The sequence below is a fragment of the Gymnogyps californianus genome, chromosome 1 (genome assembly GCF_018139145.2).
Source record: "Gymnogyps californianus isolate 813 chromosome 1, ASM1813914v2, whole genome shotgun sequence".
NCBI lineage: Eukaryota > Metazoa > Chordata > Aves > Accipitriformes > Cathartidae > Gymnogyps > Gymnogyps californianus.
In genome coordinates this window covers 47,247,226-47,391,404 of record NC_059471.1, presented here as the reverse complement: position 1 = coordinate 47,391,404, position 144,179 = coordinate 47,247,226, and the positions used below count along the sequence as shown (strand labels likewise).

The 144,179-nt window shown below is 40.4% G+C and overlaps 1 protein-coding gene across 1 annotated transcript; it reads left to right on the top strand.

The window, feature by feature from the left end:
* The first annotated feature begins 6,910 nt into the window (after positions 1 to 6,910).
* Positions 6,911 to 9,016, top strand: POU4F1 (POU class 4 homeobox 1). The gene is given in 3 exon segments (XM_050912539.1): positions 6,911 to 7,033; positions 7,968 to 8,313; positions 8,316 to 9,016. Coding segments are annotated over 3 exon segments (1,170 nt in total).
* The last annotated feature ends 135,163 nt before the right edge of the window (positions 9,017 to 144,179 follow it).

Sequence of the window (144,179 nt, the reverse complement as noted above, 5' to 3'; positions counted from 1 at the left end):
GGACTGCCCGCAGTCAGGGGTGATAAGCAATCCCCTCTGGCTACTAATCCAGGTCTGGCCCTTCCTGCGCCTTGGTCCCTTGGAGCAGTCCTGTACTGCTGTGATGAGCCACCCACTTGTCAGGCCTGGCCTGAAGGGCTGGCCTGTCTGTCCTGCCTTCGTGGCTCAACATCAAGCTAGTGCCTCAGTGTCCCTTAGCTCTAACTGGAAAAGCCATCTTCATTAGCTGAAGGATGGGGGGGAAAGCACAGCTGGCGTAGGGGAAAGCTTGCATGTGCTTTGACAGTCACGAATGTAGCAGGAGATGGCAGGGGAGGATGAAACTGGGCTGAAAAAACAAATGAAGTTTAGTATTCCTGATTTTTTTCAGCTTTTCTCAGTAGAAAGCGTTGTCTCCTCTCTAATGCTGTTACAGGCTGTGTGGGTGCTGTCCGCTGTTTTTCAGGGAAGCCAGGCGGACAATGTCAAAATCCATCGGGCAGCTACTACTCGTACCTGATGCTCATCAGGTCGTCGGGTGCCGGTTTCAAAGCCGGCGAAGTGTGCCGGGGAAGCCCGGGGACCGGGAACGGATGAGAGAGGTCCCTGTCCCTTTCCCGGGTCACTCTCGCCTTGAAGCACGTCTGAGGACCGGGGCCGCGGCCGGAGCAGCGGGGACCGGCCGCAGGGCTGGACGGCTCCGCGGCGGCTTCGCGACGATCCGGACCCCACTGAAAACGGTGTCAGGGGATTTTCTTTTTTCCCCGGCCAGCTTAGAGCTGTCTCCAGATTTTGGGGAGAGAAGTGTTGGCGCTGGCTCCCAGCCGCTGACAGGACGGCGGCGCGGAGCCCTTATCCCCTGCCCGGAGAGTGGCGAGGGGGATGCGCCTGCCACCATCACCTCCCGCCTGGAGCTCGCCGGCACCCACCTCCACCTGCTCGGCTAGGATTAAGTTAATTAACCGGCCCGGGCACCACCGCCGGCCCGCCCGACCCCAGCCACGCAAAAAAAAAGGCCGGGGGAGGCCGAGGTTTCCCTCCCCCGTCGGCCGCAGGCTCCCTCCTCCCGCCGGCGCTGCCCTTCCCCGGGCTCCCCCGCCCCACGCAAAACCTCGTCGCGCGTTTTCCCCTCTCCCCCCCCCCTTCACTGTTAACAAAACCTGGTGATTAAGACGCGAAACTAACAAAGAGTTTTTCTTCCACCTTAACCTTGCACACAATCCTTTAACAAATTAATTAATCCTAATGAATTAACACTTCATTTATTTAAACGCGCTACAGTTCATGAATTAAATTTTCATGCAGTGATTAAAGGCTGTTAAAATATGCATGATTTCGTTAAAATTTTATAATAAATCAGGGCAATGTGTTACATGACAAGGCAACTACTTCCCAGCCCCTCGGAAGGTGCTTTGATTCGCGCGGGGGGGGCGGGGGAGAGCCGAGCGCTCCTCTCCCGGTTTTGGCAGCCGAGCGCATCCCGGAGCGCGGTGAGACTCGGCTGACGACCGACCCCTCTGCCCCCTCCGAGCCCCTCTCCGGGTCTTTCCGAGGGAAGGAAGGCAGCGTTTTTCGGCTACCCCATCGCAATGTGGCGTCCTGGGAGCGGGAGCGATCGTGGGCACGGGTGAACGCCAGCAACCGGTTCGCCCACGGGAGCCGGTGTGGAAAGCGAGCATGGTCTGGGAGGTGTTTCGCTGGAGGGGCTTCTCGGTGTGCTTTTTAATTCCTCCGCATCACTTAAAAGAAAGAGCGAGAAACTTTACTGGCAACAGGACCTGCAGTATTTTCCACCGGACCTCCGCCTGGCTCCTCCGGTCTCCTTACTTTCCCGAAAGGGGACGTTGTGAACTATCTTGGGACTTAAATCACCATCAAGCGTTTCAATTTTTAATATGACAACATTCTACACTTTGGCTGCAAAAGCAATTATTGCGGCTTGTACATCAGTAATTAGCAGGTCTTTGCTGATGTAAGGAAAGTCCTCATTAGGACATGGAAATACTTTTTATGCATTCACCCAAAGGGTTGGTAGTTGTTTTTTTGTTGTTTTTTTTTTTCTTCTGAAGGTTGATTTTTATCATCTAAAGGGAAAATAGCTTTTACACTAAATGGGATATTGACTTTCTGTGAACTTCACCAAATAACACGTGTACTGTAGGTTTTCTCTCAGTGCTCTCACTGACACTCAGGGCAGGACAAATACCGCGACTCAGAAATGTAAAGCTAACGTTTGGTGAAATAAAAATATCCAGAAGGTTCAATGAGCGGTTCTATAAGATCCACATTAACTTTTCTTTTTTTTAAGTCGGGATATATAGCAAACTATGATCAGACGTTAATACTTAATATCCCAAGCTTTAGTATATTCATCTGTGGGGAATTCTAAAAAAAGAAATCAAATACAATGGGTTACAGTAATTAATTTATAAATCGTTTCACTGTGGGAATAAGGGGTTACTTTATTACTTTCTCGAGATAGGCAGTTGAGTCAATTAAGGAAATCTGCCTATTTCTTGCATTTGAAGCTGGAGAAAACTACGGGAGACAAGTAAATGCGTTATATATATATATATATGCCTCCTTCCCTTTATTGAGCATCTTGGGCCATAAAAGTAGGGCTACAGAATGCTCGTATCTCCAATGAACTCGCCCCTCAACGCCTGCGAGTTTATTGCCATCAGTATTCATGAGGCTGGACGTACCCACGAGGAATAGAAATAACAGCGAACATTAAGATAAAATCTATTACCAGGCCCGTGCGATGCTAAGCCTGGCTCAAGCCGTCTTCCCGGGGAGCCGGCTGCGTGTGGCGGGGAGAAGGGGGGCTACCCAGGCCGCCGGGGGCTGGTGACAAGGGGGGCTGGTCCCTGGTGAGACCTGGGGACTCCCCCCGGGCAGCAGCTCCCGCGCTCGGTGGGGCAGGGGGAGCAGAGGGGGCTGCGGCGCGGAGACGGGCTGCAGCACCGCAGCGGGAGTTACGGTGGGGGCAGCATCAGGAGGGGCTGTCATTTTAAGCGTAGCTTTAAAGTTAGCGCTTCCTCTCTTAAAAAAAAAAAAAAAAAAAAAAAAAAAAAAAAAGTGTCCCAAGGAAAGTTTTTCCTCTCGGGCTTGATAAGCGACAGACCAAACGGTGCCTGAAAAAAAATCCTCTCCTCCTCCTACCCTTTCCTCTTCGCACCTCTGAAAGATCAGACAGAGGGAAAAGTTGGCTGCGACTCCCTACCGCAGCTTCTGCCTCCGGGGGCAGCAGGAGGGACCGGGCGGGAGTCGGCAGCCGCCCGCTCCGGGAGCCGCCAGCAGCCTGACACCTCCCCGGGGTCCGGAGGCTGTTGCCCCCCCACCGCACGCAGTCACCCCCGGCCCTCGGGCCGCCGCGGTGATCGCCCCCCGGGCGGTTTTAATGAAGGAGCGAGGAGCGCTTGGCAGGGGGTATCTCTCCAGCCGGGCGGGGCTGCTTCACCCCCTATTTGCCAAACCTAGGAGAATCCAGCAGGATGCACATCACAAGCTGCAGAGACAACGTGCCGGCCCCCATCCCTGCCTCCAGAAGACACCGGGGAGGTGGGACAGAAGACCCTTAGAACATCTAGAGGTCCTCCCCTCCTCAGCCTACGGCTGGCGCTCGGGGCGGAGGTGGGAGGGTGGCTGAATTTTCTGCCTTTCTGGGCAAAAAACAAGCATGTGACGAGAAGGGGTCGTTTTAAAAGTACTGGAGGGGTTTGATGTTCCTCCGGCCAAGGAGAAAGTCTCGCCCACCAGCGCCTGCCCGAGCCGCCCGTCCCCGCTCCCGCTGGTGCGGCGGGGCCGGGGCTGCCTCGCTGCCCGTGCTGCTGCTGCGGGCAGGGCCGGGGCCCGGGCTGCCTGCACTCGCGTAGACGCGCCCCAGCCCCTGCCAGCCCAGAGGTTAGAGACCCCGGCCGCAGAGGCAAAGCAAGCCCGGCGACATGTGGGGAGGAAGGCAGGTCACCGCTTAGCCTAGAAATTCACTCCCCCCCTTTGCCCCCCCCCCGGCCGCCTTTGTCGGCGCTTGCACAATTTTCCCTTGCTCTCAGCGTTTCCCTTGGGGAAACCTGATGAACTTGGCCTGACAGCGTCCTGGCGAGAAGGGGCCGCGCAGAGACGCGCAGCCAAACACCCACGCATCCCGGGCGGAGCAGCACCCCACGCCTTCCTCCACCGGGCGAGGAAGTGAGCCCGGCTTTCCGCCTCCCTCCCCCGCCGGGATCAGCCAAGGAGCCCCGCGGTGTGTGCCGCTGGCTGGCTTTTCGCCGCTGGTAGGGAAAGGCAGGCTGCTCGGGCCTTTCTCCTGGAGCTGGTCGCTTCTCAGCAACTTGGCGAAAAGCGGTGGTGTCTCCCACTTTCCTCCTCTTCTCCATCCCTTCCCCAGGAGGCTTTCTCTTTACAAGCCGTGGTAGCTTAGAAATAGCTATAGTAAGTCATACGGCTTTTTTTTTAAAAAAGAAGGAAATCCACATAAAGGGTGATTTGGCTATTCTGATGCAACGGTTTCGATAGATAAGGAGAGCCCAACCCCGCTCCAGACCAGTGTCTTTCAGTTTCAAGTTCACCCCCTTCAGAGATGAAGTTGCATTCCGCCACCCCAGGGGACGCGGTAATGGATGGAGACCTGGCTCCCTTTCGCACAAGTAATTGGCAGTCGTTCCCTCCTTCCTCCCGGACTGGATGGGGAGCTGGGGAAGGGCTTATGAAGACAAATGTGGACTTTACCTGGGGTTGTGGTGTGTGCTCTGTGTGTGTGTGTGTGTCTGCGTGCCCTTTCGGCTGTGTTTATGAGCATAAATAAGAGGCGTTCAGGAGAAACAGCAATTCCGATGCACTCCGAGGCTGTCACATCCCTGATCCAAACACCCCGCTGCCTCTCCCCGCTGCCTGCCTGCCTGCCTGCCTGCCTGCAGCCCTGCTGAAACAAACAAGGCAGCATCTGGTTGGTCACCGAGGGACGGCTCCAGCGTGCCCCAGGGGACAGGATTCACCGGGGGCCGTTCCCTAGGGATTCACACTAATCCTACAGGCACAGTAGCAGGTTCACTCCTTCGACAGTTTTGCCTCCAACTTCATAAGCAGCTAAAAGAAAAAAAAAAAAACAACAAAACAAACCTGCTCTAAAACGGGACGGTAACCCCGAATCACTCATAAAAACAACCGTGTGTTATTAAGCCTGCCGTCACTCCTTAACCGTTTCATTCAAATGCAAGAGTATTCAAAGAAAAAAAAAAACACGGAAAAGAGAGAGAGAGAAAGGAGAAGAGTAAGACAGACACACAGACAGACACACAGACACACAGAAAGAAAGAAGGAAAGAAAGAAAAAAAGAAAGAAGAGGAAAGAAAGGAGGAATGAAAGAAAAAGAAAAAAATCATTTCTCCAGACTACTTTTCCTTTTTTTTCAGGCTGTATAACATGGAATCAACTCGTTTCTTGCATATAAAGTACCTGGGTAGCAAGAGAAAGAGGGGGGAAGGAGAGACAGGACAGAAAGAGAGAGAAAGAAAAAGAAAGACAGACAGGAAGAGCGAGAGAGCAAGGGAAAGAGAGAGAGAGAAAGAAGGAAAGACAGAAGGAAAGACTGAAAGGTGGAAAGAAAAAGAGAGAGAGAGACAGAAAGACAGGAAGGAAGGAAGGAAGGAGGGAGGGAGGGAGGGAGGGAAGGAAGGAAGGAAGGAAGGAAGGAAGGAAGGAAGGAAGGAAGGAAGGAAGGAAATGCATTCTGTTTGTGATTCTTTTCTGCTTCAGACCGCGCCAGTGACACTTGGGTTTTCCCACGGAGAAGGAGCGAGGGCTGGCTGGGAAGCCAGGAGGAAATGCACAATTCCGTCTGAGCGGCGCTTCCCGTGCAGGAAGCCCACGCTCCTCGTGGGCGAAGCGGCTGTCACCAGCCGTGCCTGACACAGTAATATTCGCAACAGAGCTACACGGGGTGGGTGGGGGGGAAATGAAATTACGTGGAAACCAACAGCCTCTGAGTGCTTCAAACAGACGTCTGCCACCGTGGTTCTGCCCAGGGAGCCGCTGTACAGCTCTCGACAGTATCGGGGTGCGGCTGGAGGACGCCCCTGCCTGCGGTGAGGGTCCTCAGGGCGGAGCGGCCTCTCGCCTCGGCTGCGGCAGGGGCATCGCACCTTTGCGTTTCGGTGCCGAGGGCTGGGCCGGTTCCTACCGCCGCTCCGAGGGCAGGCAAGGGGCGCCCGCCCGCACCCCGCCCGGCCCCGCCCCGCCCCGGGGGCGCCCGCCGCCTCCGCGCCCCGCCGCCCATCCCCGCCCCGTCGGGGCGCCCCGGGCCGCGCCGGCGGCCGCGCAGCGCGCACGTGTGGCAGCCACAGGTGCCGCAGCCGCCCGGTGCTCGGCGTCGCTCGCTATAAGAGCGGCCCCGCCGCCGCCGCCCCGGCGAGACGGGCGAGGGCTGCGGGAGATGCAACAAGGCGCGCGGAGGCAGGGACCGGGGGCGGCGGGAGGAAAAGGAGGAGGAGGAGGAGGAGGAGGAGGAGGAAAAAGAGGAGGAGGAGGAGGAGGAGGAAGGGGGGGAGACAGCTGATGCCTGTCAAAGCCGGAGCCGCCGCGCTCTCGCGAGAGCCCGCCCGGCGGTAGCCACGGGATGCGGGGCTCAGGTGCGGGCAGAGCGCAGCGCAGCGCGCCCGGCGCCGGGCAGCGGCAGGCAGAGGAGTGAGACGGCGGGGGCCGGAGGGAGCCTCGCCGCCCGCTCACCCACCCACCCCAGCCCCGGCCACCGCGGCAGCGGCGGCGGCGGGGGCAGGGTCCGCTGCGGCACCGCCGCCACCGGCTCCGCCACCGGCTCCGCCACCGCCACCCGCCGCCGTCCGCGGCTTCCCCCGGCGGGAGGAGAGCGCCCGGAGAGCACTTTTCCCCCGACTTTAGGAGTGTTTGTGGATTTACATGCCAAGCCTTCAAGATGATGTCCATGAACAGCAAACAGCCGCATTTTGCCATGCATCCCACCCTACCTGAGCACAAATACCCCTCTCTACACTCCAGCTCGGAAGCAATAAGAAGAGCATGTCTACCAACTCCACCGGTAAGGGACAGGCAGCTGCAGCTCTCTTCTTTCTTTCTTTCTCTCTTTCTTTCTTTCTTTCTCTCTTTCTTTTTTCTTTCGTTCTTTCTCTCTTACATACACGCGCACACTCTCTCTTTCTCTCTCTCTCTTCTGTATACTGCATGTATGTGTATGTGCATTAATAAAAAAACCGCTGCGAGGCACATTTTGACAAGCGGCGCTTAATGTTTTTTTCATGTCGTCCTCTGCAATCATCTGAGCGCCTGTGATCTTTTTTGAAAGCGGTGTTCACACGAGTCTCCGACTTCATCCACTTTCTGTATTAATTTTTATGACTCGGCCTCTGAAAAGGAACGCGCTTTATGTGTTCTTGTGTTTGACACAATTCCCCAGCTAAGAGTTACAGATCCATTTCTTCTCCTCCTTTCTCTTCTTCTTTCGTTCCTTTTTTTTTTTTTTTTTTTAATTTGTTTGTTCCCTTCACGCCCTCCTCCTCTCTTTTTCGGATTCCCCCCCGGCTTCCTGCCCTTTCTACTCTTCGCTTCTTCTTTTCCTCTTGTACTCCCCCTCCTCGCTTTGCCCCCCCTATTATTCTACCCCATCCCCTATTCCCCCTCACTTCCCCGTGCTGTCCCCTGCTACACCCCGCTTCCCCCATTTACTTGGCTCTCCCCCCCCGTACCCCTTTACACGCGCATACTGCGGCCGGCTCCCCCCCGCACGGTCACCCCAACTTTGCCCACCTCTCTTTCCCCTCCCGGGCTCCCCTCCCTCGACTTTCCCCCCTCCTTCCCCACGGCGCTCCCGCAACCCCACGCTTCCCCGCCTTCCCCCCCCCCCCCCCCCCCACCGTCCGCTTCCCTCTGCGCGCTTTGCCCCCTCTCTGCCCCCCTCCCCGGCGCCCCCCTGCCCTCCTCTCCCCGCACCCCGCTCTGTTTTGTGTCCCTTGCAGCTGCAGAGCAATATCTTCGCCAGCCTCGATGAGACCCTGCTGGCGCGGGCCGAGGCTCTGGCCGCCGTCGACATCGCCGTCTCGCAGGGCAAGAGCCACCCCTTCAAGCCGGACGCCACCTACCACACCATGAACAGCGTGCCCTGCACCTCCACCTCCACCGTGCCCCTGGCGCACCACCACCACCACCACCACCACCACCACCAGGCGCTGGAGCCCGGCGACCTCCTCGACCACATCACCTCCCCCTCCCTGGCGCTCATGCCCGGCGGAGGCGGCGGCGGAGGCGGCGGCGGCGGCGGCCACGACGGGGCGGGCGGCGGCGGCGGCGGGGCCGGCGGCGGCGGGGCGGCGGCGGCGGCGGCGGGGGCGGCGGCGGCCTCATCTCCACCTCGGCCCACCCGCACTCGCACATGCACGGCCTGGGCCACCTCTCGCACCCGGCCGCCATGAACATGCCGTCGGGGCTGCCGCACCCGGGGCTGGTGGCCGCGCACCACGGGGCCGCGGGGCAGGTGGCCTCGGCGGCGGCGGTGGTGGGGGCGGCCGGCTTGGCCTCCATCTGCGACTCGGACACGGACCCGCGGGAGCTGGAGGCCTTCGCCGAGCGCTTCAAGCAGCGCCGCATCAAGCTGGGGGTGACCCAGGCCGACGTGGGCTCGGCGTTGGCCAACCTGAAGATCCCCGGGGTGGGCTCCCTCAGCCAGAGCACCATCTGCCGCTTCGAGTCCCTCACCCTCTCCCACAACAACATGATCGCCCTCAAACCCATCCTGCAGGCCTGGCTGGAGGAGGCCGAGGGCGCCCAGCGGGAAAAAATGAACAAGCCCGAGCTCTTCAACGGGGGCGAGAAGAAGCGCAAGCGGACTTCCATCGCCGCCCCGGAGAAGCGCTCCCTGGAGGCTTACTTCGCCGTCCAGCCCCGGCCCTCCTCCGAGAAGATCGCCGCCATCGCCGAGAAATTGGACCTCAAAAAGAACGTGGTGCGGGTTTGGTTTTGCAACCAGAGACAGAAGCAGAAACGGATGAAATTTTCCGCCACCTACTAGGGGCGGGCGGGAGGGGCGGCCCTGGCACCGGCGGCACCGGGGGCACCGGGGGGGGGGGCCGGGCCGGGGCCGCGGGGGACGCCCACGCACCGCCGCCGTCGCCCGAGACGCCGTGGGAAGCTCCTGGGGACCAAGGGACGATGTAGAAATTAAACGCGAACTACTCGATGAGAGGGGCGAGGGGGGGCGTGCGGGGGTGGGGGTGGGGGTGTGCGCTATCAATTATTAAAACAAAAAGACACCGGGACACCAACGAGAAGAAGGAGGAGAGAGGAGGTAAAAACGCTCTAGAAACCCGTGGGGGTCACTTCTGCGGCCCCGTCCCCCCTCTGCCCCCCCGCACACCCCCCGACAGAAAGCGAGAGAAAGAGCAACTTAAAGCGTAAACACACACAGACACACACCAATAAATACCGTGACAGCAACAACCACAAACCGAGAAACCTAAGTCACAACTTTCCGAAGGAAAACAAAACCGACCAACAAACCTGGAAGGCGAAACTGTCGGTGATGATGCTACGTTTGGTTTGGGTCTCTTTTCATTACTTTCTGGGTTTCTTTCTTTTTCCCTGGCTTGGTAATGAATGAGGACGGCGGTGGTTTGGTGTGGGGGGTCTTTTTCTTTGGTTGGCTGGGGTTTGGGTTTTTTTGTTTTGGTTTGGCTTTTGGTTTGGGTTTTTTTTTGTTTGTTTGTTTGTTTGTTTCTTTGTTTTTCCCTCGAATGCGGTTTTTCGCGAGGCTTTGGCGATGAGTCTTGTCTGTGCCGGGGAGCAGTGCGAGCTGGGCTGGGGCCGGGACCGGGGCCGGGGCAGGCGGCCGCAGCCCGGCGGGGCAGCCAGACCTCCCGAGGCTCGGGAGCGGTCCCTTTCCTCTCCGCTCTTGCCTCAATAATCCTAGCTAGCTCAAGGAAAACAAACAAAAAAAGTTACTCCACAGCCCCTTTGTTTCTCTTCCCTCGCCTGCGTGGTTTGCGTTTCCATCTGTGTCTGAAGACAGGTCCCTGTCTCTGCAGAGGTGTGTCTGGAGGCAGATGCCAAACCTGCCTACGCAGGGATGCTCTCCGAAAAAATATGTTCAGATTCATTAAGGCTCGTGGTTAACTATGTCCTCTCCCCTCCCTCCCCCCTGCTCCCCACCCCATGCCCCCCGGCATCCCTACCAAATCTGCTGGATTTAGGTTAGCGGCGGACTGCGGTGGGAAAAAGGTCCTGCCTTGGTTTCCTCCGAGGGCTGGGGGTTATTGCACCCGGCAGGCAAACGAAATCACCAGTGCAGGGTTTGAAATGTCATTTGTTTCTGAGGGGTCTGCATGTTGGGAACAAACACGCAAAAAAACCCCATTTGGGCTTAGAAGTCGTTTATTGTAAATAATAAACGTTAGGTAGAGGATGGCTTGGGGGGGGGGGGGGGATGGGGAGGGTTCAATTTGCACTATCACAGTCTCCCGGATTGGAAGCGATGATGTTTTTCCGTCATAACGATGCTGGTACTACTAATAATCATCAAGGTGCATTATATGTCTCGCGGATTGAAAAAAAAAAAAAAAATTATCAGAGCTCGTTAGGTAAAAACGCCAGCTACGTGCAGAAGCCATTGCTGGCTCTGGCTGTTACCGAACGGCCGTTAAGGCTTTCAGGTAACAAGGAATTTCTGAAAAGAAAATACCCTTCCGTTTAAATCAAAACAAACAATAGACTGAAATTATGCATGACCTAAAAAAAAAAAAAGAAAAAAGAAAAGGGAAAAAAAGGCATAGAAAGATCCGTGATAAAGTCTCGATATTATTTATTTATTTATCTATTTATTTATTTATCTATTTATTTTATTATTATTATTATTATTATTATTATTTGGTGTATCATTGTTTGCAGCGCAAACATTCTATGCATTTTGAAACTGAGCACTAAATAGACTAGCTTCTGGTAGAATCTTTTGTGGATGGTGTAATTTCACAGTTTAACTGCCTGTTTTCACTGAAAACACAAACATTCTTGTCACGTTCTTGTATTTAGATTTAAAAGAGGAAAAAAATAGAGGAAAAAAAGAGAAGACGATTGTAAATATTTTCTTTAATGCACAAAAAAAAAAAAAAAGACTACAAACTGCAACCACGTGTGGATCCCGAAATGTCTCACTGAATAATCTACCTGTCCATGTATGTTTGCTGAGCTTTCTCCTTGGTTGTGTCTTTATTACTTTTATTTATATCAGAAATATTTCCGTACGCCAAAATACAACAGGGAGATGCGTCCCAGCATACTTACAAATAAAACAAACGTGAAAACAGAATAGTTATTATTATTGGGTGCATTTAAAAAAAGAAAAAAAAAATATTTCCAAGCCACGGCTGGTAAATTCAAAGTGTGGCCGTTAGACGATAAGACTAATTCTACCAAAAAGAAAATAGTGAGAGATGTATTTTTCTGCTAAATCCAGAAATCATTACTTTGAGATAGCTCTTATGTGAAAATCGGTGCTCTGAATAAAATTAACTATATATTAGCTGCGTGTGTTTCTTGAAGTTTATTCTATAACTGCAGAATATAAATCAAAGTAAAATTTTAAGAAGGACTTCTGAAGTATTTCTTTTCAGTTTGCTGGAAAGCATTATGCACCTACAAAATATGTATAAAGAAGAAAAGCTTGGGTGGTTTCAGGTTTATATGTTGTTCTGGCTGGCCTAATTGCACTTAATTATGTAACAAGATACTTTATTTTTATTTTGGGTTAATAAATATGAAAATCCTAAACTGATCTCTCCTTATGTTGTAAATGCAATTGTTCATTAGGAACGTATAGGATGCCACCTACTGCTTCAAGTGATCAAAGAACCTCTTTCTATTTTCTGATGACCTGTGACTAGATCAGATGCCAAATGTAAAAAGTTACTTAATAGCTGGGATTATTTCTTCTGTAGACATATTTTAGCCAAATCTTTTTAATTTCGCCGGTAAATCTGTGAATCAAGACACGTGATGTTCAGAAAAGAATAATACGTTCAAAAAGCTGTGATTTCAAACAACTGTTGATGTTAAAAAATAAGCACTAAAGGTATTTTTAAAAAACCATAGATCTCGTCCACCGGAAATTGACTTGTTTCTGTTGTTATTAACTTGAAATGTCATCAGAATTTTTAATAAATGCATTTGTAAAAATATTATTTTATAGAAAAGTATTACCGGATATCATTTTTGGAGAGTCAGGAATGAACAAATAAAAATAATTACAAATGTTGGGGTTTTTTTCATCTGCCCCAAACGATTGAAATGTTACAAGCGATACCACATTTGTATTATACAGTCATGACCGATGTATGTATTGAAAAGTTAAGGAGTTTGTTTTGTAATAAGTACAATCCTTATCGAGTACAAAGAAAAAATAATATGTTAATAAAACAGATGGTGAAAATAAAAGCTTTGCAGAGTTTCCTATTTTTCATGGTAGGAAACTGTGCAAAACCGGAATGTCCTGCTTTCCGTCCGATGAATCTGAATAGTTCATAAGACCACGAAATACTCATGAGGCCTTTTTAATAAATGCCTCACTAAAAATATCGAAAGAAAGAAAGAAAGAGAGAGAGAGAGAAAGAAAGAAAGAAAGAAGGAAAGAAAGAAGGAAAGAAAGAAAGAAGGAAAGAGAGAAAAGAAAGAAAGAAGGAAAGAAAGAAAGAAGGAAAGAGAGAAAAGTGTTTATATTCATGTTTATAAGGTCTAACCTAAGGACTGTTAAAACTTTTGCATCCGAGAAAAAAAGTAAGAGACAAAATACGAAGAGGCAGAATATGCATTCGGATTTATTCCCCAACAGTATGCAACCTCCTGCATACAGAAGTGCAATTTGTGACCAAAAAAATATAGATTCCCCCCCCCCCCCCCCACCTTGCGATAGGGGCCGAGGCCGCTGCCGGGTGGCGGCTGCCGCCTCTGAGGGCTTCTGAACTTCAGCCCGTTCAGCATCTGTGACCCTTGCCGAGGACACTTCGGTACTGCCGTCCCTTGGATGGCCTTTTCCTCCGCTCCTGAGGTATCTCGCCGCTTTCCTGATGTGATTTTCCAGTCCTAAGTCCGCAAGACCCGGGCTGGCTCCCGGAATTTCTGCTTAACACTTGCTCTCCGATTGCTTTCAACTTAGATTAGGCCATCATAAGTGAATAACAGACACCCACTGCCGCGATCGTATTGATTTTTACTCTCCTGTGATATTAAGACTAATTCGGTCCTGGTTCAACAAGTAAAAAGGCTCCCCAGAAGGAGAATGAAGTGTCCTACAGCACAGATTTTATGGTTTATGTGCATCCCTCCCCGCCTCCTCGTGTCCCCCCTTTCCTCCGAAGAGAAATAGATATGTCGAAAGATAATTATTTTAACTCTGACGGACTCGAGCGCATAAAGCTTGATACCGCCGCTGCTGCCCTGTGTTATTCTGGCATTTCCCAAACGATTTTAAATCCCACCAGTTATTTATGTCTCGCTTTTCTGCCGGCGCTATTTTTTTTTTTTTAAAAGCTTTATTATATTTACCTGCTGATTCCAAAGCGGAGGAAAGCCTAATTGATTTTTAAAAGATCAGCAGCAGAATTCTAATCCGCTTGGGAACCTGTTTCCACCTGCCAGACGAGCGTCTGATTATCGGTAATTATGTTATTTAAGAGTTGATAAAATATCGGAGCCCGCTGCTGCCTGGGCCCCTTCCCCAGCCTGGGCGCGAAGGGGACCCACGCGGGGAGAGCCGCGGCGCGGCGGGGCCGCCGCCATCACGTGCGCCGCTGCAAACACAATTACGGAGCCGCCGTTAATAATTCATGGGCTGAGATTTAGAAAATTAATAAAATGAATTATAACAAGAGGCTAATTAAAAACTTTAGTAATTGTTGTCAAGACAGCTTGATGGGAGGCGTGCTGCACGAACACCCCCCCCTCCCCCCTTCCTCTCCTTCCCTCTTCCCCCTTCCCCTTCCGCTTTTGGAAAGCATTTTCTTTTTCCTCCTTTGCAGCCCCTTCGCCCCTGAAGGAGGCTCGGTTTGGGAGAAAAGCAGTGGATGAATATATAGGTCAGCTGAGTATATAGGTCCCAGAGATGGGACCGAGGTGGTAAAACTGCAAACAAGTCTCTTTGCATCATGGCAAGACGGATGGGTAGGCGGGTGGGTGGGTGGATGGACGGTTGCATGGATGGATGAATGAAATCCAGGGCTCAACAGTTAATTTAAAATAAGATGTCATGTATAAATCTTTGAAGAAGCAGCAGTAGCAGAAAGTGGTGCCTGCACCGGCGGGCCCCAGCCCCGCCGCCGGGCGGACAGGCAGCGGCTGGGGGCAGGCAGGGGCAGGCAGCGCCCCGCGGGCAGAGGCGCGCACTTTCCGCCTTTGCTTTCGCACCGCCGATAGCAGCGGCAGTCGGTGCCGGGCCTCCCACCGCGCCTCCTGCGCGGGGGCTGCCTCCGCGGGGGGCGGAGAGGGCCGCGGGATGCTCACCGCCCGTCCCCCCCCCCGTCCCCCCCCTCCCGCGGGGTCGCTTTCCTCCTGCTGGTTTAAGGTGCAACTTTAAGGAGGACTCAGCGCGGTGTTTCCGCGGGCAGACGGGGTCAGGGAGCCCGGTCTGCTGTACCGGTGCGGATTTATGGCCATGTCACCAGCCAAACCCTGCCCGGGAGCTTGCCGTGGCTGATCGTCAAGGGGCGGCTGCGCATGCAAAATCTGCTTCCCAAATTGGTCTCTGGACTTCCGCGGAGTCACAGCTCCTCTGGGAAAGCAGGAGTCCTCCTTTGAACTGCGTTTTAACTCCTTCAGCCTGCCCGCCTGAAGTACGCCAAAGCATCTCTAACTCTGGGGGAAAAGTTGTTAAACACCTCTTTTTAAAAAAAATACACATTGGGAAGCGAGGAGGGGAATTACTTTAAAAAAAAAAAAAATCTGATGTCATAAGACGTTAATCACTCTAAGGACTGAAGCATTTAAAAGGCTTTATATCAAAATTAAATAAATAATTGAAAAAGACACACCGCGCTGGTGCGTTGAAGATAAATTGTAACTTCGCGTTGGTTTTCACGGGCGAGTCATAAAAGTCTCCAAATCGCCTCCTTCGGCGGGAGCACCGAGCGACCCCCCCCCGCTTGCACAGGGTGCCGCACAGGGCGCTTCCCGGTGCGGGGACAAACCGCCCCAAGCCCGGGTTCAGCAGCGGGAGCCGCGGACACCGAGGTGCGGGGAGGGACAGAGGCGTACGTGCGTCCCTCGCCCGCATAAAAGAAAGCAACTTAAAAGTGTAAGCCAGAGCTAGAATACGTAAAAGCTGTGGATCTGGTTGTTGGGTTTTTTTTTTTTAATTTATTTATTTATTTTTAAAAAGGTGTTCCTTGACAAGAGGATAGCATGTCAACATGAAGACATCTTTTTACAGGCTGCGTGGAAAGAAAAGACAAGGCGCCGCTATACATAACTTAGCCCTTGATTATGGTCATTATGTAAACCGGATTACTAACAAAAGTTTGTTTGGTAACTAATTATAGCTCACTAAATCTCTGCCTCTCTTCACTTCAGCATAATGTATACAAACTTTTGTACACGCGGATCAGAATAAAACAAAGTGTTGACAGCATCCAGCAGTGGAAATTCACTTACACAAGACTTTTTTTCACTGAAGTGTTGACAATAAACATTTAATGAAGGCAGAGACTTGGATGTCTCCAGACAGTGTCAGAATACTTTAAACAGACCATTAGCATGGCTTCTTCTACTTCAAACAGAGCACACTATACCATAACATTATAAAAATACAAAGTATGAAACAAATAATCTGTTTATACAGATATTTTAAGCTGTTTTCACCAGCTCTGACATCCCCTGTATTTAGTAACAGAAACTTACTCATTTCAGATTACTCGCGCTTAAAAAATGTTAAATACAGTTAATGCAATATTAATCGCCCTTTGGTGATATAAAATGCAATATTTTCAGGCAGCTATCGAGCTTTTCTAGAGGAAGAGCTGATGAAAACAGTCACAGCTGAATAGTGGAGAGAAAAAAGCTCTGTATTTATTGCTTTTGTTTGGCTTTTGGCTACAGAGACAGGAACATTCTAATGGGGTAAGGACATTTATTTTATCTGCAATCTATTGCTGCTAGAGCAGGAGTGGCAGATGGGGTTTGGTGTTATATTCACAGAGTAATTTAGAGCAAATCCTAATAACTAATAATGATTTATGTTAATTTCAATCACTTATGTGACTTTATTAAAGCACTGCTGTAAGAGGAATAGAAAGGGGCGGGGGGGGGGGGAGTAAAGAGGAGAGACTGGAGAGAGGCAAGCTGTGTCTGTCTGAAACCGAACCGCATGCATGAAAGGTTGCTGTGGCGGGCTCCAGCGAAATTTCTGACCTGAGGAAGCAGTGACTAGCACCGGCTACCGCGCACGGCTTGCTTTTGAGACTCCGTACCGTCAGCACTAGTTTCTTAAAAGAAAAGCCCCGCGTACAAACCCCGTCCACCTACGAGAGGCAAACAAAAATAGAGAGAGAGCAAGAGAAGAGCGAGCGTGCGAGAGAGACCCGTGTTATGCAAAATGCACTGACTGTGTGCGAGGAATCCGCGATGCTGATGTGCTGGGCTCCCGAAAGAACAGAGGAGGCTGCTGGCAGAGTAGCTAGAAAGACCTCAAATGTACAGTGCGCGAAACTTTTATTCTGAGCTGCTTCAGCGTGGTGGAGGTCTACAGCTCTCTACTCACGTTGCATCGGCTTTACTCCTCACCGCAAATCTCTAGGATTCTTTTCCCCTCGGGATTTTATGTTCTTATTAGGGAAAAAGAAAATAAATAATGATTTTTAAAAAGCAGCTATAGCAATGAGCCTTTCGTATTTCCCCCTATAATCTTCAGTTTCATTAACAGCAGATAATACTAGAGTGCACACACATAAACACAGGCGCACACATCGTCGTGTGTGCGTTGAAATGAGAGGTGTTTGCAAAAGCCAGGAAATCTCAAACCAACTAGGGCTGCTCTGCATAGGATCAGTTTGATGTAGGAGAGAGGAGTACTTACAGGATTTTGAAAGGGAGGGTGCTCTTCGCTTCTGGCAATTTACTTTCCCAGCTACCTTTATGCGTTTTTCTGCCTTAAGGCATGCAGTCTGAAAGTAAAACAACATCAAAGCTCCTTATTAACACTATTTTCCTGAAATCAGAAGATGAAGCTACCTGAAACGTTTAATCTAGTGTTAGCATTCATTTCCCAACAAAACAGCCAGAACAAAGTTCAAACGAGCTAGGGCAGTTATCTACAGGAGACTAAAAGGCAAAGTGCAGGGAGTGATTTACGTTTCTGTCAGAACCCTTGAAATGGATTGAATAAACCTTAGGTTTTGCTGCATTCTCAGCCACCGTATTGTGTACTATAATTCCCACTTCCAAACGACACGGCTGGGAGTAACCTCTCTCCCCCGCTGCCAGGTGCTATATAGATGCGAGTTCCCTAACTTTTGGGTTATTTGCAGAAATCTGTCTTTTCTGCTCTGCAAGCTGGCACTGCATTTTAAAATGCGACCGGTTTCCACACAAGGCAATTTTTGTGTTCTCTGTAGTAAAGGTTTTATACACAGCAACACCTTTTTTTCCCGGGGGGGGGGGGGGGGGGGGGGGGGGGGGAGAAAGAAAAAAGAGCGAGACAAATCCCCATTTTAGGGACTAGGAGCGATGTCGCTTGCCGCCTCTTCGCTTGAAAGCGGCGCAGGACTTTCAGATCTGTGTGTGTGTGTGTGTGCGCCTGCTTTTTTTTGAACTCCATCCCGCCGGAGACGCCGCGGCGCGGGCGGGCGGGCTTGCGCGCAGGCGGAGCGGCGGGCGGGCGGGCGCGGCGGCGCTTCAGCACTACGGAGAGCTCCGGCGGGGCGCGGGGCGCAGGCTGTCTGTCTGTCTGTCTGGCTGCACAGAAGCCTGTAATATGTTAATGGCCGTAGGGTATGCCCGAGGTACCATCTCAAGCTGCTTCGCACACCATATGTCAGGCCGTTAGCCACATGGATCTATTAATCAAAGGGGGAGAGAGGGAAGAGGAGAGAGGCGGGGAGGGGGGGCGGGGGGGGGAAGGGAGCTTTTAATACCCCACCCTATTTTGCTGTATACTTTCTCCTTTCATTTCTCTCGGATATAAAGACCCTGAGTACCTCGAACACACAGCTGTAATTCTCTTTTGATCCGCTCTTTAATACCCTCGTGTAACCAGCTCAGGTCAGCCGACAGCGAGATTTGAGGGAGGAGGGGGGAAATGTGTCACGTTTCCCCCGGCAAAGGATTTGGGTTTATAGTGCTGCTCAACTTCTGTGACAAAGGGGATCTCTGTCCGCCCCTTCAGCCGCCTTCTTGCGGAGGGTGCCTCTGAGGGGAAGGCTTTTTCTAGCGAGCCAAGGATCACCTCCCCTACACGCAGCCAGACCTCTGGCCGTCCTTACCACTTTTACATGTGCCCTATTACCTATTGCAGCACGTCATTTCCTCGCGGGAGGTTTGTCCCACGGTGACTAAATCCGTGAGATCCACAAAAGTACCGGATCCACGAAATTACCGAGAGCAGGGGAAGAAGCAGTCCGTGTAGGAGAGAGGTGTAAAAGCCCTTGTGTACATGAATTTTTCATGCAGTCCTCAAAATGGGACTGGCGCCCCCCCCCCCCCCCCCCCCCCCCCCCCCCCCAAACTTCTGCGGTTCAGGCAAATAAAGATGTCCTGATGTTCCTAACGTCAAGGCTTAGCGCCCGAGAAGATGCACGGGCTCTCGGGTCTGGTTTCTGCACTTTGCTTGGAAGATGGGGTGTTTAGGGGGACTTTCTCTTCAGGGTTAGAATGAACATGCTCGCAGGGGCTCCTCCTAGACCCTGTCGGCCAGTCCGTGGGTGACACGCCGGGGCACAGCCCGGGCAATCAACACTCCCAGATTGGGACTGCGGGATTTTTTTTGCTTTTCTTTCATGATGAATGAGGGGGAACATTAAAGGGACTGACCTTTCGCTCAGGCACATGCCGCATGAAGTTTTGAAAGTCTAGATCATTATAAAGTGCTATAGCGGCTCAGGAAAGTTATTGAGTAGTGGAGGAGGGGGAGGACAGGACCACTTCGGTGTGCCAGGACCCTGCAGCAGGGTCCCCTCGTGGGGAGCGTGTGGGTGGATCGGGCAGATCCCCTACCCCTGATCTCCAGGCCAGGCGGCACGCACTTATGTAGTGGAAATGGTTGAAAAACACACGGAGAAAGGGAAAGGACGTGGGCTAGATCAGGGACACGGAACACAAGGATAAACTCTGCTTTTCGTAGGTTTACATAAAAAGCACAAGATCCTCTAGCTGGTTGAAATTCCCTCTGTTGGTACAGTGCATCACAGAGAGGCAAGTTAGAGGGAAGAAGCACTTGAGACAATTTCTCCGATTGCAGACATAGGAAGGTAATGCTATTGATTGTGTTGTATGGTACATTGCACAGGTTATGTTGAAATCAGTCTTTAAGACAGACTTATTTTCGGACCCTTTCGGTGACTGGAAAGATAACGAGTGCATCTGTGCTTAGATCTAAAGCTGGCACCCGTCTTCTGGAACCTTTGCTTTAATATAGATTGCATTTAACTTGCGAAAAATATGAAAGCCTTTCTAAGCAATACTTTACATCAAGACAGAGGTAAATGCACGGGCTGTCAGTTGATTCTGCATTTCCACCTAGCAAGGGAAAGGCTCTTATTACCTTTAAATTTTGGTGCACACACCACCCATCATTTTCTTCCTCTATTTAAAAGGTAACCCATATATCTGTCGTTTTAGGTTTCCAAAGACTCGTAACTTAATTCCTTCAGGCTATTCATCAGCACAGTAATTAAACTAGCAAATGGATGTAAATAAAGTGAAATTGGTTTCATGACAGATGAGCCGAAGAGGCCTCTGACATGAAACAAGCCAGGACAATAATTATTTCTGCACCGGGCTATATGAGGAACTCCATCTGGATTTATTAGGTGCTGCAAGTTATTTGCTGGGAGCAGGCAAGACAGGAGGACTCACTTTAATTTGACAGGATTTTTTTTTTTCTTTTTGCATCCTAAGTAGGTTACAGAAATATAAATCTGGAATTAACTTTGGCAATACTCTGAGAAGCCTCTATCCAATGTAAAAACTCGGCAGTGAAAATAGGTAGTAGGAGAAAAGCTTATTAAACAATTTCTTCCCAAATGCTAAATAGGAGAAAATCTACATTAAAATCCTGCTCTCGAGCTATCCCCTATTAACAAAATAATCCAGATCACCGTGGCAGCCAGTGTGTGCTTCTCTTTTCTACAAATATGCATGTGATACAGTGGAGGCAATAGAAAGAAGGCAAATTTGGAGAGCTCGAGAATTTTGAAGAGCTTCTCTTAAAAAAAAAAAATAAATTATGAGCTAAATGGTGACTGGTAAGATCCCCTCGCTCCCTCTTCTCTGTTAAGGAAAAGTTTATACCTGCGGAGAAGAGGGGAGCAGAGAAAGGGGCTGCGAAAGGGAGGGTATGGATTCCGCAAGGCTCAACTGTAATTGGAGCCATCAGGTCCAGCTTGGAGTGGAAGTAATATACAGAATAAATAAAAAAAGGGCTCTCACAGCAGGTGCAGATTAGTCCCTTTTCCCCTGAAAAGATTAGAAACTGACTGCTTTATGCTTAAACGTACTCTCAATTATTTAAGCGCCCCTTCGTGATTAGCAAGTAAAAGTAACGCTCCAAAGCGCTGAAGAAATGAAGCAAGAATAACAACCCTTTCCCACAGCTCACGTAGGCTTTCCAGCCCATGCCTAGCTCCCTGCCGGCTGACAACGCTCAGACCGGGGAACTCTCTTAGATACATACACCTGTAGGGTGGGGAGGGGGGGGAAAGGAGAGAGGGAGGGGAGAAGGAGGGAGGGGGCAGGTTCAGCGTGAAAAAATTCCGCTGTCGAGGCTGTGCAGGCTGCAGCCCAACCTTGTATCACAGGCGATTGGCATCCGTGGACAGATTTTCCCAGGAATGCTGGACCCGCTGGGAGAAAAAAAAAAAAAAATTTCGCACCAAAATCCCAAACAAAAATACCCGAACCGACCTCTTTGAATGGGCTGGAAAAGAACCGAGGACGCCTGTGTCTGCATACGGCAGTTTGATCAGGGTTCACGTCTTTCTGCAATCAAATCAGAGGCGTTTTCCACCCTTCCTCACGGAAGGGACTGTGATAACTGCAAAGCCGGGGAGAGATCCTAAAGGGACTGAAAGCCCCTTATGTCTGAAGCTTTCCCTTTTAACACACACCAGACTAATTATTTAAAAGTTCTTGTAAAATTAGAAGACATAGCCCAGTCCTTTAATTAGAATACACTGTGAATAGGGATAGCATATGGAGGGGAATGTCAAGAAGAGGGTGCCAGGGGCAGATCCTAGGAAATCTGTATTCATTTCTGCCTCCTATTTGTTCAGTAATCTCTACCATCATAACTAAATCTTGGAGCACTGATGTAGTTCGAGTTGTTGTTGACTCAACGTCAAAATTCAATCACTGGGGGTTTTGCATCAGCCGGGCTACTTATTTGTCTAATAAATCCGTCATTTTGTAAGAAAAATATTTGAGCAGCCATACTTGACCTCTTGGTATCCACAAGCCACATTTATTTCTACCAGTTTACAAATGCAAAATGGAGATGATCATCTTAATGCCTCGAGGTACTGTGTTGATTTCTGATTGGATTTTAGATGGAAATGTCTATTTTAAATACCTCGTGATTAAATTGTACATATAATAGAATTCATGCCTCTCAAATAAAATCCTGATTTGCAAACCCCGATTTTATTTTAAAAGAAATATTATTTAAGCATAAATTGTTTTATTAAATGATTTGTTAACCCCTCGCTGTAAGATTTTATTATAGCCGGGCATCTTTCTCACTGGAAAACTGATTTTGACCCTGGACCATCCGTTTCTGATTGAAAGGTGTCAGACAAGGGTGGGATGGAAGTACACCCGTTTGAGTGCGCTGTCTAGTCCGTGACATCCCGCGCTGGGGAATTCACTGCCTTTATTTTTATCCATAATTCTTTCGAAAAGGGGGCCACGTTGCACGAGTTTAATTGGAGTGGGGGGAAATAACTTTCACAAGAGCTCTTTGGTTTGGGGGGAGCGGGGGTGGATGGGGGCGGGAGGATGGGAAGGAATAAAGTCACTGTCAGGAGAGGACAGATTTTGGAGCCTTCCGTCAGGGCGAGAGGCCGGCTCCAGCCACCAACCCCAACCCCAGGGAGCCGAGGCGCTCCCCCACCCTGCCCGGGGCTACCTGCGCCCTGTGCCCGGCCGGGCCCCCCGCGCCCCCGCGGAGCAGCGCGGGTCCCGCCGGGCCACGCGTGACGCCGGCCGCGGCTCCCCTGCCTGGGGAAGCCCCACCGCCGTGGGGCCGCCGGCGTGGTGGCCTCCCTCCGGCGGGGGAGGGCCGGGCCCCCATCCTCCCCGGCCAGCGGGGAGCTCCGGCGTGAGCTGCTTTTTTGGGGGCCTGTTTCCTTCGGTAGACACCCCCGACTCTCTTTTTTGACTCCCATCCCCTGAGTTTTCCCCTTGGGCGGCTGCCGGGGTCTTTCCGTCTCCATGGAAATGCAAACGGCCGCTGTCAGCCCGGGCAGCGGTCATTATTCCCGCATTGAAGTCAGCTATCAATTCGTTCCCCCCAGCACCCACTCGCGCCGGGACCACGAAGGGCCACGTCTGCCGAGCTGCAGCCCGCCGGCTCCGGGGGCGCTTGCCAGGCAGGGTCCCCCGGCAGCCATCCCCTGTGAACTCCTTAATGAAGTGCCCGACGCAAGGAAGGGGGGAAAAAGTGAAATATTTCAGCATATTGAAAATATTAATGTTGGCTTGTAGGAATTAATGTAATGGGCGATAGTTATTAACAACTTATAAAGGCTTAAATCAATATAAATTAATTTAATTATGATTTCTAATTGCATTATGCATGATCAATTTGAAACACTACATTAAAGATAATTAGAGCAGGGTGCTAGTCACTAATCACTTCCCTAATAGCTTAATGAAAAGGAATGCCATGTATTACCTATGGGGTGGACCCATGAAATAATATAAATGCTTATTTTCCAATAGAAAATATCTGTACCTTTTAACTGACGTTTTAATCACTTTATTGTAAACACAAAACGGATTCGGACTTTTTATGTGGCCTTGCTTAAATTTTGTTGGTGTTGATTGAAGTGCTGATGTACTGAGTCCACCTATTGAAGACCGAAGGAAGACTAACTTTTATGTTAAGAGTATCATGCTGTCCTTAGAAGCTGGTGCCAAGAGGTCACAGTAGATGGAGGTCCTAGCTTAGCATAATGGGTTTAACATTTCCATGACATCATCAGGGAATCTGAAAAGGAGTCTAAGGATAATCAGAGTGGTCATTCAGAAGCAGAGTAAATATTTTATGAGGATATATAGAAGACAGGAAAGAAGGTGGTCAGAAAGGTGAATCTCTACTTCTCCATGCTCTGTGAAGAAGGTTTTTCACTTGGTACCAATTTTGATTGAAAACTTGTGTATTGTTAATACAAAAAAAGGCAGAGCATGACCCTTGGAGAGGTGAATCCCAATTTGTTTTTAGTGGCAATCTAAATATATTTGTATTTGTTGTCACCTTTAAGGGTTACAGATTATTTCTCTTTTACTTTTCAAATATAAATACATTCTTACTTGATTCTTCATTTGCCCTGCATATTGTCACTTACTCAGGGATCTGTTCCTACTTTAATAACAAAATTTCATTTACTGTTAAAATTAAAAGCAACCAACATAAATGAATGCCCTGTAAATGGACGGTGTGAGGCAGATTAATTGAAAACGCTTTCCCTGTAATTAGCTTTATTTTCATATCTTTGTCTAATAACTGAAGAAGCACTTGCAGCATACATCTTGGTTAGACTCATTATATAATTCATAGTTTTCAGAGAAGTAGTGTGTAATTAGGGAAACTGAGATTTGAGGAGAACAGTAAAGAACAGTAGCATATAATACCCACATTTGTCACAGCAAGACCTGTTCGAAGAATTTTGCTTCTTTTAAGGCCCATTTGAGACCTAGAAGCTTTGGGACTCCTGAGGATAACACTACCTGAATAAAAAGGAGGAGTGAAGGATAGAGCCTAAATGTCACCCAAGGAGTGTAGCCCTTTAAGGCTAAGCTGTTAGAAACATACTGATTTTAGTACTGAACCATGACTGTAGATGACTCTGGATGGAACGATTCCAGCGATATATAGCTGCTCTTTTTTTAAAAGATTCCTGTTTAGAAGTGCACAGTAGAATAGGCATTTTTTCCCCCCTTGTCCTGCAGAGGGAAGTTAGAAGCAGAAATAAGCTTACTTTGCATAACAATTTCTAAGTATTCCAGTGAAGTGGGACAAATTGCAAGATGAGCCTGGTCATTCCCTCAGTTGTTCACAGTTTGAAATGATGTGGCCTCATACTGCCAAGATCCAGTGACAAGATCTGAAAGCAATTCATGGAAAGGTTTTAAAAAGTGCAGTTACTCCAACCTCAAACTTGCTGTTTTTCTTAAAAAAAATCCTCCACAGAAGCCCTCAGCTCCTGCAAAGAAACTTCTGATATATTGGAATAGCAATAAATATATATGGAGTCTAACATCTTGAACTAAGGATGGGATATCAACACAGCTTTAAATATCCAGGTGACAAATGCCTTAAACATACCAGTGGAGACACACTTCTGTGGCTCCTATGTCACTTCAGCTATGGTAACTATTTCAGCTGCTGTGACTTTCCCACTATGTTGGTCCATTATCACATCCTGACTTCTGCCCTAAATGAAATGATTTCCATGACTATTGTTCAATCTCTTGTCAGGAGTGAGGAGTCCCACAGCATGACTCTTTCGTAGCCAAAGAGCTCACACGGAGAAAAACAGTCCACCAGATTTCATAGATCGGCTCAAGGACTGAAGCCTGTATGTAAACTCATCTTGTGATATGCCTTAATTTTCTCTGCCATGAATAAATATTGCACCAGCCTACATTTTTCATCCTGCACCTGAGTTGGGGAAGTCTTATCTACAAAAAGGTGCAAGTGGGGTATTAGCTAATACAACTGCTTTTGAGAATGTTGATTTTCCTCTTTTTTTTTTTAACTACAAGCACAAAGAAAATCCTTGCTTGTGCAGGCGACCCTTGGTTATAAAAGCCTCACCTACACACTGTTTGAGTGATGAGATTGAGAACCACATGGAGTCTATGTTCTATGCTGTTCATTCATATAGCAATTGATTTTAGATAGCACTGTGAACCAAGGATGGAACATAGGCACTGTTTATATACCAGGGAAAGGAATGAGAATAGTTACGTGAGATACAGTGACAACTGAAGCATGTAGCTTTGTAGCTATGGAACTATCTCGCACTCCTCTCTCTAAACTAAATCCAGTAGTTAATAAAACAAACACCTTTGTGGTTCAAACACATCTTTCCATCCTTTTGGGGATCCTCTAAATGATTGGCATGTTTGCAATTGTCCAATTCACCAGAGCCTTAGGATCCATCTTTGTAAATTTTTGCCAAAGTTTTTTTGTTGAATATAAAATTGATTTTTCTCTTCACCTAAAATTAGATGGAAGGAAAATTTCAATTCATTTAAAATGTTTATTTAAAAAAAAAATTACATTTGCTGCCTGACATCTCAAGACTTCCCCTTTTCTGATTGACTGATTTATGCACAATCCACTGACAGCTGCAGGCAAATATGTTAGCAGAAACTTTAATAAAGTCTTTGGTTTTTAAAGCTTCAAAACTAAACCTAGCAGCTCTGGTTTTTGGTAACAGAACTAAGCACATTTTGATCAGTGGCTATTTTAATGCTATGCAGGTAGGATAATTGTGTCTGACCAGGCTGTCATCGTGATCTTGGTAGTGAGCTGCCATGCTTGGTGTGAATATGTTGGGTTGCAATGCTGTATTTTTTAAAAATTTAAACTGCTCAAAGGCTGTGCCACAATATCAGCTAATTGGACGTTGGGTGTCATGATTTTTTGAAAATGCACAGGGTTGTGCTAGAGAAGTTTTGAAGTAATATGAAGCAAGGGAAGGTCTTTTCAGCATCCATGGGAGACTGAAGAGGATGATGCTCTTAGCATGTAATTAAATATTAATAATGGGGAGAGGTTGGACTTATTTTTATTCTCTAAAACATTGTTAATAGGTCTCAGTCTGGCATTGGAAACATTAGGCGCATTGCTCTGTGTCTCACCTTTTTAACCCTGTTTGCATGTTTAAGTAAACACATCTTAAGGTCTTTTGTGCTCATGATAGGTGACAAAAACAATCTGTATGTTAAATCAGTGCCAGGCTCAGGAAAGGAGCATGTTCTCGTTCAAATTCATCCCATTGCAAACTGAGTAAAACATGATAGCCACCAACTATTCTGCCTGTATTTGAACAGCATATGGTTTGGTTGTCCAAAACAAAGGACAAGAATGTGGAGCTTATACTTATCCACAAAAAATGTAGAAACATTAAAAAAATAAATTAGATTAGGAAACAGATGAATATAATGACCTTCCTTACTCTCAATCATATGCTACCAGCTAAGTATTTGAGTCTGAAAAATTGCACTAATGAAGCTATTTGAAGGCTTTTGTGGACAACTGCTTCCTCTTTGAAGATTAAATGAATGATGTTGATGTGATTAATCTTAGTACAGGGAGTGATGCAGCAGCCAGAAAATACCTTGGTGATTTTCATAATTAAACTGAATCAACATTTCAAAGAAATGCCAGTGTTATCACTTGTATATTAGAATTACATTCATTAGACAGAAGAAACAAATAATTTGAGCAAACAAGATTTTCCTTTTGGTGTACTGAGACTTCTGTCATGTCTCAGAGTATCTCACTATAAATCATCATTACTGTTTAATTTTATCCTTGCTTTTTCAGTTACTTGTTTTCTGTTTATTTTTTCTTAACCATCCTAATGATTCATGGTTACTTGCTTCCTGATTACTTATTTCAGCATTAAATAGCCTTTCCTGGTTTTCCAGTTAAAATTGCCTGCCCGGTATAGGATTTCAAATCATTGTCACTGAAAAATCGTGTGAATAGTTGCTGGTTTATGTGGATAATGGAGTCAGGCATTCCAACGATCTCTAGCTTTACAAGGACTCATCTATAAAGGATAGGACAAGCCACAGAATATATGAGAGACAGGAGTGACAATAGTCTCTGCATAGGACTGAGAACAAAATAGGAGTTCACAGTGATCTGTGGAAATAACAGTTTGGGTCAGATTCTGCATGTTTAACTCATTTCCTGAGAGGCTTACAGATTTTGGTAGGACTGCCCAAAGTAATAGTCCTTAGCAGCTGCTAAAGTGGCAGAATCTGGATTCACATAATTGAGCAACCCTAAGTGGTCTTTAATAGTGCATATTTAAAATATTTGAATATGTGCACTATTTTGTAACACAAGGAACTTAAAGTATTAAATAGGTTTCCCAACATACATGCTTAAATACATAGATGGACATACATATGCACATGTCTACTTATAGACAGTAAACTTGCCAACCTGCCAAACAGTTTCGGTAAGGTAAAAACAATGAACATCACAAAAATACAGTCAACTGCTTCTTTAATGCAAATGAAAGTGAAGGTGTAGGGTTAATGATTGTTGCATCAACACAAATTCCCTGTATTACGCTTTCTATCACCACTTCATATTATTTGAAAGGTTTCTCTGTAACTTTTGGTAACCCTGATATTTACAGTGTACTTCTAGTCATTGCACAATCTTTCCTTTCACAGTTGCTTAATAGAAAAAAAGAAATTACTTCTTTAGTGTAGTGGATAAAAAACTAGCTTTTCACCTTGAGGACCTCAATTTTAGTTCATTCCATAATCTGAAGTGAAATGAGCTTGGTGGTCTCCACACAATCTCTAATGGACAATTATCAACACCACCAAGCTGAAGTTTTCCTCCATATTCAGTTTAAAAGCAGCACGTGGACTTGGAATGCCCACTGATCCCAAGGAAAAGGTTTCTGAGATACTGTACGATATAAAGAAAACATCCCCCTCACCCTGTCTGACCTTCAGTCCCTTCACCTAACCTTGTCTTTCCATGTAGCTTACTCCATTTGCCTCTGCTCATTCTTGCTACCCCACCTCTCACTTCTTTATAGAGGAAACATCGTATTTACTGTCATCCCGTATATCCTTTTGTCTATATCTTTTACTGTTCTTCTTTATCCTGTGTTGTGTCCCTTGAGTTGGGCACTACTCTGCACAGTGCTTTGTATATGACTCAGTAAGGATTTCTTACTATCAGAATAAATGTGATTACCACCACTACTAAAGCATCTGCAGGTGGGACACCCCAAGGTACATGCTGTAATTAATGGCCCAAATGTGAATCCGATGAAATTCATGTGTTGACTGATTTCATATGCACATCTGTCATGCTGGGTGGCAGCTCTGTATTTATCAGTCAGCACAGAGTAATCCTTGTGACCAAAGAAAATGGTCAATGAGCTGTACGTTCATCTCACCTACATTTAACCATGAAAGAGACAAGTTGCCTAGTCTAAGCTAACAGTTTGACTTCTGCTATTGTTCATGAATACAGGGGTAGGCATTTCTGAATGGAGATTTATTTCATCTGAAGACAACAGACTGTGATAGCCGACCTGAATAGCCCTCTGGAGGTGCCTATCTTTTCCACTGGCTTTAGTATAGACAGAAAGCCTCAGCTAGTTAACCAGCCTTGGAGAGAGCTATACATCTTCACCTCATCCTTTGTGGCCCAGGTCTACATGGCTTTCAGGTATGTCTCAGAAGAGCTTGGGAATATAGGGAGTCTGTTCATTCAGGAATTTGTTTTGGCTGCAGATGTGTGAACATGAGAATGACTTTATAGTCATCCATGTGAAAGGAACGACAGCAGATTAGTAGGTTGGGCTTGATGTGCTAGAAGTTTTCATTGCCTTATCAGAGATGCAGCTTGACTTCTTTGCCTTGAGGGGGAGGGGAAAGAGGAGAGGAGAGAAAAGGTGAATAACAAGAGGAAGTGTTCCCCCTGCGGTCAATAGCAAAAGGTATTTTGTAAGAGCATATCTTTAGCTATTTTTAAACTTTTGTTACTTACATCTGCTCTTAAAAATGACTCCAATGGGCCTCCTTCATGTTATTTCAGATATTTTAAACACAGTCTGCCTTCCCTCCCTCTCCCTTTTCTCACTCCAGAACTTGACTTAAGGCTACATGAACCCAGCAGAAGGCCTAGGTAAGATCAAGGGCCAAGTGCTATATAGTGCACACACTGCCAATGTGAGGATGCTGGTCCTGGTCAGGATGGTGCTGTACCAGTGGACTTGAGAGCTAGAGGTGATTTCCTGGCATGGATGCATTTAGGAATGTAAAAGTAGCTTAGTTAGCTGTGATAGGTAGCTCTCGCAGAGAGGCAGTGAGGAAGCAACAACAGACAGTGGGTGTGAGGGCACTATTACTCTCCAAAGTTATACTACACTAGCTACATGGATATCATCAATTCCTTTTGTGTAGATACAGTTATACTGATATCTTCCTTTGGGCCAGAACAATTAATTAGGGTGGGATTCCCTTCAGCTGGCTTCAGACATTCAAAAAGTAGGCATTGAACCTGAGCTGGTTGTTCAAGGTGTCTTTGGGGTCAGTGTAAGAGATAAACATCTCATGGGAATTCAGTCCACCTTTGAACAAGTATCTCATGTAGGATGGATGAATCACTCCTTGGAGGTACCTATTTCTCTTCATTTTTAGAGGGTTACATCTAGGGAGAATTAATCCTTTCCCTCCTGTAAAATATTTATGTCATTTCAATAGTCATCTGACCATAAAAAATGCAGGTAGGAGTATACTATACAACACATATCATACTCTATGCATACACCAATATACATACATGTGCATTCATACGGCTCCAGGAGCCAGAAGCAGTAAAGGGTCTTGAACAGGTTCATTTAGGAAAGGAACAATATCAAAACAGCTTCAGTGGAGAAAATTTAAAGGCAAAATTTGCCTCCTCTGTTGGAGAAGATTTCCAGTTCAGTAGCCCTGTTAGAAGCTGGGAAGCCTATGTTTTCAGACTCTTGAGCAACAGACAGATTGGAGAGAGTGGAAGTTACAGGTGAGCATTCATTAGCCCCCGACAGACTGCTGTTGGAAACAAGAATTATAATGACTATTGGTTGAATCGTACTATTTGGAAAAAATATTTAATATGTATGGATAGAAAGGACATTAAGAGTTTTAACAACAAAACCAATGAAAATATCTTCAGAAACAAACTTTAAAAAGGAGTTGAAGTTTTGAAACAAGAACATGTTCTTACTCATCACAGTATTTATAAACACCATGCTCTTAAAAACAAGGAAAGGAGTAATAAGGGATATCTTTTATCTTACTTTGCTCATATAATGAACATTCATATTAAACAAGAAAGATACAACATGTAAACCTTAACATTGAACTATTTATTGTTAAAGTTCCTTTATGTATCACTTTTATGTATAATATGTATTTTTATTTCTACCTATTTTTAAAAGTAAGAGAAAATAATAGACCTAAAAAGATATTATTTTATAACCAGTTTGTGGTAAAATATTTATAGTAGTTGTTTATCCATAATAATGTTGTATATTTAACACAAAGATGAAAAAAGTACAACATTGTTGGCTTAGGGTAAAACTATGTATTTTTATGGTTTACATTTCAGTATCAATACTTAATGAGTATACAGATGATTTTGTTTCCCTTTTAAAAGAGCTTTCTAGGATAGTTATATCTCAAAATGACTAAAGAACTAGATTTTAAATGTTTAACTGTAAAATGTTTTGTGATGAAATACAGATGGCTTTATGTTTTATAAGAATGGTCCTTCCTCAGTGATGCTAAGTAGTACTGCTGAAAATGTTGCTATTCCAGACCTTCAAATGCCTTTCACAAGTGGCGATGTGGAAGTCTCAGACAGAATAGTGACAGGTGATTCTGTTCATTGGATCAGGAGATTCAAAGAGCTTGGTTACTTTCCTTACAGAGGTGCCAAGTGCCATTGGAGAGGTGGTAGGGTAACCAAGATATCTACATTGTGTGCTGGACTGGCAGGTACAAAACAGGACCTATATACTTGACTTACCAAATTACAGCTGAGGCCAGGCATGATATCTTGTGGTATCTGGAATGGCACTACACACTATATTTAGGAAAAGGAGTCCCTCGCTGACCTACTTTAGACATTGATTTTATGGACAGATGACTTGCACCCTTGAAGTTGCCTTTGTCAATGATAAAGGAAATCTAGAGTGACTGGCTTAGTCATGGGCTTTTAAGCTGTAGAACTAAAGTTAGGTGAGCTAAATTTTAGCTTTGAGACCCAAGTCCAAAACCTAATGCTCTAACCTTCTGCTCAGCTGCCAGTTTATCCTGGGAGGCCCAAAAAACCATTTAAGTTTCTAACCTCTATTCATCCTCTGAATTTCATTGGGAAGTTAGGTAATTAAATTAAGATTTAGGATCATAAATCGATAGAAGTCCAGCTCCAAAGCCAACAGCGTATTGATGCCATACCATCTAAACAAGGGGCCTTATTGGCTTACAGGTGTCAAGTATGCCTATTAAAACACAATTGGAGTTGATCCTGCTGTTTTCTCTAAGAAAGCCTTACTATTAGGATACTTGTTCAAGATTCGGGTTCAGGACCTGCTACAGCTTAAGACGACTTGAACCCCATCTACTACATCCCAAGGAATATCCTGTTTATTACACTGTCAGCAGGGATTAAAGGCATGGTGTTCTCTCCTATTAGAGATGGACAACTGTGTAACACTCATTAGTCATTGGTCACTGGGAGCGCAAAGAAATGCTACCATAGGTAGGTTGCTTTTCGGGAATTCCTCAGAGTTTAGTCTCTTCTTTTGGTATTGTTTATGAATTGTACTGAATGATTATATAAAATATAATAGACACACATTTTCCTAAAAATATTGGCCAGTTCACTTTCCTAGTTTCCTTCCTTCCAGTAGAGAAGCTTGGCCACCAGGCTTGAGTCATACATAGCTCCTTAGGTCTGCCTTCCCTCTGGTCCCACAAATCTTTGTTGTGAGATGTTCTTCCATTGTAACTGATTACAGCCATCATTGCCACATGAAACCTGCTCTTTCAAGAGGTTATCCTCAGCTAAGTGCACTGGATTCTTGCCGTATGTGGTCGCCAGAATAGTTCTCTGGACTCTGCTGTCTATATTGGCTGAAGGCTAGATTCAGTTCTCCACTTGTTGGCTCCAAGTGCTGTCTCAGATACTCTAGTTTATTTAAGATGGGGGCTCTTGAATAAAACACAGATCCAAAGGGACACCCACGTCTCATGTAGAGATCATACCCACAATCTCCATTCACTTAGACAACTACCTTACTGGTATACACATACATACAGACTCCTAAATTTACATTGCTACAGTCTGGTGTTGAATCTTTTATTCAAGGTTTGATTTATTTGTCCATGCATAAGCCCCTAGTACTATTTCAAATACCCTAGGTTTATCTGTCTGTGGAGCTAGTGGACATGACACAGGATCTAGGGGAGACCTTCGTTCCTTTGGAGTGTCAGCTAAAGGGCAGCCGGAGGGCTATCCTGCACCATCTCATACAGCTTTAGATGCCTATGTACAGGCAACTGGATTAAGCTCCTAATGTCAATGCCTAAACTTCAGAGGGAGGCAGTGATATAGCTATATTCCGTGGCTAATGTTTCATAACAGCTATCTTTAAGTGAGTCTGCTCCCAGCAGGTAAACTCTCTGGACTGCTCTTTGGTGCCTAGCTCTCTCCACTAATCAATTAGGAAGCTTAAGCACCCAATTTAGGCAGTCTGTGACTGCCTAATTAATGTTCTTAATCTTTGTAACTCCTAAAAAGGAATTAGGAGATTATATTATTTCCTTGAGTCTGTGCCCAAGCAGCCAGTGTTTCATTATTAAAATTATTCAAGAGTCTAAAATCTGCTTCTGGACAATCTGATAATTGCCTAAATCCTCATCTGCTAGATGTGCAACACATGCCTATGCAGTCTATGGATTTTAAGTTATTTTATCCAACATATTTATTGTATATGCAATGTGATAGGAATAGATTTAACTCCTGATATACCTTGCAGAGTTCTGTGGCCCTGTAGATGAATGGGGGATGCCAAGTCGTTCAGGATTTGTTGCATAAAAGTAGAATAGAGCATATGCTTTAAGTTAAGTCTGAACTTGTTTTAATTTAAGGTAGAAAATTCTGATTCAATTCATTCCATTTTGTTAGGGATTTGAAACCACATCTCTTACCAAAATGTTCTAAGCATCAGGCTAGTAGATTTTCTGGGGTTGGCTGCTCACAGCCTCTCCTTGCGAGATGTGATGTTCCACTTCACAGAGAGTGATTAAATATTCATTAAGCTAGTGAAAGAACAAGCTTCTCAGAAGACAGAAAGAGTCTGGTACTTAAGGCAGTCACCTGGGAAAAAGGGAGATCTGGATTCCAGTCACTGCTGTAATGATTACTTAGTATTAAGTACATACACTGGTTCACGAACTGGAACCCAGCTTCTTCTTTCTCAGGGGGAGGGGGGTTGACTATCAAGTACTTCTCACTTTCTGTCTGTTGCAGTGATTACTTAATTATCCAGGAAAGCTCTGGCTGGGGAGAATGAGCACTCCTCTGGGAGATGGGAGATTGTAGTTCCGTGTGGCAAAGAAAACTAGATGTGCATTTCTCAGGCCCTTTATTATCCGAAAGCTAGAAAAGAAAAGCCCTTTCATTAGGGAGTAAAATGTTGTAACTCAGGGCTTTAGAACCATGAATCCCAAGTGGAAGAATGCATCTCCTCTAATCTAAAAATAAGTTGCAGAGTAAGGAGAAGGTTTAAGGCATATGCTTAATCTCAACGTTTCCTGAAGTGCTTCCTTGCTCAGCATGTCTTCGTGAATTCCATCTTTCCTGTACAATTTCTAAGGAAACAGACATCTAACTGAGGACTGCAGATTCTACTACAAAAGCAAACGTTTTGGATAGATGCTGTGACATTTAACTAAAATCCCTTGCAGATCTGTCCTTTCAGGTAAAATTCTCAAAGACATTTTGTGTTGCTTCCATAACTCTTCTTCAAGCCAGGGTAGATTTTACCATGGATTTAAGAAGGGCCAGAACTATACCAGCAGAGATGTCTTTTATACCCCACTTTTCCCATGCCATTTCAGAAGGAGAAATAATAGAGTATATATTCTGTTAAATAAATCTCTCCAGGATCATTTGCATTCGTGGTACAAAGCTGGTGGATTTATCTTTTTCTTTTTTTTTTTTTTTTAACATGTATGTTTCTATGCTGACAAATACAAAATTATGTACATTGATGTGAATAATTTGAACTTGTGCTGTGCCTCATGGAGATGTGTGGCTCTGATTCAGCAGCAAATGACCTAGGGAGTTTCAGGGTTTTGCTGCACGGGGTGAATCAGAGCATATGCATTAAGTTAAGTTTATGAACTTGCTGACTCAGGACCTGAATTACCCTTATCTGCTCAAGAAAAGACCTGTTGGATGTTGAAAACCTCTGGCATTAGGCAGTGAGAGAAAGAAAAGCAAAATAAATGTTGACTTGCTTATAGAACACGTTGAAAAAGCATTTAAAGAGACCAACCAGACAAATATTTTCAATGTCACAATATGAACTAGAGGTAAATTTTTACCTGGAAAGATGAATAACTGTTTTTTCTTGCCTCACAAAGAAGCTGGAAGAAGTGGTTCAGGAAGAAGAAGAGACTAGATTTATTTTTGCATGAAGATAAAGCAAAGTAGACATGAAATACCCCCCTTTTAAATGTTCTGTATTTTCTCCTTTCTTTCTTTCTCTCTCTCCTTCCTTCCTACTGTTAGTCCTTTACTGTTTCCTTTTCTCTTTGATTCCTTCCCTCTTTCCCTTCTTCTTTCTTTTCTTCCTTCCTTTACTCTTTTCCCTCTATCCCACCACAGCCATTCCAGACTCACTTGCACAAAATGATCATCAAAATCATCCTTAAATGAGGAATTTGGCTGCAAACTCGCTCACAGCTACTTTTCCTGTCCCAATAGTTCAAAATATTTATCCAGAAAGCCATGATAGGAAAGCTAGGATTCTGTGTCTCTGAAAACACAGTCTTTGAACTTTTCAGCCAGAGGAAGTTTTCTGTTGGCTATCACTTATGAAAAACATGTTGGCTTTGTTCATTTTTGTTCTTATTCACTAAAGTTCAACAACCTAAAAGAAATATCTAGGCCTTGATCCTTGAATCTACTGAAAGCGCAAAGGAGAAAGAGAGGGGACTAGAAAGGAAAACTATGAGGCAACAGTAAGCTAGTGTGTGCTCTTCCAGGCTCAAAGAGAGCAAGATTAAGGGTGAGACGTGGATAGGATGGGGCAAGAGAGACAGAAATTCTCCCTAAAGCCTCTGTACTTCTCTGCTGCTAATGACCTTTTTAGCTTCAACATGCCAGCAGCTTTCTGTACTACCTGCCTTTCTGAAAAATAGAAGTATAGAAGACATTTTAAATAATTCCAAATTTAACCATGTTAAGAAAAGAGAGAAGAAGTGAAGAAATGAGAAACCAGCAAGCAAGCTGGTTCCTTGGTGTGGGTCAGAAGCGCTGAAGCAGACGGCTCACACTGAGGGGCCAGCTGGCACTTTTTTGGCTGGTGTTCCATTCCTGCCCTGGCATCTGAGATTCATGTTCCAATTAACCCCTAAACTGGGAAGTACTCAGGGTTGCTGCTAGGTCACATTTTAATTAAAATTCAGAAGATTTTTTGAAAACATGGGGAAGCTCATCAAAGAATTTTGCTCATAACTATTTTACTATTGTCCTCATTCTTCTTTCCTCCCTAAGCCTTCCTCCTCTAATTGAACAATCAAAGCCAGGTCTCCCACCTGGCAATGCAAAGCCTGGTCCTCACCACAAGACATGCTGCTGTTCATTTTAAGGGAGTGACTCTAAAGTAATTTATGAATGCCAGACTGTCCCTGTATGTGTGCGGCCAAAGCAATTGTATGGAAGAAAAATCCTTCAAGAGCCTTCAAACACCAGAGATACCACTTCTGTTCCTACATTTCTGTTTCAGTTTCTGGCAGTCAGCCTACCTGAGGTATTCTTTCAGATTTGAAAGGTGTGACACCGTAAGAGATAAAAGTAGCAAAAGAAGAGCTACTGATCGTCTGCAGTGTCACTAGGACAGATAGTCAATAAAGACGCTTGAGTGTCAGCAGGCTAGGTAAGGTGTCCTGTTCTGGCGTGGATAGTGGCCAAAGAAAGATAATTAGATACTTACTTATTTAGGGATTCATGAGAGACTGCATGCTGATTTCTGTGACATCAATGACAACCAGTAGGAAAGGGGCAACAAGGGGAAAACATATATCTGAACTGCTTTCTCTTAAGTACTTATATATCAGATCTTCAATTAGCAACAAAACTGAGTGTTTAGAGCTCTTAATGAAGAAAAAGAACAGGTATTCCACAGCCCTCTCAGTCTAAGGGTATGAATTTATAGGTATGCATGCCCTAACTGTGCCTTCAGACCAACTTCAGAAGGAAAGGTGTGAACACACACACTGCATATACACCTAAGGAGTGGAGGATCTTCTCAGGGTGATACCTCAGGCTGAGGTGCACCTAGAACCTGGCTGCTCCACCCCTGGGTGGGTACTTTAAGACCAGAGTTATTGTATAGCCTGATTAAGTGCTTTAACCACTAGACTAGGGTATAATAGTTGGGAGTCACAGTGGTATCATACTCAGCAGAGCCCAAACGAATACAGGACAGTCTGAACAGGTCTAGCAAATCAGGTTCTTCTGGGAACTTCTCTCTCTTATTAGCATTCTGAAGTGCTGATAGACACAAAGCTGCGTTCTAAAAAGTTGTCCCAGTTAAAAAAAAAGAAAAAAAAGAAAAAAAGAAGGAAAAAAAGAATGTGACTTACACTTAGCACACTTAGCAGCAGAACCTTAAGAAAAATTACTTTCTGAATCTTTCATTTCCATGACTGACTTTGCCTGCAAACTGTTCAAAACTGATGTAGTCAAGGGAGAAGCTGAGCGTCATAAAGAACACTGGCATTAAAATATTACAGTGACACGAAAAAGAGGAACGACTGCTAAATTAGAGAAGAGACAGAGTCTCAGTAACAACCTCCATGGTCCTCAGCCCTGTAGCAGAAGACAGCAGAAACCAGGATGTAACAATTTTGAAGCAGTGAGCAAAAATATTAATAGGTCAATCAGAACATGGAGCTGAGATTGCAGGAGAGTTTTTGGTAGATGGAATATATGTACTCAAGTTAGAATTCAATCAGGATCACGCTATATATTTACGTGCATATTCGATATATACAAGTTGCCTGTTATACTATCTAAGCATCTTAAAAAAAAAGAAGACACTATTTACCATTTGCTGTTAAATCTAAACAATAGTAAGTCAAGTCTATGAACAGTCTATCTTGGGGACTGCATGAAATTTATTTTTCTTCTCATAATTTGCTTAATAGCACCTCCAGGCATTAGTCACTATAGCCTAGTCAGAGCTCCTGATACTCTGGAGACACTCCTGAAAGACTGAAAAATTCCAGACAGGTTTTATGCCAGCAAACTGGTTTATATAAGGGAGGAGGTATAGACAACTGTAGTTTGACAGGGCATTTTTAATAAAAAGAAGTTTCTAGGACACAAAGGTTTTGACATACTTCTGCCAGCCAGTCACTGCTTCTAGATACCTTTAAAGTCACTGGTTTGGAGAAAAGAGGAACATTTGCTGAAAAGTCATCACCATCCCCTCCACCAACTCAGAATCTTTTCAGAATTCAGCCTGCCAAGTACTACTCAGAATTAATGGAAAACTGTAGTGAAATTAACAGCAAATTACTTAATTTCTTAATGTGAGAAGAATCACAGCCTATGTTAAAGAAGCTCTTAGTTTTGAGAGTCAAAACCAAGTCCTGTAGTTCATCACCACAGAGAAAATGAAACTATAAATGGTATAAAAGCAGCTAGGGAGTAGAATTTGGGAAGTATTAGATTGTGTACTGTCACAGTGCTGTCCAGTCTGGCATAATATCCTGCCTTTATTCTATTTGTAGGTGAAAGGAAGAAAAGCAAATTCAGGGTAAAATAAAATGAGATGTGGTTTCAATATATACTTGTTATTTGTGTGTACACTTACATGATTAGCAGCACTGACCATCTAAATACTGTAAGAAGAAATGGAGCTAGAGGGAAAAATCAGGGACTACTCTTGTTTTCCACAGTCTCAAGAAAATATAAACCTGCTGATGTAGATCTTCAGGTCTTTTCTCTCTCTCTCTCTTTTTTTCTTTATACTTTTCCTGACCCAAATGCATTTGCACTGAACTTCAAGATTCAGCACATCTGTCTGCCACTTTTTTTGGCTAGGAGCCTCCAGAGCCCTTTCTCTGCTTCTCCTTTGTTATCAACCACAACAGAAGCCATGTGCAAGTTTAGCTCTGTTGCAGGTCATCTCACTGTCAACAACAGCTTTCCTTAACTCTCATTACCACCATCCTCCTGGCACAGCTGGTATTGAGTCCACATGCACTGGATTCATTGTGGGAGAGACTGTCGTCCTGACACCTAACAGGTGGATCAATGTGACATGTTTTAACAAACCAGTGTGTAAAGCTATGTTTTAATCGCAAGTTTTTGAGCAGAAGACACTGCCTTGCTTTAATTTCCTGTAATAGGTTTATACCCAAAAGAAAATACACACCAGTTTATACCATGATTGCAGACACGTAATGGACAAAATGTATTCATGTTAGTTATATAGGTCGGGTCTAAGGCAGCTCATTCCTGTTAAAATATTTTGGGAATGATGATGGTCAAGGGAAATGGAAACATTTATATCTTTAGTTAGGGTGGGATTAGCATTGCATGCTTCTGTCAGAGCTAATTGCCTAAACTCCTTTTACAGGCAACAAACAACAACAAAAATATGCTTCTGAGGAGTGATTCTCCTCTTGTGAAAGTAGATGTCTAAATATGTCAGATGAACTGAGCTCTACAAATGTCTAGTGCTCTCCATTGCCTAAATATCTAGACAGCTAATTTCTATGTAAATGTTGACATATAAAACATCTCAGGCTGTCCGAGAGGAACCTCACCCATATTGGATTCCTTCAGGTACAGATTCAGGAAAGCATCCATTCTAGAAAATCACTTAGATACACATCTAAAATGTACGGAGGTACTTCAGCACTCTCATCAGCTGGACCTTCTTGTGTGAAGCTCCCATACCCAGCTTTGTTAACCTTACACAACTGCTGCTGAGACCCTTTAGAAGAAATTACTTTTTGAAGGAGATGGTTGGAGTGGTCCAGAATGAAGCAGGGGAGTAAGTTAGTCGTCAAGTGGCATGAATGGTCAGACGCACTCTGACCTATTCTGCTGCTACAGGGATGAATGGTATATAAGTTATACAACACTACATGACCCATAGATTTATTTGTTTGTTTTGTGTGAACAAAAAAAAAGAGGAAACTATATGAAATCTTTAAAATTAACACAGCTGTATTTGAACAGTAAATAAATACCTTTTGGAAGAAACAGTTTTAAGAAGAACTTATTTTTCTTATGGTCCTTTGGATTTTAGTGCATTATTTTTATGGGTGTTTTGAGATTACTTTTAATTTAGTGCATACTTTGCTTATACTAAGCAATAGAAAACAAAGCTTTCAAGAAAACACTCAAATTAGAATGAAAATGAATGCAACCAATTCAGTTTATCTCCCCTGGTTTCACACGTGTAATACCTTCAAAAATATCGAAGTGGTGGTGTATCTCTGATTACATCTATCCCCATGTCTTGGGCAGTACAGTTTATTTGAAGGGACCCATCTTTGCTTGCTCATTGCATTGTCCTCTTGATTTTGTTTGTCACCCTCTTATTTTTTTCATTCTCCTCTGACTAACTGGAAATTGATTTCTTTCTGAGTAAGATGGTTATTTCTGTGCTGTTTAGCTAAGTATTTAATTTGATATTTGATTTTTAAAAAAATTTTCCTTCTGTTGTTGGTTTGTCTTTACTGTGTAGTGCTTTAATGATTCTTGGTAGGCTTCCTATGCATTGATTAATTCAAATAAATAAAATGTCAGTATTTATGGTAAGAAGGAATACACATACATATATTTCCTGTATATTAGTAATCTGACTCTTTTGTTCTCTTTCTCCCTCTAAATGCAATTACATTACAAAATTGATTTTGCTCCTTTCCAATGCAGAGCTATAGTGAAACAAAAAAAATCTACAATTAATGGGAATCCTAATTATTTCTTACAGGTGAGAAACAGTTTATTGTTTAACATTTGAAAGGGAAAATTAATTTTTTTTTCAGTCTGCACAGCATGAATATTATGTATCACAAATGTCATAACTGTTTTTGTCACATGTAATCTAACCAAATAATTATTTGTGACAGTCTGCAAAAATATTTGAAACCATTATTTAGAGGGAAATCTGAGAAAATATTTTCTCATTTCATTTGGGAGGAACTCTGTTTTGGTACTCTGAGTGTAAAATAGATATATACAATAAAGAGCAGCAAGACACAATGTCTCATCAACTGCAGTGAAAAATCTCATTTATCTAATCACACACTCCTATTATATTTTCATTATACCAAAGTGCATCAGTTCATCTGATGCAAGACTGGGGGAAGGGATATAAAAATAGGTGATGAAAAAGGAAAAGTTATTCACTTAATTTCCTTGCCAGGCAAGGTTTCAAGATGTCATCACATGCCGTAAGAATGGCAAGACTGCAGAGCCAGCTATAGGAGGGGTATAAGTGGATATCTTTATCTCTATGATGACTTATCTCCTGAGGACACTACACAAGCTACTGCCTCATCCAGAATAAATTTTCTGGAAGACTGCACATTAGATCATAATCTAGACCAAAGAGGCTTCTCAGCTGGCTAATAAGTAGTTATCTTTGCAGACCCCTACATCAGGAGACAATACTTTTTGCAGGTATTTACATCATTATTGACAATTCAGACCGATTTGTGACTATTCAGGGACTTCTGTGTTGGGACCTGTCAGCAGCTGTCCTCAGTCTTCCAAAATAACTAGCAATAGCTGTGACTGCAAGGAACGCTGTCCTGTTCTGCTACCTTCACTTAGGGTTCTCTGCTGTTAAATATCCAGGAGCACTTGGTGGTGCTGACTTGACCTGCCAAGACACCTTTTTTCTTGAGTTAAAATATCTGCTTTAACATATAATTTGTCAAATAACTACATAAGTCAGAGTGGTGGAGAAAAGGTATGGAAAGAAGAGGGTAAGAAAATAGGAACAAATGTTTTTGAGAAAATCACAGTTAATGAGTGTTTGGAATCAGACATCAGAAGTTCACTGGAAAAACACAACTGCATTCTTTAGTACTAAAAAAGTCAATTAGTAGAACTGGTTGGAAAATGAAGTTTCCATTTCACAAGAATTTTTGCATTTCAGTATGTGCTTGTCTTTAAAATGTGTGAAATGCTGAAATCTCAAATTATTTCCTGTCATAGAAAACCTGAAATATTTTTTATTCAGTAACTTCAAATAATCTTATTACAAATAATTACTTTGATAAAGCCAAAATGTTTTATTTATAAAAAGCATAATATTGTCATCTGAAATAGGTATAACAATATTCAAAACTCCATTTTGGTTTTGATCTATTCAGAATCTTCTTGTGGATCGCAAAAGAAATTTTCTAATGAAATAACTCAGAACTCTTCCCTCAAAAATGTTTAGATCATCTCTTAACTGACGCTGTATATACAGCAATCGAACAAGGAAAGGGTGCTTCCTAGATACAATAGCATGCATCCACAACTTCAATTATGAATTGCATGTTTCAGATATCCCTCCACGGCAATACTCACAATCCAGCAGAGCTAGCAATATAAATCACAGGGCATAATGTAATGGAAAGGCAACTTGATAGAAAAACATCCTGCAATTTTAGCAAACAGCATGTGCACAGCTTTGGTTTACGGCATGGAGGGTGTTCAGTAAACGCTGATTAGCTTCTACACAAGCTACAGAAGCCTACTGAGTTTGACATGACATTTCCCCATATTCACAAGTGCTGTTTGAGAGGACTTTGGCAACAAGCAATAGCCAACGCTAGCTCTCATATGTAGTGGTATGGATTGGGCCAGTTGACCATTCGACTAATGAGTATTTCTTAGATTTGGCTTAAGTAGTGAATCTTTTTGGATGGTCCCTAGAGGAGGATTCTCCCAAAGACCATTATGTCTAAAGTCATATCTGTTTGACAAACAATCCCTACGGTTAACTCTCACACATCTCATTTCTCTTTTCCTCCTAAAGTTTTTCTCAAATTCTCATGTTAGGTTAAATGCTGAACTTGCCAGGCACTCAGGAAACAAACCACTGTCATAAAAAAAAGGGACAGTCTGTTAATGTGTCGTGGTTTAACCCCAGTCAGCAACTAAGCACCACGCAGCCGCTTCCCCCTCCCAGTGGAGTGAGGAGGAGGAAAGCAAAGGAAAAAAGGTAAAACTCGTGGGTCGAGATAAGAACAGTTTAATAACTAAAGTAAAATATAATACTAACAATAGTAATAATGAAATATAATAATAATAGTAATGAAAAGGAATGCAACAAAAGAAGGGGGGGGGGGGGGGGGAGAAAAAAAACCAGTGATGCACAATGCAATTGCTCACCACCCACTGACCGATGCTCAGTTAGTTCCCGAACCGCGATCCGCGCCTCCCGGCCAGCTCCCCCCTGTTTATATTATATACTGGGCATGACGTTCCATGGTATGGAATACCTCTTTGGCTAGTTCAGGTCAGCTGCCCCGGCTATGCTCCCTCGCAGCTCCTTGCCCACCTGCTTGCTGGCAGAGCACAGGAAGCTGAAAAGTCCTTGGCTTAAGATAAGCGCTACTTAGCAACAGCTAAAACATCAAAGTGTTATCAACATCATTCTCACACTAAATCCAAAACACAGCACTGTACCAGCTACTAAAAAGAAAGTTAACTCTGTCCCAGCCGAAACCAGGACATAATGAAAGACAGCAAGGGAACTGCATCTCCATACAGTTACTGGGATGAGGCTTTAGGGGACGCGGTGGCTGACTGTGTTGTTCTCAGTGCGGTATCCTCTACTGGCAGTCAATAAGAGAAACTGAAAGAGTATTTTAACAGGTTTCAGTGCAAAGATTTTACCTTCCCAAGGGCCTCTAAACTTCCCCTCCCAGGCTGAAATAGCAGGTGACAGTGAGTTTCTAGCTGAAACTTTTGCATACGAGGTGACACAGCTTCAGAAAAGAGAGGTCATGCTACCCAGTAGTTGGAGGATTGTGGTATCCTCCCTGAAGTTGTGGATTCAAACTCCTTTAAGCAAAAGAGGGACTGAACGTCAGTCTTGCACAACATGGGTAACCACTTTACCAAGATCACCATTACTCATCCCTCCGCCTGTATTTTGTAGGGAGCCTAACCTTTTAAATATGTTCGAGGCATGAAATGGATACTGCGCAGCAGTGGGGCACTTTCGGAATGGGAAAGAGATGGAAGTTAGTGTTCTTGGGCAACCTTGAATGCCAGCAAGTGGGACCATGATGGGTGGGAAGGACTTTCAGGATCAGGTTTTAAACAGATCCTAAAGAAATAACTTTTGGATTTAAATGCATAAAATAGTAGTTAGACACTTAAGTGTCATCTAAATCCCTTTGTGAATCTTCCTCTTACTCCCTCTACCATTTTTTATGTTCTCATGCGTCCTTTGCGACTAGATTTAAGCATCATTATTCTCTTTATAAATGAGATCACAACATGCCCACTTTTGAGGACACCCACCTGTCTTTTGTCCATAATGTACCTGCTGCTCGGTCACAGTTTAATTTTTTCAATTGTGAAACTGTAATATGGACCACAGATTGCAAGATCCATTTCTGTACCTATGCCACCCTGCAAAGTCAGGTAGCCACAAAGTGCTCTACACTGACCATTAATACTGCTTTCAATTTTGCTCTCTTTAACACTGACTCTGTCATGCTGTTCTGAATAAATTGACCATTGGAAAGAAAAAGGGAAAAAAAGGAAAAAGAAAAAGACTTGCTGGAATTCAAAGGTGTGCTTTTTGAATGCTAGTGATAAAATTGGAATATGAAGTTATTCCTGCTGCAGACCCTGCTTGGAATGGTTGGCAAGAGTTTGTGACCAGCTTCAGTCCTTGAGGTATTTAATAAAAATAACTGAAAATCTTCATAGCCAGATTTGAGTAAAGCCAATCCTCAATGGGTACAATCAGAATCATGCATTTAATCTGAATATGCTTCAGGTCACTGCTCAGAGTTGTCCTTTATAAGAATACCGCTTCCAGTTTCCTTTTCTAGTAGCTATAGAAAATTTTTCCAGTGCCTGGAAACATATGATCTCTTATGCAGCTTCAAAATAGATAACCTTTTCTATGTCAGCTGCTCTGCCCAATTTAGTTCTCCAGTCAACTCTACAATTTTTTAATACAAATTTTGTTAATGGTGCTTTGTCTGAAAAGATTATCTTGCCCCCCAAAAGCTTTCCAGTTCTATTTTCCTTCACTTTTGTTTTCAGACCAGTCATTTGTAGAATGATTTGCATTTTGCAGGATCTGTCTTGACACCCCTTTCTCATAGATTTTTCCTCATACGTGAGAGTTCTTATAGAAATGACACTTGGCTTTATGCGCTTTCCATTTCTTATCCCTGACAGTCTGTGCAACTCATACAAGCCGGCACGTTCTCAATCTGTGGCGCCCAACTGAGATTATCATCTTTGTACAACTTGTTAATGTCAGTGGCATTTAGAAGTCTCTGCATTGAGCTATGAAATAATTCAGATGCAGAGAGAATCCCCAAAATAGGCATTTGAAAAGAGCGCCTGCAGACAAAAAATGTTAAACTTCCACTATCATGAACCTTCCCATTTAAGGGGATTTTGCCGAACAGATCTGATGCTCCCAGAATAAGAGTAGGGGCATTTGCCAGCTCTCTCGGGATGGCTGGGCTAGTTAAGATGACATAATACTTCCAGTGTGATGTCGGTTCTCAGTTCTGGATGCTTAACCCATGACCATAGAAGCCCAATTTCACCTCTCTCTTTCCATACTCTTTAAAAAGTGTATATTCATTATGTTGGTTCGTCAGCTTTCTACTTATTGCTCTTGGTGTGATGTACTGCCACTTATTCTTTGGCCTTATTCTATCCCACTGGTGCTCTAAAAGCTATCCATTTGTTGTAAAACAGGCTTTACTCTAAGAAAAAAGGAGGCTTTGGCTCTGTTCCACTTTACCCCTTTTATGATACTCCACTGGTGAAAAGGCAAAAGAGATCCATAGGATGTGGAGTTTGCCCTTAGGAGTTCGCTCAAGAAAAGGCAACTCAGCTTCAAGTATTCTTAAATTTCTTTTAGGCACATTATGAAGAATTTTATTTTGTTAGAATACTGACTGACTGATATTTTTCTTCAAACAACTTTATGCAAATAGCTCTTGATACTGTCTAATATTGGAAAGCCCCAAGCAAACCTTGACATTTCTTCAGGCATACCTGCATTAGGCAATCAGATTTATCTGACTACCACTAATCGCAGCTGTTACTGCTGAGCGATGCAGTACCACACAGAACAAATACAAGCTTTGGTCCTGGAAATGATATACCCATATTAGAGTACTATGGCACTTTAAACAAGAAGTCTTCCTTCTCTGCAGGGTTAATTAGTTTAGTTCAGCATTGTGTTCCTGTGATCATAGTGTTTCATGTCATAGGGCTATCAAGTCTTTTCTTATGTATTGGTCTCTATACTGTAAACATAAGCAGTCAATAACTAGGCTATTACTTATTAACAAGGTACAGAGTACTAAATCCAAGGAGATTTCCTGTCAGGTTCAGCTCTCTTTTTGGGTTATCTGTTGTTGGAAGCACCTTTCACTTGGGTGTTTACTGCTTAGACTGTGTTTCAGTGGGGTGTCGGAGTGTGTCGTGGGCTAAGCTCCCTGCTGCTGGTAAGTCCTGTTCTTCTTTCTGCTCCTACCTGTGCAATACTGCTGCTCACCTTATGTCACCACAGATGCTCACTGGGTCTTCAGTGAGCTGACTAATCTCATCAGCCCTCTGAAAACTATCCCATCATAGCACAACAACGACATCAACAAATAGTTAGCTTCTGGTAGGTCACCAAACTGAATCAGTCTGACCAGTGCCAGATTTAAAGAAAAGGAGAGAGAAAGAGCATGTAGTTGTTACCAGGGGAGAAGAAAGGAAGGAACAGGAAGGAGTGACTGGGAGCATCTCCTCCTTTTTGAGGCGAGCTGTTAGATGAGACCAATTGCTTGAGAAGCCATGATCTAAGCAGGTAAATTAAATGAATACCAGGCTAAAAACCTCCATAACTGCGCAAAGCCTACATGCGCAAAAGCCATGGTTCCATGCTGCTATTCTCTGTCCTTTGTGCTGGGCAGAGGGAAATTCATTTTAGAAAAGTCCAACCAGCCCTCCTGGAAATCATAGCTCCTGAGTTATGAGGGCATTACATCAGATCTTCAGATGATCCATTTAAAAGAAAATGTGCCTAAAAGTTGCCCCTTCCCCCCAGTATTTTTAAATAAATGGACAAAATTTTCCATACCATATGAGCAACTGAAGAGTAGTAACTGTGAGGGAAACACTCTCCACCATGGACAGAAAAGGAAAAGGATGAGATGGACTGAGCAGAAAGTCAGCAGGCTGAGTCTGGAGATGCAACTATGGATAATTTTTCTAATATAAGAAGAACCATAGGAGGGTGTATTTGTGATGAGAACTGGAGACTTGGGGAATTTATCGAAGACTAAAACCCATACAGTAAATGGTGGCCTTGTCTAAAAAGCAGTATTTTTATCTCTGACTATGAATAACTATAGTATTTAATGTACATAAATATTTGATGATTAACTTTGGTTAAGAGCTATGCTATCTCTCTTCATATCATAAATTCAAGCTCTGAAGCAATAGCTTGGACAAAACACTAAGGACTCAATTGTGCCTTGAAGGCATGGCGCCACATTGGGGATAATGCAGAGGCACATCACCTCGGCAGGAGCTCCAGGAGGGGTTGCGCCTCAGGCATGCACTCTGCCTCCTGGAGCTCCTGGGGAATGCAGCTAATGTACTCCACTTACATGGGGTGCAACATGTACTCCACTCCAAATGCAGGCGGCTCTCCTGGCCTCACAAGACACACCTTGGAGCCTGAGACCCTTCAGTCTCGTGAGCCTGCCTCGCTTTCTGTGGAACGACTGCACCAGCAAAGGCCCTAGCACCATTTTTGAAGGAGCCACCATGAAGTCAAATGGTTGCCCCTCCTTTGTACTTGGCTTACAGGAGTGCCATTTGTGGCAACTCTTTAGCAAGCCAGCTGGCAGACTGTAGTGAGGAACTTTGAGTTTACCCCATCCTGTAGGGTGTCTCAAGAGCACATCTGTATGCTATTGGGATAGGTTCAACACTCTGTACCTCGTGTGACAACTATCCTGCCTAGTAGAGGGACAGATGTTTCTTTGCAGGTAGCCTGAAAGAGAAAATTTTGATGACGTGTCTTAAAATTGCTCTGGTCTGCATGGTGTCCCAGGACCTCAGCTCAGGTGCAGTATAGAGGCTGATGGAAATATCACCCACCAAGAAGAGTACAAGGACTGTAATGAAGTCTGCTCCTCACCAGGAAAGTGCTGAGCAGAGAGGTTCATGCTTTTCTGTTCTGCAGGCCTGAACACACAGTCTCACCCTAAGGCCCTGAAAATAGCTTGCAATATTTATATACTTAATGTTATGCAGAGGTGACTTAAAAAATCTTTTTTTAAGGGAATAAAAGTTTGTACGTGAGAGGGACTCTCATCATTTGTGTAGTACAGTAGGACACTGGCAAACGTAAGAATGAATATGCCTGATGGATAAAATTGGAACTCATTATTTGCTTGCTATTTAAAATGTGCCAAGGATATCAGACACTCCATTTTTTTGTCTGTTCATAGTGTGTTTCCTTTTAGACCTCGTTCCGCGAGCTCTTCATATATGCATGAGGTTTGATGTTGCTGCAATTTTGTGTGGCTGCAAGGGTGATCCGGTTGTCAGTGGGAGACTTCAGTGGCTTACTGTGGTTGTAGTACCCTGCCAGATAATTGCATAGCTCGTTCTTAAATCCATTCTTCCTTAGGCTGTCTATTCTACTGTTTATTATCCTCATTGTTAGTGAGTAATGACTAACTTGAACCTTAAGGTAACAACCTAAACCTAAATCCTTTTTCCACTAACCACTATGGACATGGAGAACAGATTATTTGTTCTCTTTCAGATCATTTAACTTTTTAAAAAAATGCAGAAAATGTCATCCCACTGCCTCTCAGGACTTCTTTAGGCTGAACAACCTGATTATGTCAACCTTTTCTTGTAGTCCCCATTTTCTCGCACTCTGATCATCTTTGTGCTTTGAACTCCTTCCAGATGTTGTGCATTTTCACTGAAGTGCACTGACCACCATGATGCAGCTGAGGAGCTACCAATGCTGGATAAAATGGATTGATTTGGGCTGTACATAACCTATCATCACACTCCTCTTTATTATGCTATTCATTACATCATCTTGTCCAGGATTTGGTGTTGTAGATAAGGCTGTAGAAAGAATGGCTCTTGTAGGTAGGAGCCTGATTAACAGGGGAAAGCTCATTGAAAATCTGATGGTGCAATACAACTTTGGGTGAAAGGGATCACAAGTTCATCATACTGAGAACAGGGAGGAGTGAGAACAGCAGAGTAGGCATAATGGACTTCAAAAAAGCACTCTTCAACAGCTGAGGGAACTGATAAGTAGGGTCCCTTGGGAAGATAATATAAAGGATAAAGGAATTCAGGAGACCTGGCAGTTATTGAAAGAGACTGTATTAAAGGCACAAAGCAAAGTATTCTGATGCAAAGGAGAGCTTGGAAGCATAGCAAGAGACAATGTGGCTGAATCAGGAACTCTTTAAGGACTAAAGAATGAAAAAAAAAAAGGAGCTATATTAAAAGTGGAAACAAGGACAGCTGAATAAGGATGTGTGTGGAGGATAATAGCACAAGCATGTAGGGATGAACTCAGGAAGGCTAAAATGCAAAATGACTTACAACTAGCAAGGGACATGAAAGACAACCAGACAAGGTTCTAGAAATACATTAGGGAGGGAACAGAGGGAAAGCAAGAAAAAGTATCAGTTCGGTACTGAAGAGAGAAGGAAAGTAAATAACAGAAGGCACAGAGAAAGTACATTATACTTCATTTTTTTTCTGCTCCTGAGTTAACAAAACTAAATTAAAAGGAGTTAGCATAACATGTCAGCAGAGCCTGACGAAATATATCCTCAAATTCATAGGATGTTAGCTGAAGCAGCTGCTGAGCTATCACTTTTGGGAATTAATGGAAGCTAAGTGAGATTAGGAGAAGGGCACATAGGCTGTGTCTAAATCAGCAAGCAGTGCAGCACAGTAGGAGTGGCGATGTAGAGGCAGAGTTGGTGTGGAAGACCCTAAGTCCACACAATGTCTTTCTTCAAACTGTCTTTCATTTGGTCCCGTGCAGCACATATGGTGGGCTTTTGATGGGTGTTTTCCAGTTTAGTTTAATCCAGAAGGAACTCAGAAAACTCAGTGTGAACTAAGGCATGAGGACCATCAGGAGATTTACTTTAAAGGCTTACTTTTGATTTGAACTGAAATGGTAATCTAGGCGTACTCATTTAGAACTAAACTGGGGGAAAAAATGAGGGAAATAATACAAGTCTGCCTGTCTTCAATAGCAAGCCATTCTAACTTCATTTTTAATTGAAAAAGAGAAAAAAATCACTGTTTGATGTAATGGTAGGTTATAAGCATGTGACATAATTTAACTTTGGATCAGTCTGAACACTCTGATGTAGGACTTTCATGAACAAATTGGAGAAATAGTTGAATGAAATCACTTACACTTGTGTGTGAGAGGTGGAAAACTTTGCTCAAAATAATTATGAACTGCATTGTGAGGAGAACATTTCAAAACGGATCCTGCAGAAGTCTGTACTGAGCAGGATTTGGATTAATGACTTGGATGATGGAAGTGAAACTACGTTTGTACATTTTGTTCATGACACTAAGCTTAGGACTTTTGTAAGCGAGAAGGGAGACAGGATCTAATTGTATTAGATCAGATTTCAAAATGTTCTTGCTATATTAAAAATATATTTGGCCCCAAATCAACACGGCGGAGTTGAGTAAGAATCTCCAACAAAAAAGACCTCAAGAGCACACAAATAGCATGGGGAATATCTAGTCACGCAGCAGCACAGCAGAAATAGAATAGGAGTGGCAATCAACTCCAGTGAAAAAGAGGCAAATGTCATTCTCACATGTATTAACAGGAGTGCCATACATAAGATAGGGAGATAACTATTTTGCATTGGAGGTGAGGCCTCAGGGGAAGTCTGTGCTTAGTTTTGGGCTCAACACTTAAACAAAGACCTTGACAAAATGCAAGAGTCCAGCTGAGCACAAGAATAATATGACATTTAGGAAACTTAAGATCTAAAGAAAGGCTGAAGAAATCAATAACGTTTAGGTGAAAAAGAAAGAAAAGACAAGGGAAGTACATGAAAACATGGATATTTCCCAAGTTTAAGTTGCCTCTTCACTGTGGTCTAACCCGAAAAAACACAGGACAGTGGGAGTAGACGGGAATGTCTCTCTTTTGTCAGATACTTGGAGATACCAAACCAGCAGTTGCAGCTCGAATCAAGCTAAAGTTTTTTTGCTAAGCAAACTAAACAGGAAAACAAGGTTTATTCTAGCAACACAAAAGGTTACAAAAGTACGAAGTTAGAATTATCTGCCAGCCCTACATAGATGTTTTGGAATACTGTTGGGAATCTCAGTTAACACTAGGTAGCATCTATGTTTGGGCATCTGAACGGAGACCTTAGAGTCTATGGATTTACTCTCATTGTAAGTGTTATGGCAAATAGATTAGAGAAAATTATTATTGCATCTGAATAAGAGCAGTGATGCTGGTCACAGAATGAAATGTATCTCAAACAGGCACATAAAGTAGGCAGTCTAAGTATGGCCAATCACTGTTATTTAGGATATTACTTGTTTGTTCCTGCTACTGTACAACATCCTCTTCAAACACCTCAGAAGGAAAATTGCTGCTCTAAAGCATTTACAGTCCAAATAAAGGTAAAGAAGAAGAACAAAAGCAACAGGTAACTTTGACGCAACTGTGCACACAAGCCACCTAATTCACTTTGGATTTGGGATGTGTTTACTTCAGATTACTTGCCTCAAGGTATCAGCAGGATGCACTACCAATGTCCTCCGTGTTAAGTTTTATTGCTTAATAACATTTTAGTTATGCTTTGTATATTGAGGGCATGTGGTGTTCATGTCCATTTCTACATATATTTGGAGAGCATACCTAGTTTTCCTTAGATTTCTAATGCCATAAATTTTTAAGGTAAAATCATCCAGTGTAACCTCCAGATAGTGAAACCATGGTTTTAATAATTTTTAAAAATTACTCAATGTTTTTATTTTGTAAGGCCTCTTGAGCAGGGCACTTATCCTGCTGCTTGTTCTGACTTTCAATTCCCCTTTGTTTCTGTCCTGGTTTCGGCTGGGATAGAGTTAATTTTCTTCTTTGTAGCTGGTACAGTGCTGTGTTTTGGATTTAGTGTGAGAATACTGTTGATAACACACTGATGTTTTAGTTGTTGCTAAGTCGTGCTTATCTTAAGTCAAAGATTTTTCAGTTTCCCATGCTCTGCCAGCAAGCAGGTGTGCAAGAAGCTGGGAGGGAGCATGGCCAGGGCAGCTGACCTGAACTAGCCAAGGGGATATTCCACATTATGGAACATTACGCCCAGTATATAAACAGGGGGGAGTTGGCCAGGAGGCGCGGATCGCTGCTTGGGCATCGATCAGCGGGTGCTGAGCAATTGCATTGTGCATCACTTGGCTTTTCTTTGGTGTTATTTCCTTTAGTTTGTTATATTCCTTTACATTACAGTTATTATTATTATATTATTATTATTATTCTTAGTTAGTAGTGTATTTTATTTTACTTTAGTTATTAAACTCTTCTTATCTCAACCCACGAGTTTTACCTTTTTTTTTTTCATCTTCCTCCCCACCCCACTGGGAGGGGGGAGGGGGAAGCGGCTGCCTGGTGCTTAGTTGCTGGCTGGGGTTAAACCACGACAGTTTCATTGCCAATTTGGCTTGGATCTTGTGTGTCAACTGATTCACCTGCCTGGGTTGCACTTTGCTGTATGGTTGGCCCCTCTGGAGCTTATTGTTGCTGCTGACAACAGTGAACTCCCCCCATTACAATCAGCTCATTACCTGCCACTGAGCCCTACCATCAGCTCCTAGAGCCAGGAGATGTAAGGAGGTAGACAGTGGTGGCCAGAAATGGAGAGACAATGGCTTTATTGCTCTCACTCTGAACACCAGAGTGAAGAGAGCAGATTGCTTTGATTATTTCTATTTTCAGTCTGGTCCCATTAAGACATAAATCCCCAGCTGCTGAGAGATCCTACTGTAGAGTTACTTACAACCCCTGCACCAAACTGTTTCCACACCTCAAGAGGTACTACTGCACCTACAGCTCTGCGCCACTAGTCACCCTAAATATGGTCCATCACTGTTACACGAAATATTTATCCATTTGAGCCCCCGACGTGCAAAATCAATTTCAAACACAATTGCAATACAAGGAGAGGTAAGGAAAAAAAAAAGGTAACTTCTGTGTAATCTTAGGTACAATGCACTTGGTTCACTATGGGCACGTTTTTATGGGGACAAGGCATTTGGCCCAGAGCACTGCAAAAAGGCAAGTTCTAATGTAAGAGTATGTGAAAGAAATGTTGATGCAGCAGGCAACATGAAGTTTGCTCAGCTTAAATATGGTTTATATCCTTATATGTGATACACTAACAAATGGACAAGACAGAAGAGGGGTTCAGAAAGGGAGCTTCATGACCAAATTGATGGGAAAAAATTGTGCACCAGTATTTGTATGTACTGAAGAAAAATAGGGAAACAGGCAATACGTGTAAAGGTTACATATCCTTTGAGACCTTAAGAAGAATGGAGTTTACATGTAATGTCGTTAAAGTTGCCCTCTCATGAAGCTTGAACCCATGCCTACAGTAATCTCTTCATCTAAGAAATACAAACACAAGTACTTGAGCATAGTGTGCATGCCTGTTTTCGTTTTGTAGACAGCTTTATAGATTGTCTTAAACAACTGTACAAAAATAAACAAACATTCTATGAAAGTGTATTATTATTTTTTAAAATCAGTATGCAGAAGGAAGTAATGAGACATATTGGATCTGATTATCAAGCATATTACTAAAATGGTTGTAAGACTTTATTCATAAATGTCATTTTAAAATGATTTCAGATGAGTATAAATGTCTGTGAAATTACTGTTTTCACTTAGTCTCCTTCAGTATTAATAAAAGAGAGTATTAACACAAGAAAAATGTGATAGTTCTCGGAGTAGTAACAGAAGTTTGGTAATGTACCAACTTTTCAGTAAATGATATCGATAATTAAAAGTCTAGTGTTGCTTACCTTAATGTACTTCTACATATTTTATGCAAGGTTTTACTCAGAAATCAGCTTCACATGAAGGAGAAAAGAAAATCTAGCTGTCCAAATTCAAATCTGCTAGTATCATTTCCTCAACGAAATATATCAATCCTGAAAGTCAGCTTCCACTAATGTGCTCACTGCAACATTATTGGTGGTAATATACTTAATTAGTGAATTTTATGTAAGATTTATTTTATTCACCTTAGCTTGGTCTGATAAAATCCTTCATTCTAATTCGTTTAATAAGGAGACTATAGAAACTACATTAATATTACATCCATGAGCAAAGAGATTACCCCACAGTTAATGATTCCCTTGGGTTGCCCTTTTCTGACAAAGGCTCAGAGCCAAAAAGTTCTAATTTTTTTCCTTCCCTCCAAAATAAAGAAACATTGTTATGTAAAAAATCAAGTAGTGTGTTCTTTTTGTAACATCTGGATTCTGAACAAATGAGAACTGACAAAATTAAACTAACTCCTGAAACAAACGTGGCTCTGTTTTTTATTGACAAAAAGCTGTTTTAGACTGAAAAAAAGACTCCAAAGGCTGTTGATATGTCTGTCAAATGACTCATAAAAAATCTAGAACTGATTGGGGTCAGAGGAAGAATTAAGCATCTTGATGCTGCAAGGAAAGTTTTTAACTCAAACAGTGGTGTCTCTTGGTGTATTACTTGTGCACATGAAAGGCTTGACAGCTGCACATCAGTGTTTCAATGGTTTCCACAACTTGTGCTTCAGAAGATCTTACATTAGTTTGCTTTGCTTCTGCCTTTGCTTCACATGGGCTGGAAGTATCACTGAGGTAATATCTGTTACTACAACACAATTTTCTTGCTGCTGTTCTAGCACTTGTGTGGGGCAGGAGGGGGAAAGTTTGGCGCTCTGCCCGATGCAGACCTAGACCAGCAGCTGAACAGGAATACGGCAGAGAGAAAACAGAGGAGTGGTTTGAAAAGGGTTTACTTGATGGTCTTCCAGAAAGGCCTGAGGTATACTCTTGTCTAGCCACATTATTTCAGGGGGGGAGATAAACATTGTTGAATGTAATAAAAGATTTCAGTAGAAAAGAAGAAATGAAAACTATACTGATCTTGGGGCATTTGCCTACTTTTAGGGATATCAATACAAAAGCACACAGAGACTATGCCATAACAGGAGACAAACAGGCATTTTTGCCATCAGAAGGCAATTCATCCCAATCTAAGATGTCTAGATAGATGAGATGAATTGCTCTCTGCAAGTACCCATCATCCTTCAATCACTGTGGAGACAGCTTAAACAAAATGTCTAACTTTTAATAAGAAGCAAGAAATCCTGGCCTCGGAGTCTGAAAACAGGTGTTTTGTCCTGACAAAAAACACATCTTAAAAACATTTAACATTCAGCCTCTTTGAATTTCTTTTCTTTGCTCTCCAATTCCTGGATCTGCCAGAGGTACATTTTTATTCTCATTGGCTAGGCTTATCCTTATAAACCCAACAGGGCCAAGGCTCAGACTTGAGGAGCAGTACTGGTTAGTCCCTATCAATCACGGTTGTGGACTTGGTGTGGACTTGGCCCATGCTGACCTGCCCTTCTTTGACAATGCCTGGACATGGTTTGGGGCCATGGGCAGGAGCATCTCCCCAGAAATCAGCATGGCACCCCGGCTGGATGTCTGGATGCAAGCTGTGCCATGCCAAGGCCAGACAGTGGGTCTGCCCTGGTTTTAGTTAGTTTTACATATACAGTTTCTGAAGCACATTTGCTTCCCCCTTGCTGGAAAGGATGCTAAAAGGCACTTAGCCTTTCTACAGAGAAGAATAACATTACCTTTTTTTAGTTCCTTCTGTTTCATATATTAGCTCATTGAATAATAGTAAAAATCCCTATTGCTTTATAATAGACTCATAATAAGTGGCTTTTGCGATTGATTAAGTACCTCAGCTTCACTCCTGTGTTAATCAATTGCAGCATCTGGTTATTGCTTCATATACTGCTGCAGTGGAGTGGATCATTTACCGTATAAAAACTTCAACCCAACTGTGTCTGCCGTTTTGGTTCTAGACTTCAACTTCTTTTATAGTTGTGTTTTCGAGGACTGTGGAACAAGAATCATAACGTGTTTTGTGATCATGGGAATACAGAAAACAGGAGTAAAATGCATAGTGACCTACTTTTATGAAAAGAATTGGAGCATATCACATATGTTTGTAACATAGAAAGCATATTAATATTTATGAGGAAGTACCTTTACTTTTGAGATAAATTTAAAAAAATATTTTGGGTTTTTTCATGGACCAGGTCTCTGATTTAAAAGTAAACTATGTCAATTCTAATTAAACTAATTCTAGTTTAAAAAATTGCTTCAGATTAACTGTAATATGTTTAACTGAGAGTAAAAGCCCCATCTAATTTCTTGCATAATATCTTGATGAAAAACTAAATATTAAAGAAACCTGAAACTATCAAAAATTATATTTTTCATAATTTTTCACTTTAATATCTTCAAAACCTTTAAAATAGTGATGATTTGAGTTCCATAGTCAAAACATTTCTTTTGTAAAGAAACATGAATCAGAATATAATTTTTAAGCTTAGCCATGTTTATATGCATGAGTGATTATTGCATAAGGAGATTAATAATAAATCACAGAGAGATTTATAAATAAGTTATCCATGGGAAACTGAGCTAGTGCTGCCAATTTACTCCTTTACTTTGTACACATTGGATTGTCATTAAACTATTTAGTTATAAGCTATTTAGTGTTTAATTCCATATATTGCCATTTTATGAATTTAGGTAATAGATGTGGTGAGCTGCATAGCTACTGCTCACTGGCCTGCATGGCAATAGCTTTACTTGGGAGACTCACTGGAGCTATCCACCTGAGCAGATATATATATATATATATGTATGTGTGTGTATATCTTTTTGTGCTTACTGTCAATCAGATTCTTGCCTTGACTTCAGCTGAAGTTGCATCAAACCTCAAGTCAGTAGCTACACACTGCTTAAGACTACCATTTGTCAGCTACTATTGGCAACTTCGTTAGATTTCTACACTGAAAAAACCCAATTTTTTCACTATAAATTGAATGTGAGGTGCCCTGATTATGTGGAAGGATGTGATGGGAATTACTAGTGTGGTCATATGTGGTCTCTACCTAAAGACATTATCTATCAGCATTAGGTCTAAATCAAAATAATCTTTCTATCTGTTTTTGTGAGTATTTGTTGGCCAAGTGCTCATCCTGCTCATTTCTTTGAAGGTATTTGTTATTAGGAAAGTTTAACAACAGAAAAAAAAAAAAAAGAAGTTGAGTGTTACGTAAATCATACCACACAGCTGTTTTATGATCCTATCAGTTTGAGAAAGGGGGAGAGAGAAGACAGGAAGGCTTTTTGAATCTAATCTTACATAGTCCATCTGTTGTAGCAGATGACAAGAAGTCAAGCATCTGAACTTTTAGGAGCCGTTATGGATCCTTGGCATGGATCTGCCTCTCATCGTACAGCCAGTGTTGATACTTCCACTGATTGCACTGATTGACTGTTGTGTCATATTATCCCTGGCCTTTCTGACTCCCTCACTTTGGGGGATATCAACACTAGTAATCGTCAGGCAGAGCTCAATTGATTATCTTCAGAATTTTCTCTGGCTATTGACCATAATGGAAAAAAATTGTGCCTCTGAATTATTCAGAATGAAAACATACATAGAAGAAATCAATAAGGCACATCTGATATTAAAGACAAATTAAAGCAGGCAGTATAACGGGCACCTGCTATATACAAAGAAGAAAGCATTTTAGAGGTAAAGACGACTATTTCCTTCTTTCCTATCATTCTTTTGTGAGTATTATATTTTAGCTGTCAAAATTAACATCTTTATGAATTAGGACATTAAAGGTTTCTTTTCAACTTGTTCTTTGTAAACGTTAGAATTTAACTTCAGACTCTAGCACAATAATTCCTTCTTTGTATCCCCATAGTCTTTTTAACTTAAATGTAACATGCCGTGCTGGAGGGATAAAATTATAGAAAAATGTTCAGGTCAGAAAAATCACATTAACAAATATCTAGAGCTAGGCACTAAGCCTCTGAAGACTTTGAAAGTGTTAGAGATTAAACTAGTGAAGAAAAATGTGCCTCTCTCAGAAATATCTAATATGTTAACAGTGGGAAAATGTCTCCTATATGAATCACAGATATAATTTTTAAAAATCTGTGAAGGAGGGATGGCTTGGTTTTTTGGGTCAGTATTACTGTGGAGTCATGTAAGTTTTTACTCTGAGTTTCTGATTAAAGACAAACTACATGGAGAGTGGTGATGTAGTGGGTGTCATGTAGCATCCCTGGTTTTCCATTGGTAAGATTCAGGACTTGGCATCATTAGAATATTCTCTGATTGCAAATCTGCTATGAATGTGGCAAATTTCTCAGCAAGGACTGCAGAAAGATGTGCCGTGCCTGTGGTTTGAAGCAATCAAGAGAACACAACACAATACTCATGTGACAATGGACAGCATTAATTTCCAAGCTGAACGTTTCTAGCACTCAGTTGGAAATCTGTACTGGGACCTGATTCCTTGCCCCCTCACTTCATGGAACAATACTTTTTAAAAGTATTATTCCACTGTCGTCTTCGTAGTAAATTTTCATTTACATGGGATTGAGAGGTGCAATAAAAATCCAAAAAATACACAAAGGAAATGTAAGCAATATAAAAACGTCTTCTAAGGAATCAGATCCCTTTCCTAAGAGTATGAAAGAACGGTAATAACTGCTGTAGTAATTAAGGCTCACAGGAAAAAGAATCATAACCAGGATGATACAACAACCCCCAGGAATGAGAACATCGATGGCTGAGTAGTCTTTCGAAGAACTCGCACAACTGGAATATGTTTCCGCTCTTTGTTGAAATTCATACAGGCTGTTGAACCCTATAAAACTAAATGGGTTTTTATTCAGGCTTTTGGGGGATGGAGTAAAATATAAAAGGAGCTGAAGCTGGTGTGTAAAAGGAGAAACCTGAATGATTTCTGCTATTTGTTTCTCTTTTACTGGAAAATGTGAATAGGCTTAAGCTGTTAATACCAGTACGTTTTTACTGCAAGAAGTAGGATTTCTAAAAATATAAATTATTGAGAGATGCAAATAAAATATTTAAACCTACTTAATGTGTTAGGTGCCTAGGTTCTCTTGATCTCAATGGAAAACAGGCACCTTAGCTGCTTAGCTGTTTAGAAAAATCATTTTGGTATCCCATCCTACCATGTAATCACCTAAATACACCTGAAAGTTTGGCTAAAAATGCACAACGAGCTGTGGAGGGAATGTATACCAAGGCTGGGATTCATCTTGTCTAATTTTACACACTAGACAGAAATTTAGGAGAGTTTTTAAAACTAAAGTGTTTAGTGCCATCAGAGATGTTATAGGATATGTTGGACAGCTCCGTAGCATTGCCCGGTATGATATAGGACCTGAAGAAAACTTATGCCCTCCTGGAACTGCAGGTCGCGAGTAGAAGGGAGAGTCTAGGTTATTATTTCAAATGGGACCAGATGTGTGTGTTCAGGCAACTGACCCCCATGCTGAGGTGTCCAGCCTAACTTAATTTGTATGGCTCTGCTCACGTTTCCAGATCAGAGAACGTTTCTAAGGTCCTGAATCTGGCAGAGTGCCCATGTGGTGTGGCATCTCCTCATTGTCAAGGTTTGACAAGGAAACCTGTGACCACAGGTTGAAAAGGAACTGCAGAGAACTACCAGAGGTAAGTCTGAGCATGGCCCAGGGCACTCGCCTAAATCTCTTCACTGGCAGGACCTGAGACAGTCATCTGAGACTGGTAAAACATGAGAAACATGAGAAATAAATATGCCGTGGAAAGGTGGACTGGGTTTCACACTTAAATTGCAAAGGTTAATTTTGCACTGATTTGGTGCTTATGAAACGACAAATTGTAATAGTGGCTGATGTTGAATCATAACTAAAACAAAATTTAAGAGAGTTTGTTCTGCTTGTGCAGAAAATGGTACTCCATATTGACAATGTGTGGTTGCCAGTTCCCTCTTCAAATTGCTTGGAGCTGCCTTTTTTCTTATTTCTTTGTCAGAAATGTAATTATGTGTCATGATATCCTATGGCATCCCTGTGACAAACTGTTTCTAAGATCTGTGTTACTGTGTTTAACATACACACAAAATCATAGAAGTTTCTGTTTTCTACTTTACCCATCATTTTGAATGCTGTTTTTCAATTGTGATTAAACTTTTTGCTCCTGAAATGGAGGCAGAAATATCACATCATATTGACTTGACCCAGTGACAGGGAATTACTAAAATTCCTGTTGCTATAAATGAGAATTCTGACTATTGAACCAAGTAAAATATGGCCAATTTTCTAGAGTCTATGAAACTAGTGGGAACTGCTTTGCAAAACTTCTTTTGAAAATATTTAATGCAATTTCACACAATAGAAATCTATTTTTTTCTGTTAAATTCTGCTGAAGCTTTTATGTTGCTCAGGTAGATCCACATTAGCACACTGAGGATGGATCTTTTACAAAGATGAAACTCTAGATATTGTCCCCATGATTACTGCCACACTACTGTCTATGGGAACGCCAGTTCCAGGATTTAGATTATGGGACTGGTATGAAGACTTTTTGCATCACAAACCCAGTGCATGCATGTGTGTAAAATGTGTCTGCATTCTCTATATCAAAACTTGCTATTGCATATAATGCAATTTGATATTTCTTCTTTGCGCAGATGAAGAGGTTTTTTCTCAATATATGATTCTTCTCAGGAGATGTGTTCCTCTGTGAAACAGTAAGACATGAATAAAGCTACAGCAATACTTCCAAAGAATTGCAAGCATTGGAAAAAGGAATTAAATGTGAAAGAATGTAAAAAAGTATTAACGTATGTAAGCATGGCCCTGAGTAAAACAGCTAACGTACTAGATGCTTGGCCACTCACAATTCCAATTTGTGGTGTTGCCAGAGCACAGAGGTGTTGAAGAGGTGCTCTTTGATCTGTGGCAGAAGGATGTGAAAACAAAGTGAGAACGGGTCAAATCAGAAAGAGAATATGGCAGGAGTGATCTCAGTGGTTTTAAAATACTTTCTATGCTGTTGAATAACTGAGTGCCGTCTCAGTTTGCTCCTGACATCTCTTTCAGAGTGATCAATTAGGCGTTGTCGAAACAAACCCCAAAAGTCATTCTGGAGATAGTTTACTTAGGCTGACAATATAGATAAGACTATATGCAGATTTGGTTCCCTCTGTCCTACACAGTCCTCCAACACTAGTGCAATTGGCTTTGCATCCTCAGGCAACTTAAGCCCTATCTGAAGTATGCGACAGATACTTCCACATCATGCTATGAAAACATCCCCTTGCTGGGCTGAGACATACTGTTTTGGACAGTCTGAGCTGAAAAAAATCCAAAAGCATAATTATTATGTTCCAGGGTCAGAAGGGCAGTGCATGGAGCACAGACAGCCGCAGGACCAAATGTTGTGCACTGTGAAGGTGGCCAGTTGGTCTTAAGGAGTTTATTCCTTAGCAGAACCGATGCAAGCCATTCTGTACTACGTAGCCTAAGGGACAGGATGATTCCCGGAAGTGGCTATACTGAGCAATGTATGTGTAGCATATGTTGTCTACATTCTTGCAGAGGAGGTGGGAAGAACCACTCAAGTCTTGATAACACTATACAACACTTGCCTGAACCCCAGCAAGTTTCATATATTCCTCTATCTGTTTTGCGTCTGTTATCTGGCTAATACCTCTCCCCATATGTTTATGGGGTTTAAATTGCATGGGAAAGGCCTGGAATCCTCATATCCTGTTTCCCAAGTAAGCATTACCTTATACACTATAAAAAGAGTTAACATCTCTCCTTCTTCTGTTTCCTTCAGAATAAAAACCTAACTCTAACTAGAAACCTATACTTAGAGCCGGCTGCAGGATTATAAATGCCATATGGATGTGGGTTTCCCTTCTAGTCTGAATATATGTACTTAATATAGAAGCTTAAAGTTACCTCCTCCTCCATGGCATTTCTCACTCAATGGCTTAGGCGGCCTGTTGTTCCTGTGCACAGGTTTTTAGGTACCTGTTTCTTCCTGTATGCTGGATAAGCAGTAAGATTGCTAGAGGTTATAACTGCAATGCTGATCTTATACCCCCTTTGTGATTTTAGCCTGTAAGTTTGCTATGAAACTATTTTGAATAATGTGAGGTTCATAAATTTTAGACTGCAAAAACAGATTAGGTGATAGGCTTAGTTTCCATTTTTGTTGCATATCTAAGTTATAGTAAATGAAATATATACTGTGTGGAGAAGCGTCAGATGATGAACAGCATTCATCCTGTAGACTGCTGAAAGCTGAGAGAGGAAGCTCATGGAAGTGCATCCTTGCTTCTGTTCTCCTGAGCAGTCACTGCTGGCAACTGTCAGAGGCCAAATAGGTGGATATTGAAGTAAAGCAGCCATTTTAAATTTTTCTAATAGACTCGTGTAACTGTAAGACCATGAAATGTCCAAAACAACTGTTATAAAAGACCTGTGGGATACAGTTGTTGTCTGTGGAAGACAAGATGGTGGAGAGTGCTAATGTAAGAAGTACAATTTTCATCTTTTCAGTCTAAATATTCTCCTTGGCCCTCTTTAGTGTATAAAGTGGGTTTAGCCAGTCAGCAAAATAAAGAAACATAAGTAATGTTAGATAACAATTCTGAGTAAAGCTTCTGCTAAATCTTACCTGCCGCCTAGACTGTGGAAACATTTGTGGCTGCATTTTTCTTGGGTGTTTTCAAAGTGATCATAGTACTCATGCTGTTTGAGTCCCATTTCAGCAAAAACTCAGGGATATAAAATATAAGCTTCAATACAATTCCACATATAGAGACATGCTAAACATCAATAACAAGAGAAGTCTGAGTTACATGTCTTATTGTATTTTACCAAGTTAAAAGCTCATTCTATTCATTTCAGTATAAGGCCATTGCCAGTGATTTCTAAGGAAGTGATACAAAAACATATTACAAGGAACAGGAGGGATGGAACATTTTAAAGAAATTTATTCAAAATTATTTCAAAACTGACTGTTTGAAATGCTTTGGAAAGATGTTGGATTATTATTACAGAGAGATTTTCCTGTTACATGGGAAGTGATATCGGGTGGCTGCTTCAGTATGGTACTATAGACAACATCTAGCTATAAAGCAGTAGTAATGGTCTACACCAAGGACATAAACTGCATGTTGCAAGCCTAAATATAAGGTACCTGAAGACAAAAAGTGAACTCAAGATCACGAAACCTTTCTCATACAGTGTAGATATCTTTACCAATATGGTTATTTGTGCTCTGCAAACTCCCTACTATCTTGCTCCTAGGAATGAGGTTGTCAGCTTTACATAGTTTTCAGTTTTCACAAGAAGAACAATATATTAAAAAAACAGGTGTCAGTAGAATAAATCACATCATTGAAGATATTTTCATCCATGACTTACAACAGAGTTCTGGGGCAGTTAAAATAATCATATTATTTTATCAGGTGATACAGTGCTGATGCCTACAGAAAATTTAAGAAGGGAATTTGTTAATTAAACATGATTATTACTATCTTCAGAAAAGAAACAATACTTTGGGAATATTTTGTTATTATTTACTATTTAGCAGTTCAGGAAAAACCCATTTAGCAATATGTAATTGCTAAAAAGTTGTTATCTAGCACAGTAGTTGGGGAAAAAATGAACTAAACTGAATAAACATAAATGATAGTTCTGTCTTTAACAGACAGCGTGAACTGTCCAGAGTGAAGGGAACCTCCTACCCCCAACAGTTACACAGATGTATTGGTAAAATGTGAAAAGCAGATGAGAAGTAAAATTGATCTTGGAAAGAAACCAAAGGATGAGATCATTGGTTTAGTGATTCCATTTTACAGTCTAAATTGAAAATGGTACGTAGAATTATACACACACAAAAGCAAAAGTGGTTGTAATAAAAATAAATAAATAAGGAGAAATGTCCTGAATTTGAAATGGTTTAACTTCATATGCTATTAGTTTTGATTATGACTTTTTCTGAAATCAGAGAAAATGAAGGAAGTCTTGTGACTGTGCCTTTTTCTTCTTTATTCCAATGTTCTTATGCCTCTGTATACCAAAATTCATCATTGCTAGGTTCCATAGTTCCTTTAAAAAAGTTGAGCTAGACAATGTATCTACTCATTCAAAAAATACCAGTTTACGAAAATAGTTTTAAATGAACACTATGCTTATGTGGCTTTTCAAGACATCCATCAAAGCTGCATATAAAAGTTTATGTTATGAACTAACTACTCTCTGTCCTGTGATTAAAGGGCACATGATGACCTCATGAACCACCCTTTAGACTTCCAGTGCTTCTGGCTTTAATATTCTGTGCTAGATTCACAGAGCTCTTCTACAGATGCTAAGCGTTCAATCCTGAAGGCTCCACTTCATCATCAGGTAATTAGTATTTTCATTAACTTGCTTATTGTCAAGGAAAATGAGCCTTGATCATCTAATTTTTCCTCAATGAGTTGAATATTGTAATATATCTATAATTAATGTGTTTTATGCCACAAACGTGTAATGGAGTGGAAATCTGAGCCTGCTCCCAGCAGTCACTGTCAGTAAATGTTTGATGAATAAACAGAGACTTTCTAATGGGAAATGGTGGCGACTTTTATAAGCAGACACAATAAAGACTTTATTAACATACTTAAGAAGCATTCTGGGAAATAGAATTGAATGCATTATTACTGCAGGCTCCTTTTGTGAAAAGTAAATTTTACTGTCCCCATAACAAATGTTTGCTTGTTTGATGTAACTTGTAGTGTCATTCTTTTATGGAGCATCTTTCAGTGTAAATCTGTGAAGCATTTTAAATTAGCTACATATTCTCTATAGATCTATGATCTAAAAAAAAACCCCAAAACCAAAACCCTCTGAAATTTGTATAAACTAATCACTTACACACCTGACTGTAATGGAAAAAAAAATAAAAAGAAAAAACCAACTCCTAGTAGATATCTGAAAAATCAAATTAAAGTGAAAATCTTGTTAAAATGAAAATGTAACTTAGGTGTTCAGAGAGTGAGAAGAAGCTGAGGTGGAATAGCAGATCATTTGCAATGCCACATCTGCTATAACTAAGACTAAATAAGTCTTTAAAAGGTATTAATGAACAGCTCCAGATGTAATATCAACATGCTATAATAAAGAGCCAGGAGTGTCTCTGAGCTAGTCAGGAACATATTTCACTTCTTGGCTGGTTCCAGAATGGAAACTAAAACTGTACTGGCTCAGTCTTCAGAGGTGTGTCATGTACACAGCCCGTGCTACAGTCAGTGATGGCTACAGACTGTAATAACACAGCCTTCAGAAAAAGGAATGCCTTTTCCCTTTTGTGTTTTTTTTTTTGTTTTAGCTGGCATGGTGTTTGCCTTCTCAGAACACATTGTATCTGGGGATGAACAACTTACCTAAGCAAGAAAGACACTTGAATCGCATCTACTGCTTTTACTCAGCTATGTGCAAATTCTGTGTCCTGATTTGCATGCAATTCAGAAGCTTTCTGTGACATTGATGTAATGTGTTGGAGAGGGCAGGAATAAAAAGAGTAGAGGAGAAAGGGAGAAAGGATAGAGAGTAGGAAGCAAAGAGAAATTTCCCCTAAAAGAGAATTAGAGAGGAAAATTGTGAGAGTAACCAGGCTGGCCTGTGGTTGTTGCTTCTCTCCACACCCCTGTCATGGGAGCTTCAAATACTCCCTGCTCTGAGTCACCAGCATCAGCCACCAATACTTTCAGTGAGCAGCTCTGATACCCAAAGTCCCTGCCTGACCGACTGGCGAGGCACAAGCACAGGCTGGGAAAGGCTGCCACGCTGCCTGCCCTGCCGTGAGCGGTCCAGAGACAGTTGGCAGGGTCAAACTCCAGAGCATGCTCTGGGACAGGAGCTGTAGACATAACCATGGGGAGCTGGCTCTGTTCCACATGTCTGAATGGGAACTTGTCAGCTATACCTCGTGGAGAGGACTCAGCATGCCTAGGGTGTGATGCATCTGTCCTACTTTAGATGTCTACCTTAAGATTTCTGAATCAAGCTGTAATGAATTATTTCAACTTCCTTGTTTGATTTTGAAGGCAAAAGTTTTAATTTTATGTTATATTAAGATATTTTTAATATTATGTTAAAATTTTACATTGTTTAGAAAAAAAAAATGTGATGGGTCACATATCATTATTAAAGAACTTTAATTCCATAAGAAAAGTCAGTGCTTTTGCTTTTCATTCCAGTTTGGCGAAATGAATGTCAAAACTGTCTTTGGACTAATTTTTTAATTTCCAATTTGCTCTGGTAGATATAAAAACACAAAACTGAAGTTTTGATACAAGTAAATCCCAAGACAGAGTTTTTTTGTAGATGCATCCAGAATTCAGAAAAGAATTGCCTACTCTTGTGTGTTTTAACTGACCAAATGTAGATATCTATTATGTCTACATTTAAAGTAGCTGTTAAAATCCCAGAGCGATCAACGAAGAGACACTGTCACCCACAGATTGTGATTTATCTCATCCTAATGTAGATCTCTCGAATAAGCCAGATGAATCTCAGTCTAAAAGTATGTATTTCTCATCACCTCTTCACTAACTTTAAGGAGAGTCAAAGGTGACTCACTCAGATATTATCTAACCTAGATAAATCTCCCTTTGAAAAAAAACTGATCAAAACATTAGGAATCTGACTGTAGAGAATAATTTAGAATGTCAGAGGATGAAGTTGTGAGACTGAAGTCGATTTTTTTAATGATGGTGTAGGTCAGACATGATCTTGACTTACTACAGCACAAGAAATTTCATTGAAGGTGTTCAGTCGGGGCAAGACTGAGAAGAACTTATGCGGGGAATTTTAACTCTGGCCTACAAGGTTTTTCCAGTGAGCAGGTTCTCCATCTCTCCTAAAAGGGATTTAGTCAAATCAACTTGTGGAAAATAATATTAAGAAAATTAAGTAATGTGGCTGAAATTCCACCTAAATTTAGGCATCTAGATGGGGGTCCAAAATGAGGTGTATAGTCACCATAGCTTCATCTGGGCAAAGACCAACATCTTCATGTCCGCTCCTCTTATGTGGTGTATTTGCCTCAGCTCTTGCTATCTACAACTGGGATTGAAAATATCCTGAACTCTGAAGTTTGATAGCCATGACCTCTGACAAGTGTAATTTAGCTATAAAGGTAAAAAAAAAAATCTTACATTGTCTGAAACTTCCAGATTTAAATTTAAAAGGTTTTTTTTGGGGAATGGTTAAGTCTATATCAGAATAACAACTTTTATTTTTTATTTTTTATATTCACTATCTGTTGCAATTATTCAGATGGATGAGGTACTTTACAACAGATGGAAAAAAGAATACCAAAATCCTAAAATTAAACCCACAATAGATCAATATATATTTTAGTGCTCTCTGGTATCATAAACAAAACCAACTAATTTAAACAGCGGTCCAATTTTCCCAATGTTGGAGGAAAGAAAGGTATGTACTCTTCTGATGCAAGAAAACCAGTTAAGTAAGATTTTGTGACATTTCTGTCTTCAAGCCAGGGTGTTGGGTGGAATCTGGATTGTTTTGAAAGTATAGGGAGTTTTGGCAGGGTTTTCCACTGCAGCCAGGATTATAGTTGTTTTCTCCAGTTCTGGTATGTGGCAGCATACTGAAAGGTACAGGAAATATCTTAGAATTTGCCCTGTGTTTCCCTTAGCTAAAAGCTTATTATTTTGTATCTGAAATGCAAAAAGGGAAGAAAGTATTTTGCAGGGCAGAGTTAACTATTACCACAACAAATAAAGTTCAGGTACATCCTTTTTTCCCACTAGAACTGCCCAAGTAGAAGACAACAGACCATTGAACATCAGCAGCACAAACTGGAAGCACAGTGCTGTTTTCCATTATGCTGCTATTGATCTCAATATCTACACCTTTTTTTCTAGTTTACACTATCATTACTGAAACTAATATTTGATCTTGTCTTCTAATAAGAGATATGCATATTTCTACAGACTTCACTGATCTTTCGTATTTTTCTGGAACTGCCTGGTATTTGGTAACATATTTATCTTTGGATAAGATATTTGAATTTTTACAAAAATAAATTATTGAAAGTGCAAGTTAATACTTTTATGAAAAAATCTTAATTAGAAATAGATGAAACAAACATGGCAATGAAAAACCAAAGTAATATGCTGTTTTCTATTTCACTGCAAAAGGACAGAGAAGAAAAAGAGGTTGGCAAAATAATGCATATAAAGGCCAGATATCCATGTCCTGAGGCCATCAGACACTTCCCTAATGGACTACAGAATGTGTAAAATAATTAATCATGTGGAGAAGGTATTGCCAGGGTTAGAGATGGGGTCTTCAGCTTTTAATGGAAATGCTCTGTGATTGAGCTGGGAAAAAAACCTTCTGTAGTTAGAAGAGGAGGGCATCTGTCATACTTAACTCATAATAGTTTAGGAGCACAATAAAATACCAGACATGGTTCAGCACTTCTATTTTGTGGGGTATTAAAACTATATATAATAGAGGAAAAGTACAAATATACAGTGAACCACTCTCCATGGTAGTGTTCACAAATTTCAGTAGGAGGAATGCTTAAAAGGTTAAACTCAGACTCTCTGGGGTCAGATTTGTTCCCTCACTAACAATACATCTCCCTAACTAATCTTTCTGTATATACTTAAAAAAAAAAAAGATGTATTTTCTACCTGACTGTTTGATAGGATGCTGAGATGATAGAGTGAAAATGGATCATTTTATATATTTCTTTGCTATAGATCTGAACACAATGACCATATCTTAAAATAAAAAAAAATTAAAGGATTGGTTTAGTATTAACATGCAAATTTTAGAGGCAAAGAATAGTATTAAGATTAAGACTGACGAACTTCAAAAAGGAACACAGTTAAGGTTACTTATGCATACGAAATGTAAATCTGTCCCTCTGGTGGAGACACATTATGGTACAGTCTTTAGTAATATGATCTGGAACCTGTCTTTTTCCATAGGATACCTTCCTCATTTAATGTATGGGATAAACAGTGTTCATTATTTGAGCAGTTCCCTTAAAATTTCTTGCAGCCCCATAGGTCAACAAGTGAATTTAACTCTTATTTCTTCTGTGCTATTTCAGTCAGTCATCCAACAGTTTGGGTGTCCAAATGGAGGTGGCTAACATCTACGTTCTACTCAGAGCTTGAACATTATGCAGTATGCAGGGATGCTACTCAGTACTCCCACAAATTGAACTGAGAAGCTTCAAACTGGATGCTCAGAAAATGAGAGTACAATCCACTGAAGATCATACAGTTTGAGAGTATTAGTTGACAAAAGAATGATTATTAGCCAATAGACTTGGAAACGCAAGATATATCTAGCTGTGCAGGAGATTTGTTAGAGGCACCATAGGAAACATTTAAAGGTTCTCATCCGAATTATTGTGTACAGCTCAATTTATACACAGCGAAGAAAAATGAGTTCAAACTGAAATAGTGACACAGAGAGAAAGAGTTAGTTACACAGTTTGCACTTTCTGAGTCTGCTTAGAATCAGAAATACAAGGGTTGAAATGTGCCCAAAAAGGAATTTTTCTAAGTCACCAATAATCAAATAAATATTTCAAGAGAATCTAAACTTGTGAGAATTCCAGTTCAACTAATCCAATCTATAATTATACCTTAAAGAATCTAAATTATGTCATTAGTCATTATTTTTGAGGGGTTTTATTTAAACATTAGCAGTTTCATCCCACTCAGGAAAAAGTAAGTTTTAAATTAGCCAGTTAAGGAGAAAAAGAATTAATTGGGAAAACATAAATATATCAACATACCTCAGTAGTGATATGTGTATGAAGCAGAGGAAAAAACATTCCCATGTAGCCAAATTTAGGATCACACTGAGGGTCAGGTCACACTGATTAGACCAAAAGGATATATGAGAGGGGCTGGCAACAGGACACAAAAGTATTATTAACATTGCTTTCCAGCTTGGGCAAGAAGTTCATCCCATTCAGCACTATCATCTGAGTAGGACTACAGAAGTCCTAATCCTATACAGCAACTCACATCACTCTACGAGCAAGACTCTTGTAGACATAGCCAAACACTGCAGCCTCAGAGGCTGCACATTTCTCAGTCCTGCTGCCTTTGGATGACCTCTGGATGGAAAGAAGGGACTGGCTGCCAAGAAGAAGGCATCTGGAAGATACTAGGAGGGTTGCACTGGGAAGAAAGAAGAGGTGAAAAATATAAAGGATCTGTATCTGAAGGGGATTGAACTCTAACAGAACGTAAAAAGGGCTGGACTTCTGCCCACACAAGTTAATGGGAGTTTTGACATTCACTTCAGGAGCTGTAGTGTCAGGCCCCTGTGAATTAACAAGGACTGGATGGAGCATGGGAGAGAAGAAGTAAATAGGCTGCCCACAGGAGTAAAGCTGTTTGTGCCTAAGGGTATGACTGCACTGTGATTTGGCACGTGTATACATATTCACACTAGCTTTAATCTAGATTGAATGGATAGTACTTAGGGTGTCTAAGGCTGTGACAGCATGTACTTCAGCATGGGCTGCACAAGCCTGCAGAACACGGAGGCACTTTCTCAAGCAGCTGCCATCCCCTGAAACGTGTGTTGCTGCAGCTTTACTCAGACGTCGCTGTATCTCCTCCAAGCATCATTCCCCAAACCACTGCAGGCATGATGTAAGTACTTGGAGGCTCTGGACTTTAGACGAGGGGTGTTTCAACATCTCTACCATATGGCTGCAGAGAAGGTAGCTGATGTTCAGACTTTATAGCATGAAGCCTGTGCCACGATGCTCATTTTCCAATACACTGATGATGCAGCTAAACTATGTTGTAACAAAACATGTATGTGTGTGTGTGTAACTGTGTTTGCTTGAATTCTTAACAAAATAGATATATAAAGGAGAAGCTAAAGGTACATAGAAGCACTGATGGACCCTTAAGTGCAATGGGTTAAGCTGGTGTGAGGGGGAAGGAGGCTGAGTGTCTGAACGTCACAGCTGTGACCCAGTGATAGACAGGCTGGGGCAGTGGAGGTGAGAAGAATGGTCATATGATGGTAGCTGAAGTGTCAAGGGGGTACAATTTATTGAAAAGCAGATCACAAAGGAGAAAATCCTTCCTGCATATTATTAGTGCTATTGATTGATTTATATAGTGCATTTCTTAAGCAAAGCTCTTTATAGAATTACAAACTATTAAAGCTGAGTGAATAACTCACAATGAATAATTTATCCCATGAATTTAACCTTTCTTTCTGCTCATGAAATAGCCACAAAGAGATCAGTATTTCCTTAATTATTCAAAGAATTTTTTAATGAACTTTTAAAACACTGTGAACTGATCACCAAGAATGTTCTGATAATACAAGATAACCAAGCTTTCTTTGGGTCCTGATTGTTTAGAGACAACCAAACTTGCAGCTAACAAAAGCACGTGCTATATCCTATGCAAATCTGGTGGCTTGCAGTACATGTCTACTACGCAGTGCAATGCTTTGCAGAGATAGCTGAGCTCTCTCTGAATAAGCACGGTTTTAGGACAGAAAGCACGAGAGCTGTAGCAATGTGGAGCTGTAACCCTGCTGTCCATCCCTGAGTAGAAACAGTCTCGACATAGCACAAGACTTACTGCTACTTCTTGGGGATGTTGATGAGTGTGGGTGCATGGAGCTGCAGGGTCTTGTGGAGGTGGGGGAGCCCCTCTGGAGCCCCTCCACAGTGTTGTGCAGCTCAGGAGTACCTAGAGATACTCACCGTACATGTCAAGCCAGCTGGTTATGCACCTGAGTGCCCTTTTTTTGAATCAAAGCCTGAATTCCTTGTGATTCAGCATAAGGCATGTAATAATTTTTTTCCCTGACAAGACGAGTATGTAAAGCTCTGAATTTCAAAGCTGTGCTAGTCTAAAATTCCTCTTCCATGAATATACAGGTAAGAAGCATGCAAGTCTATTCTTTGACATATTTTTGCCAGGATAGCTTAATTCCATAAATGTTGGCAGAAAGCGAACACAAAAGAAGAGAGTTTTTGCTAAACTGTGACAAAATAGCTGGAGTTGTGCACTGTCCACTTGACCCACAAACCAGCTATCCCTTGTAATTGTTATGCTTCATTTATATTAAACATCAGTCATCCCTGAGGAAAAAGGGAACTAAGCAGTAATAGGAATAGCAGAAGCACTATCCAATAGTCTGGGGAGAAGACTGTCTTCTGAAAAGGAGTGGGAACTGAGGTTTCATCAGGAAATATAGGGAGGACTGGGTAGCAGCTCATGTTAACCTATCATCTGTAATGTAACTGTAATTTTTGGAGGCTGGGGGTAGGTTCTAAAGTTATATGTAAATGCTAACCGTCCTCCACTTGAGCTCATTTCCTTTCAGGTTATGCTACAGGACTTTTAAAAACTGTTTCACAATTAAAGTTTCATGCTGCACAGATGGAGAAAAATGAACTTCCAGCATAGCTCTGTGTTCTGACAATGGACAATCCCTTTTTAATTACAGAACAAACTTTGAGATATTTCCAGTACTACTGTATTCTAATGCAGCGACAAACAAGACTGAGGAGTAATGTATTTTGGAGGTTCTACTGAGTGTGTTTTTTAGTGCTTCCAAGTGTTAATAACCTGAGTGTGGCAGTTTAATAATTCACCTGTAACAGCACGGGGTAGTCTTTAAATGGAGTAATTTAAAACAAGATATTAAAAATATCCATAGATTTTTTTTTAAAGGAGAACTTGATTTGGTATAAGGAAATACAAAATACTACTCTCAGATCTCTGCTGATCTTCCAGATGGAGAGAAAACTGTCTGAGTCTTTATTTGCCTTTATTGGCTCTTTATTTTTTGGATTCGGGAGTATAATTTTACTGAAAGATGGCATTAATTGCCCTGAGACCTGGTTTCTGTCAGTCTTTTTGGCAGGCTCAGAGGAGCTTTCTTGGAGTGATCTCCCAGTGGTTAGGTCCGTATCTCGAAGCAGTCATGAGGTGCACACACCAGATTTCTTCTGGAAGGAAGGAAACCAGAGGAGCTCTTGGATTGCTCGGGGGCTTCCACATCCCAGGACCAAGCTGGAGCAGGTCCAATGCAACCGCCTCCCCCAGGGTGAGTATGAAGTGGATTTCAGGTTCTCAGCAAGAACTCTTTTGATCTATAAATCCATTCCTATTTGTCCACACTAATCGATAAGGTAGATATAGGCTCAGTTAAGGAAAAGGTCAATAACCCAACTTAATTTCGGTTTGAGGCAGTTTGGATGTCCAAGTTGAAAATACTATGCAAACAGAGATAAAACACTGTTCTGACTTCCTGATGAAGTTGAAACCTCTTATATCAGATCGTTACTACCTTTTAAGAAAGTAGCTGTGTTATACAATTTTCCTAAAACACATGCTAATTATGATAATGTGTCATTCTCATCTTAGCAAGCTAAACAATCTCTCTACCTTCATAATATTTAAATAGAGAATTAGATCATTCTGGTTACCTGATCACTGTGCACTTCAGATGTTTAACAAATGTTATGAGCATAAGTGTGCATCTCAAATGTATATTTATATTGTTGTGCGTAGAGTAATGTGTCTTCTGGGTCCTATTGTAAACAAGCTGTCAAGCTTAACTGGGTTAGCCTGTAAAAATATCTTTCCATAAATAAATTGAAAAAAACCTCCAACAGTCAAGCAGCCTCTTCTAATGGGCTTGATCAGAAAATACGAGGGGAAAATATAATAACACAACAGTGTAGTCCTGTACAGATTGCTTCTCAAAATATCAGTATTTGTAACTTTGGGATATAGTCAGCTTTTGGCTACTTTTCTTTGTTCTCTACTTGGTGATGTGGAAAATTCCAGATTCAATTATGTCCAGTGACGCCCAGTTTGTTATTCATCTGTTCTAGTTCACTCATGTCCTGCCAACTTAGATATGACTAAAATCATCCACAGAGAGATCAAGAGTGCATTTGCCTGCAACATGTTCAGCACTGCAGCAGCAGAACAGAAATATGACAGCATCAGACAGAAGAAGTGACTTCTACAGACAGCCCAGTACCTGAGGAGGATTAGAAGTAATACACAAGATCCAGAGATTATTCCTGGTGAAATTATAACAGTGTTAACAGAGATCAAATGTAATTTATTTCGGCTCGTTTTCTGAGCATGAAATCTCTGTTGTTGTGGCTGTTTGTGTCTTCTCTGTCACCCTCTTTGATCTACTTTTTTTTCTCATACAAATACTGTATGTAATTATGACATTTATGCCAACCTTTAAAATAAAATCACTTTTGTTTTGAGGAGGGTTACATAGTAGTACTACCAGACTCCTCATAAACTCAGAGTAAAATGCTCTGACATTCTAACAGATGAAAAAATAATTTATTATATAAAACTTTTTTTAGAACTTCCTAATTAAGATTATGAACTGCTTCCATTAAGAACTCCAGTTTAGCTGGTCATTCTTCCAAGGAATTAAATGATCTGTTTTTTAACTATTGGGATGAAAATTCTTTCTTTTTTAATTCACAAAATATTTTGTTTTCTGGAAGTTGCTGATGAGGAAGTTATTGTAAAAGAGACAATTATCTTTTCTCCGTTTTCAAAAGGGGTTTAAAAGTGAGTAGACAATGATAAAAATTGAAAAGGTTCTGCAGTGGAGACAGCCTTCATTGAGGACTAGGTGGTGGGCATTTGAAAACTTACAATGACATATGTGGAGGATTTTTCAGATTGCTTTTAGTATATATTAGATCATTTAGAAACTGAAAATTTTCTGTTCCTATCTCTCTCTTTAGCATGAACTCATACCGAGATTTAGTTTTGCACCCTCCATTGCAATCAGTGCTGGCTGCTTCATTGCCTTCATCTTTGATAGCCACCAATGTTAACACAAAAGGAAACAGTGTGCCACCATTCTGACTTAATAGACCCCTCTGAAGGAAATATGCATAAATTTGGGTGATTATAGAAAATTGAGGAACAACAGGGACTCAGCTATTTTGGTAACAAAGATTGAACTATAACAAAAAATATAACGTGAGAGGATGAGACTGAGGTTTTCACACCCATCAGTGTATTCTTGACCAACTTGGACACTAAAAACTGGTGTTGCTTTATTTATAAGAATGAAGTTACTTAATGAAGTAAAATCATTCTTCTTCCAAGTTCATAGTATTATGGCTTAAAAGTTCTGTACAGAACAGGAGGCTTCAAAAAAACCTTTCCTTTCCTCCCGGCACTGGTTGGGATTCAACAGCAAGCTTCACAAGTTATACTGAAAAAAGCTATAATTGGGCCTGATGTTATTGACATCTTCTGAAAGATTCCTGCAGGCATCGTCACCACAATTTTTGTCAATTTGTGTTGCTGTGTATTGCTGTATAGTATTGCACTGTAGAATTAATTCTAAATAACTTTGTATTGTTTTTGTTGTGCAGCCTAGGAGCCTTATCCCTGGCTCCCCAAAAACTTACAACCAATTAATAAATTCTTCCCCTTTATTCTCTACCCTCTGAATGAACAAGTGTTTAGAAACAAATTATGAATACTGTGACTTTGCTAAATGCATCAAGCTCCACTCCCCTTGATTCTATGAATGCAATTTTGTCTGCCAGTGCCACATACCAGTTATGCCCTGACATACTAATGTTATTTGACCTCTTTCACTTGTTAATCAGAAGATGAATTGATCTGCAGTGCCAAGACTCATGAAACGTTGGGGCAGTGTCTCCAGTGTGGTTGCTGGTCTCTAGATGTTTCCACAATACAAATGGTAGATACTGTATTTCTGTAGACCACTCACCCTGCATCCCCAACTTGCATTGCCCCTTCCTTTCTGAGCAAACAGTCCTTTCCCTCTCCCCTAGTCATAGAGAGTCCTTCACTGCAACCATCCCACCTCAGCCCTCACTTAATCCTGCTCTAGCTCTGCTTACATTTCAAAATCCTGTAGACCCTCTCCTTTTTTTTAAGTACCGGCTGATGACTTCACCCGCTGTCAGTTTTACAGTGGATGTGTCACTATCCAGATGACCTAATACAGGCAGGCTGTGAAACTCTGCTGCCTTCTCTCATTCTTTTTAGGTGCTGATTTCTTGGTGCACATTTTGAAGGGTACAACTGCAAATATGTTCTTTCTGTTGTGCCCTGTCGTCGATTTTGACCCAAGTACGTATGTATTCACCCCACATACATCTCCCTGCCAACAATATATTGGTGATGCATGTGAGTGCAAAAAGGGATTACAATTATTACTAGAATAACAACCTTTCCTGATTGTTTCATTTTATCTTGTTGAAATTTGCAGTCCTTAACTGACATTTCCATAATATATTTTAGTAGCATTGAGACCAATATTTCCTTTTGCTGTCTCTGCATCTTTTCTTCTTTCCTTGTCCTATGTTGATATCTGATAAAGTGCATACTGCTCCACATGGAATCTGCTGCTTTTGTTCCAGAACACTAGGGACGTGACCTTAAAATTAAGCATAGAAATAGTGGAACAAGCTAAAACTGAAGTTAGAGAAGGAGGGTTCCAGACTATTACAGAGCAATTCATATTGAATAGCATTGGACCCGTGCTGACATATTAACAATAAAAAGGAATCATCTGTGGAAGCAAAGATGGTAAGTCACAGAGGGCATATATAAGTGCAGCCTCAGAGCTATAAAAGCCAGACTGACATTCATCACTCTGTGCATATTGGAGCTGTCATGTTGGTCCTCAGATGATCGTGTTACTACCTTCAAGACATTTTTTTAGATACGAAGCAAAGATTAGAGAGGGAATGAGAGGGAGAGAGAGGGGCTTGCTAATAAGTACTGGGTGAAAGCCACATAAAGGAATTAGCATTTATATTATTTATTGTCCCTTTTTCATCAGCCATACCCCTCTTCTTTCTAATTTTTTCCCTCCCCTTGGATTTTTCTAACCTTGTGCTAAGAAGACCCTTGTACATTAAACCTAGTTCAGCTTCAGAATGGATTAAAATCGGTTTGACCAAATACTATGTTCAGTGAACAACAAATTGTACAGCTTCACATATTATTATTTGTGCTAAAAGCTATTATGTAAATATATTGGCTTATATAAGCTTAAATAGGATGACACAGGAATGCAAAGATAAGGCATACATACAGATCTATTGAAATGATACTCTGTGAGCATATCCTCTAATAGAAAATTGCTTATTCTCACTCAGAGGGCAGAAAAGAACCATATGTCTATTTTAGTGGTTATGTCCTGAAATGATGCACTTATTCCTTTTATAATATTTTGAAATAAATACATATGGGACCGGTCAGATGTCAACAGTGGCACTGAAAGGAGTATGAATTAGTCACACTGGCACACAGGGCCCTGGAACAATGAACACTGCTCTGGAAGACCCTTGAATGCAAGCCTATTTGCCTCTTAATCCAAATGAATAATTAATGATAATTATCATGCTGCAGTTATTATCTGTGATAATAATATATCCGTAAGGTGAATAAATTCAATCTGCTACTATGCAGAAATGGCAACTCATAATATTCTTAAGAAATACAGATATAATTATCAGTATTAACGGTCAAGAAAAAAAGGAGATTTTTATATAAAGAATTACAACAAAAGGTCTAAAGTTTAGTGAGAAAGAATTTGATGATTACATTATGTTTATTCTTTAGCTGTCATTTCTATGGCACCAGTTTGCAATCTTTTCATGGTTTATTTTCCTAAGACCCATTTAGTAAAAGCTGAAATGTGCATTTGTTCATTACATTCTATCCATAACTTTTCCATCAGTCCACTGCTAGAGAAGATCAGGCTCAGGATCTTACAAGCGTCCATATGCAAATCAGTCCATTTGTGTAGTTCACTATGCTGGCAATTTTCCTCAGCTACAAAAACTTTAAAGTATTAAAGTAAAAATCAATAAAACCAAATAAAATATTAAAAGGTCAAATACATGTTTGAAGCTCGTACAAAAACAGCCATAACATTTATTTTTGAAAGCGCTGTAGGTGAGCTGTCAGCTAGGCAGAATAGTAGGCAATCGTATTTAATCCGATCTCCCTCATCAGGCTTGTTGTGACAAAGGAAAATGGAAGGGGGATGGGTGAACGGGAGCAAGAGGAAGTAACTACCCTCCCATTCTTTTTGAAATTGTTTTTATATCTCTTTATTTTGACTATTGAGATTCTCAGTCGTATAAATTAAAGACTTTAAAGTCTACTTAAGTTGAATTAAATTAATGATTGAGAAAAAGCTTTGAAATTCAAAGTTCATGCAGACCTTTAACTCACACCAGGAAGGCTTGGTTTTTCCCTCCTTCTTTTCATCCTATGATTTGAGAACTGGTTTACTCAGGGGAATGGTAATGAGATGTAGAGTTTCTCACCTCTAGGTCATTGCTTCAAACCTGGCCCAGGTTGGTAGGAACTAAAATTCATTATCATCTACTTACGGTTCAACGGCCTATGTGAAATGGGTTGATGGTCTTTTGGTCTAGTTTTCAGTGGGCAAATGTCCACACAGTAACAAACACTAATTAGTACCGGAATAGGGCTGAAAGTTGTATTCCTAACATAACGTCCGGGGATTGTTGTGACAACCACTCAAAACTCTGGCACCTTCTGGGACTACCTTCCAGGAGGGGGGGCGTTAATTCTTTCATGATTGTCACTATGATTCATCCATTTTTAATTTTTTTTCTGAAGAAATGGGCAAAAGAAATTGCCTCTTTTTCACTCCCTTTTTCATCAGAAAACAACAGATTTCCCTCAAAGTGGATCCTGACAGGTGACAAGAATAATAACGTGTAAGAGTCAGTAAAAGGATGCATTATTAATCACCCTGGGTTTCATTTAGGCCGTCAGCTCAGTGGGTGAGCTCTGTAGAAGGAAGAGTGGAGATATTATCATTATTATTTACTTGTCCATCCAGGAGTCACGAACCAGGACATCATTGTATTAAGCAATGTGCAAACACAGAAGAGAGAGCTAGTCCCTGCCCTAAAGAGCATACAATTTTACCATAAAACAAGAAACAGTGTATACTTACAGGTAGATGGACATAGATGGAGGAATACTGAGAGATGATTCTGCTATGCCTGTCAGCTTAGTGGTTATTTTTAACAATAGCATGATATTTCTAGTAATAAAATGATAAAATATGTTGTCAGGCTTTTTTGTGGGCATCACAAAAAAGAGGGGAATTCTGGAATGGAGAATTAATAGAAGAGAAGTTGTATTTGCAAATGTTAAGACAATCATAAAGAGCAGCTTGGGGGAAAAAGCTTATTTGAAAATGGAACAAGAGGACAACCAGTCCTGACATTGACTGTGCATCAGAGTCCCATAATCAATACAAAATTAAAAATAGTAAAGTATGGAAAGAGTGAAGAGTGTTCACAGGTTGCTATAATATTTACTGCGGCAAGCAAGGAAAGAGGCAAGAGGAAAAGGAAGGGAAATATTACGAAAGCACTGAGCTGGGAGATGGTCTTTGCAACAGCAATCCAAGTGCGACACAACAGTGTTTGTTAATGGCAGAGAAAACAGTGTTGCAGTAAGCTAGATGATAGAAGGTGATGAAGGACTCACTCTGTGTGTGTGTATGTGTGTGTATGAAGGGAATAACTGGGTGAGAGGATGCAGACAAATTCAACCTGAAAATGCTTTGCCAAAAGTCTTAGAAAACTTAGGCACAGTCTGGATAGGATCCACAATATATATATTATTAAAAAAGGTATTTTTATAGTATGCTTCAGCTGCAGGAAGGTGAAGATATGATCCAGTGATCCAGAAAGGCATTATTGGAGAGTATGTGCCAGAAGATAGTTAAGGCCTTGCTTGGCCTTTTTGCCTTGCGAAGAAGTTAAGGATCCACAAGCAAGTAGAAATCCACAAAGCAGACTTTCTTGTGGAGTGAAAAAGATTAGATTTCTCTAGGTTAGAGAAAGTATGCCTTTGAACATCTGCAGTTCATTTTCTTATATGAACAATATAAATATAAAAGAAGAAGAGAAGAGCCATTTTGTAGCTCCTTCCTGCATGGGGAAGAAATTTGAGATGGATTTATAGAGGATGTGACAAAAGCATGAACAGAAAGGAAGACTAGTAGAAGACAATATCATGAAAAGGGAGCAGACAATCTTATGTAAAGAAAAGGCCGGGCAGCCGTCTAAAAGATGGTGGACACATCAAAGAGAATGAGAACAAGAATGGCTAGGAAGAGGTTTTTAGAGTGTCTGGCAAGAACAGTTTCCAGGGGCAGGGGGCAAAAAGCTGTGTTGGAGAGGGTATGGATTGGAAAGGGAGGAGAATAATTACCGGTTCTTATTGTAAACAAGGTATTTGATGAATTTAAAGTGAAATGGAGAAGGGAGTTAAGGCTGTACTTGGAGAAGAAAGAAAGGTCAAAGGTGATGTTTTCTAAGACTGAAGCATCTAAAGCATATTGTACCATGAGGGGAAAGTCAAAGTAGAGTGTGAGGTTAAGGAGAAGAGTAAGAGAGAGGCTGTGTGTGGGAACAAAGGACGTGAGGAGCTGGAATAGAACAGTCATTGGGGCATGTGGATGGGATTTGAAGGAGAGAGCAAAGGAGAAATGTCAATGTCTATGACAGAAAATAGCGCAAGATCTGTAAAAGAAGGTGGAAAATGGAGATGCATGCCAAGGTGAGGAAGGAAGGTCATGACTTGTGTTGCCTATGCTTTCTTGGAAAAAGAGCAAAATTCTGGTGGAAAGAAAAGTAAAGGCAGGAAAAGGATGAGATTTGAGAAATGAGTTAAAAGTGGTAAAAAGCCATCTGGGACTGTGGGGCTGGGATTCAGTTAAGCTAGAGTTGAGTAGCTAGGAAGGCATCAAAGAGGAAAGGATGAATTTGCAGTGGAGCTTGACAGGAGAGATTGAATATGGTTTGTGAAAAAGAATGGACAACGTGTATGTTGGTGGTGAGCCAGGAAAAGAGAATGGCATAATGGAGCTTGAACTGGAAAAGAGGAGCCAAAGGCACCAAAGTGGAGGAAAGTAACACAAAATGTGTACGGAAGAAGGCCTGCTGTTGGGCCTTCAGTACTGATTCAGCTTTACAAAGCAAGAGCAGCCATCTTGCTCAGTGTTGGCTGATGATGATACTGAAAGGTGGGTTTTGATTCCTTAAGCTTCAAAATTAATTTGCCAGATCCTGGGGGGAAAGACAGATGAAGAAAGCTCGCTTGCCTTCTTCCTTTTCAGGTGACACAAATGTACCTATTGCAGGACACGTGCTACCTCAGTACCAGCACAAACAATTCCCTTGTCAATTCAGTTGCTGCACACATGATAGTATTAGCCCCAGAGTACAACATAAACCGCACTGCTTTATCACTTCAGCTAGTCTGTATCGCAAACTTCACAGTAAATATGAGCATTTTTATTTCCTTTCCTTGGAATTATTAAAATCTCTTTTACAGATGGTTATAAAATGTAACATGTAAGACCTATCAGGATAGCAGTTTGGACTTCTTCATTGCTTTCTGGACATGCATAATAGATTCAGCCTTAACATCTATTTACACAGATTTTTTTTTCATATTAATCCTTTTGTCTTACATCCATCACAGTGTTAACCTATCTTCCAGGTAAATCCTGAAGATATGTTATCTCCTTATACAGGTTATTTATATATATATTATTTATTTATACTTAGAAGTACACTTCAGAACATTTGGGGTATGCTTTGCACCTGTTTTTTGTAATGAGAACTAACTCACGGTCAATGCAAATGGTGATACAATAGTCTATGAGTCAGTCTTCAGATAACACCAAGTGAGGAGGAAACAATCAAGATTGATGCACCTATGGATGTAGTAGGCAGGTGTCAGTGGTTAATTTCAGTGATTAATTTCAGTGCACTAAAACTGAGTGGTGTCAGGAGTCCTATAGAGAATCAGAGTGAGTTCATCTCACTAAGTCTCCTAGGCAACTTTTCTAAACGGTTTTCAGTATTTATCTTTATCCACTGTATCACAGTCATGTTTTATTCAAGCTCACTATTGTCATGTCCAAACGAGCAATAAAAATTTAATTTTCACTGAAGTAACTGAGAAATAAATAATTTCCGTAAGTAATCTTTTACTCTGATGCATTTCAGTAAATATGGCATCCTAACAGTCTTACATCCTAGTAGCCTCGCAGTCCTGGTAAGTTTTTTATCTTCTCTCTACTGCTGCTATGCTATGTATTGATTTAGTGATAGACAGTTAAGAAGCAGTAGTGACATGTTCATAGGTAACTATAAGAAGGAACGGGATCTGTGCAGGAAAGAGAATCAAATCAAAGCCCTCTGAAGGAATAGTGTCTGTCTGAACTCAGGGTTGATCTGCTCAGCTAGGCTGCAGTTTGGCCAGTCTGCACAGTCATCATCCCAACCAGCTACAGCACTGTGGTGACTTCCTCCTGGATAAGAGTGCAGGGAAGAGCTGGAGATGGCATGTGTGTGAGAGGACTGTGGTGAGAGTACAGGCTGCAAGCAGGGAAACAGAACTGGAAAGTTTGAAAAAGTGAAGCGGGCCACAGAGGAATGTGGGAAGCAAGTAAGGATTAGTTTTAGGAGGGTAGAGGTACAGGAAAATCTGCAGGAAGCCAAATTTAACAGTTGTATTGCATGTGAAACAATTTGTCACGTTATTTCCCTCCTCTTGCCTTGAAGAGCTTTCTGAATATGTCTTTTTTAACTCTAGGTACCTAGACCCCAGTTTGGCAAAGCACTTCAGCACATGCTTGACTTAACAAATGAGTTGTATGCAGTTCTTAATTGACCAGAGGATCTAAACGAGTCTCAAGGTATGTTTAAGATTAAACCTATGCATATATGCTCTGCTGGTTTAGAGGTTAAACAACATGAAGGACTCTGCCACGTGGAACTGAGAAAAGTGAGAGGTAGCCATAGATAACAGAGTATGAAATGTTAACTGTTTACACAGACACTGTCTTTGGGACCATGCTATGATACAGGCATTACTTGTTACTAATAGAAATAGTGAATAATAATAATTAAGATAGCTTCGGTATACTGCATAGGAAGTTTGTGACCCACACAACCTTCTTGCAGTTTCTCTTCTTGGGTATTTCTGATTGTTTCAATATACTGTTATTCTATTAGACTTAAGACTAAAGTACTAGGACTGAAAGAATTCTGGAACTTAAAAGGGTACAACTGCAAATACACAAATAAACAAACAATCAAACAAACAAATATTTACCAGACCAGTACTTCTTGCAAGTTCATTGTTAATCCTTATTGTTTTTGTTAAATGCTTGTGCAATTTAACAATAGATATATTATTACTGTTAACTTAAATTGCAGGAGCACACAATGCACTGACTTGCATTTTCTCATATGACAACACTAATCCAAATGAACCTTCCCCTCATACAAAGTTATCATGGCTTCTTTCCAGCATGGCTTTTAATAGGCTGGGTCTAATACTGGGAAAGAGAGAAAGTCCTCTCCTGAAAGGGCCAGCAGCAATGCAGCTCTGATACAGATCATCATATTTGGTGGTTCTTATGCAAGGAAGCATGTTTAAGTTTTTGACTCATTGTCTGGCATGTTTACAGCAACATAGCCCCATGTGAATATATTCTATAGTCATCCCAGTTATCTGGGGCACTGTTGTGCTAGAACAACCTGGATTAAGCAAAGTTGATGAACCTGTAAGAAAATAAATAGTGGTGGAATGGAGAAAAGAGAAGAAAGGTTAGTGGCACTATTGTCAATGCCAAGCAGCAACACTCTTGCTTCAGTCTGCTTGCATCTGCAGAGAAACTAAGTTATGTAATCCATCCATGAATATTCAAGAATTCACTGCAATTTCCTTACAGTAGCAGAGAAAACATTTTTATAAGGAAATGATGAAAACATAGTTACTCCAAAGTGATTTAACAGCAATTGCTGTTAACTATTGAGAGAAAAATCTTTATCTTACCTCTTTCAAAAGTACACTTTCTACAATATCGTATTTATAGGAAGTAGTAGTTTTCAAACAGTCAAGTACTAGGATTTATTAGTAAGATATTATTACAAAACACAACTGATGGAAATGCCTGTCCAATCTGAAACTTCAGTAATAACCCTGAATCCATTACCCTGTTCATTCCCAAGAAAAGATAAATAGCATCTTTCCTTGCAGACCTCAGTGTTTGTCCTCAGCAAATGAAATTCACTTGTGGGAATGTGGAATGATCAGGACCTTCCATCTACTTCTGTCTTGACTTCTGCTTCAAAAGGAATAATAGATTAAAATATAAAAAATATGTACTGCTATGTACTTTTAAAGATTTTACAGCTGTTTGCACTGGAACATGCCACTTTGTAGACTTGTTTCTGAAACCTACAATGTGAACGTATTGCTCCTGAGAAAAATGGCCTTTTTATTCATTACTTGTATCTATGTGGCAATAAGTGCTGGTGTGATCATACTAGAGAATGAAAGTATTCTTCTTTATGCATAGGTATCCAGGATGCTAATCAGCCTAGCAAAGTTTCTCAGCTAAGACGTGACGAAAATACCTTGTCTCTTAAGATGAGAGATTGGTTTTGTCTTTGTGGCATGCCTGTCCTTAGCCTACACAGTCATGCCAGTGGTTGCCGCTGTACTGTTGTGTGGAGATACATCTCCAGCAAAGTAGGATTACTCTGCATCTTCAATAACACATTTTCAGTAGCTTTGTAGTCTGCATTTTGAGAATTGTGATATTTGCTCAGCATTGCATTACACTTTGGCACTTAGATGAGTAGAACAGACAAATGATTTCTTGTCTGATACAGAATCACCTGTTCAAACATCTAGGTATTTAGAGGAATAAATAGCTAGTTTACATAATCTTTCTAAAGTCTAAAGTGCTTAACTCTTTGAAATGAACATTTTTGTTTTATCAAAAGCAAGTTAGAAACTTTATTCCATGGTGAATTAGATATAGCTATCAAGAGGAGTCTGGGCAGAAATGGTTTTAATCATTTTCATTCATTCCAGCCAGTGAGGCCAACTGTGATGCATTCATGTGATTTTCAGTGGTTACCTCTGACCAGAGGCCCTTCAGCAGCCATAAGAATCCCATACCAACTGCTCTTTTCATTTTCCTACTGACATCCAGCTTCCTTCTCAAAAATGGTTCGCATCAGCTCAACAGTTCTCTCGATTTTAGAACTGGTCTGTACCCATCAAAACACAAATGAGACAGGCAAGAGAACAGGGCCTAGAAAAGTATCAGTAACCTCAAAAATATTGAAATAAATTCCTTTTTCTGGTCTCACAAGACTGCATTCTTGACTGTGCCTGCTGATCTGTGCTGCAATGTAAAAACAGAGCAGTCTGTGTTGTGATTACAGCAGAACTCTGCATACAGCAATTTATAAGCATTTTCAAAAGCAAATAAAACATGCTTTTCATTTGAATTATAAGATGTCTATCTTTAAACAGAAACATTTTATGCTACATATTTCAGAACAATCACTGTGTTTTGTGTTTGTGCTCATATCAGTGACATTGGTATCAATAATAATGAACACCTAAAATTAAAGGAGAGTTAGATGAATACCTAGCATGAAACGTTGTACAGCGATTTTTAAATTAATACTGGTGTAGGACTTAACAGTGCCTTTTCTTCCCTAGTTACTTGCTCTCAAGGAGTCAGACTGCAAATCTGCAAACATTTAAAGAGAGGGAGGGCAACTGCCCTTACACTTCTACCACTCTAGTTCTTTCCATGACTTTAAAGACTCTGCCAGCTTTACAAGACTAATCTCACATGGTTAACCATTGCAAACAAATGTATGCATTTTTCATAGCTACAGGTTTCTATCGTAAAAAAAACCTGAACTGCAAAGACAGAGCATTTTCCATTAGTTTTGTGATTTTCATAATCTGCTACCATCCCTCTGTCTAGTTTAACTTCTCTGATGCTTTGGTGACATCTTAACTTGCACAAATGAGCAAATGCACAAATATTATATTCTGGGTCATCCCCGAGTATGTGCTGTATTGAATATAGACATGCTTCCTGCAAGGCTCAGAACAAATGAGTATCCACGATCCATTTGCATACTCAACATTTCATTTCTTCCAGCTAAATGCCACTTCCGCAGTCCCAGCAGTTTTGTTGCTGAATATCTAGCAGATACGAATCCCTTAGTGGGAGAAAATGTATACCTTGATAAAGAACATTTGCAAATGAAATACCTTTGTTAAATTATAGCATCAGAATAACATATCTTTGAATACAGAAATTGCCTAGGAATATATGATTTAAAACTATCAGTAATTGTCACAACACAAAGAGATTGCTCAGTGTTATAAAAAGTCTCTTTCAATAAAGAATAAACATAAATCTATCATCTTATATTCTCAGAGTATGATTCATCTCACTTTATTAGCTTTCTTAATGTAGACATTTAGTCTTATGATGTGGACTACATCTACAGTCAGTGGATTGAATATAGAGTTTGCTAGAGGGTGACCTGATCCTTCAAGTAGCCTAGACACAGTCTGGGGTAAAGAGGATGAATTACTAGATGCTGTCTCTCTCCGCTGATTACTGGAGGACACATAATCAGCTTCAGTGTTTTGTGCTTATATACTATGGGCAGAATTGATGTCACTACAGTAAAATAAATGATAACCCTCTGTTACAATGAACTATTTTCAGTTCCTCATAAATTAATCAAATTCTAACAGTGGCCTGAAATCTTATACTCTAGATGTCATCTTCAGGCCAAAATTCTTGAGTACTCCTCAGATAAAACTGTTCAGTTGTTTCCGAAAATGGAAGTGGTTAGGGTAAGCAAACAATCGCTAATATACATGTCTATTTGTTAGAAAAGAAATATTTGTGGCCCATTCCTTTAGAAGCTCCAACATTGCCACGGCTTTAGAACATGAAGTCTGCCCAGCTCTACCAGGGAGAGGAGCTGGGCAGAGTTTGGGTAATTGAAACCTACTTAACTAAGGGGTGAACTGACAGATGCTGGTGCTAGCAACATAACAAAACTGTAATCAGGAAATTGTGAAAATGTGCTGAAACTGAGAGGAGATTGCATAGACCTGACAAAGAGGTGTAACTAAAACAGTCAGTTTGCCCAGACAATGGGACTGGAGCAAGAAGGTCAGGAGAGGAGAAGATTTGGTCCAAAGTGGGTTTGATAAAAACATAGTAGAGTGCAAAGGAAAGACTGTCTGAGTAATTAAGATTGGGGAGCTAGAATTACCTACGGAAAGAGAATGGGATTGAAAAGGAGTGTTGGATTACAGCTGTGATAGCCAGATGATATGACTATGGCTCACTGAGCAACACGATGAGGGCTGAGAAGTCAGAGGAAAGCAGCACGATATCTGGACAGAGACAGAAAAGAGGCAAGGATAGCCTGTAATGAACATGCCTTTCCAAAACTCTGAGCTGAATCCTCTTTTGCTCTACCAGAAAATATCTGCAAAACCAACCACAGAAAAAGGCTCTGTGTACACTGACAGACTAGAAATTCACTTTACAAGTGGTGGACAACTCAGGGAGATCTGTCTTTCCAGCTGATCAAAGAGAAGGTTAAAAGAACTTGAAGCCAGACAAATTCAGATTCAAAGTACAATGTACATTTTTAATACTGAAAGTTAATGTCCATTATAATTTATCAAGAGATATGGCAGATTTTCCATTGGGAAAGAATTTTCAAATAGAAATATCAATATTTTCCAAGTTGCAAAAATAAATGGTTGGAGGAATTCCTATGCCCTATGTTATCTAATGATTGCAGTGTTTCCTTCTCTTTTAATCTGTAAATGCCCTGTCCAGACCCCCCATTCTAGTCCATATAGAAAAGAACAACTTCCCACTATTATTAATTGGTTACCTAAAGGTTTCAACTGATCCTGATTGATCCTAGGGCTAACTATTATAAGGAAGAATTTTCAGAAAAAAGTCTACAACAATTCAATGAAATCGCATCCACACAGGGAGTTGAAACATGGCTTCTCGGTCAATAGTCACAAACTCATTTTACTAACTGTCTAATCAAATTTCTTTACTAGTGCTTCAAAGTCATCTGATTTTTTGTTAACAATATAGATATATATTATAGATTTATATGTTCCACAAAACATGGAAAAAGAAATTGCTCAGGTTGGGTAGAAAAGAACTGTATTGATGAAAAAAAGCTGCACTTTTTCTATATTTCATACTGCTTTCTTTGCAGTAAAACCCAATGTCAAGTTGTTTTTATATTGTGCTTTACTTTGTTCTAGGATGCTTTTTAACAGATGGAGGAATAAAATTGTAGAATACTTAAACAAATTGTTCCCAATGATAGAACCAAAAAGAAAATCCATATTTCACCTGCTATCTTCAGCTCTAAATACTAGAGAGAAAGTATTTTATCTAACCCAGCTGATGTATGTATAAAGTATAGAGTATAAAGTATTAAGTAGAAGGTTTGAAGTGTATTCATAGATATAAGTAGGTAAGAGTAACACATGCAGATTCTGATAAATCAAAGGGATTCTACACACCTAAGTTTAATTCATAGAATCTTCTACAGGTGCCTAAGAAAATTGATTAAATCCCCTAACAGCTAATTTGTTAACACAGTACCCATATATAGGGACCGCTTAAATACATTGATTAACTAATTTAAATCTATCAGAGCAATTTCTATTTGCAGAGTAAATCTAAGTTTTTATCTTACAAAAAAATCTAGCTTCCCTACTTTTTAAGGTAATGTTCCCAAGAACACAACAAATGTAAGAATGAAATATCATCTCCAGACAATATGAAGCAAATGCTCTGCATGTTGTGAACATCTTTGTTTAAATTATTGTAACAGAGAAGACTTCTGCATTTCTTTGAGACTCTAAATAGTCTGAGTTCGCTTTCTGGAGTTACCCCTCTCCCCACGGACTACAGAGGGTACAGAAGATATGTTTTACCTAATTTAGGTTTTTCAGGAGGTTTCTAAAGCCTGATGAATTTGGGGCTAAATTCAACACTTTGCAGAAACACTTCTGGATCACCTATGGTAAAAGTTCATTCATTCCAAGAAGAAGATTTCAGCCAGGTAAGAGGTTTCTCTTACTCCCCTTCTATCCAGTTTCCTGTGACTTACATGGAGTAAAAAGCTAAGTTCCTCTCTTTCTGACTGAAGCATATATTATAACCTATACAACACCACTTGTTTTTAATAGGCTTTTCCTCTGGGTTCATCGTAATTCTCACCGATGTCAGCAGGAGTGATGTGAGCATATGGTTAGAGAAGGCCTGAGAGAGGGCAGCTATTCTCATGCCAAGCAAAAAAAGATTTTGCATCACATTTCAAGTGTTTTGTGCATTGGGTGCTGCCAGAAATGCTGTATGAACAGCATTGTTTGCAGTATTTTGACATTGCGTGGAGACAACCTGGAAACACAGGCAAGCAATTCAGCATTGCTGAAGGGTGAAACTTTGGAGGCTGAGCAAGTTTTCAGCAGAAAGATGAGCTTTAACTGAACTAATTTTCTCATCATGTCACAGGCTGCTTGGACGCATGATTGTTTCATTTGTCTATAGAAATCAGAATGTCTCTTTCTGTTAAGGTCTATTGGTACTAGCAAGGGGAGAGTGACTTTTGTCAAAATAAGAACTGTGAATCTCCAGACTGAAGGTTGCAGTTTGTGAAAGGTCCTGGAGGCCTCCTTATTTCACTTCCTTCTATTCTTGAAAGACAAATTACATATCTTTTCTTCTCCAGCAGTATCTTCTCCTTAGTTGAGTTCTCTTTAGGGGAAGACAAATAGCCAAAATCCTTTGAAACCAGAAGTTGCTTGTTATAGCTCTGTAATCTCTCTGTTGGGCCATCAAGTATCTGTCTTTTTCAGACTGACTGGAAGTTGTCCAGGATTTTTAACTTTGCAGGATATATCCTGAAAATATCCAATATATGCTCTGTAGTGCTGGACCTTTTTAATTCTTAAACATAAGATGATTTCAGGAACACTCTGAATAGCCAGCAAGGGATAGCTGGGACACTTGCTGCCCCTACTATGGGCCCATTACTGAACTGGGGAAACCCAGACCTATCATTCAGGCAGCAAAACACTGAGATAAAAGGAATAAAATCTTGCTGTGAAGGAGGAGCATAAGTGATAAGTGAAGAATATATTTTAGAATTCTGACATTTACCCATAGCTGTCAGTTTATGTCTACCTAAACCAACCTGTCAAAGTCTTTGTGGCTTACCCATCACGGATTAACTCCTGAGATTTGAATACCATTCCCATCTGGGATAACATGGGGTTTATCCTTAAAGTCAAAGTCCTTTGAAAAGTTTATTCAAAGTGATGGTTAATCCAAGTACGAATGTCACACAGATACATAAGAACTGAATTTTCCGGTTGACAGTGCAAGCCTCCACAAATTGAAATAAGTACTGTTTTCTTGAGGGATTGTGAAAGTAAGTCTCTATGCCAAATATTTGATATGTTCTGCTCTCTTGCAAGATATATACTCTGCATAAAACACTCTCTGAAATGGGGCCTGCTTGTCCAGATGAATATATTATTCCACTGTGTGGAGAAAGGCTGATCTAGAGGCAAACTACTGAACGTAATTTATTCCATATCCTTGCTGGAATAACTTGTGCTCCTGAGCCTCCTCAGATGTGTAGTCAATAGGGAACTGTCTGGCTACATGAGGTTTCTTAATGCATCTTTCAGCTAAATCAGAGATTCAAATGCAAGATCCAGCACTCAGGGAGATCATCTGAATCTGTGATGCTCCCTGGAGAACCGGAGGTTTATAAACCAATGAATGGATTACAATGAAATGTAAATTTAGTATTTCCAACTCTGGGAGAAATGACGATATTCCAATATTTTTCGAGCTGTACATATCTCCCTCAGTCAAACAGTAACACCTCTCAGCATTATTCAAGTCTGTAATATACTTTGGAAGAAAGTTCAAATGTTGATTGTATTTAAAAATATAGATTTTATACATTTTAAAAACTCTCTTCATATTGGGAACTGCCTCCTAGTCCTAAATGCTTACAGTAATGCGCTGAGCACTGGTATGCAGGTTTACTTTTTTTGTCTGTTACAATGAAGTAGTTTTTAAAGATTCATTCTAGACTTGGTGAAATATCTTAAGTGAAATCAACAGGTAGAAAGGGGTTATTTGGTCCTTAATGGAGCCTGTCATGAAAATACAGCAGAGGGCCACAGAGCTGAAGACATCTGCAGATAGCTCAAGCGACTAGTTGGAGAAAAGAGCTGCTGAGGTAAGGAATATAAATTGTTCACCTGCAGTCTAAGGTTGAGGAAGGGGTACTCTGTTCATTCAATACTTTTTAAAATACCTGTAAATGTTGTGTAATTTGAAATCTGATGTTGTCCTCCTGCTGGCTAAGTAAGGTTGAGCAAACTACGTCAAATGAGAAGGGAGATCTCCTGAGCCCCAGGTAAACTGCTGAGATGCAGTAGTTGATCTTTCTCCTCGTATTTCTCCCCTGCTTTTTTAGTGCCAACATGGTGTGATAGTTTCAGCTATCAGATTTGTACTTGTCAGATCAACCCTTTTACTTCAAACTTGTCTGACTCCTTCCAAAGATGTTGTTCAGCCTTTCTTTTTGTCATTTCCAGACTCAGCAGCAGCACAGAGGAGCCCCTCGACTGCCCCTCATCACCATATGAAAGAGGACAGAAAGCATGTGTCTACCCTACTGATTGGCGCGATGCACAGACAGAAGGACTGGGGCTCAATTTGCTGCAGTGTGCCATGGTTCTTGGATCACAGAGCTATACTGTCTCTTTCCTGGTGATGAAGTTCACACTAGCTGGAAGTGTAGGCATGCATCATGCAAGCATGAAGAGCTAACTGTTGTAGGACCTTACACCCACATTACAAAGTACACTGCTTCATCTGTGGTTCCACCAGGAGAGTAACCAAGTCACACAAATTCATAGTACATGTCTGTTTACTGCATAACTGCTAACCCAGGTGCTACATATCAATAAGAATGTAAGCAATAAGATGTTTTATAAACAGGGAAGTGATCGACATTATGAAGTTTGTAACTGACACATGTATGTGATGAAAAGCTCAGAGATGAAATAATTTCACTTTTGTGTTATGCCACTGATGGCACTAACTGACAGACCAAGTTTTTGTCTCAGGTACTCCAAAGCAGCTCTAGTTGACTACAGTGTGCACACACGCTCTAGGATGTAGCCTTTAGCTATTGAACTTTCTGGGAGCTGTTTTTGGTTTTGTTTCATTTTACTATTGGAGGCAGTGAATCAAATTCTGACCTGGGCTCTACAATAATGTCTTCGGGCTATGACAATGGGGCAAAGCAAGAGTTACAAGAAAACAGAATCTAAAAGATAGCGTGTTCAAGGCACTGATTCTCTCTGGTTATGTATTCACCCTGGAATCAGTGAACAACACAGAAACTCTCAACATGTGTATAAAGATGTCAGAATCAGTTCCTTAATCTTGATGCAGTTTAAATATTACTTCTGGCTAAGTATTACATCTGAACCAAACACATGGTTTGAGTCAACAGACAAGAGTTTGTTCCTGAGCTGATTCATGTCACTTTTATACTCGTAAACATCTTTTGATTTCAGTGGTGTTAATTCATATTTTCAATAACTCAATGAGAACAGAATATGGAGTAGAGTCTTAAAGTGTCTTTTCAGAACAGCCAGTGAACTCCCTTGGTACATGAAGAAAAATTGCTGTTGTCAGTATCAGAGACAAAAAATGAAACCAGTCAGGAAACAGTAGGTATCTTCACTGAAACTAATACAGAGATGAAATGCACAGCTCCTTGAATGAGATCATCTCCTTGTAAGAGTCAGTATTGTACAGTACATGAAGGCCGTTATTGCATTGCTGTTTCCACGTAAGATAGGGTGCATGAGATAAGCATTGCACACAAGGGCCAAGACACTAAACTAATTTTATTAAGATTTCTTTATGTTAAATCAGGGAAGAGGGTGGATTTGAAAAAGAAGGTGCAAATGGTATATTTCTAATATTTGCTCTCTCAAAAATTATCTGAGGTTAAGAGAAAGGAAGAAATAAGAACTGGAAGGTTGATGGAAGGTTAAAATAGTCACAAAACAAACTTGATTTATTCAAGCTTTTCAAAGTCCCAAGAACCATGTTTAATGGGAGCTGAAAGACTTGAAAAGAAACCTTATAGTGATGTACAGCAAAGTAATGTGGAAAAAAAAATCTCCATATTTCTTCAGCCTCTAGCTTAGCTCTCACTGTGGGGAATCTTGCTGTGAAGAGATTAATCACTGCTGCTTAATAGTATCTCTGCTGGTTGCTCCAGGATAGCAACTAGCTACATAATGCAGCAGATGCATTCTTCTTTTAGTCTGGCACCTAGTGTACTGTGAATGTGCCAAAGGGATTTCAAACTTACCATGGTGCACAACTGACCAGCGGATGCTGGAAGCACGTTACCTGGCTCTCCAGAGGGCATAGATTCTGGAGGAAGATGAAATAGTGTCTTTTGTCCCCTCTCCCTACTTTTGTTTTATGGAGGAAGTAACAGAACTGCCTCCTACAAATCTAGCTAGCTACCAGGCTACTTCCAGAACTAGGTCTCAAAGACTTTCTATTTGCTGAAGCTAGCCCTTACACTGAAACTTCATTAGGGATTTTGACTTCTCATCTTGATCTCCCTCTTTTTTTCCCTGCCATTTGTAGCACTTGATTTCCTTAGGAGCAGAATGGACATTTACTTTGATGCAGTAATTACTGATAGTTGGTTACATCCTGTTCCTTATCAGTTCTGCTTAGCTCTCCTTCTTACTAACATGAAAATGTCTCTAGTTCCTTTCAGTCCTTATTGGGCTAAACTATTCAGACTATTTTCCTTTCCCTCGTTATCTCCTCCATTTGCAAATCTACCTATTTTGGTGTCATCATCTCTAGTTGTTCAATTTACAATGAAGAAAAGTCCAACAAAGAAGTCTTAACAAACTAGGTCTTGTATAAGATATCAAACAGGGAGATTGATAAAAGGACAACTACTTGGCCACAGACACAAAGGAAGGTTTCTAGGATGGCAAAATCAACCCTCTTTTGAGTTCCTTCTCCTATTGCATCAAAACTTCAACAGCTTTACCTGAATGCTCTTCAGAGACTGTGGTTCAAAGGTTCTGGCTTTAAAGGGATTGCACTTTTTTCCTTTGGCAAGAAAAATGGACAGGTTTATTTAAGTTAAATGCTTTTCAAAGATACTTTCACAGAAGCTTTCATCTCCTTCTGTCTTTGTTTCCAGTTTTTCTGAAAATAACTGCAGTGACACAAGTGCAAAATCTTTTTGATCATTTCAGTGGTAGTGATGATGCAGCTTTGTAAACTGCAAGGCATGTTGTCTGAAAAAGCTATCTTCTACCAGGAACAGCAGAGGAAATGGGGTAGAGTGACTGGCAGTCTTTCCCCCACGTCAGTCACCCGTCATAGATCCTTCTCCAGCAGGTGAGTAGAGGGTTGATAAACTGCTACTTTTGGGGACTTCCACCATGGAAAGAATGGCTGTTGCATAGGCAGTAGAGGTACTTATAGTAAAACAGATGTTTAAATTCACAATAAAACTAAATCTGAGGAAAGGCTGCTGGGTTTTGATTAGCAGAAAAGATGAACTGGTATCTCCAGCTCCTTTTTTCAACAAGATGGCATGGGAAGAGGATAGACCAACAAACGCTTAAACAGCAGTAGTCAGCAAAGGTGAGATTCAGCTCCAGATTCACTTGAAACAGAAAACACTTAAATGTAGCTGTGTGTATGTCATCTAGGTGTTTCAACCACTCTTATGTTCACTGGGGGTTCAATAGAGTTGCCTAAAAATGAATGTATACTGCCACATGAGACTTTCTAGGGCACCCTGCCCTGCCTCTAGCTGCCGTGTCCAGGGGGCATGGGTTTTCCATAGGTCCTGTGTCATATCTGCCAGCCTGCTGGGGAAGTCGGAGATGCATTAGAGCATCTCAAATGAGGCTAGCAACCTGTGTTTAAGCAACTGAAATGACCCTGATGATGTGGACTAGGTTTTATTGACCAGAATGGGTGGGCAGATGAATCTCACATGTAGACACTTACATGTAAGTTTTATTGAACTGAATCCCTCCCCTGATGCTCTCTTGCTGGGCTGTTCCTTACTAGTGGCACAAAGTGCCCGGCACTTTGTGGCTGGCCAAACATAAACAAAAGCATGACCCTTGCTCCAAACAGTGGACAGTCAGAGCTCAAGACAAGGCACAACAGTAGAGATACACAGAGTATATGGAGGGTATGTGGAGAAAAAAGAGAAGGCAAGCGAAGCCCAGTAACTAATAATTGCATCATTCCCAAGAGACATTTGTAGCCAGAGAGAACTTTAGGGATGAGTTTAAAGGAGATTGGAGACTGATTTTTGCAGGAGTGGGGGATCTTCTAAGCAGCAACATGGAAAACTTGTGAAGATGTTAACCTGAGAATTTGCCTCAGCATCTGGTACTTCATGCGAGGGATCTTCTTGGTGAAAAGAAGCAGCTCTAAAATCGATGTGCCTGGCAAAATGTTCCTATAGAATAGGCCAAATGTGGTCAAAATGTCAGGTAGGTATGCTGTCTGCAGCAAGTATATGAGTGGAGAAATGTTACGTTTGTCAAGGACAGAGATTAAAAAAGTAGGAATAATTTAGAAATGAAGTGATAAAAGACTTCACTGTGTAAGTGGGCAGGAAAGGCCTTATATTCTGCTGTTTAAAAATAAAATCTCAATTATATTAGTTTAGATGACAGTACCTAGGCAGAGATCCAAGCTGAAGACTTGTTTATGGGCTTGAACAGTAAGTAGGATGATGGTGTTTTCCACAGCAATCAAGTAAGAAAGTAGCAGGGAAGGTGTGGGAGAAGAAAGATTAGAGAAAAATGCAAATAATCATTTTACCTGTCTATTCAATTAACATCTAGACCTACTTTGTAGCTTCCTGAAGCCTCTGTGTGGCATTCAGTAGGTGACAAACATTCAAAATGAGGGACCTGCCAACACTTATTCAGGTAAAAATTTCAAATATTCTGGTATGTATTTCTCCACTACAAATAACTCTGCAATTTCAGTGTCCTAATTTTGTGTTCAAGGTAAAAAAGAAAAAAAAAAGAAAAGAAGAAGAAACACTTCAACAAAAAGTTTTACTTTTTGGTTTAATGTGTAGGTATTTGGGGGATTAAAGTACCCTACTGAAACACAGGCAGAGATGCAAAAGTTACAACCTCTTTTTTCAAATATCATCTTCAAAAACATATGTATTTAGTTAAATGACTGCTCAATTTTTGTGTATTAGAATTGGATATTCAATTACATTACTCCAAATTAGTTTCCTTACTCTAAACCCCTTGCACAGTACTTATCCTATGCCTAACAAAAAGACTTTGAAGATGGTAATTTTGTTGGTGTTTAAGTAAATGACATGAGGGAGATGTGCCTGGTCTTTCTTGGCTGTTCATAGGTTAGAGCACAGTTTGTGTAATTTCAATTTTGCTACATTTAATAAAGGATGAACTCAGAGGAAGTGTTATTGTTTATGGCTTGTATATTTTAACCGTGTATATGCAAAATAGTGTTTCACTTTTCTGGTACATAGCTGCTTGATTAAAAGAAACAAGTTACAGTGGTGACTGTAGACACTTTACCTTGTAAATTGTGTTTTAGAATAACTGCAACAAACAACATGTTTACAGCTAAGAGATACTTATAAAAAAACTGAAACTTTGATCATGGGGGATTTTAATTTCACAGATACTTACTGGGATAACAAGTATGCAAAACCTGTAAGGTGGGAAGCATGTTTCCAGAGGCAATGCATAATTGCTTACTTACTGAAGTCAGTTTATTGACTGAACTTCATGATCAGAGGCTCTTGGCACCCAGAGCTAGGAAATTAGCCCATCTTGATAAATGGAGCAGGGCTGATCTAGCGATCACAAATTCACGATACAGAAAAGAAAAGAAGATGAAGCAACACAATTAGTTTTGGCTCAGCAGAAGTTTTTTAAAAATAAAAATATTATAAGGCATGTTGTAGGAGATAACTATATAAATTAGGGATGTTTTTCTGGAAGATAAACAGGTTTTCATTATATGCCACAATATGAATTACTTACACCTTCACTTCAAGTAGAAGGAATAGCTTGTGGCAACATAAACAATTGAATGATCTTGATGAAAACGATGCAAGATCTCATGACTGTGTGGGAAACCTGGTGCAGAAAAAATGGGAATTATTTAAGAAACAGTTGGACACGCTGCAGTTACAATTCATTCAGGCTAAGTCTCAACAGGGGGAATGTAACTCAGACAATGTACTTAAACAGAGTGACAATAACAACATTTTTAAATGTCTGCTTTGGGAAGGGGGGAGATTGTTATTTACAATTTTAAAAAATTGCAGAAGCTAAAAGATAATTAGAAGATCAAGAAGAGTTACTGACTAGCAGGTTACACAAAAAATATTTTAAGTATGAATAAAGGGCTTTCTCACAGATGGTATATTTGCAGCAGACAGCAAATGAAATGGAAATGGTCACTAAAAAGTGGCAGTTGAGATTATCAGGCATAAAGGAATTAATGTGATTTATCAGGAAATAGTACATTCTTTCTAGTTACACTCTTTCACAGATGGAATACAGGGAAGAGTTGTCCTAATATGTGTTTCCGGGTCTTGGTTGATTTAGATACGTTTGTCATTGATTTCAGTGTTGCTGCTTGTGTGGCTAAGCCAAGTGAGGACTGGCTTTTGGGATTGGCTATAGTGCCTATAATTGGCTGGATGGAGGAATATGGGAAGGGGGCTTCATAGCAGCACAACCAGGGAGCGGGTCCTGCTTCTGAGGAGAGTCTGCCGCTTCTTTAGTTTTGTGGTAGAAGTTTATGCTTTTACAATGTACTTCTGAGCGCACAGAATTTGTCCATGCACCTTCACTGTCATGGAAGAATTAAGGCTTTGCGTTATTTATCTTAAGTTTTCAAATACAACTGTATGTAGAAATCAGACTTTTGGGTCACACATGGTGGCATGGAGCAAGCTGTTTTTCAGCAGGCAGTCCTCCCTTTATGTATTCACTCTTCAGCTCTGATGTTTTTTGATCTCTGACAGGTTTTATTTTAGCTACAGATATGTATATTAGGGATGTGAATCCCTTCATAGTCTCTGGCAATTCAAGTGTAGGTAAAAATTGCACTGGAAATAGAAGTTCCTTAGTTTTCCACTGAAAATTCCTTATGATTTCTTCGACTAGGATACCATTAGCTGCAGAATATGTTGGGGTTTGCCTGAAGCACTGGTCTTTACTCTGTATGGGAACATTACATCTTAATACATATACCTCTTGTGCCATGTATATACAGGCAAAAGATAGGACTTTCTAGTATAAGATAACAATCTTACATCTGCATTCCCAAATGAGAGATTGGGACAACAAGGAGGAATAATGCAATCAAAAGCACTCCAAAGTGCAGAGAGTATAAAGCTATCAAGTAAAAGATGTCAGCTCAGTCAGTGAAAGAGAACACAAGAGCAAGTCGGATAAAGTAGCACTTACCGCTCCGTATTATGCAGGCTAGACTTTATGCAGACAGGTGAACTGCATTTTGATCCTCCCTGTTTATAGAGCTCTGAGAATTTATAGTACGGGTCAAGATGCACTTGCATTTACTAGAACAACTTCTTCATGCCCAACAAAATATTGTAATGATGTCAGTGGGATGCTGCTGTGTGCAAAGGCAGGTAATAAATCTATTGCTTTTTCATTTACTTCTCCATTATTAAGGACTATCTTTGGAAATTCATATGTAATTAGTTGCTCTTTACTTATGTGTCAGTGCTACTAAATTTAAAAAATTAATGACACAAAAGCATTTCAACTGAAATACAGCAAACTGATCACCTGGATTCATTAAAAGTACTTGCGTATTCTGTGACCGTGGTTATGCAAGAGATCAAAGTCAGTCATCATGACTGTTCCTGCCACAGCCGTAAAATCAGTAAGGAGCATGGAGTATCATTAAGGGGCAAATTTTCAAGCAATCTCACCACTATTTTCATTTCAGAATTGAGGCCCATCATTGACCTTTTCCTTTGTTTGTTTTACTAAACAGTATTTTTATTTGTTAGTACAGAGTTGATCACAACATGGTGTTATATTCTGGGCATGAGGAAATACACCTTTCAGATAAAATATGACACTGAAATTTTGTGTGTCTAGAAACTTTCCCTGGTACATAAAAAAAAAACCCACAAAAAACCTCTGTAGGAAGGCTAGACAACAATGGAGAATGTTACTCTTGATAAGAGAAATAATATTTAGGCTGACAAATTTGTTATTTTTACTGATAATATGACCTCACAAGGTCTGTAGTTGCTCCTATTTAATCTGATCCACTGGGATCCCTGGACAAATTTCTGTTCCCCTTATGTGTTCAACCTCTTTTGTGGAAGGGGTAAAGTGGAGGGATAAGGTATCATGAAAGGGGTCTACCTGGTGAGCCTCTACTATGTAAAAGAATGGAGACCATGAAGCAACTGAACATTAGTTCCATGAAGCAGCACACATAAACAGAAATTCTCAAATTGGACAAAAAGTGTGCTTGTCTTCAGCTTAGAGACTAACCAGGTTTCTTTTATTCTTTCTGTGTAAAATTGAAATTTTCTGCAAATATACAGTTTTGCATTTTATTTTAAAATACAGCTTAATTTTTAGCTTTACGTTTGTACACTTTAGTCTTCGGAAAAAAGTCTCTAATTTCTTCAACATGCCTATCATGGTTATGTCTGAGTGCTGTGAGAGTGGTCAGTACGGTATTACTCAGGACCAACTCGTTTTATTTAGAAATCCAAAAGTAGCTCTGTTTTCAGGTTTTGTCTTAGCTTTTAGTGTGTTAATGTAGTGACAAATGTTTGCAACAATAGTAAAAAAAGTTTTGTGAAAAATATTTTTTACTCCAATAATAATTAGCAGAATGGAATAGCTATTCACTACCTCATATAAAGCTGTCTCCTAAGGTATTTTTGTTTCTAACAAAGGATTAAGATGTGTCCATGTGCCTTCCATTAAATTTCTCTTATGATAGTAAGACTATGTTAAGGGCAAAATGGCAACTACCTTGCTGGCTCAGCCTACTGGAGGGCTACCACTGGGCTTGAGTACATTGCTTGTTATCAAGAAAAGGGATGTATTAAACCCTGACAAAGAGGGAGGAAGACAAATATACATACACATAAGCAAATCTGACAACAGAGCAGAGCTATGTTAAGAGCACAAGGCCAGGGAAACACAGTGATTTCATTCAGCTGGAAATCATGTCTGTTCCAATATGTATTCACTGCAGCAAATGTGGTTTAGTAAAACTTTTATTCTGTAAGGAAACCTTCATAAATACGGGCCTTCTGCATTTTACTTGAAGTGCCACATAAGTGCGTGTTGTTGAAACGTAACTTTAAATAGCTTATGAAGACATCTCTATGAATTCAAAATTACTGTACTTGCAGAAAAAGCAACAATATCCATCTGTAAATCCTTTAATCATAAGCATTAAAGAACAGTTCTTCAGAGAATCACAGGCTGCTGACTAAAGTTTACATTTTTCTTGAGTTGCTTTTGGTGCTGCTAGCTATTTTTCACATACACATGATGCTGATATGAAGTGACACTTGCACCTGTTGTCACCATCTTATGGTAATTAGCATAGTGCCCTAAGTAGTAGCAGGGCCATCACATCCAAACATAAGCCATTAACATATTGCAGCTGTCATCAGTAGGGAAAGCTAATGGAGTTAGTGGATTTGCACACTACTGCATACCTTGGCTCAGCTAGCATAACTCCCCATATTGGGGTCATCGGGGATAGGAAAAAGAAATGTGGGATGTAGCCAGTCAGGAGTGAAAGAATACATTTTACTGCAGGTTTACTTTCATGTATTATGCATGTCCTTCAAGGTCACTGCATGATCATTTATAAGATTTTAATGAGATATCAAAGTGGAAAGAATGGAATGTAATTAATGTGATCATACAGAGAAGATACAGGTATAAAATAGCATGCATGAGGCAGTCAACAAAAAGTGGGAGCAGTGAAGAGAAAAGAAGGACTCTCTGGCCAGATTTCAGCCTGTGAAACAATAATCTTTTCTACCGTACTTTCAGACACTTAACATCCTGCCAACCAGTTTTCCCCAGCTAGCAGTGAAATAATGGAGGGAATTAGAGAAAATGCTTCCACTGCTTCTCTTTGAATGTAGGCTACCTGCACTTTACTTCTTCAGGGGAAAATGGGTGGCTTGTAGCTAAAAGTATGCTAGTCCTACAGTAACGTGACGTTTGTGGGCGTTATATATTTTATTATTTTGATTCCTCTTGCTGACAGTGTCTTTGACAAGCCTGGACTAAACTGAAAATTCAAGATATATGAAGGAGCGTATTTTTAAGTACCTTTCTAGAGCTTTTTCTTTGTGTAGGTGCCTGAGAAGGTGCAGAGACTTAATAAACCCCTCTGTAGGAAGAGTTCCTTAGAGGCTTTTCCTAAGATTACTGGTTGTCCCCAGCCTGCTCCAGTTCCCAAATTCTTCTTGCCGCACAGACACTTTTCTATAAAGGCTCACCTCTACAGATACACTTTCTGTTTTCTGGGAGGGAGAGGACTGCAAATCAGGATGACGGTGGCTGTGATCAGTGCCCCCAGCACAGCCGTGTGCTCTGGTAGTCCCTGCTGCCTGTGCTAGGCTAGTGCTAGTGTTTCTGCATAGGAGCTGGCATAAATTCTAGTGAGCGAAGGGCAGGAGAGACCATCTCAGCAGCACAAAAGGCAACCCTATCTAGGTAACTAAATTAGAGACTAACCCTGCCTTGCAAACTCATTCCACTTTGGCCTTTGGTAAACCACACAAACCAACATTTTCAGATGTGGGTAAGTAGTTATGCACTTAAATCTTTAAGTGGAAACAGACACCCATGCTGGAAAATACTTGCCTTCTCTTGTACCACCAAGAGCTCTCTTCACCCTTCTGCGTTTTCTTAAATATTCTGCACTTTGCCTTTTTCTAGGAGGGCCTTTCTAGGAATACAGTTGTTTGGAAAACAGATTTATCAAACCCCTGCTTTAAGCCTGAAGTGATTCCAGGGACTCTCTCAGGATTTGTGCTGTCAGTAGGACATGGAGCCCTAAGTATGACCTTTGTTGTTGAATTCGTGTCCCCAAACCCTGAATGCTCCATTGGAAACTCTGAACATCTTCAATTTGTGTTACTAATGTTTACAGTCTGAGCCATTTGAAAAGACAAATGTATGTAAAGATCTTCATTGCACGTAAAATCTTCAGTGTAATATTCATTTTTTAAAGCAGTAGATCGTTTCTTTCAACTTAAAACTTTTTTCATTTTAATTTATTTTTAAATGCCTTTTGTAATTTTTAAAAAATAATTCTAAATAATTGCTTATTCTCACAGAATAAAGCAACTTAATTTTCCTCATCCTCCCAAAATGATTAAAAAACAAGAAAGAAATATTTTAACTCTAAAAAGAAATGAGAATGTGAACTCAAGAAAATAAAAAAGGATTTTAACAAAACAAGGTCATGTCAGGGGTTTACCTATATATGTAATTTGCTAAGGTATTTCCATTTAACCATGTCATTATTAATAATTACTTGACTGAACTTTCAAGTAAATACATCTATATGGCAGGTTACTTATTAGTTAGTGGGAGTGTGTGGTTTTTAAAACTGTTTTATTTACAAGGCAAGCAGCTGTGCAAGCTGACCTTCTAAGAAAGACGTTTGTTCTGGGAAGAAGAGCTGATGGGTATAAGTGGAGAATGTCACAAAGAATAGGAAGCAATGAACAGGAGCTCCTGATTGGGATTCTAGGGCCAAATGATGAACAGAGCAAAACCTAAGTATTTATCCTTCATGTAGGTTCTTTGTTTTGGTCTTTTTCTTCTTCACCTCATTTTCTGCTTCTCTGCCTTCCTTTTTCCTTAGCATTTTCATTTCTCACCCCTCTCCCAGCTCTGCTACTTGTTCTTAACCTTTGCCTAATCTTTCTTTCTCTCTCCACCACTTAATATATTGCCACTGAAATATCTCTCCAGAGCCATGACGTCTCTGGAGGTGATGGAAGAGAGGACAACATGGGTAGCATCTCTGTCCTTGATGAAGGAACTCTGCATATGTGGAAGGCCAGTTCAGCCCACGACAATGTTCATTAATAATGCTTATAGAGGGATGCCTTGGAAAACTCATTTCACACAGGACAAACATAGAATGTGCTTCCCAAAGTAAAATGTGCTTATCCAGCAGCAGTTCGTAGTTCCAGCAGCTCCCTAATCTGTGACTCCCTCCAGCGGTTGGTTTACCATAGTTTACAAAACCGGGCTTACAAACACATGTTTTTTTCATGAAGCTGGGTATGGTAGGGGCTAGGCAAACAATGCTGCCAGGAAAACGCCAAATGGAGGCAGGAGATATAATAAAAGCAAAAAACTTCATTTTTAATGTCTGTTGTCACAGAGGACCAGGACTGAGCACCTCCATCGTGATGCTCCACTGAACACGACACCTCAGTCAGGTACTGTGGGAGACAGGCCAGCCTGACATCCTTCTGCTGCTGCCAAAATCTCTTGCTGTTGCCCTGCATGAGGACATGTCCCATGTCCTAGTTTTGCAGTTACCTTGCTTTTTTTCTACAAAAGGAGTTCATATTGTTCATGTGCACAGTTTGGCTGGTGAAAAATGATGCAGAAAGGAGAGAAGGGTAATTTTTGAAGTGGGCACATGGCAAAAAATTGAAGACATGACAAAAACCTTCCAGTTTCTATTTCTGACCCTATATAAACAAACGAGATTTTAAAGAGAGAGTAATTTTCGGAAAGTCGAGATAATCTCAGGCCTAGAAAAATCAAACAATTTAAAATTCATGAAGGTACCATCTTCCTATTTATAAAAGGTTAAGTTCCCCTAAGCTATGAAAGAAAAACACCCTCTGAAGACCTGGAAAGGCAGTAAACACTGGTGGCAAGTGACAGGAATTGATCCCGCTTTTCCATGCCTGTCATGTCTCTAAATTTTATTTCTACCATTTCTAGGGTATTGTGATAAGAGAGGCAGGGATAGGAAAAAGGATTGAGCTGAGGCAAGACTATGGCCCGAGGGCAATGGTACCTGGGTCTCTGACTTTTTCTCAATTAGTAGGTCTCCCTGCCTGACTGAGAGATGTGCATCTAACTGGGGACTTAGACTGTTGCAAGGTATTGATTAGCCATAATGTGAAGTCAAATCTGAATAAAAAAGCATTGTGATCAAAAGCCTTTCATTGGAGACAGCATGCCCTCCAAGTCAAGGGTCTGCAGAGTCTGATGAGCTCTGTTTCCTTTTTGTCTGAGAGAGATTTCCACGGTTTACTCATAAAGGCTCTCTTGATAGGAATGTCCAGTGGGCCCTCTGTCAAAAAACCTTATGTCTCAGATTTGACAGGTGCTTGTTAGTTTTTCATCCCAGATCACTCAACATGCACACAAAACTAGAGGAGACGACGGCTAATAATGCTACATTTCAAGTTGACTGCCTTGTCATTTTTGCTGGAAAATTCACTTATTCAAGCACCAACATTAAATTGTCTGCATTAAAGGAAAACAAAGCATAGCCAGCCATGAAATGTATTGGTTTTCCAACTGCTAGGACTTACACAGCTCAATACAATTCATTGCATTGCCTTGTTTGATAGGAACAGTTTATCCGGATCACAGATAAAACAAAATAAACTGCTGCTCTATTAAAAATGACAACAACAAAAAAACGTGCAGCAGAGAAAACTGAGAGATCCATTTTAATTCATTTTGTCTTTTCCTGGAATTTAGCTTTCTTCTCACTAAAAATGTTTGTAAATGAGGAAATGATTCTCCACACCTTTACTTGCCTGAGCAACATAATTTCAAACAGTGCCAGTCCACTAGGATGGCATACGAACCTGGATTTCTGCTCCATCATAGTTCCATCCCTTGTGAGCTGGGGTTGGTTTCTCTCAAAAACTCAGGGGAGGATGGAGGCTTATTTTTATGGACTATTCACATGAAGAATTTACGAGCCAAGGGTTTAGGTCAACAGAAATGATATATTTTGGTAATAATATCTCTGGGCATTATTTTAATAAACTCCACACTTTGTTTCTTCTTCTGTAGTTCACAATCTAAACCCCAGGGCAGAGCAGGAGCTGTGTGATGATGGTGGACTGTGGGACTCACTGGAGGTAACAAGAGTTCCTATTCATATTGGTGTGAGACCGTTGGAAATGGAACAAGAAAGACCAACGTTTTTACTGAATAAAATGTTGCATTACCCATTCTTAGATATTTTTGAGTCAATTAGTGAAATGGATGTTTACACTGAGATCTTATAAGTGATACTTTATACTTGAACTGCCTTCTCTTATACTTGCAACATTTCTTGCTTCTAAGGAACTACTTGTCCTATATATCAGCAAAAAAACCCCCAAAAGTCATCCTCCTTCCCCACCTCCCCTTCCAGCACTAACGGTAGCTCCCAGAGGTCTCATCCAGGCAGGCTGGGATTACGGCTCAGTCCCTTTCTGTGCCAAAAGGGATTTTAATAGTAGTGTGCCTCTCCCAAAGGAGCACCCCAACCACAGGCATATGAACTGCCAGTCCATCCCCCTGGCGCTTTTGCACGTGTAAGTGTATGGGCACAGGCGCTGTGCAGTGGCGCAGGGCTGTCCCCCATCAGGGCAGGCACCGGGGACATCTCATGCTTGTTCTAGTGACTGGCAAATCATTTACCTGACAAGAAAGAACAGACACCGCACAACGGTAAAAAGACCCCGAAGAAGCAAAATTAATCAATCCAAACCGTGCTGGTTATGAGGTTGGTCCTGGCTCAGGTACTGAGCTGCAAAAGCCCAGCTAAAGTAGCATTTTTTTGGTAGCTACAGTCACAGCTGTGCAATCCCTGGCAGACACATTCACGGACAAATGCACACACAGGACAAAGAAGAGAAGGAGAGAGGAAACAGGCCACTGTTACAAAGCTTGGGACGAGAGGGAGCCTTAAAACACAAGCAACCAAAATGCAATTTGTGGTGTCTGGATGCATAGGGCCAGGAACACGAGGACCTTGCAGTGGTCCCAGGGAGAAAACCCTGTGAGGTATTCAAGGAACGCCTTGTTACAAGCTGGTTTGCACTACTGCCTTCCAGCAGAGCCAGGTTGGATGAAACGTCTCTCCTTCCCCTTGACGGTGTTTTCTGTCGCATGAAGGCTGAGCCTGGAGTGGGTCTTTTCCATCTATATACCAACAAATGGCAAAGGTGTGAGTTATTTCTCCAGGCTTTCAGCCCCCATTGCTCACAGCACTCTACTTCCAGCCCTTCCCAGCACAGCTGAAGGTTGTGAAAGCATAATGGAGCCCAAAATATTTCTTACTGCAAAGTATTCGTTGTGGTAAATGTCGACTATAGCAATAAGGCACTGAAGGCTGCATTAGCAAGCTATTAGTGCATGCTGAGAGTGCTCTGGTTGCCTTCTAATGCACACTCTGCAATGGCCATTACGGAGTATGACTCATTATTTTTACATTTATTTCACATTTTAAAAAATCCTTTTCAAAACACTTTTGCCCAATTTCAGGAGATGTGTTTTTTCACAAGGAAAAAAAATGGTCCTTATGAATAAAATGTGAAGAGAAAATGGTAGGCAGAGATAGTCTTCAGTGCTTCTGAGTAAATCTGAAAGCGACTGATTCTTTCTTAGCCCACTCGCTTTTCCTGTGGTTTTTTGAATATCATAGACTGATCTATCTCCTCCCAGAGTCATCCTTCTGCCTTTGCAGTTTCAGTTTATGACTGTGCAGCCATTTTATTTAATTAAAAATAGCACTTTGGCAGATACATGACATTAGGTTCCTGTATTTCACACCAGAAAAATGCAAAATGTCCGTAAAAGTCATAAGTTGATCCTGGAAAGCAATGTATGCCTTCCGAGGGGGAAGATGTCACATGTTCTTTCCTTGAGGCTTTAATTTCTGCCTCTGTCCCATAATTGTCTTTGCTTATCTCCCATCCCCACAAAATGTTGTAATTTTTGCTTATCTGCCTTTTCCCTATTGCGCATTGAATGCAACAGTGTGACAGCTGTGCACAAAAGGTAGTATCAAGGTAGGCAGGTTGTAACTATAACTGCTAAGCCTACTAAGAAAAATAAGGTTATGATCAATTAGGCTAGGATTAATTCTGCCTAACTTTAAACACCTAACTGAGGTGTTTAAATTAGGACTATGATTGCTCTAGGCTGCCTTGGTAATGAAGTGACGGTTAGATGCCTCCAAAATGTGTTTCATCCAACCTAAGGGCTAAATCATCCTCTTTTACTGACAAGACGTTACATGACAGTGCTTCTAATTTTTATCAGCTAAATGATACAGGTAATCCGATTTGGGATGAATCTGGGCCCTGGTTTTTCCCCAGTTCTGCTTCACTATTTAATGGTTAGGTGTCTACAGTGTGAATATATGTTCTTAAAACATCAGCTGCCTCCATAATACCAGAATGTCAAAATAATGGTGTATTTTACTGTTGATAACCAAATAGCATGCTATAAGGTCCTTTGTGAAAATGCCCTGGAGAAAGGATGTTTAAAGAACAGATTGGAAAAAATATAGAAACTTACAAGGTATTTGGCAGAGGAGCATGTAAAGATCACAATTCTTTGCAAAACAATTGTGCATGTGAGTGGGAGAAGGTAGTACTGAAGCGCTGAAGCCATTTTTTTGAAATATAGGATCGTTTAAATATATATGGAATCAGACACTCCGCTACTGAATAAAACTGACACTGAAGGAATATTCAATGTTATGTTACAGCCTCTGAAAACATAGCAAATGTCAGAAATTCGTCTTTTAAAGAGTCCTCACTCTTGTTCAATAACTTCAACTGTCAGAACGTGGAGCTGTATCAAAAAGGGTTTCACTGAATCAAAAGGTTTGTTTCTTAGCAACTCTGTCAACAAATTTAAATTGCTGGATATCATGGCTGTTCCGTAATCATTTGCATGCAAGATTTGTAAACACAGATTTTCATTGTGCATCCTGTTGTCATGGTTGGTAGGGAGGCGAAAGGGGACAAATACTCCAGGGCAGGTGTAATACAGGTACCAAAGCAGAAGATGCAATACTAAATAAAAGGTTCTGTGTAGCTCACTTGACCAAAATCTTGTCTAGCTCACTTTGCCCATGAAGTAGAAACTGCAGAGGCAGCAAACCTAGTCATAGATGTAGTACTGCAGTAGTCCACAAAGTCCAAAGACTGAGTTTTCTTTTTGCGATAAAAAACACTGAGGATGATATTTGGACCTTGTTTACACAGTAATCCAGAGGCCCAGCGGCACTGCAAACAGACATGTGTACGCTAGCTTTAAATAAACTTGTTTAATGCTTTGTTATACCAATAATATTATAGCTGAAGCAATATGTGACTCGGTCGCTGGGTATTTGCCTGCAATCAGAGGAAGGCTTTTGCAGCCTGAACTTAAGGCTGTGCTGGTGCAACTGCTGTCCTAGGTGCTTCAAAGCTTTTTAGATACGGCTCGATGAACTCCAGTTATGCGTACCTCAGGAATGCCAGGCTGACATACCTTTGCCCTTTTTTTGCTAACGTCATTAAAGGTTGTGGTTAGGGAGTGATGAATATAGTCCATTTTAATTTTTATGTCATTTCAATTATATTTATTATTTGCTGAGTGCCTATAATGCGCATGGTACTAGAGGACACACTTTATTTAATGTAATGCATTTTAGATCCACTTTATGTAATAGGCAAAGCATATATAATATATATGTCTATATGTGCTCAGCGTGATATAATAGACTAAGAGGGTATGCACACTTTATATGTTTATGTTTTCAGATTTAATGAATTCATCTTATCCCACACATCTAATGGCTCATATACAAAATCTCAGCTCGTTTCACATAATACCTCTGTTATAGGTTTAGTGTTATTTATTTGTATTGCAGTAATCCCAGAGGCTCCTGCTCTAAAAAAGCACTGTGAAAAACTGGAGCAAGAAACCGCCTTAAAGAATTTGTGGTTTATAAAAATAAGAGAGAGGGAACATAGGCACAAACTGGCAGAATGACATACCCAAGTTCACAGTCCAGGCATGTGATGGAGACAAGACGAGGTGTTGATTTCTTGTTTCTAACCAGTGGGTTAGAAGCCCAACTTACAGTCACCTGGAGTGACCTGTCTCCAAAATTCATATAGCTGTGTCCTAAGGCCTGCCTCCATTTTGCCAGGGACCCTGAAATTCCCCTTGCTGCACCATCGTACGTCCAAATTGTCTGTCGCATGACAAGAATGCTTTCTGGGTGGTGAGATAGGGCATGCCTACCTGTCCCACCATGTGACTGGCAGGGGGATGTGTGTTTTGGGCATCTCTCAGCAGTATTTCCAGCTCCTGGATGTAGGAGTCAGTGTGTGGGCCCAGAGGGCTTCCAGAAGATCTTATGTAGCTTGGCCTAGCCCATGTGTTAGATCATGTTATCTCTATATTTTGCTCTATCCTTGATATTGCTTTACTCCTTCCTTGTTCTCCATTACCCCTGCTTTAGGATTTAATGTACCTTCTGCTTTTGAAATGGATAACTCATGGTAGCACCAAAATAAACCAAACCCCAAAACTAAACAAAAAACATGCCTGAAGCATGAAACAAACCTTGGAGAGGGGAGTCTGAAATTCTCCAGAAGCATCAAATTCAGATATACATCAACGTGCAAATTTATATTCTCCATAGGTGTCACAAGTAAGAACCACCAGACTTGATAGCCCAGGAAGAGATGATTGTGTCTCTCTAGCCTGGCCCTAAATGACCTCAGCTGATAAGAAAACTTTTCCCCTGCACCTTGGTAAAGGAGAGGAAGAAATACAACGCAGCCCAGTGCATGCTATTGATCAAGTAACAGACTACAGGGAAATTTGAAAACAGAGATGTACAACAGATGGCAAAATCAATTTTTCTGGCTACTGGAGGATACAACAAAAGACTTAGTTCTACTAACCAGAAAAAAAGAACAAATTTAATTCAAATACACTAGTCAAAACCAAAAAGATGATTCTTCCAAAGAGTTGTTAATTAGAGATGCTGTGAGAAGGTTAATATTTAATAGAGCTGGGCAGCACCGTAGTTCAGTGCAGGTGTTTTTTATACACTAGTATCTAAATTTGACTCAGGTCACAAATGAAAATACTTTTGGTGCATCTGTACCTAATCCCCAGGAGCAGCCACATAGTTTGGAACAGCAGACAGTCCCTTCTCAGAATATGACTAAGTCAAGGTCCCAGCCCTGCCAGAGACTGACTCGCGCTGAGAGGGGATAAAAGCCATCAAAACTCAGCATCTGACAGGCTCAACCCAGAAACAGCAGGAAGAGCTGGTCTTAACTGGAGGATAAATGCAGAAATCTACCAGAAGCTTTGCACAAACACAGTCTTACTGTGAGTCCTTACAGAAAGTGTTGTAGGTGTTAAATTCTTGTCTTCAGGAGTACTTAAATACCTTCAGTTTTTCCAAACCTTAAATAAAGTGAACATTTGAGTGCTCAGTCACAGATATTACAACTGTTCAGAATGGAAGTAGATCAGATGTTGTGATGACTTCCATGCCACTTACTGTTCTTGTGGTAATCTACTGAAAATCGCTTAAGCTTATTCTTTGTTTTATGGTTTAACAGCCTAGAAAACAACAAAGCAACTGTGATTGTTGATTGCTATGTAATTATTATGTGGGGAATTTGTTAAGATGTACTTCAGGGAACATGAATGGTTATGACATAATTCCCACGACAGACGTGCCACTGTAAATCAAGAAAGAAATAGTTGTCAAAGTGGGAGGACAAACACACTGTGTACTGCAGCTCTGGGTGTCCATGTAAGACTGGCTGTGCTACTTCTCAGTAGCATCTCCAGAGTTTCAGGAAGGAATAGGTGTCCCATCAACATAGGCAAACGTGTCTTGTTCCACCAGAGTTAGCAATGCTGATTGATTTTCTGATGAAGTTGATGATTGATTTTCTGATGATGCTTGTGAACCTCAGTGTTACAACAGAGGAACACAAACAATTGCCCATCTTCTGGGTATGACAGATAACAGAGCTTCTTCATAACTTTCTTTGGGAGCATACTATCAGAGGCTCTTCTTGAGAAGGAACTAACCTTTAGTTATTACAGGGCTGACACTCATAGATGCAGGTACTGCCTTTTAAAAAAAATCTTCCAAATAGAGTTTGAAAAATTAATCGGTTTCTAGAATCAGTTATTCTCTTTAATACTACTGCTTTCTATATTGACAACTTCTGTCTTCTGCTTTGTCTAAATTTTGGTGCAAGCCTTAAAACCACAGAAAGCTGAGATTTCTCATACTGTTGTAGGGACTACTGCTAAAGACAACATTTTACCTACTATTATTGAATTTACTGGTCTTGGCAACCTTCCACCTGTATGTCTGATAGGCATTTCTTTGACTTTGTTGTGTATCCTCAGGCTGGACATAGCCGGGGTGTGGAAATGCCATATCCACAAAGCTCCAAGGTGCACTCCCATCCTCAGAAGCATTGTATTGCCCCAAGCCTGATATTCACAGTACTGTTAGAGCTCGTAATTTGTGCCGGTCTTCATTCATTTCATTAATGTGTGGATTCATATGCAAGAAATGGCCACTGTGATTATCCCATCCGATCTCGTGTTTAATGTGCACTGTAGGTTTCCTTTAAAATATTCCAGTTTGAATTAGACAAAAATCTCAGGGAATAGAAACCAATATGAATTAAATATTGCCTGCAATGAAAAAAGTGCTACCAACAGCCTTCAGAAATTGTTCCAGTGGTTAGTTTACTCAGTATTAAAGATCTGTGTATTCTGGATCTGATTTTTTTTTCCCCAGGTTTTTATTATTCCTTGGTTAAAGGGCAGAATAACCTTCATTATCAGAATTCTGTTTTTCATATAGGTTCTTATTGGCTGAGGTCACAGTAGATCGGACATTTTTTAAAATAGCTTTAGCTCCATAACCCTTTCATTATAGAAGGTGCTTTACAGCATTCTTGTTGGTCTTTTCTAAATCTTCTTAATTTCCCTAAAATCCTTTTTGAGATATATACAGAATTTCAATATCAATAAAAATACTTCCAAGTAAGTGCAAGCAAAAGTCATTTAAGCTCTCCAACTGCTACTTGAGATCTCTTTATACAAACAACAACAGTTGCCCTTTTGGTAAAGAGTGGCATTGAAAACTGATTCCCTTACTTTGATATCTAAACCTTTTTCCAGAGTTACTGCTTCAAAGGATTTTTCTCTCTTATGATATGACCTGTAGTGTATGTTTTCAAATCCACTGTGTGCAGCTGTATCTGTAACATCTATTCCTTGTTTGCATGAGTGCTTATTACTTGTAATTCCACAGCTCTTTGGTTGTCTTTGGTACAGCTGCTTCTGCACCCGGTGTGTGTGTCTGTGATAGTGTCTACCTACGCAATCTGCTTACTGTCTCTCCACTAAGTTTCTTATGAAGTGTAGAACACTATGTCCAGGTGGTAATTACCTCATTTACTTCAGGAATTTGTTCCTTCTTTGCATCATCCTTCTTTTTATAAAGCTTCTTTTCTGTGGTTGAAGAAACCTTTGCAGCCCCACTTCTAAGGAGGGCTTTGATCAACAGAACTAGGATGACTTCCCTTGTCACAGGCAGCATATAAGTCACCTTTTCCTCCCAGAAATGCAGCGTGCATATGCCAGAATGAATTCAGAACTGTCTTTGTTTGTACCTTGTGAATCAAGACTCAGTCTGATAAACACACAATTTTTCCAAACAGGGCAAGCATTTTCTTTAAATTCAAACTGGGCTCTTGTTTAGCCTTCAGTCTGGCGTGCACCTTCACATAATTCTTTGTCAATACTCAAAATTTCTTCTTTTTCTTTTTTTTTTCAATGAGATTTTTCCATTTTAGCGGCATTCTTTTTTTCATCCTGACAAGTAACAGAGAACTAGACTGCCTTTTTTGGGGGTGCAGACTGTGATTGAAATGCTAAAAACAGCTTTGGATCTGGAAATGTGGCTATGAATCATAAAGCTTCTGTTTCTGGTTCATTTTTAGCTGCAGCATGCTTGTCTCATTCTGGAGTTATTGTCCTCTTGTGAAGACCAGATGTGTGGATCCTGATGTCTCTTACACTTGAATCATCTGTATTTGCAATTGCAAGTGGCACAGAAACAGCTTCTCCTGTTAGAAGGCTTATCATTTCAAGCTTTCTTGATTTCCCCGCTCAAGACAGAGTAACGCTGCACCATCTGCAATCCTCTGGCGGTGTGCCAGTAAAACTGCTGGCTGAAATAATTTCCAGCTTCACACTGAATTTGTCACGGAAATACAAGCCCCACTTATGTGCATTCTAATACGCAGTATTAAACAACTGTAACCAAACCCTGGAACTTAAACCATGCTCCTGAAGCTGTTGTGCTGAACATGGAGCCTGTTTTGCTAGTCATCTCACATGAGATGAGCAGGAGTATTTCTGTTTTATGCTATCCATTTCTGCTGGGCACTTGGGGTGGGATGCATCTCGCTTAATGGACCCTGAGGACATCCACACCTCAAACTCCTATTTTTTTCTCTATTGGCTGTAGGTGGGCTGAACCCTTAATTGGCTTTTCTTACACCGTTTTGCAATTTACAATAGTGTTAAAGGAATTTAAATACTGTCCGTTTAATATTTCTCTCTTTATTTTTACCTCAGACCACAAACATCCACTTATCTTGACAAATAATGCTTGATATTTTGCTGAAATAAAGCCCCAATGAGGGAGTTTTGCTGAAGTGAGGAGTGTGTGGGGATAGGAAATCATTAAACCCATACCCCCAACTCTGTCCTCCCTCCTCACTGGGCCGCTGATCAGGTTCAGGAGACAATGATGTGATTGAAATTCGCTATGCTGACTGTAATAAGCACCTTGCGAGGACCAAGCACAGCAGCAAGATAATAGAAATAATAATAAACTAATAAGTGGGAATAAGAGCTCTTTACTTTTATCGCTGTCATATAGTGACCTGTGAACTTCCAGCTGCTTCTCTGCCCTTGCCGTCATCCTTGCAATATGCTTCCAGATCTCTTCTAACAGGATGTTTCATACTGCAGAGCACTTTCCATTTTCAAACACAATAAATCCACTCATTATTACTAAATAAATCAGCAAATTAAATACATCAGATGAAGTACTAAGTTAGACAGATTCTCCTATGGCTATCTGCCTTGGTGGAGCTGACATAAACTCTGTATTGACTTTATTAATGAATCCACCTCCAGCCACAAATTTGTATGCAAACTGTCATGGGAACTCTGGCATTAGCCACATTTTCCTGCTCTTCATACAGTTACGGTCTACAGCTGCTGTCTACAATACTTGCAGGAAAATATAATTTTGTGGAAGCATCTGCCACCTAGACACTCCAGTGCTTGAGCTGCAAGCCTCTGTCCCTTCCATGGAGCTCTGAATAAGTCTCTGTTTGCCAAAACTCAGTTGTAAATGCAAGCTGTACAAAAGAAATGCAACTATGAAGGCAGGCAGCTTGGCCAATGGCTTCATCAGGAAGTTATTTCACCCACGCAGTTTCTCGCAGGTTAGTACTGGACGCTCCTTGGATCATGCGACCGTAGGGACAGGTGTCACCAACCCCTTTGCCCTGTGTGGTGGAGCTTTGTCTGCAGGGACCATCTTAGGTCTTACTGTCTCCATGGCCTGACAGTGCTTTTGCCTTCCCTTTGGTGGGAAAGGTTTTTCTGCAGCTTAATACAAGCCCTCAGATGAACAAAAAAGGGAAATATCCTACAGACGTACAAGGAGGATCCCACCGGAGGTTAGTTTGTAACATTGCTTCTGAGGGGGATTTACAGTTTGGACTGAAGTACCAACTGGACAGATTTCTCTCATAATTTTTCTGAGTGGCTTGTTTGTTTGACTTTATCCGGCAAGATTGCTTCTTACTTTACTTAGATTTTTTTTCTGAATAGTATCTGCACAGCGATCTGATGAAACCAATGTAATTAATCTGTTTTCTTTATTTCATCTGCATGTAATAATGAAAATAAATAATAATAACTAAAATATCCTCTCTGAATGAGAAAAATAAATGTACATAAAACAGATGAGGAAAGCCTGGTGAATTATCTTTACTCCTGTATCACTGATGAAGACAGGCATATTGCTGTTGTTTATCTGAAGTCTTTTAAGCCTTTCATCTAGTGATAAAACACTGAGAGGTCTGTTTGTTATGAGGAGTATCAAACATCCAATTCTGATATCTGGAACCACTGGTAATAGCTGTTGTCCACAGTAGATGTTGAACACAGGCATTTAACCCCCCCAAACTTTTCCTAATAGATGCTGTTAGTGTGGGCTCTCATAGCCCTACAGTAATAATATTCGTCATAATTGACCCACTCTCTTAGCAACAGTGAAAGAAAAAAATCCTTGCAGTTACCTTAGCTGTCACTTGAATTTACACATTAAACACTGCAAAATCATGTTTTTTTAGCCAGATGGTGTTACCGAAAGGAAAGAAACATGAGAATCTCTAATATTCAAGAGTCTGCTGCCCATTTTCTTAATGTTCCTGAATGAATGTTTGAGCTTATTATACTAATAGAGGCCTGCCAAGTCTTTGGATTTATTACTCTAAATCAGTGGAGTCATTGTCATTATTAGACCACTTGCTAGTCAATACTAAAAAGCATTCATTAGCTGCAAATGACAGAAACGGTACTACTCTATAGATTTTTTTTATTGTTGTCCAGAATGCATGCTTCCTTTTGAAGGGAATAATGAGAGAAGAATTAAATGAGAGGTCAGTAAGGATTTTACCGATAAGGAGAGCAATGTGGTAGGAATCCTTATGCTATGCAGAGTTTTTTCTCATTTTCCTCATTTTTTGATATGCATAAGGATTTGAGGCAACAGGAGTATTAGTAGTGTCTGTGGATAACTGGTGCATATGCCTTTAACAATAGCCTGCACATTGTAATTTGAAATGAGTTGACTTCAGTGAAAAAGTGAGGATTAATTGTTTTTCTGTACTCCTCCTTTTGCTCTTGGATGGTCTGCTGTATTTGGAGTCCAAGACCCACAAGCTACTTCTTAGTTCTGACGTCCCTCAGGCTTGGGCCTTTTCTTGACTGTGGATATTTGTTCTGTTTTTGCATGTTACGAATTTTAAAAGTCCTGAGCCAGGCTTCTCAAAGGTGCTGGGTTAGGTCTTCTCCTTCTGTAGCCCCTGAATGGGAACTGGACACCTAAATCCTTTAGGTTCCTTTGAAAACCTCAACTGCAGTTCCTCCTAAAAGGCATAACAAAGAAGACAGACTTTCAAAGGAGCTGGCACCTAGGAGCTTCCTTTGTTTTCAATGGGAGCTGCAGAGTAATAAGCGTCTACGAAAATCTTTCTGCTCATTTCGGCTTCTAACTGGGAGCTGAGTTCTTCAGAAATGCTGGCCAACAACTATTACATAAAGATGATATCTTAGGATGACAGGTACTTTGACAGTGAACAACAGTTAACTAAAAATTGCTGAATTCATGTTATATTTGGAGGTAACTGCATTCAAACTGCTCTTCACCATTTAAAGAGAGATGTTCCATTTTTCCACCCAGCAGCCTGACTGCTTTCCCTTTCTTTTTAGACTTATATCAAAACAATGAAACATTCAGATGAACATTTCTTCCAGTACAACATTAACATGATGACACAATAACCAAAATAATTATAGTCCTGGAACATTATTTTCTTTTTAAGCAGTCTAAGTCTCTGAGAGAAGAGCCTGCCTAAATTGGATGTTCAAAGAGAAATGTATTGCCAACAAAATAACAGTTGATATTAAAAACAAAACCCCAAAACAACAACCTAAAGGGATCTAAGCTTATTAGTGAAACATTAAGTTTTAAAGATCTAGGCAATTTCCAGAGATCTTATAATTAACAAAGGAAACATTTGGAATGCATTGTATTTTCTGATTGTTAAAACTGTCATAATTCTATTAGCAACTTTAAAAAGAAAAATATTAGAGAAAATATTGCCTCCTTGGAATTTTTCTTCCCTTCTCTTAATTAGCGCGGCATTAATTCCTCTTTTGATAAAAGGGTCTGCCTTTCTATTTTATGACTGACAAGCAAGGACATTGTCCTGAAAATCTCTTCTTGTGCAGATACTTAATCATAAGTACCTGAGCTATAGGATTTTTTTCCCTATAACTTGGAGACTAATCCATTGAGTGTCTCGTTATGTGAGCAATTTTTACTTATGCAGACAATGCTATTGACATCAGTGAGTATAGGTCTGCAGACCAATCCTTAAAACAAAGCTTGGTTAAAAAACCAGTCATTTTAAAACATGGATATATGGTCAGCTTTGGATAACTGATTCTAACTGCACAAAGCAAAAGAAAAAAGATGAGGGAAAAATGCCTCGAACTCTTATTCAGCAAAAGCTCCTGTTTAAATAATTAAAGCAGATTGTGCCCAATGTATACATTTCTCTGTAAGACCCGTTTTTCCATGGAGAGTTGAAGTTTTGTTGAATCTTCTATTTCTAACTCTTAAGTCAATTTGTAGGAGGTGGTGTGTAAAAGTACTTTAGTAGGGAAAAGCAGCAATCTCAATGCATCAAAGTTAGGTGGTAGCGGGGTTATCACTCCGTGAAAATCACATAAACATTCCACATATAAATATTATTCATCAGGGCAAAACCCTCCAAGGGTTTCAAAGATGACAATAGTGTCATGAAACCTTTTTTTGAAAAAGGAAAAATTTATTCCACTGCTAAGATTGATTCTGTCACCATGTAGCAGGCAGCGTGACGAAGCAGGGAATGAACATAATTGAGAAGAGAATTAGCAAACCTTAAATATCTGCTGCTGCAATATCATTACCCATAAACTTGCCCTTTTTCCACCCTCTTTTCCCCAAAGACTGACATCCCATAACTGCAGTGAAAAAGAATGCATTCTTTCGAACAGCTAAATCAACAAGGTCTCACATGAGTAGTGTTGAGTGGTGTGGTTGACTGATTTCATGAAAAACTAATCAAGTATTCATCATTGAGATCAAACACTTCCCAAGTAATTATTATCAAAACCAATCTGATAAGACCTGAAGAAGTGGCATTGCTGATCTAATCAGAAGTAGAACAGAAATAGTTCTCTCAGCTTTTGTAATGTTCAGGTATGAAAGCACAAAAATGTAATTGCATTTTATAATTAAGAAAAAGAAAGCTGTCATACTGTAATCAATTATTTCAAATCAATCATAACAATTTTAGTTTTGCTGGTTATTTATAAGAACACACATTTACAAATTGACTTTTTCATGTATGGGTAATTTAATACATGGAACAGAGATGCCCTAGAAACAAAAGATGTAGTTTAAAGCTATTTAGGTTAAAAAAGAAAGGATTATGTGACTATAGTGACTAACAGAACTGGTAAGTCCATATTTGTAATTTTTTTCCTGTAACGATGATTTCTTTTTATATCAAAATTAAAATACAGAGTATTTTTTTAAAAAGCAAAATGGTATTTGCAGTCTCAGTAATCTTCTACTTTTAATGTATCTTTATTGACTAGAATTCTTGAGAATAACTTACGAAATTTAGAAATTTTAAAGAATTTTACATGTATTTAAAGCTACCAAAATAGAAATTGTGATGCCTTCGTCAATTCCAAGGAATTTATTTGTCTGGTCATTACTTTCAGGCTAGTGCCAAAATATATTTGAAATGGCACAGTACATCATACTGCCATTACCCTGGCTGATTTTGACAATATAGAGTTTCAAATAGATCATATTGGAAAAAACCCATCCTAATAGGCTATTTTGCTTGATAATGACAGGCTAGAATTCCTATGCCACTCGCATAAATCTTAATTGGCCCTAATTTTAATTGCTTTATTACTTTTAGTTTTGATGTTATTTGATTTCTCAGAAAATATTTTTCCATGTAGATTACTGCATATCTGGGTGACAAAAATGCTTAGAAGAGTGGCCCTTCTTCAGAGTCTTATTTCTTGAGTACGGAGCTTAAAAACTGAGTGTCAAGTAAATTTCCCAGATTATTTTGCTATCATATAAACTATTATGAGTATGTGAATGTGGCTGTGGTTTCTGGAAATTAATTGATGGGTAGAATGCCAACATTTAAAAATAACTTGTTAATATGTAAATAAAACTATGAATGAAAGTGAACTGTGCATCTGAAACATAGGTTCATCCTTTTAATGGGTTTTTTGATGGCTTATTCACACAGTGTGACAGTAGTAATGTAAATAAGACAATTTACAGAGCAACTAATAAAAATGAATCAGGATGGAGGAATCTGGTCCAGCCTAAAAGTTGGTGTAGTTCTGAGGAACTACATTATTTCTATACTAACCTTAAAATTATAACAACAGCAACAACAACAATTGTTTTCTAGGCAGATTGGTCAGTGGAAAAATGGTATGTATTCAGTAGTCAGAAATTCCTATTATTTATATTGTTTTCAAAGAGAGGTTTTCAGAATCTCTTTAGAAAATCCAGGCCTAAATGTGGTTCAATTTTAATTTAAAAAATTATTTTTAAGACTATAAAATGAAAGAAAGGACATTTTGCATCAACAGTGAAAACTATGTCCTTTGTCAAAGTGAAGTTCTGTACAGCTCTGTGAAAAACATCTGGGAAAGTTGTTTCACCACAGAAAATGGCATCTTGGAGTTACATTATTTCTGCTGGTTGCCATTGAAGACAAGCATCAGTGAATCATTCACCTGAAAGATATATCTTGCCAGCCTTACTGTTGACATGAGGATTTTACACCCAGAAGATGCTCCAAATACAGGCTGGTGCCCTTTTGTCTCATACAGCTGGCGTAACTCTTTCTTAGAGTCTGATCTAATAAAAAACATACTCTAGTTTCAGCACCTCACAAAAAAGAACTGCTACTCTCTACAGTACTGTACAAAACAGATCTTTAGCTATCAACCCTATTTAAATTCTATGTAATTATTTTAAGAAGCCAAAGTATTTTTTACTCCATAGACTACCAGCTGCCTTGACTGTATATATACTCTATAAGTCCTGTTTCTATAGTTCGAGCTCTAGATGATTTTCAGCTGCAGATTTAACTATCCCTTCACCTCTAAGAGCAATGTGTCTTGAAGAACTTTTTTACTCCGAACACACAAGTTAATATTTGTCTTTGAAATCATAAAATACAGGTATAATGAGAAAATCTTCAAAAAAGTGAAACAAAAGCAGTAGGCCTGAATTCTCCAAACTTCATTCACAACTGGTGGCCCTTTATTTGTAGACAGTTGATCAGGTTATTTGATGAGCAAAGTTTTGACTGGTTATGAGTACAATAACAGGAAGTGACCCAATATTAGCTTCTTAAAATTGCTTACTGCATTGATAGCTGTACATTGAACATCTGCTGTGTTTAAGACTCCTGCCATTAATACACAAAAGAGAGCAAATTATTATTTTCCTTTCCTAGGCACATCTTTTTTAAATAGCATGTTTCCATTGAAGTTCTTTCTCCCCTTAATTATTGCAATACCTTTACTGATTATATATATATTATTACTTTTTTCCTGCAAGCAAGGTAAGTTGCATGAATACAATTCTATGTAAGTATATAGCATATGTACTATGGTGATCATGAACTATGGTTTTGTAACAAATAGCCCTGATTGTGTCAGGCTTTACTTTCATGAAGGCTGTATTCAATAGAAGATTGCTGCACACGCACTACTTCAGTAAAAATATAAAGCAGCTCCACTGGTCTCTCCCAGCTTCTGCTTTGAGTTGTTATGATGTCCCATGTCTTCACTGAGCACATTTTTAGAAAGTTCATAACCTCTCAGGACCTTGGATGCTTACTGTTGCTGTAAATCTGAATTGTTAAATCTATAACCTTTAGATGTTTAAAGCATGAAAGGATGCTGACTCAACATGCTAGATTATCCAGGATGGGATTCGTCAGAGATGTGGTGACACCATTTAGCTTTAAGGTATCACTTCACCTTAGCTCGGAGGTTATTGAAGTTATTGTCTAGTGTCTGTTCAGATGGCCAATGTGAATTTAGTGATGATCACTCCCTTACCATTGTGCACTGATATGTAGTTGATTTCAATTTTAGCAACAGAAAGAGTCCCAAAAGATCGTGATTCTTGAATTGTCCCTCTAATCCCTAGAAGCCCCACCCTAGCTTTTAGTCTGAACACACTCCTTGCTTTCTCTAACGACTATAAAAGTAGTTGTAACATTTTAGTCAAGCTCACAGTGCAAAGCCACACTGTAGTGTTCGACAAAGACCTTTTGAAAGATACCTGTGACAGGGAGACCTTATAGGCAGAAATAGAAAAGAGACCTCAGATGACAGCATGTAGCCAGAAAATAGAGCTTCATCTTAATACACTTGTGGTCCTCTGGCATTTCTAGGAGCACACTCAAGAGCTTCCCCCAGATTTACCAACAGCATCTTTCTGTCCTGCCACAGTTAAGAGCAACCATCGGTTTGTGACATTCAGGCAAGACAGGGCAATCCTCCCCATGTCTGACCAAGAGTATCTCTAATCTGAAGTAATTAGAAAGGAGACTTGGACTGAGCAGCATATTGTATGTTACATCACGCATAAGGGCTGCAGCCATAGGAAGTCCACAAATCAAGTAGGACAACTAGGGGGTTGCACAGGTCATGCACATTGACAGATGCTCCTCTGCCTCTATTCAAAGGTTTCTGACTGCAGGAAGGAGATCAGACCATTATTTGCTTTATCTGAGCAAAAAAATTTTTCTAAATACCTGTGGAAATTCTTGAGGAGCCTCCCGGAACTTGCTCGAAGTCACAGAGAGCAATGGCAAAACTCCTATGGTGTTCAACAGAAGTAGTGCTTGGAAAGAAAAAAGCATGTAGGCCTTCTGGCTGCTTCACATCAAATTCCTATCAATTTTGTCTAATGTCTTCAGCCACAGCAGGAGACCTAGATGAGGTCTGGCAGAAAAGTCTCTGCAGTAAATTCCCTCTGCCAAGCACTGCCTCTGTGAAACTCGACAAGTCACGTCACTTGGTTGTCTGCTGATTCCCCTCTACTCCTCCTTTGCTGAGAACAGAGCAACTATTCCTGTCTCCCACTTTTGCTTGCTATGTTTGCTTAGACAACCTTTCTTTAGAGCACAAGCTATTTTTGCTTTGTGTTCATGTGCTCAGATTAATGTTAGATACAGTAGTTTCTGGAGAGACTGGAGGTAGGTGTCTGAACTAAACAACTTGCCAGCCTACACTGACTCCATCTAGTGCCACTGGAGACACGTTAAGGAGTTCTAGATGCCCTGTTGGTCTGACAGCTGTCAGATAGGACCTACAAGAGATCCTTAGCTTTCTTGAGTAGCAGCTGGAGATCAACTGAGATGCCCTATGGCATTTAAAATGACACTAGTTGCCTGTGTGGGGACAACTGCGTCTAATTTGAGATCATTACTGACTACAATGGAGTGAAATGTGGCTTGCATGCTGAGAGCTACATGCAGATCTAAATTTAGATGCCTGAATCTTGACCCATATCTCACTGTTGGTCTGTCTTCAACAGTCTGGGATAGATGTGGGATTGTGGAAGATCAAGGGTCTCCAGCAGGTCTGGTGTCATACTTGCTAGCTTCATGCAGAAGTCTTGGACATCATTGGACAATCTTAAAAGTCATATGATTATTAAGTCTGGGAAATGGGATATACTTTTTTGTGACATACTCTGGACTTGAAATGTCAGCTGTGGCACACTGGGAAGTTAATTCCCTCAAGTACTAGAACACTTGTTAGCCAAGTTTCATTGTCAATTTTTGTCGCTGTACATTTAGACTGTTGATGCAGTCCTATATGCACAATGGAAATATTGTCCAATCACTCTCTAAGGAAGACTACAATGTGCTATTAGAGTAATTTTCTTCTTTTAAGTGGGACTTTTACAGTAACCATATTATTTCCTGTAAATTATCTGCAGAGTCAAATGTCTTTAGGACACATACTAGCAAAAGTCAGGATTAACGATTCCCTGGTTTAACATAGTTCTTATCAACAACTGAAGACAAAAACACTGACAAAAATGTATTCTTCTTACAGATTAAAAGATTATTTCATGAATTATATTAACTTAGAAAATCAATATTAAGTCATCATGCCTTCTGGTGGTTTGTGGATAAAATAAAATGTTAACTTTTAATCTTAGGCTCTAAGAATATTTTTGAGAAAATATCTGTGTGAAGTCACTAAAATATCTGGATACAAAGAGAAGAACACACATGCAGACCCCTTGCCATCACTCACAAACGTGTTAAATAGCCCTCCTCAATGTTTCAGTTCAGTCTTCTTAAATACGTTACAGGTTCTGCTGAGCATGGGCCTTCTACTCTCCACTATTGCCCTAAATGCTGCTTTTGACCTGCAATTGCTTAAAAAAAAATCTAGTTATGATACAATACCTGCATTTCCTTAACATAGCCTCCAAAGCACTCCTTTTCTTTGCAGTCAGGCCACATTACTGAGAACATATAAGAATGAGCTTGGTCTATAGGGAAGAACTACAAGAAGATGTAAGGCAAACAATGCAAGAAAGATTTGAGAAACGTGTCAGATCACAAGAATTAAGCTTTGGGATGAGTAAAAAAGGCTCTGGAAGAAAATCACAAAAGAGGTGAAAAAGAAGCAAAAGAACAGAAATGTAACAGCACACCCTAAAGGAGGCAAATTGGAAAAAAAATGTTTTGGAGGAAATGTAAAGAGAAACAGTGAAGAGGCATGACTGCAAAGGACAGAGAAGGTGCAGGAGGGATCAAAAAAATTCCTCTGAGAGGAGTGTCAGTAGAGAGAAAGAGGAAGAAGAAAAAATGCATTTATATGAAATACTGCTCCTTATTTGAGTAAATAGAGCTGGTTATTGCTTTTCATACAAAAGAACTTTTTTTGTCAGCATTCTGGGCATGATTTTTTTATTTGTTTCCTCAAAACATGAGACTTGAATGAAAGCTGTATGTAAATGGCATAGGCATTTGTATCAAATCATGTTATCTGGCATTATAAATATATCTGACTGTCTTAAAATATAATTTCCAAAGACAATTGTCACTTTAACTTTATGATAAAACCAAATAACTATTTGAAAATGACTGTTAAAAGCCCAATAAAAGTACCAGTAAGAAACAGCACAGTAAGTTTAATTGACATAGGTTTACTAGGAACTCAGTTAAATGGAAATAACTTTCACAGGGTTAATGCTTTTTTTTTTTTTTTAATCTTTTCCTTCCAAAAGTTATGGGTTATGCAGCCTACTACTCCCTAGCTCAGAGAAATAGTGACCTTTAAATGGCTACCATCCCGTACGTTTTCTATTACATTACAGAAGAAACTGCTGTTTGCCTTCTTTCTTGGAAGGGAGGAAATATCTACAAGGCGGAAGGAACTGCTGTCTAATGGACTATCAGTTTTCTCTAAAATATAGATGGGATAGATGGATAGTGAACAGATAAATAGACAAACTTGGCACCATCACATGACTCCAGGAGCTGAATCCTTCACTTCTGCACCCTTTTCAGACCGCAGGCTGGTTAACCTAACATTAGTTTTGCTTTCATTAAGAAGATACCACAGAAACTTGTTCTTTTAGCTATCACTTACATAATGCTTAAGTAACCCACTTTTCCTTAAACAAAAGATATGTAGAGCTTGGGGACTTTAAGATTACATGGATGTAGAAGAACAGTATGTATAAAACACTATTTCCACCTCCTTTCTTTAAGATCATAAACAGTGATTAAATGGATTAAGAAGAAGCCGTAATATCTGTGTGTGGGATGAGGGGAGAAGTGGCAAATTTCCAGCAGAAATCTAGACCTTCAGAGTACTCAATATGTGAGGAAGAGTTTTCTCAGCATGAGCCTTTTGGTAGCCAGCATTTCAGGGCATTATCCAAATTCCTGGCCTCTGTTTTGGCTCATGTGTAACATTGCTGTGCCCCTGGAGGTGAGACATGTCAGGAGACAAGAGCCTGGACTACAAATGCACCGTGTATCTTGCAGCCTCCAAAGGACCCTGAATGTCTGTTGCTGAGCCTGCAGGTAAGATACTTAAAATCACCAATAAATGCATTAAATGTCTTAGGCATATGGCCAATTTTAACATGCTTTAGCCTGGCATTTAAACATCTAAGACTAACCATTACAGTCCAGAAGGTATAAGATTGTCAAGTTGTCTAGCTGCCACAGATTTTAATGTTTTTCTAAGCACTCTGATGACCTGAGTGTTGTAAGGAGATGGGTGCAGAATCAGAGATCCCACACCAAGCAATGGAAAGACGGTGCACACACAAAAACAAATACAGCTCAAATACTGATACAACTGCATGTAGGTGGATGCAGTGGACATACATAACATCTCCCATGGAGCAGTGGCCCCATTGCTGAATCATTAATGGCTCTGTCCTAGCGCATGGAGATGAGTATGACACTGCTGTTGTTGCTTTTCATATGTATTTTTACGCCAGTGCCAGTTTTTCTAAATATTAATTGGAAGAATGTGTAGTTTGAATGAATATGGAGAAATCAGATTTGTTTTTCACATAGTATAATACAAAGACTTCATATATAGGTACAGCAGAGTTAACCAGCTCTGATGATTTTTTTATACATCTGTAACATTCTTAATAGCAAAATGAAGCCCCAGACTCACTCCTTTGTGGAAAGGAAAACAGTTGAGAACCTGTTCCTAGTGTAAGCCTAGTGCACTAATTGTGAATCATTTTGAGAAGCTGCTCATTGACAGCTTCATGCTGGGAAGTCTAAATGACTCTGTCCCTCTTTTCTCAGAGGGAGAGAGTCATTTGTGTAGGTCTTTCTACAGCTTGAATCCCAGCCTCCACAAAACAAGATGTGCTAAGTAAGGCAGCAGCATTTAGGAGCCTAATGAATGTGCATATGCAAGTATGAAGACACACTTGTAAGCTGGCAGTGGTAAGGAAGAGTACATTATTCGATGTATCCTCTTTGAAAAAAAATCAATAAAATTCATATACAGTATGCTCATTGTAAAACGACATGTGCTGCATTTAATACTCACCGACGTGACACTTAACAAACAGTCTTGAACTGAGCTCTATTTGCATTTGATTTCTGTCACAGCTTGACAAAAAAGTCTGTTGCTTTCATCTGCTTTTTCTTTTTAATGCTTCTAACCAAAGATACATAGGTGTACCTTGCAGGCAGAATAAAAAGCAAAGTGCCCTCTAAAGGGGTCTCGAACCCTTTTCCCTACATGTTTATAATGTACCCCAATGTTCAATCACTTTCCCAGCCCAGCAGAGATAATAAAGGATGATTTTAAGAGCTATTGAATATTTTGTGAATTTTCATAAAATATACGTGCCCTTTTAGGGCAGGAAATATAGAATTGTCCCAATCTTGAATGAGGGAACAGTCTTTTAGTAGAAGCCCTTGCCCGCATGAGATTGCAGTGGGGGCAAGAAAGGATCATGCAACAAGAATAGAAGAAAGTCTAAAAGACCCACGGAGCCAGGTATATCAGGAAATTTGAGATAGTCTAAGCTCATGCTGTGACCAATCCCACACATCTCAGACATCAACGTAGTAAGTTTTCCCACATAGTGATGCCTTTTACAGATCTGCAGCAGATCCACAATACATTGGGTGAGGGGGTGCACTTCTAATAGACTCTAACATGTCTGTAGAAATAAGATCAAAGGTTTGACCCTTAGGTTTTGTGATTTATTTTTAAGTTATGGATGTTTCCATAACTCTGGTGACTTAGAAAAACGTGAAATGCTTAATAGCACCTGCATTAACTTCTCTCATGCCAAGATGCAGTCACAATAGTAGTATAATTGCATGAAAACTAAATATGAGCAAGCAATGACTGGTTCAAACACTGGCAAGGTTTTGACAGCCGCTTCCTTTTGTTTGAGACTGCCGGTCCTGGTGTTGCTGCAAAGCTTTGATTCCTGCTGGTTTAACCCACCTCCTGGGTGTTCCTCCATGTGCTGGCTTGTCAGAGCTCAGGCAAAACTACCCAGGGATTGCCAGGATTTGAAACTGGATCAGAAATACTGCCTATGTTCCATAAGTGCATCTTAAGTGCCTCAGTGCAAAGAGTACCCAAAAGACAGTGCCCAACTTTTCTACACAGGTAAATTGATACATCATGGGAACACAATTTATGTAGGAGCTTAATCTTTGACTGCTTAGCTTCCAGAGATACCATCACATTGGTTGAAGTGCATGTCCTCATCCCTTTCCCTGTTCTGCTGAGTAGCAGCCCTGCCATTTCCTCAGGACATGAACCCTTCAGGTGGTCTCTGAGGGCTCAGAACATGTACTGATCACATTTAACTCAGCTCCAAGCACACCTCAACAACACTTTAAATGAAAGCTCAGCCAAAAGATGAGTAAGAGGCAGCAGCCATGCCCTCCCCCTGACAAGCTCATTACTATGGCAGTTGTTACTCAGAAAGTGAAGTCCTGACCTCCAGATATCGCTCACTTTGATGGGGTTTCCATTCGTAGCTCCTGATGCCCAGAAAACCACTCCAGGCTAACAGTGCATACAGGAGATGTCCAAAACCTGCCCTCGTGTGGACTGCCGCATCAGGGCTATTCAAAACTCCAGTCTCTCTGGTTAGGTGGGCCATCGTTTCCTCCTTCTTTGCCAAATATCTTTCCTTGAGATCTGGAAATTTCATAGAAATGATTGCAGCCCTGAGTCAGATGGGAAATTCCAAGACAGAAATGGATTTCCAGAATAACTGGGAGGGGGTATACAGGACATATCAGAGAAAGGAAAGCTGTGAGTTCAAATCCTTTGTGGCAACTCTGGGAACTGCCAATCTCTGAATTAGCTTCCTGCACAAGCGTGATAATCTGTCAGTTAAGAAAATTAAAAAAGAGAGAGAGAAAGAGAAGGATTGGTCTTTTCTCCATGGAAAAGAGAAGGCTCTGAGGGAACTTAATCACAGTATTCCAGTACTTAAAGGGTGGCTACAAAGAGGACGGAGGCTCTCTTCACAATGAGCCACATGGAGAAGACAAGGGGCAATGGGTACAAATTGCACCGTGGAGGTTTCACCTCAACATAAGAAAGAAATGTTTTACAGTGAGAACAGTCAGTCACTGGAATAACCTCCACAGGATGTGGTAGAGTCCCCATCACTGGAGGTTTTCAAGATGCAATGGGACAGGGTGCTAGATAATCTCATCTAGGCTCCCTTTCCCATGAAAGCTTGAACCGGATGATCTTTGGAGGTCCCTTCCAACCTGGACTGTTCTGTGATTCTGTGGTTGTTTAGGTCTACTGTGGACGTATTCTGAGCATGTCCACTGGATTTAGTTATCTGGCTGCTGATTTGGGTCATAATTGACAGGAACTGGGATTTTTCATTCTGAATAACATGGTACCAGTCAGAAGATAAAGAGACTCTGGGAAGACAGGGAAAATGATCAGTAAAAACGTAAGGAATCTGGAAGGTCAGGTGGCAGCTGGGATTTTTGGACTGCAAATTTGACCTCAAGTGCTTCTTTGAATGAGGTTTTGCCAATCTGAGACACATATTTACCTTAAAATACTAGCCCCCTAGCCCCCCAGTTAAAATCTCTTAAATAGTATATGGTTGGTACTTCTTAGGCCCATTTCCTAGTTTTGCCAGTGGAAATGTTGCCAGAATAGAGACTGCAGAGTCAGTCTGCTAATTTGAAGAGATAGAAAAGAGTATTAATTTTAACAGAAACCTGCTCCGTTTGGTCACAGAAAATGGGACTCCATATGTACAGTAACTGAATTATTAAGTGGACAGATTATTTGCCTGAGGACATATTTATTTGGCCTAGAAAAAAATCTGTGCATTGTGTTGCAGTAAACGAGTTCTGGCTAATATAAATGTATGTGCCACACATTCCCCACTCTTTCCTTTAGCTTGTATTTTGATGTTTATTGCTTTAAACATAAGTGTTCAGAAAGAAGACACATGCTGTAGAGATTCATGAAAACACTTGGAAGGCTTTTGCTGCCCAGTTTATCTCATCAGAGAATGGGGCTCATGTTTGACATGCCTCCTGGCCTCTGGTTCACCCATAAATTGGTGAGTTTAAACATGTGGCCGTACCAGCTGGGGACAGTGGGACTGGCCATGGACATTAAGCTGGGCACAGCTTTTAATTCATTACGGAATTAAGCCCACAGCTATCAGACAAGTGCTGCAAATTCTACAGCTTTCTGAATCCACATATTTTACCTTGCAAACATTCGTGTATAAAATCACTTTTTACAGCCCGTTTTAATTTCAAATTCTGATTATCAAAAGCAGAAGAATGCCTCTGTAATTTATGTAATATTTATTTAAACCATTAAAAGAGAATCTGCTAACAGCGAGAAGTGCTAACAGATATTACTACTCAAGGGTTTTTAGCAGAAATGAAGCCTTCTTCATAATAGAGTTATGTAAGACATTCAGAATCTGTAATTTACTGACTTTCAGTTTTAAATTTTACTGCTTCTTTTATGTACAAATGTAGCAATTTGCTGGTCCCAGTTGAAATGTATTTTTGTTGTAAGGTTTCAATGATAAAACATTTGTCTGTTTCTTAATTAGATTTAAGATTTCTCTCATTCTGTGAGTTTTCTCTATAGCAGGAAGGTAATTTCCACCCAGCCTGTTTCTTGCCTTTGTTTCCCTCAGTTTATCCTGAGTTTCCAAAGGCAATGTTAATATATTTGTATTAATTTTATTTTATTTATCTATCATCTTGCAAAAAAAGAAAGAATAAGAGAGTGAAAAAGCTGCAAATGTAAAGACCATACTGAAAACTTATTTTCTAGAAACTTTGCCTGCATCAGTAACTTAGCAGAGTGTTGCAATTAGATTAAATTAGATAAAGAGATAGATACAAGTTTAGAACAATTCTATGTTTTCTTAAAGGACCTAAAACAATTAGCATGCACAAAAGGCAACCTGTCTGGGGGACCTGAGTACATCTAGGTCATCTTTGGGAATATACACTGCACAAATATCACCTGCAAATTCACACTTTGTGCAAACACAATCACTTTCAGATGGAGAGAACTTGAGTGTATTCTGTTGACATTTTGCTGTTTATCTCTCTAGTTGCTTGTGGCCCACTGAGATAGATAAGCTGTTATGTATATATATGTTTGTGTACATATATATGCACAACCCCCCCCCCCCCACCCCAATGCATGCATGCGTTTATGAGTATGTAGACTGAGATATATCACTGATTCAGACTGGCGTGCGGATCCAACACCACCATGCTGTGAGTGCTCTCCAGCTCCCAGCTGGTGTTCACTCCTGCTGAGCCCTGACCATATGTCAGGGTAGTATCGAGGCGTGCACTCTTTTCCCCTTCTCCTGCCCCCTCCATGCCTCAGCTTCTGCAAGAGAGAGCCACTGTGGTCTCCGACACATCTCCCTGTCTGGATGGGGGGCAGCTCAGAGCCTGTGTGCTGCTGGAGCTGGATGTCAGATGTAGACACTGGGATACAGGGGTTGCATCTGTGCTGTTAAACAGAAGAGGGCCCGGGAGCAAGCTCAAGGACAGGACCTCTGCCACCACTTAGCTTTAGTTTACTCCCTGTCTCTCCTTATTCCTAAAGATCAAGACCATAAGCCAATCTGAAGCCTCTTTATCCCAAATCCAAAGATCAGTGCCTAGCCTGCTCGCATTCAGCAGTGCAGACATGCTCGCAAGTCTGCAAGCAGGCAGGAGGACAGGAGCTCAGAGAGCTAGAAGTTATGGTGTTCACAGGACCCAGTGAGCCACAGATGGGGGCATGCAGGGTCTTGGAAGTAGGTGCAACCAGCTTTTGAGGATCTGGGAGAGGCATAAGCTTGTGAAGAAGGGATTATAGTGCTAAGGAAGCAGAAGGTCAGGGAGATGGAAGAGGAGGTCAGGAACATGCTACTGGAGTCATGGTTTGAGGAGAGTAGGAAGTGGAAGGGGAAGAGAGAAAGGTGGGCACCTTCATCGCAGGAACATTAGAACTTAAAGGAACTTGAAACTTTGAGGATCAAGTTTGGCTACTCCCTGTCTATAGCAATGAGTGTTTATTACAAAAGAGAGTTTTCAAAAGGGTTAGTGCATATGAAAAATTCTGCCGATGCAAGCTAAGGATTGTTTCTAATAACATGGCTGGAACTGGCTGGAATAAATATAGTGTGTTGGATATCCAGTCTGAAAAGTAGACAACATGATGAAAGAAGAAGTTCAGTCAACATGCCAGCCAAGGAAAGAGTGCCAGAGTCCAGAACAAGAACTGTTATGACCAGCCTCCAGCCCCACACATCCGTAATTAACCAGCTGCCTTGCAGCCTTAAAATATAAACGGAAAGCTCTACTTCCTGGTGCAATGCATCTGATTTTTTTTTTCCTTTATATAGCCTTCTTGTCAGAAACAAACAAAATTACTGTAACTGCCAGCTCAAAACTGAATAGTGGAACTAACCTCCTCTCTGCTGATGAAGGCTGATATTAATAAAACAGCTTGACTGATAAAATGAGAGACTTCTATGGATATCTTCTTTTTGAAAAGAGACTTTGATAAAAAAAAAAGTTCTGATTCTACTCTTACTGAAATTATTTTTTGGATTATTCTAATTCCTTTTTTCTCTCATATTTTAATCAATAGCTTTCCAATGTTAGCGTGAATTTTCTGGTTTGCTTGCAATGTGGCTGAACAGGTTGGGGTTTCTGTAGTTGAAATAGGAGTCTTCAATGTTTTTAATTGTACAATGCTAGGTTCACAAAAAAATTTTGTCTTTTGGCTGATGAATTCAAAAGAAAAAAACTTCCATAGAAAGGTGATTTTAAAAATACATTTAGAGAAAAGTGTTATTTGAATAAATTCTTAAATCCAGAAGGGTTTGAATGAAATCATGGCCCATTGATCTGAGTGGTCTTGGAAGATTTTAGTGGGCCAATGTTTCATTTTGGTATCTAAAACCAAAACCAAACTCCTAAATAGTCTAGGACATAATAGTTCACTACAACCTGAGCACCTGATCAATAGTTCTGCTTTGCATAAGAGACTGGACTAGATGCCTCTTCCCTTCCAGCCTAAACTTTTCTTTGAGTCTATGAGTTTATCTACATATCTCACTCTTCTCCTTTAAATGTAAAAGACTGAGAAAGTCAAGTGGTGGCAACAAATGTGAAAGATGTGAAACTGACAGCTGATCATGCAAAAAAGACCTATTATTTTTTGTCTATTTGTCTCCTGGCTTTTGGGGATGGGGAAGGATAACTGACTCCCATATATCATTAAAAAGTCCTTACATGGAGAAAATGTGCCCAAAATTAAAATCTATATTATTGTGCATTTTACTAAGATGACTGCATATTTAGACTGTATTTTGCAGGATAGGTTTTTCGTTTAAAAGCACGGTCTGGGATATATTCATATGTGATTTCAAAGAGGCAATTAGTATCAACAGAATGAATTAGTTCCTAAGCCAATAATCATTAAAAATTCCAAGAGATATTTTTAGATATTATAGCCTGTGCACACACTTCGTATTATGTTAGCACACAGGAGGGTACAAACACCTCTGGATTTTTCTTTTATCTATATACTTTTCTCTACCTATGTACATTAGCTATATTCATATATGTGTATTCCAGTTCTCACTGCAACTAAAGAATGCCTTGCAATTCACCTTAAGGGTACCTGAGTCTAACTGTATCTGGATAAGAACATATGTTATAAAAGATCAGGAAAACAACTAGCTCAAATGAAGCATGAAATAATTCACAGAATGTAGGACCAAACTTAAAGCCTACTGTTTTAGTTGAATGTCGTTCTATGCCCATGCAGCACACCAGCATCCTTATGCAAAAATACTCAGACACAAATTCATTCTGTTGAAATGTATGTACCTGAGGTGTCAAAGGCATGTAGTCACCCTAAAGTTCATTTGTAGTCTATAGTGAAGGAATGGTACCTGCAGCTTGTCTCATCGCTGCTGGAGGAAGCTGTCAACTACAGGGAGTAAAGGATGATCATGTTTTTAAGTTTAGCACTTCACTTCAGGTTTCAATAAATGGCCTTTTTAATATTCTGTAAATCTACATAAAATGTGCAGGTATTTTTTACTGAAAACACAGAGGTTAACCAAGCTGCAGAATACTTATATGATACATTCTCATATATTTTTGAACAAACTGTATTGAGAGATCAGTAGATGACTTGCACATGGCTGTCTTTAATTTTCAAAGATAATTCAGCTTATACCTTACATATCCAGCATTATCAAATGCAGTAATGAAATTTGCTTCAGTATTTGACATCACTCATTCCCTCAACAAATTTTGGATGAGAAAATATATTATTATACCCATTGTACAAATAAGAAATGCATCACTTCTCGACTTAGAAGAAATAACGCAGGGCACTGAACTTGTGTCTGTCACCCAAGTGACTCTCTTTACACCGCCTTCCATGTATGCTAATAGAAAGAAAATTTTTAGTTTTTTGCATTAAGACGTGCTGTCTGTCTTATTTTCCTCTAAAAGTCAAATCTTCTACTTGTTACATCATAGCTGATTGCTATGGGAATTACTATGATGCCATGAAGTAATTTAGGGTGAAAGACAGATAAATTCTTAAGTAGCAAGTATATTCTCATGCAACTGTAATATTGTCGTGTCCCTAATGATAAAAATGATAGAAGAAAAAACAGAAGCTACATGACACCCAGACAAAGTGTTTTTAACTAGAACATTTTTCAAAGTTTTCCAGAGGACATCAATTGCTTTTTAAGCAAATTGTTTTGTACAGAACTCCAATGGGAGCATTACAAAATGCCCCTCTTCAGCCTACAATTAGATTAATCATGTAACTGAGGACTTGAATCTGTGCACATTCTTATTCAACAAGAATATTAGTCCTCATCAATTTACTGCAAGAAAAAAGCTCCATGAAAGTGATTTGTACACAGACACCTACTCTGCAGTTGCTCCTTGCCTCCAAGTTCTCTCTTTCCTGAAAAGTAATATTTTATCTTCTTTTCTTGAAAAAAGAGATATTTCTTAAAAAATATTAAAAAAATAAAAAGAGGTAAAAAAAGTGTTTGCTATGAAAGTTATATAGGAAATAGCAAAACAGTCAGATTATCTGGAAATTCCTCTGATATATTGATAACTTCGTATAATAAAGTTACAACTCTGAGATAGTTTAAGTTATATGAAAAGTGATGGTGGTGCTTTAGTATCTAACATGTTCTGATGTCATGGTGTTTTTTTCCTGTTTTACGTACTTTGGGTAACAGTAATTACAATATAAGCAGATGCATTAGGTCATTGACAGTCTTCCTCTTAGAGTGACAAAATCAGTTCTTAGGAGGTATCAGAACCAACACGGATACTTATTGGAATAAATGGGAATGAACTGACAATCATCTCCCTTTTCTTTGTACCTTACAGCTATTGGGAGCTGTGAAGCTCCCCACACATATGAAAGTCAGAAGTGGACCCATACCAGGTGAAGATGTGCTGTGGTGGTGATTACAGCTCTTGCTGCTCTTCAGTCTCACCATCTCCATTTCTCTGGCTCCCAGACAGAATAATAAATAGCAATATCACAAAGTGAGAAGGTTTTGAGCATTTCTTTAAAAGCGTGGCACCGCTCTCCATTAGAAGGAGGAAGCACTCCTCCTGGATTTGTCACATCTTTCCCAGGAGTAACATCCCTGTTCCAGACCTTTATAGTTGGGAGGTAGGGTTTAACATAACAAATTGAGCACATGCAGAGCTCAGTGCATATAGGGTACTTCTGGTCTAAGTAGCAGCTATGTATGCAGGAAGGGGATTGCAATCACAGTTTTGCACTTAGATGTCTTAGGCCCGCCTATATCCATGTCTAGGTCTAGGTGCTTTATAAACTCTTGATATTAGAAGGAAATTTGGCACCAGTTGAAATTACTGACAGTATTTTAACCAGCTTAAACTGGACTATAACAGCACCCTTCAAAGGCAGTTGACTGGAAGGAGGAAGAGGCTTTGCATGTTGCAATCCTGTACACTAACTGGCACAACTGTTTTTTATTCTGACTGTGAACTCTAAGCAGGACTGGAACACAAATAACAATAACAGAGAAGAAGTTAAGAGAGAATCATCAAATAATTTAATGATTGTATCGAGCTTTTACATTTATAATGCTTTGTATTGTATCTGTAAAATCAGGGTAGATGAATCAATCTGGTACATACCACCCAGTCTTACTGTAAGAACAGGAGATTATTTCTGAAATTATCATGCTATAGAAATGCCGTATAACCTCAGGAGAAGGTTTCATTGATAGTGCTTAGTATTATCAGTGTTATCAACTCAAACTTCTTCAGTTGCAGAAATGACACAGTTAATCTCTTTCAAATTACATGGACTACATGAGGAATAACTTGTTCTAAAAAATGCACTGAGCTGATTTTGGATCTGCAGGGTAGACATCTTCCTCATTCTTTACTAGTCAATTCTTTGATAACAGCTGAGGCAGCCAGGAACTCTCTTATCTGCCTAGCTCATATTGTCATTACTTACCCCTCCTTCACATCTAATGAATCCATATATTGATTCCTAAACTACTAGAGGTGATTGAGCTTATATATTTTTACAAGAATAAAACAGTCAGATTTGAGTTTGCCGATGGAGACAGGAACAGATATGCTAAGCATAGAGAAGTTTAACTTTTAAGGCAGACTGACATTGATTCCATACTCTAATAACTGTAATAACTAGGTTAGTGGATAAATAGTGTTTGCTTCTTCTATTTCCACTTACATCTCCTGTAGAATATAATCTAGCAGGCACACTCTTTAAATACTTCCTAGATGGGATTCAGAAACACAGACAGAAGACCGCTCAGCCTGTGCGTTCTGCCAGGCATAAAATGTGGAACCAGCATGAGAGTTCTGACTGGTGTTACTCTGAGCACTGGTGGGACAAAGAGGATTAGACAGACCAGCAGAGCTTCAAAGTGAAAACCTTGTTCTCTAGAAGACTTTGGAAGCTTGAAAGTGCAGTGATGGTTTGGAGGGTCTAAGTCTTGGTGTGTCAAACTTTATTGCCTGTTTAGTACCTGTTTATTAGCATAAACAGCAGATTTAGGATGCTATGTTAGTCTTTAGAATGCTATGTTACATATAGAAACTAGCACATAATCCTCAGTCTCATAACCTCAAGACTACATGATTTTTAGCAGAGTTAACTAGTTTTAAGAATTCTCTTATGTGTGTTTTTTCTTTGGACCTAAATGATGGACCAAGATCTAGATGAGTCTTCTGTTCTTGCATTTTGATGCTTCCTCTTCTATGTCTACTACACAGTTGTCAGTAGAAGTGGTTTGGATATTTACTTTACCTCTGGTATTTCTTTACCTCTGCTTTTGAGAAAAACATGAAATTTAGGTGAATCTTTGAATGTATACATTATACAGAAATAAAGTATTAAAAGGGATGTCTGAAGTTCTAGACTGAGCTCATTTCATTCAAATCATGCTTGGACCATGAACTAGTAACAACATATGCTTCATATACATGATATGGTATGATATGATACGATATGATATAATTTTCTATGTCACAAGCTTCCAACTAATTCAACTGCATCAATAGATCTCTATAATAAAACAAGCAATGAACAGCATACACAAATTTAAGACTTAAGAACCTTAAATGAATATAGTCATTAATGATTAAAGTCTCTGTAAAATCAGAATTATATTTGAGTAGGGTTTTTTTGTTGTTGTTTCAGATGCAGGATAAAACCCATCATCTCCTTGGGCAGAGGACCATGACCCACTGGCTGGAGACTGATTATAGGAAAACACAAACATGAATAATCTAAAACTAATTTCAGAGTGAGAAATAGTAATAACTCTTGCTGGGAAAACAACACATTTCTCCCTTAACAATGCAAAATGGTCTTTAATGATTCCCTCTGAGCAAGAAACCAAAGATGCATTTTGGTTTCCCTGTAGTTCCTTTACTTATTGGGTAGATACATCTCTATTTGGTGTATGGGGTTGTTCTTTAATTTTTACAGTAACTATGATCTCAAATTTTGATTCTGGATGGAACTCTCTCGGTCAAATTACAATGCCATGTGTTTCATAAATTGCATTTGTAGCTGTTAGCCTCAGCAGTTTGCCTCCCAGCAGTTGTGGAACTGTGTATTTTTAAAAATGTAATAAACACCATCCGCACATACCAAACTCTAGATCATGTTTCCAGTAAAAGCATTTTCAGAGCACTCTGGCCCAGCTACTGGATTTTACTGGAGTAAAATGTACTTTTACTCTTCTTACTAATGTTTTCCCTCCTGGTGCATAAGATACTAAGATATTTGTAGTTACTCTTCACTTCTTCACTTCAAATGTTATTTCACTGTGTTAAGAAAACAAATGAAGTCATCTATGTAGATATATATCTTTAGTCCTCAAGGTCTGTATAATTATAATTTCACTCTGCAGAAGAAGTGATTTTTAGATTTAAAAAAAATCATTTACTGAAACAGTATGTAGGGCATCAGAAATGTTTTGATGGAGCTTCTTTCACCACATGTTTGTGAGGATAGACACCCATTAAATCATGTAATATTACACTTTCTATATCACATAAAAAGCAAGTTACAGAAGAAAGAGAGTAGCAACCATGGATCTGCCTTACAGAGCTGTTTTCTCTAATCAGCACATAACCACAAAGCTCTATGAGGGTCCATCTGGCATTTTCAAAGGCATAGTAATTCGTTTTCCTGCCCAGCTACAGCCAATATTCTGATATGGCTGTTACTTTACTAGGATAATCCTTGATTTCACAGCAATATACTCCAGCATTTAAGCAGATCTTTGTTACGCTTTATGAACACCATGGTACCATGCAGAAAGAGCTGTTCTAATGAATTACTTTTCCCTTTTAGTGAACTTATTCAAATATTTATAAATCCTCCACTATAAAGGTGTCCGCTGAGCCTTTGGACTCAATCCCCATGAAAAACTGTAAATGAGTATCTAGCCATGGCAATTGTCCCTATCTTCTGATTGCCCATCAATTTATTAACCTCATTTGTCGTAAGAGGTTAGTGGTTAGTTTTACCCTGGCCACTCCCTTTCTCATCCAGACCAAAGGAACTGTGCTAAATGGAAGTCAGAGAGGGGCATGCTTACCTGCAAACTATCCTTTAGGGCCACTTCAGCCTTTTATCAATCACCTTTAACTTCAGATAATCCCACTTCAGTTATATGTTACCCCAAGACACCAGGAAAAGGTATTAATGTGCAACAGTGTTCCCTCTGAAGGCCCAAGATATTGCCCTCCTGACATGTCAACACTGAAGTTTTAAGTATGCTGCTACTTTCAAGCACATTTATTACACTTAACAAATAATAGTGTTTATTGTTTATATATTGCTTCTTAGTAACTGTATGTTCATGTCAAAGCTTTGATCAAACTTCTCCATACCCCAAAAGCAAGTGAAAGAACTAATAAACTTTTGAAACCAGCTAGTGTGAAGTGCATTGGTTAATTTATGCACTGATAGTCACATCAAGTGTAGCAAGACCAGGTATCCTCTCTTTCATGGCCGCAATTTTAAAGCGTTAATTCTTGTACAACCGATCTTTTCCAAGAGCCAAACTCTCTGAAAAACTCAGCCAGCTAAAAAAAAAAATGCCCCATCAAGTTTTTGAATGATATTAGGGATCTACATAAAAGAAGTTCTCAGAGTTTCTGCTCCTTTGCCTAGATTATAAGACAGGAGTGCTGGAAGACTCCCACAGAGAACAGACTGAAAATCAACACAAGACCTGGCACCACTGTGTTGCTGTGATCCCAGAGGACAGGTAGGTAGAGAGCTGGGAGAGGAATGCGTACTTTAATCTTTCTAATGCATCTTTTCTTCTGTGAATGTGCTATGTTATACCCCATACACTATTTAAAACTTGGGTTACCTAATAGCCCCTTAAATGCCATTGGTATGCTGTTAAAAGAAGGATGAAGATTTCACCAGTATCAGTTAATTAACTGGCAGCTAATGCATTAATCTCCACTGCCAGTGCGCTTGCATCAAAACTGCATCCAGTGAAGTCACTAACTTGGCCTTTAAAAATTCTGGAGGGATTTTGTGTTTATAAGTGTACTGAGTTTAGCAGAAGTGGCAGATAGTGCTGTGTTTCTAAGGGTAGTCCCTTCTTTTTCAGAGCTGAGTGATCTGTGGATCACAGGCATTACTCACCTTATATTCTACAGAACTGTCATATTGCAGTTTTTTGTATCTCTGATAAGAGAAGAACAGGAGACCTTACACTTTTTATATGGTCTTTATTGGTTGATATCAGTGGGATTTTCCCTCTGTCTTCAACAACTGATGTAGTTTGTGTGCCTTCTTTTTGGTTTTACACTCATATTTCTCATGACCTTTGTTTGTAAATGGTTGAAAATCTCTTGATGTCTGGACAAATGAACAAATGAACCTTACTCCTGAATGCAGGTATAGCAAGATATACTTTTTTACGTACTTTAGCTACTTGGTAAATAATTTTTCTTTCTGTTGTTACAGCTGGTAATGTGAAATCAGTTTGGGAACAGAAGTTAGTAAATGGTACTTTAAACTGAATACCATGGCTTCTGTTGCCAATACTGTCTACATAATTTAATCCACTTATTTATTCAGCTATTTTCTTTCAGCATAAGATGGAAACACTTGCACCGTAAGCCATTTGCATCTTTTTTTTTTTAGTATGATTTGTACAGGATTCCTTCAGTGTTCCTTGAGGGACTTGCACTCCCTTCTCTGCTGGCGAATAACAACAGGTTCAACTGTACCTGTGTCATCTTGCATTTGGTGGTCAGGAAAGACCGACAGAAAGTCTCTCTGAAACAAGACAGTTTGCCTTCCTGACACAGGTACTTCCTGCCTTCTCATTTGAGCGCTCAGTCACGGAGCTTAAATACAAAAATCTGTCAGGTACTCTTGAACTATATGTTCATGTACTGAGTTGGTAAAGTGCTTCTCAGATAAGAGTGTTTTAGTCATTTAGAAGCCACTTCTGCCACCAGTAGTAGTATTTTTATCTTAGTAAACTCCATTTACTGATGACACCACAAGTCACAGTCAAAAGTTCAGGCAGAGAAGCAAAACAAAAAATCTCAACGGGGATTTAGTCTTACTGACCTACACTTAATCAATGTTTACAGTACTATGGTACGGTACTGAATTAACATACAGTCATCTGTCACTGGAGGCACTATTCGTACACTCCTCAGCTTGTTCAACCATTTGAATTATCTCAGATTAAAAAAAGGAAGAGCCCTTCCTTCCTGCAGTACCCAAAAACCTTCCAAACACTCTAACTTTAGCACTTATGCATCCATTTAGTATGAAGAGATACTAGCAAGTCTTGGTCTTCCACAAGCAGAAGACACCCCAAAAAGAGATCACCCAACTCATATAAAGAATGGTGCATGTGTCCCCTCCCCCAAACAGATAATGACCTTTATTCTGCCTGCCTAAATGCAAGCACTTAAGTTAGATGCCTAATCAGCCTAAACTTTTTTATAGACAAGGGAGAGAGAGGGCATTTCCAGATCATGATATAATTTTTGGTGAGTTGAATGGCATCTACAATAGCCCTGTGGGAGTATGGGGTAACTGTGCTTCCACCTTGGATGCCTCATACTGCCTAAAATTAAATAGGGTGGATGCAGGTCTAATTAATAACCTTTGGTGAGATGGGCTGAATCTTCCTCGTGAACATCAGTCTCCATACAAAACTTTCAGAAAGTTATAAAAGGTTCAAGTAATACTTTTGGAGGTGATAACACTAGGGTGGTTTTTTTGCTGTTCAACACATGAAAAATCAAAGTCCTATATTGTACAGCTCCCGGGCTTAAAAAGGAATGTAGCATGGTACTTGGTGCACACCATATATTGGAAATTGCATCTCATCCAGCAACTAAAGCACTCTCCTCTAGTACATAATGCTTACTTGCTGTGGTTGCTAATGCCGTAGAAAAACCAGTAAATCAGGAATTCTCTGACTGCTCTAGCTAGCCAGTCTTACACTGATGGCCCCTTCTCTTTGTTTCAGGATTTTAAATTTATTTAAATACATTAGTAACTTTTGCTTGTCCATGTAATTAACATTCCCTGAAACGAGCATTACCACTGCTGTGGGCAAGCAGTACAGTCTGATCATGAACATTCATTTTTGTACAAAAGTTTGAGAACCTCCATTACCTCAATACGGGACCACAGTATGTATATTGGGATCTACATAGCTTAAGTGGACTGAGGAGACCCTGTATCTGCATTAGAGATGCCTACTGCTCTTTACAGCTCTGCTTTTTTACTTTCTTTCCTTTACTCTTAGTATAACAGACCAAATCCATCTCTGGTATAGCTGCTCTGAAGCCAGTGAAGTTACTTCAGGGATGAATTTGACCCATTTTATGCTTTTCAAGAACCTAAGTAACAATAAATGCCACATCTCTGCCACAGCTCGAATGCTGTTCAGAGAAGGGATATACAATACATCTTTGTCTTCTTCCTGCTCATAACAAGCAGTGTAGGTCATCTGCATCATTAACATTTGCAGCTGATGCATTTGCGTAGTCTGTATACACTTGGAACTGCACAGACCTTCTCATTGTTTTCAGAACCTTGATTTTTCTTAGCATTATCATCATCCAAATGTATTTAAGGATGAAACTATTAGAAACACAATTGGTGAATTAATGTCATGAGGACTGCTGCTGGCAGCTCATCAATTTTTGATATGCCACTCAGACAAATGAAACATAAGCCACCCAGAACAAGGGGACCTTTTGACACTTCAAAGGAAACCCCTATGGGTGGTTTCCTCTTGAAGCTGCACTAAACTGGCTGAATCTCCTCAGCTGGAAGCTGCCAATGTCTCATTAACCCCTAAACAGGCCCTGCATGAGCTTTTCTTTTCAGCTATAATTATGCCATGCACTCCTGTTATGCTGTACTGAATTGCAACACTGTCACCAGCACATTATAAACATCCACCCTAATTGAAAAGCAGATTAGACTCGTGTTAATTAGCAAAAAAGCCCGCCCACTTGCATGCATTATGATTGCCTCTTAAATACTGAGGATGTTGAAATCCCTCAGAAAGACAAGGCAGACTTAATTGCAATAACCTGCAAATTAAGTTTAATTTACTTTAAATTTACCGGTTTAGCAGGCTCATTTGATGGTGTTAATGTTCTAGCAAATTAATTATCTGAATTAGTCATGCCTGGTGGAGTTTTGCAGCAGAATACATTGTACAGTGGCCTATTAATAACAGACAAACAGGACAGGATTAATGAGAAGATTATGCTAAAGTTCTTTTTTAAAAACAAGGATCTTTCATGAATTCAAATATAATCACCAAAGTGCAAATACAGACACAGAATATAAACAAACTGAAATTTATTACACTCTATGGCATGCCATCTAGGAGAAACAGTAAAACATTACCCGTGAAATATTTGATAGAAAGAGGCTTCTTCTATGCACTCAAGTAGATCACTTCTCACAGCAAACCATTTCCCATTATCTGGTATCTCTCTATGAGACTTCAAATACGTAAGTGCTTTCGAGAGTACTTGTACTACTGAGAGAGAGCTGATAAATAAATTAGAAATAACATCTCATACGTTAATTCCATAGTCCACTTTGTGGCTTATGAGGCAGTAGAATTGCTTTTTTGTATTCCATTGCTAACCACTGTCTGCTCCAGTTTAAAAAAAAAAAAAAGAAAAGAAAAAAAGCCCTCCACAGAGATATAGCTGCAAGTAAACTGCAAAAGCAGCATCCTTGCTTGCCTCTGCTCCCCATAAAAATACAACAAGTCAAAAAAAATCTCTTCTAATAGCCTTTGGAATCGCTCTCAAAATAAAGATATAATTGGCCTTGTAAACAATGTCAAGGTACAATCATTCACCCTGCAGAAAGTGTTGGCTGACACTGTGTGAGAAATGAAGATAGCAGTGACAAATATCCTTTTTAGCTGGTCTTGATCATGAAAGTTTAGTCTGCTTATGTGCTAAGTGTTGCCTCTTCCATTAGGGTCCACAGCCATCCCAAATATAATGAGGTATATTCAATTCAACTCTGTCTCCCTGTGGAGGACAAGAAAAGCCTATGGGAGCACAAAAGATAATCCTTGATGAGTGTGAACTGAATGTGATTGAATATAAAATTCTGGATTATTGATTGGAATCTGTATGTCAAAGCCATCAGTCACTGAGAGTAGCTGCGTCTTGTGTTGGTTTCAAAGGGCTTTCAGGCTGGTGTGCAGTGCCCAGTGAAAAAGCCCGAATTTACATCATTCTTGCATATACTGTAATGCGTGGAAAATAAAAATGTCACCCCTTGAAAAGAAAGACTGAACGATGCATTCCTTAAAAACAGATTATCTCATTAAAGAAGGAAGGGTTTGGTAAGAGAAAAAATATGCATAGTTGTTTTATGGGACATATTTTAATTTTTGAAGAAAAAAACCTAAAATAAAAAAATGGTTTCAATATGTTTTTTGTATTGTACTGATATATCATGTAGACCCTTTCTGCTTTCCTTATTATTTCTTCCTCTCTCTCAGATAAAATTACAGTTTGAAGCACTAAATGAAACTGGCACAAAAGCAGCCATTATTAAAACTGGGCTGAAAAACGAAAAGGAAAAAAAAAGGACAGTAATTCTGCTTTAAAAAGCTTGTACATGAAGGGCTGAGATGACTTTAGTAAGAACCCATAGGGAATAGGAACTACCCCATGAAGGAAATGGATTCCTGTGACACATAAACAAAAGGCAAATGACTAATATATTTACATATAACATGTGGTGTATTCATTGCACACCATGGTGACAGAATTGTTTATTTCATTTATAATTTATACAGCAAAACCTTATTATATGTGTAACTAATTTGCCTGATGATAATATGCAGCAGGAGATTAGGTTTCCATTATATTCTGTCATTAAGAACAAAAGATTTTCGTTTGTTGGTTAATTTTTTTTCTTGGTTCCTATCCCACAGCACACACCCTATACATGAGTACGTTTCTCTTAAATCACTATGA